General features: G+C 43.6%; 3 protein-coding genes and 2 pseudogenes across 8 annotated transcripts; 4 read left to right on the top strand and 1 right to left on the bottom strand.

Annotated features, from left to right (window-relative positions):
* The first annotated feature begins 23,426 nt into the window (after positions 1-23,426).
* Positions 23,427-39,525, top strand: LOC131820957 (MICOS complex subunit MIC26-like; annotated as a pseudogene).
* Positions 39,526-41,211: 1,686 nt separating this feature from the next.
* LOC131820956 (mitochondrial dynamics protein MID51-like) lies at positions 41,212-42,799 on the top strand (annotated as a pseudogene).
* Positions 42,800-55,023: 12,224 nt separating this feature from the next.
* On the top strand, positions 55,024-57,392 carry HSD17B10 (hydroxysteroid 17-beta dehydrogenase 10). 2 transcript variants are annotated; one of them, XM_059158518.1, is made up of 6 exons: positions 55,024-55,124; positions 55,494-55,658; positions 56,265-56,429; positions 56,541-56,669; positions 56,751-56,859; positions 57,059-57,392. In XM_059158518.1, the coding sequence occupies exons 1-6, from the start codon at positions 55,098-55,100 to the stop codon at positions 57,247-57,249; spliced, it is 786 nt and encodes a 261-aa protein (XP_059014501.1). In that variant the 5' UTR covers positions 55,024-55,097; the 3' UTR covers positions 57,250-57,392. The 2 variants fall into 2 exon arrangements, with proteins under 2 accessions (XP_059014501.1, XP_059014499.1); XM_059158516.1 differs by having other exon boundaries at positions 55,094-55,231.
* Positions 57,393-57,540: 148 nt separating this feature from the next.
* RIBC1 (RIB43A domain with coiled-coils 1) lies at positions 57,541-72,255 on the bottom strand. Its single transcript, XM_059158515.1, has 8 exons — positions 72,057-72,255; positions 71,620-71,711; positions 65,277-65,393; positions 63,863-63,944; positions 63,315-63,659; positions 58,938-59,056; positions 57,885-58,279; positions 57,541-57,769 (listed from the first exon to the last, which is right to left on the bottom strand). The coding sequence occupies exons 3-8, from the start codon at positions 65,391-65,393 to the stop codon at positions 57,688-57,690; spliced, it is 1,140 nt and encodes a 379-aa protein (XP_059014498.1). The 5' UTR covers positions 71,620-71,711; positions 72,057-72,255; the 3' UTR covers positions 57,541-57,687.
* Positions 72,256-72,360: 105 nt separating this feature from the next.
* Positions 72,361-122,742, top strand: SMC1A (structural maintenance of chromosomes 1A). Of its 5 annotated transcripts, none has more exons than XR_009350093.1 (25): positions 72,361-72,571; positions 77,851-78,039; positions 78,146-78,258; positions 79,237-79,440; positions 79,533-79,771; positions 80,434-80,692; positions 80,774-80,914; positions 81,949-82,031; positions 82,182-82,389; positions 83,134-83,319; positions 83,412-83,591; positions 83,706-83,852; positions 83,948-84,085; positions 84,916-85,032; positions 85,138-85,244; positions 88,652-88,793; positions 90,860-91,005; positions 91,096-91,249; positions 92,297-92,407; positions 103,691-103,847; positions 104,332-104,486; positions 104,607-104,758; positions 117,976-118,535; positions 120,310-120,406; positions 122,530-122,742. XR_009350093.1 is itself a non-coding variant. In XM_059158512.1 (25 exons), exons 1-25 carry the CDS (start codon positions 72,463-72,465, stop codon positions 106,870-106,872), a joined length of 3,702 nt encoding a protein of 1,233 aa, XP_059014495.1. In that variant the 5' UTR covers positions 72,362-72,462; the 3' UTR covers positions 106,873-112,701. The 5 variants fall into 5 exon arrangements, 2 of the variants coding, with proteins under 2 accessions (XP_059014495.1, XP_059014497.1); XR_009350092.1 differs by having other exon boundaries at positions 117,976-118,540; XM_059158512.1 differs by lacking the exons at positions 117,976-118,535; positions 120,310-120,406; positions 122,530-122,742 and adding exons at positions 105,887-105,956; positions 106,243-106,353; positions 106,789-112,701 and having other exon boundaries at positions 72,362-72,571.
* The last annotated feature ends 20,768 nt before the right edge of the window (positions 122,743-143,510 follow it).

Below are 143,510 nucleotides of genomic sequence, written 5' to 3'. Positions count from 1 at the left end.
CCTATGCCCATGACCCTTCCCACCACCATCTGTACCTGCCCAGCTTCAGGAGAGCCTCTCCTCTCCCTCTCCCTCTCCCTCTGTGTTACCGATTGAGCCAAGCTGGAATGTGTGCCTGGCAAAAACCTGAGCCCCAAGCATTTCTGCCCTTACTGGATCCTAGTCACTAACCAAGCTTATTTCCAACTCAAAACCTTTACATTGCCCTGTGCCTAGAATACCCATTCCCCCAGATCAGTGCACAACTGGTTCCTTCAGGTCACAATTCCAGTCTAAGTTCATGGGTCACCTCAGAAAGGCCTTCTCTGATCATCACTAAGTACCCTCCCTGCTTCATTTCCTCCAGGGCATTCGACATAATGTACTGACTTGTTTACTGTTTGCTGTCTCTGCCAAAATGGCAGCTTCCCTGGGGCAAAGGTTTAGGCCTATTTTATTCCCCATGGTTTCCCCAGCACTTAGAACATAAAGGTGCTCAATAAGGAATTGACTGGATGAATTAAAAGATCTCCTGGTGTTAGATGTGGGCCCTAATCTCCCCCAGTCCCCAGCTGTGGGCCTCACTGCTAATGGCCCTAACAGAGGGCAGGACAGAGTTGACTGAAGGTGAAGTCGCAGAACCAGTTAGGTCCAGGGCACCAGGCCAGCCTGTACCTGGCAGTTCCATGCTGGATGCACTCCCTGCACCCAGCCTTGGTTCCTAGGGATCTCACACCTGGGGAGCTGGTGCCTTAACCATGCCAGCTCAGATCAGCAACATGGAGGTTTTGTCCAGCTGAGAAGGCTCTGGTGGCCTGGGTTGGGGGACAGGCCCAGAATCCCTCTAGGGAGGGTTGCTCTGCAATCTCTCCTTCCCCTGGCCCTGAAAGTGGCCAAAATGGAGGGCCTCTCAGAGTGCCCAGATGCCCACCCTGGCTCTGGGATGAACAATTGCATTCATTTATGGTTTGTTCTTCCTGTGTTTCTTCTTTGCAAAAATAAGCAGATACATGTCTATATTCCCTTCTTTTTTAAAAAAATTTTATTTATTTATTTGAGAGACAGAATGTGAGCAGGGGTAGAGGGAGAGAATCTCCCCCTGACCACTCCACACTGACCATGGAGCCCAACAAGGGGCTCAATCTCAAAACCCTGAGATCATGAGCTAAGGGGAAACGAAGAGTCAGTTACTTAACCAACTGAGCCAACAAAGTGCCCCGATACATGTCTATATTCTTATTTCTTCTTTATTATCAAAAGATAACACTTTATTTTTATTTTTTTTAAAGATTTTATTTATTTATTTATTTATTTATTTATTTATTTATCAGAGAGAGAGAGAGCATGAGCAGGGTGAGTGGCAGACAGAGGGAGAAGCAGGCTCCCTGCAAGGAGCCCAGTGTGGGACTTGATCCCAGGGTCCTGGGATCATGACCTGAACAGAAGTCAGATGCTTAACTGACTGATCCACCCAAGTATCCTTATTTTTACTTTTTTTTTAAAGATTTTTATTTATTTATTTGAGAGAGAGAGTGCACGAGCATGGGGGTGGTGCAGAGGGAGAAGAAGCAGCAGATTCCCTGCTGAGCAGGGAACCTGACAAGAGGCTCCATCCCAGGACCCTGAGATCGGGACCTGAGCCCAAAGCAGACACTTAACTGACTGAGTCACCCAGGCGCCCCAACACTTAAAAAAAAAAAAAAAAAAAAACTAGATGAAGTGGCCAATTCACCAAACCATCAAGTCTCTTAGAACCAAACTGATGAGAACTAACTTACTGAAAAACCAATGTGCTGAGCTCTTGAGAATTTGGGAAAATTTGAGTTTCACACTAGTCCTGGGTGTTACCAGGAAAATACCTTCAACCAACTCTAGGTCAATCCACTGCAGCTGTTCTTCACCCAGAGGCAGCAGCATGGATGATCACAAACCAAATCTTGGCAGTGGTAAGTTGTCCCCAGGCATGAGTTGTCTTGTTCAGTTGGCAATTGGGCATACAGGCAAGGATCCCAGGCAGCAGAGTGGCTTCCTTCCATGGGGCCCAGAGCCAGGGTGAGGCAGGAGTCAGAAAGTGAAGATAAGGGGGAGCAAGGTCCATCTCAAATTCGAGCTTTTCTAGGTCCTGAAAGCCATGAGCCAAGCCTCACCCCAAGAAGAGGCTCTAGAAATTTTTATGATCTCAGGTTTGACAAAGAAGTGTTAGGTATGATACCAAAAGTACAGAAAACAAAAGACAAAATAGATAAATTGTAGTTCATCAAAATTAAAAACTTGAGTGCATCAAATGACATTAACAAGACAATGAAAAGACAACCTACAGAACAGGGCAAAGTATTTGTTAACCATATATCTAATATATACTCAGAATATGTAATTAACTCTTACAACTCAAAAGCAAAAACAATTTGATTTTTTAAATGGGCAAAGAGAGGGATGCCTGGGTGGCTCAGTTGGTTAAAATGGGCAAAGAGCTTAAATAAATATTCCTTCGAAGGTATACAAATGGCCAGGAAGCACATGAAAAGATCCTTAACAGCATTCATCTTTAAGGAAATACAAATCAAACCCACAGTGAGGTACTAGGATGGCTATAATACAAACATCCCCACTAGGATGGCTATAATACAAACAAGTAAAATAAGTGAAGGCAAGGATGTGGAGAAATTGGAACCCTTGTGCACTGCTGACAGAAATAAAAAATGGTTCAACCACTGTGGAAACCGTGTGGAAGTTCCTCAAAAAGCTAAACAGAATTACCACAATTCCAGCAATTTCACTCCTAGGTAGACACCCAAAAAAGGACTGAAAACTGGTATTCAACAAATAGATGTACACACACGTTCACGGCATTACTATTGAAAATCACCAAAAGGTGGAAAACAGCCCAGATGTCCATCAACAGACAAATGGATAAACAAAATGTGGTATAAATAGACAATGGAATATGATTCAGTCATAAGAAGGTATGAAGTACATGATACATGCTACAATGGGGATGAATCTTGAAAACATTATATTATGTGAAAGAAGACTGACACAAAAGGTCACATACTGTATAGAAATCTAGAACAGGTAAATCCATCGAGATAGAACACAGATGAGTGGTTATCAGAGTCTGGGAGTAGCAAGGGGATGGATAAGGGAGAAACTGCTTAATGGGTACAGGATTTACTTTTGAGGATGAAGGAAACGTTTTGGAGCTAGATAGAGGTAGTGACTATATAATATCAGGTACTAATTGCCCCTGAGTTGCTCACTTTATGATAATTTTATTACAAACTTTAAAAAAAGCAAAAAGGAAGAAGGAGGAGGAGAAAAAGAAGAAAGGGAAGGATGGGGGGTGGGATCCAACACTCTGGTGGGGCCTGGGAGAGTTGGTTTTCCTTCAGACATTTTTTCCAGCTTTATTTTTTTAAAGGCTTATTTGTTCATTTGAGAGAGAAAGAGAGAGATAATGAGTGCAGGGGGAGGAACAGAGGGAGGGGAGAGAAACTCAAGCAAACTCCATGCAGAGCAGGAAAATGACACAGGACTGGATCTCAAGACCCTGAGATCACAATCTGAGCTGAAACCAAGAGTCACCCAGGCGACCCTTTTCCAGCTTTATTGAGATATAATTGACATGTAACACTGTATAAGTTTAAAGTATACAATGTATTGATTTGATACATATGTACTGTTTGATTCATATATACCTTATCACAATAAGGTTAGTTAATGCTTCTTTTACCTCACATAATTACCACTTTTTTTGTTGTTACTGTTGTCCTTGTGTTGTTATGGTGAGGATATTAAGACACTATACTCGGGGCACCTGGGTGGCTCAGTGGGTTGGGCCTCTGCCTTCAGCTCAGGTCATGATCTCAGGGTCCTGGGATCAAGCCCCGCATTAGGCTCTCTGCTCAGTGGGGAAACTACTTCCCCCTCTCCCTCTGCTGGCCTTTCTGCCTATTTGTGATCTCTATCTCTGTCAAATAAATAAAATTTTTTTTTAAAAGACACTATTCTCATAGCAACTTTCCAGTATACAATACAATATTGTTAACTATAGTCACCACACTGTACATTAGATCCCAGGAACTTATTGACCTTATAACTAAAAGATTGTACCTTTTGACACTTAAACTTATCACAGTAATTCACAAGCATGGGAATAAGTCCCATGATCCCAAGGGGCTTTGAGTGAAAAGCAAGACTTCTGCCTGCCCCTCCCCACCCCATACTGAAGCCCTATAGACAACCACTTTTACCTCTTTGACTTAATTCTGAGTTTAGTTCTTCCAGTGCTTATAGTTTTCAGAATACAGGTCTTCCAACTCTTTGGTTAAGTTTATTCTTGGATATTTCATTATTTTTGGTATAATTGGAAATGGAATTGTTTCCTTAATTTCCCCTTTTTAAAGATTTTTTTATTTTCAGGGTGCCTGGGTGGCTCAGAGGGTTAAGCCTCTGCCTTCGGCTCAGGTCATGATCTTGGGGTCCTGGGATTGAGCCCCGCATTGGGCTCTCTGCTGGGTGGGGAGTCTGTTTCTCCCTTTCTCTCTCTGCCTGCCTCTCTGCCTACTTGTGATCTCCATCAAATAAATAAATAAAATCGTTAAAAATATTTTTCTTTAATTTTCAAGCAATATCTACATCGAATGTGGGGCTCAAACTCACAACCCTGAGATCAAGAGTCACGTGCTCTACTGATAAGCCAGCAAGGTGCCCCTTATTTTCTCTTTCTGTTGCTTCATTATTAGCATGAAGAAATGTAACAGATTTCTGTGCATTGGTCTTGTATCCTGTGACTTCACTGAATTCATTTATCATTCTAATAGTTTTTTGGTGGAGTCTTTAGGGTTTTCTATATATAGTATCGTGTCATCTGAATATAATTAAAGTTTTATTTCTTCCTAACCAATTTTGACACCTTTTATTCCTTTTTCTTGTCTGATTGTGGTGTCTAGGACTTCCAGTACTATGTTGAATAAAAGTGGTGAGAGTGGACATCTTTGTCTTGTTCTTCACCATCGGGGAAAATTTCTCACAAACCCCTCAGTTTTTAAAAATATTTATTTAAGAAATCTCTACTCTCAAGGTGGGGCTTGAACTCATGACCCCAAGATCAAGAGTCCCATGGTCTTCCAACTTGAGCCAACCAGGTGCTCCCCAAAACCCCTCAGTTTTAATGCACATGTTATGAGAGAGTCCTGATTTATCAAAGTCACCTACCAACCCTCACATCTCTAGAATTTCAGCTCCAATGCCAACTCTCCCTTGAACATTGATGATTTCATTTCTCCTTAAGTGACCTTCCATCTTCACATAGAGACCTGGTCTCTCACTTTCCTGACCTTCTTTCCTCCAGTGATCTTCCCATCCATACACATCCATAGAAATAACTTTGACATTGTTACCCAGGCTGGAATGAGTACAATATTAAGTTCATGCGTCTCACTCTCAGATGTCTTCCTGTTGTTTCAGCTCATTCTCTCTAGTACCCCAACTATAATAATCACTACACCCTAGAAAACAGAGAGTGAAACACTCTAGAGACTTTGCACCCATGAAACAGACACCTAGACATATGAGATACAACTTGCCATGGACACATCACCCCAGTTCATTCTGACTTCAAATCCTGACACAGATCTGTGAAAATCTCAGAAACCTCCCACCATGGACAGAACTCCCAAAACTCAGGTACGTCATAGATTGGACACAAATCTCCAAAAGAATCAGGGACTTCACACCCTGGGACACAGACCACCCACTAAAGTACAAGGATTTCACAACCTGGGACACAGACCCCACAATAGCACAGATCTCATCCTCTGTAACATATCCGCAAACAATGTAGATATCTCATACATTAGATACATACCCCCTAAAAGTTTTGAGACTTCAAACCCTGACACAAACCTGCCCAAACCTCAGAGACCTCAAAACCTAGAAGGAGACTACCTAATCTCCTCAGACTCCTCACACACCAGGCATGAATCCTCAAAGAGCTCAGAGGCACCACACACCAGATCCTAAACATCTTAAAAACTACATACTCCAAAACACAGACCCACAAAAAGCTCATACATCACATTATGGTGGGCACAGACCCCCAAAAGCCTATACAACTCATGCTATGGACACAGATCCCAAACAAATTTAAGACTTTACACCTTGGGACACAGAAACCCTAAAAGAATGCACACAAAAAACTTTAAATCAGCTCAAAGATTATCAGTACATGGCCCATATCCACAAAGACATAATAGAGAATTTAACACCTAGGGACACCACCCTACAAAGAGTTCAGAGATCATACATCCTGGGAAAAGATCCTACAGAAGAGACATCTCAGTCCATGAGATACCACAGCATGAGATACCACACATGTAGAGATAGAGACCCACAAACTGTCATGGGTGCTATCATCTCAGACAGAAACCCAGACAGGCTGAGTGACCTCACATTCTGGATATATGTATTAAATCAACTCAGAGGCCTGAAACATGCCTCCGAACAGTAATCAGGAATGAAAACCTTAAAATGCCAGAGCCTCCACACTCAGGGACACAGACCCACAGCATATTAAATCCTTACCATCAAGGAGAGTCTCACAAAGGTTGAGAGTCCCCACATCCTGGATAGTATAAACATAAGGAGCTCAGAGGCCTTGTATCCAGTCAGAAAATAAACAAATCATCTTGAAGAATTCACAACCTAGAAAACAGGGCACCAAACAACTTAGAGACCTCACATCTGGGACACAGGCCACAGAAGAGCTCAGAGATTTCACTCTGTGAAACAAAGACTCAAATAACTCAGATACCACACACCATGGTATAAAGACTCTACAGATTAGACTACAGATTAAAGCTGTCACAACTTGGACAAAGTCCCTCAACAAGCAGCTCAGATACCTCGTAACTTCATGCACAGAACACCCAAACAGCTATCACCATATGATAAAATACCTCCATCAGCCTTTGAGATTTCAGAACTTGTAAGAAAGATTCCCAAAGTTACTTGTACATTTACTATCCTGCAGAGAGACACTAAAAACCTCAATGATCTTGCATTTTGGACATAGTTGCTAAATCAGCTCAGAAACCTGTCACACACCTTGGAATAGTAACATGGCCTTAAATTCAAGGACAGAACATTCAAAGATGTTTACAATGAGGGATGCTGATCCTCAGTATCAAATACCTCACAAAAATGGAAATGGACTCAAAGATCTCACAGAATTCATGCTACAGTTAAAAATAAACCAGCTCAGAGATTGCACATACTAGGAAGTGTGAGATGTCACACATTGAGAGGTCAAGTCCCCAAAGGTTTCAGAAGCCTCATAGCCTGACCTACAGCCTAGAGACTTTACATTCTGAAACTCAGATCCCCAAACATATCCAGGAGTTCACAGTCTGTGACAAAGAAGTACAAACATCTCAGTGACCTTCCGTTTGTGACACAGACTCCCAAACACCTCCAGAACCTCATGCCGTGGGTCAGCAACCCCCAATATCTCAGAGGGCTCATACTCTAGAAACGTAGACCCAAAGTACTCAAAGCCTTCACATACTGGGAAATAGAACCCCAAAGAGTTCACAGACCACAAACTCTAGGACAAAGATCCCCCCAAAGAAATACAAGCTCTCATACCAGGCTATTTGGATCCTCAAATAGCCTAGAAGCCTCACACTGCCCCCCCACAGATGAGGGACACAGTCTAGGTGGTCTGGTCTTGTGGCTGTTGTCTCCCTCCTCCCGCTCTGGGGGTAGGGAGATTCCTTTGAATTCTGCATTATATCCTTCCTGCGAGACCCTAGTGGAGCTCCTGAAGTAAAAACCCATACTCACCCCACAAGCTTTACGTTCTCCTTCCAACTGATCTCCAGCAATTTGTCAAAATTTCTAGCTTCAGGAGCACCTGGGTGGCTCAGTGGATTAAGCCTCTGCCTTTGGTGCGGGTCATGATCTCAGGGTCCTGGGATCGAGCCTTGAGTTGGGCTCTCTGCTCAGCAGGGAGCCTGCTTCCTCCTCTCTGCCTGCTTCTCTGCCTACTTGTGATCTCTGTGTCAACTAAATAAATAAAATCTTTAAAAAGAAAAAAATTTTAAATTTCTAGCTTCATGTTCCTTTTAGCTCATACAGCATCTAGTGGCTTCTTAGTCAGGTAAGCAAAAGCTCTGGTCCTATGTCTCCCTGCAGGCAACTTGTTTCTCTTCAGATTTCAGGACAGCCATCTGTCCTGTGACCTCAGTTCTCTGATGAGTTTGCACATTCATCAGTTTGTTCCTATACTTCTTGTAAGGATGCTTTTTTTTTTTTTCCTGCAGTTCTTGACATGTCCAACTTGAAACCAAACATCTTTTCAATTTATTTTTTATCTTAAAAACTTGTCTCCTTTTCAATTTATTTTTTCAAAGATGTATTTATTTAAGAGAAAGATCACGCACAAGCTGGGAGAGGGGCAGAGAACGAGAAAGAGAATCTAAAGCAGATGCCCCACTAAGCATGAAGCCTCATGCAGGGCTTAATCCCAAGACCCTAGGATTATGACCTGAGCCCAAGTCAGACCCTTAATCAACAGAGCCACCCAAGTGGCACTCCTCGTTTTCAATTTTAAAAAGAAGGTGGGGTGGGGGAGAGCCTGCTGGCTCAGTTAGTGGAGCATGTGACTCTTGATCTCAGGGTTGTGGGTTTGAGCCCCAGTTTGGTGGAAGAGATTACTTAAAAATAAAACAAAATAAAACTTTCCTCCTTTTCATGTATTTCTCTTAAGCCATTATCTGTTGTGTTTCTTTCCTCTGATGGAACTTTTGGTTTAGTCATTTCTGAAATAAATTTGTTTTGTTGGAGCGCCTGGGTGGTTCAGATAGGTAAGTATCTGCTTTCGGTTCAGGTCATGATCTCAGGGTATTGGGATTGAGCCCCTCATTGGGCTCCCAGCTCAGCGGGGAGTCTGCTTCTCCCTCTCCCTCTTGCCTCTCCCCCTGCTTGTGCTCCCTCTGTCTGTCTTCCTCAAATGAATAAATAAAATCTTTTTTTTTTAAAGATTTTATTTATTTATTTGACAGACAGAGATCACAAGTAGGCAGAGAGGCAGGCAGATAGAGAGGAAGTGAAGCAGGCCCCCTGCTGAGCAGAGAGCCCGATGTGGGACTCGATCCCAGGACCCTGAGATCATGACCCGAGCCGAAGGCAGCGGCTTAACCCACTGAGCCACCCAGGCGCCCCAATAAAATCTTTTTTAAAGGGAGCCTGCTTCTCCCTCTGCCTCTGCCTGCCATTCTGTCTGCCTGCGCTTGCTCTCTCTCCCTCTCTCTCTCTGACAAATAAATAAAATCTTTAAAAAAAATAATTTATTTTGTTTCTAATTCTTTCTTGAATTCAATTCCTCATTTCTGGATTTTTCTCATTCTTTTTTTTTTAAGATTTTTTAATTTATTTGTTTTGACAGATAGAGATCACAGGTAGGCAGAGAGAGAGAGAGAGAGAGAGAGAGGAGGAAGCAGGCTCCCTGCCGAGCAGAAAGCCCGATGTGGGGCTCGATCCCAGGACCCTGGGACCATGACCTGAGCCAAAGGCAGAGGCTTAACCCACTGAGCCACCCAGGCGCCCCTTTCTCATTCTTATTTATGATATTCTTTCATATCTTGTATCGTTTCTTAATCTCTTGGCTCATTTATAAATACTAAGATGGAGTTTTCGTTTGCTTTATAGGTATGTCTTTCTAACATTCTCTTATTGCCTATAGGGATGTTAATCTTCTCCTCATCCTCTTTCTTCTTACAATAACTTTAAATGGGATTTGACCTCCATTCTCTTAAATGGAATTAATTTCTTGAATGTTTAGAAGCGAAGCATGGTTCAAGATAAATTTTTTAACTTTATGGCTCTATAGCTCCCTCTTCTGTTTTTGTAAAGAGCTCAAAACTACGAGAGCTGGCTTTTGGAGGTATCAGGGCTTCTGTTCTCCCTCACTTTTACCTGGAGACTCTTTTTTCCTTTACTCATAATTTCTACTCCTGGTGTTAGTAATTTGAGTTTTCACTCCCCCCCCTTGATCAGTCCTACTGGGAGTTTTCCTATTTCATTGACCTTTAAGGGGCATCTGTCTATGGGCTTGGCCCATAGAGCATGCAACTCTTGATCTCGGGGTTGTAAGTATGAGCCCCACGTTCGATGTAGAGATTACTTAAAATTAAAATCCTTTTTTAAAGGATTTTTAAAAAATATTTTGTTTATTTATTTGACAGAGAGCAAGAGATCACAAGTAGGCAGGGAGGCAGGCAGAGAGTGAGAGGGAAGCATGCTCCCGGCTAAGCAGAGAGCCCGATGTGGAGCTCAATCCCACTCGATCCCAAGACCCTGAGATCATGACCCGAGCCGAAGGCAGAGGGTTTAACCCACTGAGCCACCCAGGCGCCCCTCTCATTCTCTCTCTTATTCTCTCTCAAATAAGTAAATAAGTAAATAAATAAAATCTTTTTTAAAAGTTACTTGGTAAGGGGCGCCTGGGTGGCTCAGTGGGTTAAACCTCTGCCCTCGGCTCGGGTCATGATCTCAGGGTCCTGGGATCGAGCCCCACATGGGGCTCTCTGCTTGGTGGGGAGCCTGCTTCCCCCCTTTTTCTCTGCCTGCCTCTCTGCCTGCTTGTGATCTCTCTCTGTATCAAATAAATGAATAAAATCTTTAAAAAAAAAAAAAAAAGAAGAAGAAGAAGAAGAGACAAGAAAGAAGAAAAAAGAAATAGGATTCAAAAAGTTACTTGGTAGGGACGCCTGGGTAGCTCAATTGGTTAAGCAGCTGCCTTCAGATCAGGTCATGATCCTGGAGTCCCAGGACTGAGTCCCTCATCAGGCTCCCTGCTCAGCGGGGAGTCTGCTTCTCCCTTTGACTTCTCCCCTCTCATTCTCTCTCTTATTCTCTCTCAAATAAATAAGTAAATAAATAAAATCTTTTTTAAAAGTTACTTGGTAAGGGGCGCCTGGGTGGCTCAGTGGGTTAAAGCCTCTGCCTTCGGCTCAGGTCATGATCCCAGGGTCCTGGGATCGAGCCCCACATCGGGCTCTGTGCTCGGCGGGGAGCATGTTTCCTCCTCCTCTCTCTGCCTGCTTCTCTGCCTTCTTGTGATCTCCATCTGTCAAATGAATAAATAAAATCTTCAAAAAAAAAGTTACTTGGTAAAAAATAAGTTAAAATGCATTAATAATTTTGATATTTTAGACAATAAAATAAGGGGTGCCTGGGTGGCTCAGTCAGTTAAAAGTCCAACTCTTGATTTCAGCTCAGGTCATGATCTCAGGGTCGGGGATTAAACCCTGCCTTGGGCTCTGGGCTGGGTGTGGAGCCTGCTTAAGATTTTCTCTCTCCCTCTCCCTCCCCCACGCTCTCTCTCTAAAATAAAATAAAATAAACATTGTTAAAATGTCTGTGCTGCCCAGAGCAATCTATATTTTCAACATCATCCTGATCAAAATACCATCAGCATTTTTCAAAGTGCTGGAACAAACAATCCTAAAATCTGTATGGAACCAGAAAAGACCCCAAATCGCCAAGAAAATGTTGAAAAAGAAAAAACAAAACTGGGGGCATCACATTGCCTGATTTCAAGCTCTATTACAAAGCCATGATCTCCAAGACAGCATGGTACTGGCACAAAAACAGACACATGGACCAATGGAACAGAGTAGAGAGTCCAGATATGAACCCTCAACTCCTTGGTCAAATAATCTTCAACAAATCAGGAAAAAATATCCAGTGGAAAAAAGATAGTCTCTTCAATAAATGGTTCTGGGAAAATTGAACAGCTATGTACAGAAGAATGAAACTCAACCATTCTCCTACACCATACACAAAGATAAACTTGAAATGAATAAATGACCTCAATGTGAGGCAGGAAGCTATCAAAATCCTAGAGGAGAACATAGGCAGTAACCTCTTTGACATCAGCCATAGCAACTCCTTTAAAGACACATCTCCAAAGGCAAGGGAAACAACAATGAAAATGAACTTTTGACTTCATCAAGATAAAAAGTTTCTACACAGCAAAGGAAACAGGCAACAAAACAAAGCAACAACCCATGGAATGGGAGAAGATATTCACAAATGACACTATAGACAAAGGGCTGATATCGAAGATCTATTAAAAACCTTCTCAAACTCAAGACCCACAAAACAGATAATCAAGTCAAAAAATGGGCAGAAGAAATGAACAGACACTTCTCCTAATGAAGACATACAAATGGACTAACAGACACATGAAAAAATCTTCATCATCATTAGCCATCAGGGAGATTCAAATAAAAACCACATTGAGATCTCACCTTACACCAGTTAGAATGGCAAAAATCAACAAGGCAAGAACACCAATGTTGGAGACAATGTGGAGAAAGGGGAACCCTTTTACACTGTCAGTGGGAATGCAAGTTGGTGCAGCCACTTTGGAGAACAGTGTGGAGATTCCTCAAAAAATTAAAAATAGAGCTACCCTCCCTATGACCTGGAAATTCCACTCCTGGGTATTTACCCCAAAGATAGAGATGTAGGGAAAAGAAGGGCCATATGTACCCCAATGTTCATAGCAGCAATACCCACAATAGTGAAACTGGAAAGAGCCGAGATACCTTTCAATAGGCAAAAGGATAAAGAAGATGTGGTCCATATATACAATGGAATATTACTCTGCCATCAGAAAGGATGTGCAATACCCAGGTTTTACATCAACATGGGTGGGACTGGAGGAGATTATGTTGAGTGAAATAAGTCAAGCAGAGAAAGTCAATTATCATATGGTTTCACTTACTTGTAGAACATAAGGAATAACATGGAGGACATTAGAAGAAGGAAAGGAAAAGTGAAAGGGGAGGGGAAATTGGTGGGAGAGATGAACCATGAGAGACTATGGACTCCAAGAAACAAAGTGAGCATTTTAGAGGGGAGAGGGAAGGGATGGGGGGATAGGTGTGCCTGGTGGTGGGTATTAAGGAGGTCACCTATTGCATGGAGCACTGGGTATTACACGTAAACAATGAATCTTGGAACACTACATCAAAAACTAATGATGTAGGGGCGCCTGGGTGGCTCAGTGGGTTAAACCGCTGCCTTCGGCTCGGGTCATGATCTCAGGGTCCTGGGATCGAGTCCCGCATCTGGCTCTCTGCTCAGCAGGGAGCCTGCTTCCCTCTCTCTCTCTCTCTGCCTGCCTCTCCATCTACTTGTGATTTCTCTCTGTCAAATAAATAAATAAAATCTTTTAAAAAAAAAACTAATGATGTATTGTATGGTGACTTAAATAACACAATAAAAATATAAAATTAGCAAAAAACACCAAAAAATAAAAAATAAAATAAAATAATTAGTAAAACTCATTTCATAAAAAAAGTGCCAACATACTGTCATATGCTGCAGGTAGGAATGCTAAGTAGTACAAGACCTATGGAGGACAATTTGGCAATATCTATTGAAATTACAAATGCACATATACCCCTTGACCCAGTAATTCCATTTCCGTGGCTATGCAAAATGATGCACATACAAGATTATTTATTAAAGCATTTTTATAGTTAGAAACTGGAAACAACCCAAGATTAAATAAATTATAGTATATGAACACACACAAATGCTAAGAACCTGCAAAAAAAGAATGAGGAAACTGTCTGTGTAGTGATATGTAAAGATTTCTAAGATATTTTGTTAATAAAGCAAGATGCAATGTTGAATATCTAGTGTGCTACCTTTTTCATAAGAGTGGGGGGAATATGCATTTGTACTTGCTTGTATATGCATAAAGATATTCTGGACAGATATACACTAAACTAATAAAGGTGATTATACAAGAAAACCCAAGTTCTTTGGCCTGAAATTCAAATCCTTCTAAGATATGCTTTGAAGACAGACTGCCTGACACTGACACTTCTTTTAGTATATAAGACTTTGGTCAGAGTAATATTTCCTCATCTGCAGCATAAGGACAATAGTACCTATACTTTTCTTTTTTGCAGAAAAGAAGGGGAAAACTGAAATTTGTTGAAGGCCTATTTAGTGTATTAAGAGCTTTACAAACATTCATCTTCACGATGTTTTACGGACCAGGCAGTTGAGGTTAAATAATTTGTCCAAGGCCATGCAGGTAGACGTGGCAAAGCTGAGAGCCACCCAGGTTTCTTGGGCTCTACTAAGGATTTAGTAGATTAATACACATAAAGTTCCTGGCACACAGTTACCATTCAATAAACATTAGCTTATTTATCGTCTCTGTTATCTGGCTTTAGCCCACTTTCCATTCGTATACTGAACAGCTCCCTTACGGTTCTCAAGCCCAGCTGTATAGTAGGATCACCTGAAAGACCTTTTAACAAATACTGGAAAAAAAAAAAAACAAACACCTTTGCAGATGACATGGTACTATATATAGAAAACCCTAGAAACTCCATGAAAAAACTATTAGAACTGATAAATGAATTAAGTAAAGTCACAGGATACATGACCAAGGCACAGAAATATGTCCAATTTCTACACACCAAAATGAAGCAGTAGAAAGAGAAATTAAGAAAGCAATCCCAGTTACAATTACACCAAAAGTAATAAAATACCTAGCAATATACTTAACCAAAGTGGTGAAAGACCTATATTCTGAAAACTGTAAGAGAAACCGAAGACAACACAAAGAAATGAAAAGACATTCCATGCTCATGGCTTGGAAGAACAAACACTGTTAAAATGTCCATACTAAGGGCGCCTGGGTGGCTCAGTGGGTTAAAGCCTCTGCCTTTGGCTCAGGTCGTGGTCCCAGTGTCCTGGGATTGAGCCGGCATCAGGCTCTCTCCTCGGCGGGGAGCCTGCTTCCTCCTCTCTCTCTGCATGCCTCTCTGCCTACTTGTGATCTCTCTGTCACATAAATGAATAAATAAATCTTTAAAAAAAAAAATGTCCGTACTACCCAAAGCAATCCCTATCAAAATACCAACAGCATTTTTTATAGGACTAAAACAAACAATCCTCACATTTGTATGGCAATATAGAAGACCCCCTCAAGAGCCAAAGCAATTTTGGAAAAAACAAAACAAAACAAAACCACAAAGCTGGAGGCATCACAATTTCAGACTTCAAGCTCTATTACAAAGCTGTAGTAATGAAAACAGTATGGTGCTCACACAAAAATAGACACATAGATCAGTAGAACAGAATGGAAAACCCAAAAATAAACCTACAATTATATGGTCCATTAATCTTTGACAAAGGAGGCAAGAATACACGATGGGAAAAAGACAGTGTCTTCAATAAATGGTGTTGGGAAAACTGGACAGCAACATGCAAAAGAATGATACTGGACCACTTTCTTACACTATACACAAAAATAAATTCAAAATGGATTAAAGACCTAAATGGGAGACCTGAAACCATAAAAATCCTGGAAGAGAACATAGGCAGTAGTTTCTCTGACATCAGCCATAGCACCATCTTTCTAGAAATGTCTCCTTAGGCAGGGAAACAAAAGCAAAAATAAACTATTGGGACTACACCAAAATAAAAAACTTCTGCACAACAAAGGAAACAATCAACAAAACTAAAAGACAACTTACTGAATGGGAGAAGATATTTGCAAATGACATATCCAGTAAACGATAGTATCCAAAAATATAAAGAACTTACACAACTCAACACCCAAAAAAACAAATAATTCAACTGAAAAATGGGCAGAGGACAGGAACAGACATTTCCCAAAGAAGACATCCAGATGGCCAACAGACACGTGAACAAATGCTCATCATCACCTATCATCAGGAAAATGCAAATCAAAACTACAGTGAGCTATCACTTCACATATGTCAGAATGGCTAAAATCAAAAACACAAAAACATGGGACGCCTGGGTGGCTCAGTTAGTTGGACGACTGCCTTCGGCTCAGGTCATGATCCCGGAGTCCTGGGATCGAGTCCCACATCAGGCTCCCAGCTCCACGGGGAGTCTGCTTCACTCTCTGACCTTCTCCTCGCTCATGCTCTCTCTCACTGTCTCTCTCTCAAATAAATAAATAAAATCTTAAAAAAAAAAAACACACACACACACACAAAAACAACAGGTGTTGGCAAAGTGTGGAGAACAAGGAACCCTTGTGCACTGTGGGTGGGAGTGCAAACTGGTGCACCCACTGTGGAAATATGGAGTATGGAGGTTCCTCAAAAGTTAAAAATAGAAGTACCCTACAATCCAGTAATTGCACTACTGGGTATTTACCCAAAGAATACAAAAACACTAATGCAAAGGGATACATGTACCCCCTACGTTTATAGCAGCATTATTTACAATAGTCAAATTCTGGAAGCAGCCCAAGTGTCCATCAATAGACGAATGGATAAGGAAATGGTATATATACCCCCCCACCCCACACACATAATGGAATGTATTATTCAGCCAGCAGAAAGAATGAAACCTTGCCATTGCAACATGGATGGATCTAGAGAGTATAATACTAAGTGAAATAAGTCAAAGAAAGACAAATACCCTATTATTTCAATTCTATGTGGAATTTAAGAAACAAAACAAATGAACAAAGGGAAAAGAGAGATAGAGAGAGACCAAGAAACAGACTCTTAACTACAGAGAACAAACAGATGGTTACCAGAGGGGAGGTGGATGGAGGGATGAGGGAAATAGGTGATGGGGATTAAAGAGCACACTTAACACGATGAGCACTGAGCCGCGTATAGAATTGCGGAATCACTGTATTGTACACCTGAAACTAATATAGCACTGTATGTTAACTATACTGGAATTAAAATTAAAAGCTTTAAAAAAATGAAAGGGGGTAATCTACTGGCTCACACAACTAGTGTATTGGTCAACATTGCCGTGTAATAAACAGCCACACAAATCTCAAAAACAAAATCGAACAAAAGCCTGATGCCTGGGTCCCACCCCCAGACCACATAAGTCAGAATCTCTGGGGTTCTGGGGGGTTCTGGGCTCCAGTGCCCAGGCATGGATATTTTTAAAAAGCACTCCAGATGGTTTCATTCATTTGTATCAGATTATTGGTCCCCTTGCTGCCCTGACACACATCAGGCTCATTCCTGCCTCCACACTTCCTCTCTACCCCTGCTTGGGAAGTCTCCACCCCACATCTCTGCCTGTTGAGTTTCTATCATTTTCAAGTCTTAATTTCGGTGCCCTCTCCTCCATAAGGACCTCGTTGTTCTCCCCCACACTCTTCTCTTTGATGATTCCCTGATGCCTTCAGGGTGAAACCTGAACAGGCCCACTTTTCCAGCCTCATCCCCTGCTTCTGTTCCACTGCATATTTATTCCCGGTGCTTCTACAATACCAGTTTGCCCTTCCACAGCCACACTTATGCCTAAGCCTTCGCATGTGCTCTCCCCAGCCCCCACCCCCAACAATGCCCTCAACCAACTCCTACTCACCCTTCAAGACTCAGCTCGGGCAGCACTCCTACAGAGCTCACTCTGATCCCCTCTGCGAGTCTCCCCAAGACTCCTCTCTCTGCCCTCTGTTCCCTAGCACTTTAGATTCATCACTGACACTCAGCACATTGTGTTAATTGTCTTGTATTTGCCTGGATTGCCTGTGAGTCTATTTCTTGAGAACAAGAATTGTGATTTTTCCATTTCTCTCACTTCCCTACAGCACAGACCTTGCACAAAGGAAGTACTCAGTGAATGTTTGCTGAATGCTATTACTCTGTAGGGGGTTACTGGTATTCAGTGTGAAAATTGCTGGTCTCCCCTTCAAGTTAAAGCCCAATAACTGAACACAATAGTCTAAGCCTAGTATGAACAGCACTGAGGAAACTGGATTATCACCTCTTTCATTTTAGTCCATTTCTTTCCATAGAATTTAGGGCTAAGATCTCAATACCTTATTTACATTCCATTATCAAGCCAGGCTTTGAGGTCTTAGATCTTATTAATGTTAATAAGCACTGCCTCCTCAACCGACTCACTGCCTGATAAATTGCTTTGCCTAGGCAATGGTTCCCGGGCTCAGCTAGAGATTCAAAACCAGCTGGGAAGCTTCAAGAACCTGCTGCTCTGGCCACCCTATAGGCCTGGTAAATTAGGTCTCTAGGGGTGGGTCCCAGGCATCAGTGTTTTCTGAAGCTCCCAGGTGATCCCAAGGACTGGCCAACAGTGAGAATCACTGGTAGATTTAAAGCCATGCAGCTCCTTCCGTTGGCTCTGCTCTTTTATTTCTTCTTCCCTTGTCTACCCTTCCTTCCTATCCTCATCTCCACCCTCCTCTCCTCCCCCTCCCATTTGCAGCTCTCTGGTCACTCAAACCTGTCTTGCTGACACAAGTCACATTATCAGCCAGATGGCAACCGAGTAATGGAAACTGCCCTCAGCTAGGAATTAGTAAGCCTGGGCCTCTGCCCCTTTGTGGTCCTGGGGCAAGGCCCTTCACTCTCTCGATCTCCGTTTCTTCTTGAGTCAAATGGGGATCATAACACCTGATCTGCCTCCTGAGGAGGTGTATGTGAGGACCACAGGAAATAATGGACCCTAAAGTCCTTTGGGTGCCGGAGAGCACCAGGTAAATACAGAGAATTCTAGAACTTTGCTACCAACATGGGGGCTGTACAGTGTTTACACAGCTGGCACTAAACAAGACTATATCGTGTTTACAAAATGCTATGAAACATTTATGGATGCATTCATAGCAAGTTGGAGAACAAAACATGCATGAGCGTGATGAACTCCAGATTCAGGATAATGGTAACTAGAGAGGGAAAGGGGATGCACCTGAGGGAATTGCAGAGGGGAATTCAACTGCTTCATTAATGCTCTCTTTAAAAAAAAAAAAAAAAAAAAATCAGGGGTGCCTGGATGGCTCAGTGGGTTAAGCCACTGCCTTTGGCTCAGGTCATGATCTCAGGGTCCTGGGATCGAGTCCCACATCGGGCTCTCTGCTCAGTGGGGAGCCTGCTTCCTCTTCTCTCTCTCTGCCTGCCTCTCTGCCTACTTCTGATCTCTCTCTGTCAAATAAATAAATAAATTCTTTTAAAAAAAATCAAATCTGAGGGTCCTTGGGTGTCCAGTCAGTTAAGCAGTTGCCTTTGGCTTGGGTCATGATCCCAGAGTCCTGGGATTGAGTCCTGCAAAGGAGGAGGGGGTTCCTTGCTCAGTGGGGAGCCTGCTTGTCCCTCTCCCTGTACCCCTCCCCTTGCTTGCGCTTGCTCTCTTCTCTCCCCAACCCCGCCATTCTGTGCCAAATAAATAAAAAACCTTTTTAAAAAATCAAATCTGGGGGCACCTGGGTGGCACAGGTGGTTGAGCTTCCGACTTTCGGTTTTAGCTCAGGTCCTGATCTCAGGATCCTGGGATCGAGCCCCATGTTGGGCTCCATGCTCAGCGTGGAGTCTGCTTAAAGTTCTCTCTCCCCCTCGCCCCCTCCTGCTCGTGCTGTCTCTTTCTGTCTCTAAAATAAATAAATAAAATCTTATCCTTAAAATGTGTTAAAAAATAAAATCTGAAGTAAATATGCCAAAACATGAAGATCTGATGAAACTGGGGATGTTTTATATTAACACCTGCCTTTCTGCACACTTGAAAAGAAGATAACAAAATAAGTAAGTATCCAATATAAACATTTTAAAGCAAAATATATAAAGGTGCCTGGCTGGCTCAGTCGGAAGTCTGCAACTCTTGATCTTGGGGTTGTGATTTCGAGCCACATGTTGGGTGTAGAGATTACTTAAAAATAAAATCTTCAAGGGGCGCCTGGGTGGCTCAGTGGGTTAAGCCGCTGCCTTCGGCTCAGGTCATGATCTCAGGGTCCTGGGATCGAGTCTCACATAGGGCTCTCTGCTCAGCAGGGAGCCTGCTTCCCTCTCTCTCTCTCTCTGCCTGCCTCTCCATCTACTTGTGATTTCTCTCTGTCAAATAAATAAAAAATCTTTAAAAAAAATAAAATCTTCAAAAAATTAAATAAAGAGAAATAAGTAAAAAGGGATTTTTATCATCTTGCCCTAGGTTCATTTTATCGTCCACCTTAGCATAGTGGCAGGAAAAGATCTTGGAATTGACAGCTGCTTCAAATCCTTTACATAAGATAGAAATGTATAAATCAGTAACCCAATATATTTAGGAAAATGTGTCTGTTTCCTCTGCCTGATTTTGGGGACATCAGTGAGGACACTGTTTACATGCACTGTACCACGTAATGAATGCTCAATTCTGTTGGGGGAAAAAAAAGGAATAGGAAAGAGAGACCCAGAAAGAGCCTGAAAGGGGAGAGGGAAGGGGATGCAGGATGGGGCAAGAGAGGGGTTCAATCACCTGAATGCAGTCTTGCTAAAGTATCAGTGAGTACCCAGATCTATCACACTCTTCGTTGTTCAGTCCTCACTGCTGTTTCTCCATGGAGGGGTTGAACATGCCCATTGGACTACTGCTATGGACCCTGCAATAAAATAACGTACATTCATTGTTCATGGCACTGTTTTGTTTTTTGCTTTTTTAAGACAGCTGCTTAGATGCTTCAGCTTTTTCAATAGCCTTACAGCTGGTCTGCTACCCTGGCAGCTACTAGCTCAGTGCCTGGCACTCAAGCCACAGCTTGCCAGTCTAGCACCTTCATTCTGTTTAGACAAAGGCGCCCTTCTGCGTAGACTGCCCCTTCTGCTGACAGTGTGGCCAGCTTGTGGTTATTAGAAAAAGGCACCCCTCTCTCCTGGCCGATGCAGCCCTGCACAGATAGGTGACCACAGAAAAAGGTTCACTTTTAGATCCCTGTCCTCATTCCCTCAGCGCAAGGTGTCCTGTACAGTAAATATTTGTGTGACCTCACTGGGTGGCCCTGCTGGCACATAAATACTAGTGACTTGGCTCCCAACTGTCTGTCCCCAAGACCTCAGACTTCAACTGTCCAACTCTCCCAAGCCCCGCCCTGATTTGTTGCGTTCACTGTGTCTTACCTGCGCCCCAGGTCGTTTCACTTGATCTTCCCCCCAGGTTGCTTTCCTTCACAGACCTTTGCATATCTGGGTTCTAATATAATGGTTCACCATTATAGAAAATTCCTTCTCCAGGTCTCCCAGATCTTCAATATCATCACTATCTGGAAGTCTTCTGTGCGTGTATCAGTTCCATCTCCCTTGAGAACTGCAAAATCTCTCTGCACAAACCCTCCATTCAAACACTCCCCCTCCCCCAACCCCGTACCAAAGGATTTGACCAAACTTTGGCTTGGCTTCTAGCAGCCTAAGGCTGCAAGCTGAGCTGGCCCAGCCCCCTTTTGAGTTCCTGTCTGAAAACGCTTGGAACTGTCAAAAGAATTTACCATTTGTTCTAGCCAGAGCCTGATGGTGAGCCCGCGACCCCTCCTTCTTAGAGCATTTGCTAAAAAGGGCTTTCAACTGTGAATTCTTCCTGTTCCTTTAAGATGTATATGTATCTCCTACAACTCAGAAAGAGATTTCTTAAGGACCTGAGAGCCATTCCTTTGAAATGTAATCATAAGAACAGCTAGGGCCTCTATCTCCCAGTCTCTGTGGGAGGATAGCATCCTAACTACGCAGCAGGCCTAACTGCTTTTCCAGTGACTAAACTTCTTACCGGCTTTTTGTCATTTTTCACCTCCTCCCTGACTCTACTTAAGCCCCTGCTCCCTCCTCTCTCATCCTCCCTTTAAAATACCCAGTCATGGGGCACCTGGGTGGCATAGTCAGTTGAGCGTCCAACTCTTGGTTTTGGCTCAGGCCATGATCTCGGGGTCCTGAGACAGAGCCCTGTGTAGGGCTCTCCGCTCAGCGGGGAGTCTGCTTTCCTTCTCCCTCTGTCCGTCCACCCCATCGCTCCCGCTCCCGCTCTGTCTTTGAAATAAATACATAAATCTTTGAAAAATGAAATAAAATACCCGGTCACTTCCGCACAAATCGGAACGAAGCTCAGCTCTTTCCCCTACTTACAGTAATAACTGAATAAAATCTATCTATACTGCTTAAATATGCCCAGTTTTGTTTATCTTTGATACCCTCCACCTTCAACCTCCCTCAGAGACTGGAGGACAGGAACCATGTCCGTTTTGGTCACTGCTGAATCCTCAGTGCCTGCAAGAACACCTGGCATGACAAACATTGGCTGAATGAACAAATAAATGTTTGTTAAAATGCATGTAGTAAAAATGCCCCAAGACAGAGAGATAGGAAAACTAGATTTTAGTCTCATCATTTGTCTTGGTTAACTCATTTGTTACCTGAGTTAAGTTGCTTCCTCAGCTTGATTCAACTACTATCTAGGTGACCTGGGCAGGTTACAGAACCTCTCTGTCTCAGTTTCCTCCACGTCCTTCCTTCCAGAGTTGTTGGAAAGATTGAAATAACGTGAGAGAAACACAATAGTATGAAAGCAGGTGCTCAGAAAATGAGTTCCAATCTTCACCTTCTATTGGGTTTCTCTTATGTGATCTCTTACCCAGAGCCATATAAGCTTGTGCTCCTAGGAGTGCAGACTCTGGAACCAGACTGCCTGACTGTGAGATCCTGCTTTGCGCTTCACTAGCCACGTGAGTTTGCAAAGTGGCTTAACTTTCCAGGACTTAACTTTCTTCATCTGTAGACTGGGGATGATTGTAACGCCTACTTCATAGGGCTATTGTGAGGATTAACAGAGTAAATACACTCACAGCAGAGCCTGACCCAGCATATACAAGTGTTAGATGGTATGATTGGGCCTCGGGATTTTCATTCATAAAAAACGTTAGGCTTTCAGGCCCCTGAAGCTTCTGTCACTTTGCACCTGCAGGTGGAGAAGCCAATGGCTCTTTTCCCTTTTCCTACAAGTGTCTGGCGTCACAGTAATTAATTTAATCTCACACTGGGCTTCTGCGCACCTCCTTCAGGCTTCACTTCCTGATTAGTGGTCTAAAGTCCCTCTCTGGGCCCTTGCCAGGCCGGTCTGGCGTCTTCCTCAGGTCCAGTGGCAGATGAGGAAGCAGCGGTTCTTCCCAGGCCACAGAGGCGGCTCCATCGCGGGTCTTTCAACCCTGCCTCGCCCTCACGGAAGCCCCTTTTTGACTTAAGAGTCCGCCAGAATGTGGGGGGAGAGGCGCGGCTGGAACTGCCTGGAAGACTGGGGGCGGGTGCAGAGCAGTTACTGTCCAAATTTATATTTTCTGTCGTGGGGGCTGGGGGGGGAATGACTTGGGGGCGATAAGACTTGATTGAGTCCCTTCTAGGGCCTGGAGGTGTAAGAACTGGAACGAGGGGTGTTTCCTCCAGGCTTAACACACCCTCTCTCTTCAGTCCTCTGGTTTTCGGCCACCTCCAGGGGACTGCAAATTGTAATCCAGCGAAAAGAGCTCCCCCAGCCGCCCTTCTACCTCTGAGGACTCAGTGCCCTCCTAAACCGCCCTTGGCGGCCGCTCTTAGACTCTTCCACCGTCTGTGACTTGTCGCTGTCACACACCGCTTCGTCCAAATTCCCTAACAGCCGCCCCTATGGGCGGGGCTACTGTCCTACTCAATCGCCCCTCCGGCTCCACAGGGGCCTCCCCCAACGCCGCTGAGAACTTGACGAGAGCGGGATACACATGCGCGGACAGCACCCCCACCGAGTACAGCCCGACCCCTCCCAAAGCCCCGGCGGAAAGCTCATGCGCGAATGCCGGGCATCCCTCCAGCAGGCAAGGCACTTCGAGAGGGTGGCAGAACCGGTGCATCTCCAAGCTCCCTGCCGCTCTCCTTCATCTCCCTGGGCCTTGTCTTCCCACACTAATTCAGGTCTATCGAACGGCCCTGTATTAGAGTCTTGGTGTGAATCCTTCCGTTTAGCTAGCAGTCCCTCTAATAAAATGAGTGACAAGGATAGTCAATCTAAGGTGACTTTGCTTAGAGAGGGTGCAGCCTATAGGTCCAATCTTTGGACCCAGAGCGGGTGTCTTCCCCACCTGGAAGTTGCAGAAGTAAAAAAGGAATTTGCTGCCTGTCCAAGCACCTTCACCGGAACTTTCAGTTTCTCTCAGGCCTTTTGAGGGCCTGAGCCACCTTTGGGCTTCAGTGATGGCGGATCAGGGTTTCCTCACCGTGCCCCACACTCACACCACTGGGACAGTCTCACACGGCACAAGTGGACTAAGAAGGCACAGCACTAAGGATAATCGTTACTACTCACTGACCGCATTTTATGGCAGACACAGTATGCTCAGAGAAAGCGAATGAGTATTCCTATTCCCATTTCACAGAAGAGGAAAATGAGGCTGAGAGACAAAGATGACCAGTGCCCCACGTGTGCCCCTTCAGTGGGTGCACGGTCAAGACATATTACAGACATTTCCTCTAAAGCCTCCCACCATGAATGGGCACCTCCACACAATGGGCCCCCCACTTCTGGGTGCTGCTGCACCCTTCATCTCCCCCAGTTGTTTATTCTGTTCCAAGTCTTCATTAAACCCCACCCAGCATGGAGGGGAGGGGATTATCAGAATCTGTCCCTAATCCACCAGATTTGGGGGCTGGGGGAATTGGAGAAACTAGTCAAACTGATGTAGGAAAGACGTTAGAGTTCGAAGCCTACAGCCAAGAAAGAATTCTTGAGACGTTTTTGATGCAAAAGGTGGTTTTAGTAAAGCATGGGGGAAAGGTCTCATGGGCAAAAATAGCTGCACTGGCATCATGAAGAGTGGCCCATTATATACTTTCAAGTTGGCACGGGGTTTGGAAACATGTAAGTCTCTAAGGAATTTTGGCAGCAAGGTTTCCAGGATCTTGAAGGGTGGTAGCTATTGTTGGGAAATTGTCATTTATTACGGTCTAATAAAACCTTAATCATGAAACCATTCAGATGTATATCAGTGGGCCATGTGCTTAGGGGATGATTGCCAACATGTATCTTGGCCAGGGACAGGTGTTAGAGATAAAAGAAGTTTCCAAAAGAATTTTTATATATTAAAGCAGGCTTACAGGATCCTGGGGGTGGGGTGGGGGAGGTCGTCCAGCTAGGATTGCCTCCTGCCCTTAGCAAAGGGTCAACATTGAGGCAGTTGAGTCCCTAGAGGAATGTCACTCTACCTGTTTCAGTGGGCTGTAGGTAGTAAGGAAATTTAATAATTTTTCTTCTGCTTTTGTTTCCCACATCAGAACTCCCAGCCTGGAGAGATAGGTGGCCCAGAGAGGGCCAAGCCCTGTATGTGTGCCTCTGACCATGAAGAGGGTGAGGGGCTTTTGCGCTGCCTCCATTAGGAGGAGAGATATTGTGTCCTCCCTTGGGGGAGAAGAATGGTCCCCATCCACAACTTCAGAGCTTCCATTGTCTGGCTCCTGCTCCCTGCCTCCTGGCTCAACTCTTTCTCTGGTGCCAGCTGACTCCTTGCTTCTAGCCTTCATTCTTACCTGCTTTCTTTTCTGCCTTTCCTTCAAGCTGTCCACATCCTCTTTGCTTCTTCCCTCACTTCCTCCCTTGCTCTCATCCTCTTTGCCTTCCTAGCACAGTATAGTCAGAATAGGAGTCTTCCTCCCACTCCTTTTCTCCCTCCAAAATAACCCTATAATGGCTATAATGACTTCTCTAAGCCCACGGATGACTTCTGGGAGATAATGCTTCCAAAGCTGTGAAGGGAAGGTGGATATGAGTGGAACTGATACTCTGTACTGATTCTGTAAAAATTAATAAAAGGAAACCCCATTTAGAATGGAATTCATAAGCTGGCAGGGGGAACTCTCACCCCAGCACTACTTATCAATTGCAGAACCAAAAGGAGGAAATATTTCGCAAGTCCATCCTACTCTACTAACCCAGCAGAAGGAATGAAGCTTGCTTTCTACTGTACCAACAGCCCAGCCAATGAGAGACAGTGACAACTCAGCAAATGAGAAGCCACTGTACTTCTAACTCTCAGTTTACTCTAATAGGCTCTTAATTTATAACAGCTTCTCCCAACACTCTCCCCCAACCCAACTTTCCTCTATAAAAGAGAGTTCCTTTCTCATTTACTGGACTTACTTATGGTTTTGTCTTAGCTTGATTGTTTTAGATTGTAATTCTTGGCTATTCTTTAAGAAATCCATTTTTGCTGGTAAAATAACTGAGAGTTTTATTTGTTTAAAGATTTTATTTATTCTTATTTTAGAGAAAGAGAACAAGGAATGGGAGGGCCCCCAACAATACCAAGGCTGGTGAGCAAATTGTTATCTATGTGCACAGAGCCCATTGGGCTCACTGCTTTCTTGCAGATCCAGAGGTTTTGAAAGTAAGTTTTCTCCTGGTTTTCTAGCTGGATGCTTTGTGTCTGAGCTCTCCAAAATGTATTCAGGATCCATTTAAGGCCTTGTTGTTTGTTGCTTTTTAAAATCTCTTCCGGTACTTGTTTGGCCTGGTGGAACTGTGCTGACCTTTAGTTTCAGTCCTGTTTGGAACCAGACTGCTGTTACTGTTGGAACTGGTGCCAGTATAAAATGTGTAGGACTTTGAACCAACTGTATTTTGGGATGGCACTGTTCTGGTTGGAACTGTGCTGGCCTTTGGTCCCATTCCTCTGGAACTGGGCCTTTCCTACTGGAATTGTGGTGACTTTTGGTCTGATCCTTCCGGAACCAGGCTGTACCTCTCAAAAGCGTGCTGTTGAGGAATTGTCTCTTTGCTCTAGGGAAAAAACCTGTAAGTGATGGGATTTCAGTTATCAAAATACTTTGAGAGCACTCCTCCCTATTAGGACTCTGGCCAGTTTTATGTTTAAAAACTATGGGTCCTCCACATGCACATTCATGTTGATGAGGGAGCAGGAGGCTGGCTGAGGACAAAGCAAAAGCTGGCGCCTTGCACCCCCTCTTCTCCCGCTCCCCTCCATATGTGTGGCATTCCTCAGGCACCCCTGACTGCCATAAAACGATAAATGGTTAACTTGCAGGGATCGCAATCCTGCAGAACAGGAATCTCCCTTGCTCTACAAGATGTCCTAGAGACCTGAACAGGGAGGTTACCTTATCAATAGCACAGATTTCCAGAGGCAAATAACTCTTGGTTCCTGAAGCCCTAATGTCCCCCTCCCACCATAAACTGGAGGAGACTGGGGTAGAAAGGAATGTAACTGATAGCCGGATCATAATGCCCCACCAAGAATCCCCCATTATCTTGATGTTAGTGCCTGACCTAAAGACGACATTGATCAAGCCATAAGGGCAAAGACTCCCCCCCCCCCCCGGCACCTTGTAGGCCCTCCCTAACATGTGAGAACTCTGTTGAAACCTCCCATTCCTTCACCACCTCCCCCAACCGTGGGGTATATAACATGCCCACCCTCACAACCCGGGGCAGCAGCTCTTCCTGCCCACGGGTCCTGTCCCCGTGCTTTAATAAACCACCATTTTGCACCAATGACGTCTTAAGAATTCTTTCTTTAGTCGTCGGCTCCGAACCTCCTCACCCCACCGAACCTGACTTAGGTTCTGGGACTTCATCATTTTTGGCGAGCCAGCCAGGAGATTTGTGAGTTTTTACATTTGGACTCTGAGCTTCGGTGCAAAATTGGTGAGTACCTTCTCTCCTTTTCCTGTACTCTCATTCCAGGGCTTTTTCAAGGAGTATGGGCTTATTGGAACACTTGCATGTCAATTGCTCAGGCTGTAATCCTCTAGCCCGTGGCTACTCTATGGGGAGGAGAGCGTCTGCCTTTTGGCTGTAAGCTAGTACCCTGGCCGGAATGGCAATAAGACCCAGAAACTTGATGGCCTCACTCTATTCCTGTTCTTATAGAAAGTTGTCTCTCTTGGGCACGGGACAGCCAACTAAGTCACCAGGACGGCTGCCAATCTTAAGACTCCCGTGTGAGGTTTCCTCCTGAATGATCTAATGTTATCCCCTCCACATGCCCGGTCTAGCCACTTCTGGCCGCGGGACCTCCACTGGGAGCCGGCCGAAACCAGCACCCGATTGAATTAAAACGCAACCGGGGACCGTTTCCTAGGGAAGTTGGCTGTAAGGACCACATGTGTTGGAATGTCGCATAGACCATGATGGATTTCAATCTTTACTGTTTCTCGTCAGTGTCTTCTGCAAACCGCCTAAAGCTATGAAATTGAGTAATTTCCCCTTGCCAAACTTTTCTAGTATTTCCATGGGTTAATATGGCAAAACAGTATGCAGTCTTCAGGACATATGATAGCATGGCACAAGCATTTTAGTCCATTCACCAGGCACCCACCTGTAGCCTAGGATGTGATGGGGAAGTGGAGGGACGCCGGCACCCCTCCAGGGCCAATCCCTTCTCAGGGAAGGCAAAACGGTGATCAATAGCGATTTTTGTTGAGGGACGCCTCCGGTCGCTTTTGACACCTGAAACCTCTGACATACCCTTTGCGGGACGCCACACAGGAGTCAGGGGATTTGGTAATGGACCTTCATTACTTTTCTGGAAGCATGGCCTCAGTAGACTTCTTCAGTTCCCAAGGACTCTACCTTGGGATGCCTTTTAACCCACTGGAAATAATTTGGATTGCAAAACTTAGGAAAGGACTGAGCTCCTGTAACACTGCATGGCCTCAGTGGGATCTATCAGTTAGATCTCTGCAGGAAACAGGGCAAATGGACCTAGGATACCTTCACCGCTCGTACCTAGGCCTTCATTGCTCTACACCAGGACCCCAGACTAAGGGGCTTTTGCGGAATGTGTTTGCCCAAATGAGTCAGCTAGTAAACGTTCTCCTGACATATTGGATGGTAATTACGTAAATAAGCCTTCTTCTAGTAAACCCAGGTTGCTGGGCCATCCCTAGCAAAGTGGACTCTGGCTTTATTTCTCTCTGTTTCTCCTAATAGATGTGGGGGCTTCTCCCTCACTCCCTTCCCATGTTAATGGCTATAACTGGAGCCAACTGGGGTTAGTCTAACTCGAGACAGAGACTATAAGGAATATTCCCAAGCAGCTGCCGAAACTCTCTTTGTTTCAGGGAAGTTTCCCTGTGTTCTCTGGCCTGACTTGGACTGCCTAACCCCTTCCCCCTTGCTGGTGGGAAAGCATGGCGTCTGCTCCTCTGTTGGGGCTTATGAGCTCTAAAACCGAGAATCTTTTCTCTGCCTCCTGGCAGCACTTTGTTTCTTCTGTTTCCCCCTTACGTGTTTCTGTACCAACGTGTGTGCAGCCTGCATGACTGGCCTCTAGATCATGCACCACGGCTCCTTCTCTCTCCACTGTAAAGGAGCAAGAAGAGCACCCCTGGACCTAACACTCCCCACTCCAGATCTTCCCACGCATGTCTCACGTAAACATTCAAAGTGGAGTGGGCCCAGGTGGAACATAAATCACTATTGGAACTAAGTTAAGTTTGTTGGTTTAATTAAGACGTGTCTTTGAAGTAACAGCAGTAAATGTGAAGCTTTTATTCTATCAAAGTTTACTGAAGGTCAGATAAGCTTGTGTTACTTGTTAAAATTTGTTAGCAAAGAAATGACTAAACTGATGGTTAATTGTCTCAAAGTTCTAATGGGTAATTGCTGAAGTAGCTTTCAAAGTCTTTGGTAACCTGAAAGTTTTTAAAGTTTTGCTTGGATGACAAATGGAATTAAATTGTGGACACCTAGGTCTTAACCAAACAGGATAAAATGCTAAGTCGTTAATTACTGAATGTAGGTTTGTGTTTTTGACTTCTTACTGCAAAGAAACTAAGAGTATTTAAATCTGCTGGTAAGCTTGTTTTCTACTTAACTGATTCATAAATTGCCACCTGAAGAATTCTGTTGTAACAGTTCACAATTGGTTAATAACTAAAGGTGTTTCTAAGAATACAAAGTTCTGCTTAGTGTAACTAAGACTGATGGAAATAAAGGGAAACTGTATGTAGGAAAGTAGGAGATATGTAAGAAAGACTTAAGGAATGGGAATACATTTTGTGGAAGGTAAGGGAAGGTAATTTTGTCCTAAATGAGATGGTTGTTTAGAAAGAAATGACTTGGGACAAAACCTGAATGCAAAGGAAAGTTGTAGAAGGTTTGTGAAGGGAAATCTTCAGAAAAGGAATTTTAGCTATGGTCAAGAATGGATTAAGATTGAAATGAATGGGTTTTAAAGGTACATTGGTACAAGACTGAAATTCTCTGTTCAAAAGGACAATGTTTTCTTAGATCAATTGATCTGTTAAGAAAATGTAAATGGTTTTCTCTTTGCCTGCCCAAAAAAACGAGTTTCTATGTTCAGTTTTATCAGGTGTTTAACATCCCTAATTATATTTAGGCATGTGCTTTAAAACTTTCTAAGATTTTAGCAAATGTTGACAAGATTTAAATTGTAAATCTCTTTAACTCAGGCTTTTCCTTGGTATGTGAAGTTGCTCATGAAGTACTACTGAACCAATGATAAACCTTGGATTACATTTGGGAAAATACTATATTCTAGAGATTCTATGCACTTCTTAAAGTTTTAATGTTTTGAGAGATCATTGCTTGATACTGTAATTATGGAAATGTTATGTATCACAGAAATAACCTGATTTCCTTGCAGCTAAATTGTAAACTCCCATGTCTCTTTAGCTCTAACCATATCCATTCTGAGTTTTTGTAATTTATAATTGTTTTAATTCTCTTGTAAAATGAGTTTTATCTTCAAGGATATTCCTATGAAGGACGTTCAGGACAAATACAGATATTTGATATACTTGAAAATCCTAAAACTGAAATGGGTAAGAATTTCCAGAACTGACTAAAGCCGCATTCACCAGAATTAGTAACATGGGACTAAATGAACTAAAAGATTATAGTGTTGTGTCTCTTAATGCTTTATCTTAACTTTAAACTTTGTTGGTTCTCTTTAATGTTTGCTCTTCCAGACTAGGGATACTCCCTCCTAGTTATCTGTAACTTATAGAGATGTAAAAGTGCTCAAAGCATTCACCTTTTCTCTTTATCTGAACCCTCTGAAACCAAAAGGTCTTAGTAAGTATTCTTTCTTCCATGGCAATCAGTCATTTGCATAAGTTCAATAAGAATCTGTTCTCCTTGTAACAGGAAAGAATTGGAAACACGGGTTATTTTACCAAGGCTTTGACTGGGATGTCATATTTGAAAAGACTCAGATATGACCAGACAGTTTAAAGGAACTAAGGTTGACTTTATGAAACCTGGAGCCATAAAGCCCCTTGGGACTGTTGGCCTGATACCTTGCTTACAGAGTTCCCAGCAGCCTCACCAGGTGAGTAAAGAATGTCACTCCTTGGTAGGTGCAGTCTTGGGAAGAGGAATTCGCCCAAAGGTATTGCAGGCATGCCTGATGGCAAGTACAGGGCTTGGCTTCTGGCCCGGAGAGGCTACTAAAAGTTCAACCTAGAGATTCCTTATACAAAGTCCCAGCAAAGCAGATTCTAAAAGATCTATTTGATCACACTCACTGTTCTTGCTGAGCTTATGTAAATAATGGGCCAAGTTTGTTAAAACTGGACTTGTTTCACAAGTGAATTAGTCCTGATTTGGCTATCTCTGGAAATGAGGGTTATTTTAGAGAGAAAAATTGTTTTAGTAACACACCTTTATGGATGTTAAATTATAGATTTGATTGTCTTTAAATGTTTGTTTACCTAAGCTAAACAATTTGAAGTAAACTTCAGAGAAGTTGCACAATAGCTTCTTTAGTCGATCTTATTATTTTGTGGGGATATTAGCAGACCCCACAGCACATGATTAAACAACTGGAAAATGGGATTGATTCCCCTACAATAGTATAACTTAACTAACACCTTATGTGTGGCTGGGATAATGAAATTGCCTAAAAGCCAACCTATCGACTCCATAGGATTAACTATGGACTTGTGGAGATAATGGATGACCCCACTTTCTTTATGAGTGGATTGGATGATCCATGGGGGACTCCCCTTATCTCTTGACAAGTTTTCTCACTTGCCAGTGATCCTCTGTAATCAGGATATTATTAAGGCTGGACCACTCAAAGGTCTTCTTATTGGTTTCATCCCTTAGTCATATTTATCCTAGAGGCCACCTCTGTTGAGGTGCAATTGCAAACAGATGCTTTAGCTAAGCATGGAACAGCCCTCCTATAAAAGAGCCTCAAAGCTCACTATGGGACAGTCCTTGACTGTAATGATGTCACATCAGGTCCAGATTTGTCTTAGAAGCCAAAGGCCACCAATGGATGATGGAGGCCAACTTATTAAATACTGGGCTACATTAACAGATATGCCAGAAATAAAACTTGTCAAACTTTAAACCTAGTTACCTGTATGCCTGAACCTGACCACTGTACTTCTTTCTCTATAGAGCAAAAAGGTTATTGATCTTGCTTACTCTATCTGGCCAGATTTAAGATGCCCCTGTTAAAAATATGAATGACAGTTGGTTTTCTGATGACAGTAGTTTTCATAGGAAAAAAAGTAAAGATAAGCTAGGTATGCCATAGTGCTCACTAGCACTTTGCAATTGCCAAAGCCTAAGAATTAACATTTATACTGACTCCAAATATGCTTTCCTGGTACTACATGCCCATGGAGCTATTTGGAAGGAAAGGGGATTGCTATCAAGCCATAACTCCCCAATCCAATATGGGCCTAAGTTCCAAAACCCTCCTTATCGCTATACTAAGGATGGCATATATCAAATCTGAGATACATATTTGTGATTCACACCCACGATTGGACAGCTCAGTTAAAAGGCAGTTTTATGCTGGGAACAAAAGAATCATACGTAGGATACTTGGACAAATAACACACAGTATTGAGGATGGCTATCATTAGAAATGTGTTCCCAAATAATAGTACCCCAGGCTACTGAATGTTTTGCTACTGATTGGGTAAGGTGACCTGGCATTAGATGGCCAGCTCCAAACGGAACCCACTGGATATGTGGAACCAACCTGTGGCCCTGGCTTCCTCCAGGGTGGATAGGTCGCTGTACTTTAGGATTTGCCTGGATCCATGGGCGCATTACTAAAACCATTACAACTCCAGCTAATCTCCCCAACTTGAAACAAAGATGGACACAATCTGTTTTTAAATGGTATGATCACTTAGCATCCATTTTTGTTCCATCTGCGGGACTAGAGGATGTCATGTGGCATGTAGAAGCCCTTAATAAATATACTACAAAGGCACTCAATGATTCACTAAATAGCATCTCCCTCCTTAATACCGAAGTGTCACAGATATGCAAGGCAGTCCTACAAAATAGGATGGCCTTGGATGTCCTGACAGCAGCCCAGGGTGGCACATGCGCAATTATCAAGACAGAATGTTGCGTATACATCCCAGACTATTGCAAAAATATCACAGGAATAATAAAGGATATGAACACCCAGATTAAGGCCCTACAAGATCCTTCTCTCTCTCTCAGTAAATGGTTAAGTTCCTAATTTGAAGGAGGACTATGGCCGAATCTCCTTTTCGGGCTTCTTATTCTTATCGCCTTATTAATCCTAATATGTTGCTTTGTTCCATGTTTCTCTACTTGGTGCCGAGACTCCATTGCTACAATGACTACACCACGACAGACGATCCTTGTCGCGCGCGAGGACGCCTCTTCACTGTCAGCGCTGGATTCAGCTGCCTCCACCTTTCGTAACTCCCTTATACGTTCCTACCCTGACCAATATTGACCCGAGCAGGTAGGGACAGCTCTACGCCCCTATTCAGCACGAAGAAGTTACAGAAGATGAGACCTTCCACCTTCAACCACCTTAAAGATTTAAGGGTCAAAATTGTTCAGGGGGGAATGATGAGGGAGCAGGAGACTGGCTGAGGACAAAGCAAAAGCTGGCGCCTTGCACCCCCTCTTCTCCCGCTCCCCTCTATATGTGTGGCATTCCTCAGGCACCCCTGACTGCCATAAAACGATAAATGGTTAACTTGCAGGGATCGCAATCCTGCAGAACAGGAATCTCCCTTGCTCTACAAGATGTCCTAGAGACCTGAACAGGGAGGTTACCTTATCAATAGCACAGATTTCCAGAGGCAAATAACTCTTGGTTCCTGAAGCCCTAATGTCCCCCTCCCACCATAAACTGGAGGAGACTGGGGTAGAAAGGAATGTAACTGATAGCCGGATCATAATGCCCCACCAAGAATCCCCCATTATCTTGATGTTAGTGCCTGACCTAAAGACGACATTGATCAAGCCATAAGGGCAAAGACTCCCCCCCCCCCCCCGGCACCTTGTAGGCCCTCCCTAACATGTGAGAACTCTGTTGAAACCTCCCATTCCTTCACCACCTCCCCCAACCGTGGGGTATATAACATGCCCACCCTCACAACCCGGGGCAGCAGCTCTTCCTGCCCACGGGTCCTGTCCCCGTGCTTTAATAAACCACCATTTTGCACCAATGACGTCTTAAGAATTCTTTCTTTAGTCGTCGGCTCCGAACCTCCTCACCCCACCGAACCTGACTTAGGTTCTGGGACTTCATCAATGTCAGTGGACTGACTTAACCAAAGAAATTTAAAACGTTAATGAACATAATCTTGAGCTTTTAATCTCCCCAAACTTGTTTACTCAATTGTCGGGGGCAGCTATGTACATAGCAGACAACATGGCGCTTGCGCCTGCGGCCAGACAGAGGACCTGCGCACCACCTGAAAGATGATTGGCTATGCCCAGAACAGGTAGCCCGAGGACACTGCGTGCTTTTTATCATGCTATCAGGCTTCCTTTCACATGTACAGTCTGCTGATGGGAGGAGAGGGGATACAAATAGGGGTAAAGATCCGGGTAAGGGGAGAACAATAGAGAACAATAAAGATTCGCAAGTCACTCCGTGTCTCTGGGTCGTTCTTGCTGGCGAGAGCGACACTCAATTAAATTGGAAAGCTGCAGTACCTAAAAAAAAAAAAAAACTTTTTTTAAAGGGCAAAAAGGAGGAAAAGAAGCAGCTGAATGCCTATTTTAAGTGGTACCTGAGGCTTCCAGATGTTTTCAGGGTTCTAAGTTTGTCTCTGCAAAAGACTATTTCTAAATTAACTGAGGAAAACTATAGAAAGAAGCCAAAATGGCTTGCAAGGTCTCTTTTCCCCCTCCTCCATTTTCTTTGATAGCTGCAAATACGTGGTGGCCACTTTATGCTCGGGCCCTGCATCTGGCTCCATTTTCCTCTATTCTGTCTGCTGAACTTTCCTTTTCCTCTGACTCTCCCCCCTCTTCCCTCTTGTTCCTCTTTTGAACCTACTGAAACCTGCCTTTTCAAGGTTAAGCCCTCTGAGGATCTAATCTACGTTGCCTGGATTAAGGCCAAATTGTGAGCCATACTTAAAGAGTTTCCTAAAGTGACTGAGGAAGCCCATAAGTTTGTCAAAGAATTTAACATAGTTATTCAAACTTATCAACCTGGTTTGTCAGATTTCTATCAATAGTTCACATGTTTGTTGGTGAGGACCAAGCCAAACATTGGATGAAACTAGCCACAATGGATCATCTTGAAGGGGATTTAGAGAAACAAATACTGAACTTTTTTAAAAAAGATTTTTATTAATTTCTTTGACGGAGAGAGACACAGCGAGAGAGGGAACACAAGCAAGGGGAGTGGGAGAGGGAGAAGCAGGCTCCCTGGTGAGCAGGGAGCACAATGCAGGGCTCGATGTGGGGCTCGATCCCAGGACCCTGGGAGACATTTGACAACTGAGCCACCCAGGCGCCTCACAAACACCTAACTTTTGTCAAGATGCTAGAACACTCTTTGGAAATCTCCACCGGGAAATTTACACAAAGCAATTACAATAACTTTTCCCAAGCCTGCTGATTGGAACAAAATTCAGGCTTGTACGCAAAAGGTGGATGAAACTGTTCATGGCTATTATAATCAACACCAAATTGTCTTTTAAGAATATTCTGGTCTGGGGACACCTGGGTGGCTCAGTTGGTTGAGCTGCTGCCTTCGGCTCAGGACATGATCCCAGGGTCCTGGGATCGAGTCCCACATTGGGCTCCTTGCTCAGCAGGGAGCCTGCTTCTCTCTCTGCCTCTGCCTGCTGCTCTGCCTGCTTGTGTTCTCCCTCTCTCTCTCTGACAAATAAATAAAATCTTAAAAAAAAAATATTCTGGTCTGGGCATGTGGGAGACTTAGTCAGTTAAGTGTCTGCCTTTGGCTCAGATCATGATCCCAGGGGCCTGGGATCAAATCCAGAGTCCAGCTCCCTGCTCCACCAGGAGTCTGCTTCTCCCTCTGCTCCTCCCCCTACTTGTTCTCTCGCTCACTCACTCTCTCAAATAAATAATTTTTTAAAATAATATTCTGGTCTTCCTTTAGATGCTGAATTCACTGAGTGGCATTTAACTCTATGTTTATTAACAGGCTGAACTGGGATATTTCTCTTTTAGTTAAAAGGACCAGGACAGGGGCGCCTGGGTGGCTCAGTGGGTTGAGCCTCTGCCTTCAGCCCAGGTCATGATCTCAGGGTCCTGGATCCAGCCCCACATTGGGCTTTCTGCTCACCAGGGACCCTGTTTCTCGCTCTCTCTCTTTCTCTCTCTCTGCTTGCCTCTCTGCCTACTTATGATCTCTGTCAAATAAATAAATAAAATCACTAAAAAAAATAAAAGGACCAGGACAGAATGGGAAGCTGCCTCCTCCAGATTTAGTTAATATGGGAAACCAGCTTGCTTGCATCCTAGGTGAGTTACCTAAAAGAAAGACTGCTACGATTCTCAATTTTCAACTCTGGCAAATGAGGGCCCCTAAACAAAACCAAAACCCTTCAAGTTTCTGCTATTATTGCAAAGATCTAAAACTTCAAGATAATGTTCTTATTAAAAAGAAAGATTGTTGCAACTTTAAGTGCTCCAGGCACCTTCTGTCCTCTAGTCATTTTTTCCAATATCTTCCTAATCCCAGTGACTGGGGCTCTGAGGAACTACAAAGGCTCATCTCAATCTTCCCTCTTAATTGGCCTAGAGAAACCATTCTCTAGATTGGGACTGAATCTTTGTCCTTATTGACACCAGAGCTATACCCTTGGTGATTAATCCCACTGTTATAAAAGCAGCCTCTGCCTTGGAGTCCTAAAACAGTTCAAATAGTGGATATAGCTAATAAACTTTAACAAGTTCTTGTCTCTGAACCTATTCCCTTTTGTCTAGGCCCTTTGAGAGCTATTCATCCCCCCCCCCCCGCTCGTTACTCTGCCCCTATTCATTTATTGGGCTGATATTTATTTTTATTTTATTTTATTTGTTTTTTCAATGTTCCAAGATTATTGTTTATGCACCACACCCAGTGCTCCATGCAATATGTACCCTCCTTAATACCCACCACCAGGCTCACCCATGCCCCCACCCCCTCCCTTTCAAAACCCTCAGTTTGTTTCTCAGAGTCCACAGTCTCTCATGGTTCGTCTCCCCCTCCGATTTCCTCCAACTCACTTCTCCTCTCCTTCTCACAATGTCCTCCGTGTTATTCCTTAAGCTCCACAAGTAAGTGAAACCATATGATAATTGACTTATTTCACTCAGCATAATGTCCTCCAGTCCTGTCCATGTTGATACAAAAGTTGGGAATTCCTTTTTTCTGATGGAGGTATAGTATTCCATTGTATATATGGACCATAGCTTCTTTATCCATTCGTCTGTTGAAGGGCATCTTGGCTCTTTCCACATTTTGGCAACTGTGGCCATTGCTGCTGTGAACATTGGGGTACAAATGGCCCTTCTTTTCATTACAGCTGTATCTTTGGGGTAAATACCCAGTAGTGCAATTGCAGGGTCATAGGGAAGCTCTATTTTTAATTTCTTAAGGAATCTCCACACTGATTTCAAAAGTGGCTGCACCAACTTGCATTCCCACTGATAGTGTAAGAGGGTTCCCCTATCTCCTCATCCTCTCCAACACTCATTGTTTACTGTCTTGTTAATTTTGGCCATTCTGACTGGTGTAAGGTGGTATCTCGATGTGGTTTTGATTTGAATCTCCCTGATGGCTAATGATGATGAACATTTTTTCATGAGTCTCTTAGCCATTTGTATGTCTTCTTTGGAGAACTGTCTGCTCATGTCTTCTTGGGCTGATATTTCTTAGAAAAGTATCACACCAGAATTTCTCCCAAATGGGGGGAAATAATTCTAGAATCTGACAGTAGTAATCAAAATAGCCAACTTGTGGAATTAAATGATTGTTTGATATCTTTTATTTGTTCTATCTCTGATGCCACTATAGCTGAGCCCAGGGACATGGATCATTTGTTCCTATTGGATCAGCTACCATCCATTTATGGGTGAAATTCTCAACTGATGTTGGCAGAATCCACACTGCATCTCCCATCAAGATTCAAATAAATCCCTCAAAACCTCATCCCATAATTCATGCCCTATAAATAAAGAAGCCCTTCAGGGCATCAAGCTCATAATAGAAGATTACAACTTTCAGGGCCTCATTATCCCCTGCACAAAACCCAATGGCCAAGTATAGAGGTTTGTTCAGAAATTCTGAACAATAAATAATACTGTTGCCCCTCAGCACCTTGTTGTTCCTAACCCCCATATGCTGCTAACACCCATTCCCACTGAAAGCAAATTTTTCACTGTAAATGATCTATGTAGTGCATTTTTAGTATTCCAGATGACAAGGATAGCCGATATCTTTTTGCTTTCACTCAGGAGGAATGGCAATACACCCTGACAGGTGTATAGCTCTCCCAGAATTTTACTTTTCACAAACCTTAAAAGGTCATTTGGATGATATAAAGTTTTCTACAAGGTGTACCTTGTTATAATACATAGATGATTTGCCTCTCTGCTCCTTGAGTCAAATTTTTTAAAAAGATTTTATTTATTTATTTGACAGAGAGAGACACAGCAAAAGAGGGAACACAAGCAGGGTGAGTGGGAAGGAAGAAGCAGGCTTCCTGTTGAGCAGGGAGCCTGATGTGGGGCTTGATCCCAGGATCCTGGGATGATGACCCCAGGATCCTGGGATCATGACCAGAGCCAAAGGCAGACGCTTAACGACTAAGCCACCCAGGCACCCTACTCAAACCTCTTCACAGGAAATAGCATCCACCTTGGGCCCCACCAGAGTCACCACTGCTAGCAACATGTTTAAGGCCATTCAGGTCTGTGGGGCCAGCCAGTCTGAGTCTGCTCAACTTGAGTCTATGCATCATCTAAAATAGACTCACCTCACACAACCACTGTGAAGGTTAATGAGCTTTTGCTCTACTCCATTACTGAAGGTCAAACTAAATATATGGGGGAGCCAAGGGCCCAACTTGACGAAAGCATCTCGCATCTCCAAAATTATTGTGAGCCAAATGCAAGTTGGTGTCAGGAAATGTACTCACAAACTAAGCCCAAGATGCTGAGTTTGGTTCAATAGGGGTTAGACAGCTATGAATATCTCCAAAATGTACCTCCAGGACTTTTCCCCTCAAAACTTGGTGTTTTGCTGGTTTTGCTGGCATTGTTGGATTTCTTTTGGCTAGAGGTTCAAAAATAAGGAAGCTGGTGTATCCACCTGGGTTCATGGGAGTAACTGCTTCTGTTTATTATCCACAACAAGCCATCATATTTGTCCAGGTCAGTAGCACGAGATTATATGACTGGGGTTTACAAGGATACATAGTCGTACAAGATTTGTGGAAGGAGAACTTTCAAAAGCCAAGAAATGTGAAGAATTCACCTGGAAATTAGTAGAATGCTCCATGCTCTGCCCATTTTTTTTTTTTTTTTTTTTTTTTTACAGTAGGCTCCATGCCCAGCGTGGAGCTGAATGCGGGGCCTGGACTCACAACCCTGAGATCAAGATCTGAGCTGAAATCAAGAGTCAAATGCCTAACTGACTGAGACACCCAGGCGTCCCTGCTCTGCCCATTTTAATCAGTTAAAGGTAAATACTGGAAACTACATGCAGTAAACCAATATTTCTTTAGAAAAATGGCAGAGAAGTCAGTACTGAATATAGTCAATTGGCTTTCTTCTTCAGGAAAAACTATACGAGGCTTCTTTGTTATCTTGGGTGATGCCACACTACAGGTGGACTAATCAGTAATCCTTTCACCTACAGATAATGCCTTAGAACCCTGCCTTCTCCTGTTGCTATTTATGTACATAATTAAAATTCCAGGGTAAAAAAAAAACAAACAAACAACTTTTGGCCTTAAAGGGACATAAAGTTGCCAAAGAAAAATCAGTTTGTTCAAGCTCAGGTTAGATAGGGCATCTGAGGGGCACCTGGGTGGCTCAGTGGGTTAAGCCTCTGCCTTCGGCTCAGGTCATGATCCCGGGGTCCTGGGATCGAGCCCCACATCGGGCTTTCTGCTCTGCAGGTAGCCTGCTTCCTCCTCTCTCTCTGCCTGCCTCTCTGCCTACTTGTGATCTCTGTCAGATAAATAAAGAAAAAATCTTTAAAAAAAAAAAAAAGATAGGGCATCTGATCTCAGAATTATGGCTACATTTGGAACCAAGTGAAACCCCTCATGACTGCTTGACATGAACAGATTACCTTTTGACTCTCCATGACACTGCAGGAAACTTGTGACCAATACAGATTTTTCATGTTTTACTGATGCTTCTTACTTAAAAGATAAAAATGGTAAATATTATGCTAGGTATGCTATTGCATATTTCATTTTCAAAGCCATTGAAATAGCACCTTTAACCTTTTGGTTACTTAAGCCCAAAAGGCTGAATTATACGCCATCACATGAGTTTGTTCCTTAGCCAAAGGTAAAATTGCAAACATTTATACAGGTATGCCTTTGGGGTAGCTCGTGACTATGGAATGTTATGGAAACAATGAGACTGCCTTGCCTCCAATGGGGGTAAACTTAAAAATGACTTCTATGCCCCAAATTTATTGGAATGCCATACTTTTGCTGGCAGCTTTAGCTCTGGCTAAGGTTTCTGGGCATTCCAGACTTGACTCTCTGGAAGCCAAAGTCAACCATTTCACTGACATTTCCTCCAAAATTGCTACTCTTGAGGAAACCAGTAACCAAACCTCTGGTCTAAGGGGATCTTCTGCCATGTGATTTTGGAAAAATTAACTAAGAGATAGCCAAGAATTTACCTCAGAGAGGAAAAAACAACATTAGATGTCTAATAATTGTTGGCTTGATAATAAAGAGAGAGCTCTGGTTTGGGTCAAATAACAATACAGCCCTCCCAGAAATTCTAAAATTTCCACTGCATATGCATCAAACCATTGGTTTATTGAGGAAATGATGGCATTCATGAATCAGTATTGGTGGGAAAGGTGAATAAGTCTGCAAAACTGCCTCTTTCACTTATCCCACCTGTCCAAAGTATAATTCAGGAAAAGTTGAGTCCTTTCCCTCAACTCCACACGCAAGATTGTATCCTGGAGGTGAAGGGGACATGTTGGCTGGTGACCTCCGGGAGAGGAACCTGGCGAGAGGTGAATCCCTAGCGAGGAGTGGTAGCACCTGCGCAGTCTGTGGCTTGACGCCTAGCCCCTGTCGGTCCTCCATGGCCCCATGGAGCCCAGAGGCGGTGCTTAGTCTCTACGGGGCCCTGCTGCACCTGGTCCAGAGCTTTGCTACACTGATCAAGACTCCTACCTGGTCTCCCTCCACCGTGAGCGAGGGCAAGCTCTGGTGAGCGCAAAGGCAAGAAGGATGACAATAGCATCGGCACAGCCGTTGATTTTGTGCTCTCCAATGCCTCGTTCATGCTGAGGGTGGGTAGAGCGGCCATGTTGGGCATTAAGCGGATGTATGATGAGGCAATTAGTGCCCGTACCAGCCCCATCCAACCGCCTGAGCCATTCAGAGATAAGGAGCTGGGAAGAACAGAACTGTTTGGGCTCCTCCCCCCACCAATTTGCTAAATAAGGACATGAAGACAGGCTTGAGCCTTTCCCTGCAGACCCTTCCCACAGACTCCTTGGCATTTGACACGGATACATTCTGCCCACTCTGACCCAAGCCATTAGCCAAGAAGGGCCAGGAAGACTTGAAGAAGTCACTACTCCTCGCGTCTGGGCAGGAGAAACTTCTTACTTACTACTGGAACTGGGCAGCTATCCCTGCTGGTGAGCAGGCTCAGGCCAAGCAAACTTCTGTGGACATATGTGCTGAGCTCTGGAGCTTCCTTTGGGCCATGATGCCTGCCATGCCACTTCGGGACATGTACCTGAGTGGCAGCCTCTAGGATGACCTGCAGGGGTGACAGCTGACAACATCCAAATCATTGTGCCCCTCGTGCTGGAGTAGAACCTATCTATGGTCGTGTATTCCTGGTGAGGACACCATCATGAATGTCCCTGTCTTCTAACTGGTTCATCATGAGAACCAGAGTATTTTCCTCATGGTAGCAGTTACTGGGACTGTGGTGTATTGGGGGCTACCTCTCCCCAAAGACAGTGGCAGACACATTTGAGAAGGTAGTGGCTGGCTCCATCAACTGGCCAGCCATAGGGTCCCTCTTGGACTGTGATCCACCCCCAGAAACCCTGACTTTGGAAGTGCAGTATGAATGCAACAAGCATCTTGTCATTGATTTCCTGCCACCAGGGACACTTGGCAACACTGTCTTCATAGCCAGACCACACCGGCTGGCACACTATGACAACCTATTGTGGCCGAGCCTGTGAGCTTTGGACCAGGTCGACTTGGGCTGCCGATTTCAGTGCCTCAGGATCCTCAAGGCCATATGCAAGTCCACTCCGGCTCTGGGCCACCTCACTGCCAGCCAGCTCACCAACGTCATCCTCCACTTGGCCCAGGAGGAGGCTGACTGGTCTTCAGATATTCTGGACAACTGATTCTTACAGGCCGTGAGGAGTTTCATCAGTTACTTAGAGGCCGGAGTCCTCCCCATTGCCCTACACCCCAAGGTGAACTTACTTGCAGAGCCTACTTCTGAAGAAATAGATGAATTAGAAAATACTCTTTATTGCTCAATGTCAGAGCCAGAGGAGCTGCTGCAGACACAGGGCAGGTGAAGGCCAAAGTGGGTGTCACGTGGTCAGACCCTGGGTTCTCCGTTAGAAACACGTGGTTGCATAGTTGGTGCCTCACAGATTCTCTAGGTGCCTCCTATCTTGCTGGTGGTCATCGCCCTGGTCACTTCACCCTGATCAGAATGCCATCTCTTTGTCTCCTGCTTTCTCACCAGACCTTCTATTTTTGTTACCGAATGCTGTGCTCCTACTCCTCCCCACCCTCTTGCTCCAGGCTAATTTTTCTGGAATGAACAGAGAAGGGAGAGAAGGTGGGAGCTGGTTGGTGTTTTGCATTGTGGCCCAGGTTTTCTGTCCCTGTCTGCCCTGCCCTTTGGCCCGATTCTTCTTAGTGTCTTCTCAGTCTTTTCCCCTTTTCAAGCCCCTTCTGTTTTGCGCTTTCCCCTGGAGCATATCTGCCTAGTCATGATGTTGCCTTTTCGTTGAATGGAACTAAGGATTTCTGAATGCACGTTTCTGAGCTGAGTTCTGCAGAGTGAGTGCTCAGACAGTATTTAGAATTTCTGGGGGTAAAGCTGGCGGAAGAGCTGGCCTTGGACCCACATTCCTGGGGATGGAGCCCATCTCCCCCACCTCCTGACCAGCTCATATCCTTGAGTGCTGAGAAAGTGTCATGAGAATGCTGTTATTGACCCACACAGGAGTGAGGTTCATTATAAACTGGATGCAAAGTTGCTTGGAGATCATGTTCTTTAGTGGCCAGTGTGCACCGGTGGAGCCGGCGGTGGTGAAGAGGGCCTAGGGAGTGGTGTGTGTGCCTGAGGCTGTGCCTCACCCTTGGCTGGTCCAGACCAGTGCTGCAGTGTGAGCAGCTGGGGGAAGGCAAAGGAGGGAAGGGGGCTGTTGGGACAGCACCTGTGCCCCCTTCCTTGCCTTATTGCCAATTAGGATGAGGCCTTCAAGGACACAGCCTTTGTGGTAGAGGTTGAAGGGTAAGGTTGACAGGAGCAAACACCAGCTGAAAAATCCAGTCACTTGTTAAGGCTTGGCGACCATGTGTTTTCCCTATGAGACCCTGCTGTGGTCCTGTTCCGTCCTTGAAAGGCAGGCATCTCTAACTTCAGAGTGGTCAGGGAACCCATTCTACTGGTCAGGTGCTTCAACAAGCGTGTGCTGTTTGCTTTTATTGTGCATTATCATCCCTGGCCTTCAGTTAGTCACATGAACTAGTGTCACTATTAAGACTCAATTGGCATGACCCTCCAAATACTTTGGCCAAAAGCACTATTATTGGTACTTCAATTTGGTGACGGCCTAATTGCTTCTATTAAAAAATAGCTGTGCTTTAGGGGGCACCTGGGTGGTTCAGTGGGTTAAAGCCTCTGCCTTCGGCTCAGGTCATGATCTCAGGGTCCTGGGATCAAGCCCCGCATCGCGGGGAGCCTGCTTCCTTCTCTCTCCCTGCCTGCTTCTCTGCCTGCTTGTGATCTCTCTCTCTCTCTCTCTCTCTGTCAAATAAATAAATAAATAAAAATTAAAATAGCTGTGCTTTGGTAGAGCAATCTTTTTACAGTGCACTCTTGGGTGATGATAACCTTAAGCATCATACTTTGCAACCTGGAGATTTCATATGTTGGAAAAGACACCTCTGGAAAAACCTTTCAACCTAGCTGAAAAGGCCATTATTGAGAACTGCAAACCAACCCTTATGATGCCAAACTCCAGGCATCAGACATTTAGATTCATGTGATGCATCTGAAGAAAGGACTAAACCCTGACCTGCACACCACCTGGTGACCTGAAAGTAAAGATTTCCTGGAATTGAAGGAGATGACATCTGATGAGACAGCTTTCCCAAGATGTCCAGATCACACCTGTAAACCTTTTTCTCACTGTTGCTTTTCTCTTTTCTGTGCAAAGACAAAGCCCTTGTCTGCATTTCCCAAGCCCTCATGGAAGGAGGAAACCTCTTCTTTCGATTATGGCCTTTCAGAAACAGCCTTGTTATGATCCCAGGACAAGTTAATTTTCGCTTGCTTTTTCTAAAGGGTTAGGGGGTTCAGAATTCACAAAAGTCTTTTCTTTCATCTGAACTATTCACTGACTTTGGATTCTTATCCAAATCATGGCCTCTGAATTTGCAAACATATGGACTGTATTATCAATAACACTTTGGTTCCAAACAGTTCTTTGAGATAACAATATTGTTTTATTTTTATTTTTTTAATTAGAAAAGATTTTATTTATTTATTTATTTATTTGAGAGGGAGAGAGAGAGCATGAGCAGGGGAGAGTGGCAGAAGGAGAAGCAGGCTCCCCACTGAGTAGGGAGTTCCAACTCTGGGCTTGGGGCTTGGGCTCAATCCCAGGACCTGCGCTGAAGGCAGACGCTTAACTGACGGAGCCACCCAGGCGCCCCTAAGAATACTGTTTTTTTTTCCCCCCCTAACAATATTGTTTTAAAATGTCTTTGAAGTTTTGCTGTTTTGCAGAAAGTTAATCAGGTGTTACTTCATGTTTGTTTTTTCACCATATCTTCCCAAACACACTTTCAGTGTGCTCTTGCAGTATTCACTATTCTGATTTCATGGCCACTTTAACCAGAGACCTCCAGAAGGCATATATGACTTTGGGTTTGCCTTCATAAGGAGAAACTTTCTCCCCTAGGCTGGAATAAGTGCCAATAAATATTTCAGTTGGCTACTTTCAGACCTAGCCTCTTGATTTAGAACTGTCATACAGTCTGAGATTATGTTACTTCTGTTTTGTGTAATTATTTTAAATTTCGTATTTTGTTGCCTATCAAACTTAAAAGAAAAACTTGATGTACCCAATAAGGCTTTCTGGCTCAACCTTTCAAGATGATTTTTAACACGTATCACCTTGAGAAGATATAGACTTTAGATGGGAAGTACCTAAGGTTTCTTCCTCCTAACCTTCTTGGTTGCTCAAATATGGCTTTAAGTGATTTCCACCTGCTATGCATTTTCCCTCCAATGTAGGACATGACAGCCAGGAAAGGTACTTCCTAGAACTCAGGGACAAAACCACTAAATATAAAAAACCTGAGTATTGATCAGTGATGCTTTCAAAGAAAGATCTTCATCAAAAGGGGGAAATAATAAAACTAATAAAAGAAAATCTCGGGCGCCTGGGTGGCTCAGTGGTTTCAAGCCTCGGCCTTCGGCTCAGGTCGTGGTCCCAGTGTCCTGAGATCGAGCCGGCATCGGGCTCTCTCCTTGGCAGGGAGCCTGCTTCCTCCTCTCTCTCTGCCTGTCTCTCTGCCTACTTGTGATTTCTGTCTGTCAAATAAATAAATAAAATCTTAAAAAAAAAGAAAATCTCATTTAGAATGGAATGGGGGGGTTGGGAGACTGGCAGGGGGAACTCTCATAACCCCACTAGTTATCCATTGCAGACTCAACAGGAGTGGATGGGCCTTGCATGTGGAAACTAATAGACTAACCCAACAGGGGGAGTGAAGATTTCTTCCTCCCTTGGCAACAGCCCAGCCAACGAGAGACCATCACAGCTTAGCCAGTGAGATGCCACTATACTTCAAACTCCCAGTTTACTCCAATGGACATTTAGTTTGTGTCATCTTCTCCGAACACCCCCCCCCCTTCCTATATAAAAGAGATCCTCTCCTTTGTTCTCTGGACTTTCCTATAGTTTTGCCATAGTTTGCTTGTGCTAGATTGCAATTCTAAGCTATTACCAAATAACCTTCCCTCTCCCTCTTTTTTGCTGGAAAAGTAACCGGTACTTTTGTTTTTAAGGTTAACAATTTCACCAAATGATGCAAGGTTTATTGCTATGTCACACATATGTGTTTATTCAGTTATCAAACACTGCTACCTGTTCTGCACCAGGCCCTGTATCTTGTACCAAGGATACAGAGATCAGAAGAGATCCCTGGGGCACCTGGGTAGCTCAGTCAGTTAAGCATCAGATTCTTGATTTCAGCTCAAGTCATGAGACTGAGCCCAGTGTCAGGCTCCACGCTCAGCAGGGAGTCTGCTTCTTTCTCTTTCCCCCCACTAACCCTCCCTCACTTGTGTGTGAGCTCTCTCTCTCTCTAATTATAAATAAATATTTAAAAGAAGAGGAAGAGATCCCTGATCTCTCAGGAGGGTAAGTATTGATTCAGAGGTGGACATACAGAACTATGGGAGCCTGATGAGGGCCATCTCACCAGTGGTATCCTGGGTATTATCTGTGGGGTAGGGTTGCCAGATTTAGCAAATAAAAATACATAATACTCACTCAGATACGAATTTCAGATAAAGAACAAATAATTTTGATATATAAGTATATCCCAAATATTGCATGGGAGATACTTATACTAAAAATTATTTGTTCATCTGAATTAAAATTTAATTACTGAGCACCCTGTATCTCATCTGGCAGCGCTACTGTGGGTGGGATCAATGAGGGAAACAAAGATAAGAGAAATGTAGCTTAAATTAAGTCTCCTTACAGCTTACAACTCATTGATAGATACTTGAAACATACAGAGTGTGATCTTCCTCAAGGAACTCATGGCCTCCTTAATGCTTTAATGTTTCTGTTTTATTAAAGACTAAAATAACTTTATCTTTTTAAAATTTTACTTTATTTAAAATCAACTAATTAGCATATAGTGTATTATTAGTTTCAGAGATACAGTTCAGTGAGTCATCAGTTGCAGATAACATGCAGTGCTCATTACATCCTTAATGCCCATCACCCATTACCCTATCCCACCACCCACCTCCCCTTCAGCAAACCTCAATGTGTTTCCTAGAGTTAAGAGTCTCTTATGGTTTGTCTCCTTCTCTGATTTTGCCTTATTTTATTTTATCTCCTTTCCCCTATGATCTTCCATGTTGTTTCTTAATTTCCACATATGAGTGAAATCATATAATAATTGTCCTTCTCTGATTGACTTATTTGGCTTAGCATAATACCCTCTAGTTCCATCCACATTGTTGTAAATGGCAAGGGTTCTTTTTTATTATGGGGTGTGTGTGTGTGCACATACCATGTCTTCTTTATCCATTCATCTGTCAATGAACATCTGGACTCTTTCCAGAATTTGGATATTGTGGACATTGCTGCTATAGACATTGGGGTGCAGGTGCCCCTCCTGATCACTATGTTTGGGTAGTTACCTAGCAGTGCATTTACTGGGTCATAGGGTAGCTCTATTTTTAACTTTTTGAGGAACCTCTGTATGTTTTCCAGAGTGGCTGTACCAGTTTGCATTCCCACCAACAGTGTAGGAGGGTTCCCCTTTCTCCACATTCTTGCCAACATTTGTTGTTTACTGTCTTGTTAATTTTGGCTCTTCTGACAGGTGTGAGGTGGTATATCATTGTGGTTTTGATTTGTATTTCCCTCATGCTGAGCGATGCTGAGCATTTTTTCATATGTCTGTTGGCCATTTGTATGTCTTCTAAAAGTAATCTTACCTTAACAGCAGCTAGCCCCTCAAGGTCCTGAAAGCCTTGCTTCCAAATTCCTTGGAGACCTATGCTATCCATAACCCCCACTAATTAAAAACTATATAATCAGTCACTCCTCACAATCCCAGTGCAGCTCTTTCTCCCCCACACATCCTGTCCCCATGCTATAATAAAATCATCTTTTTGCACCAAGAATGTCTCAAGAATTCTTTCTTGGCCATTCTGGGCTCACAAACCCAAAAGCATCCAAATTTCATCAGTATCAAGTAGTGCATTGCTTTTGGAAAGTATAGTTTTAGAGTGAAGTCAGGCAGCAGGCAGCAGACTATGGAGAGCACTGAAAGCAAGGGGGAACCACTGAAAGGGTTTAAAACAAGGATGATAACATAAGAAAATTTGAGTTTTAGAAAAAGTCTTCTTCTGGGCGCCTGGGTGGCTCAGTGGTTAAGCCGCTGCCTTTGGCTCAGGTCATGATCTCAGGGTCCTGGGATCGAGTCCCGCATCGGGCTCTCTGCTCAGCAGGGAGCCTGCTTCCTCCTCTCTCTCTCTCTCTCTCTGCCTGCTTCTCTGCCTACTTGTGATTTCTCTCTGTCAAATAAGTAAATAAAATCTTTAAAAAAAAAAAAAGAAAAAGAAAAAGTCTTCTTCTGGCTTCTTGAAAGATCCTTTAAGTGGGATAATTGTGGGATCTGACCAGTTGCAATAATACAGACAAGAGACTTAGGGTGGTGATAATTGGAAGCTAGGAAAAAGGAGGAGCCAGATTCAAGAAGTATGTAGGAGTTAAATCAACAGGATCTGGCAATTGATTAGAAAGAACAAAGAGGGCATCAGTCCCAAGATCCAGCTTGTATACTTGGGGAAACAATATTACTATCAACTGAGATAAAGAAGGTTTAAGGGGCAATGATTGAGTTTAGTTTAGGATATGTGTTGTAGATGCCAGAGGGACATCCGGTGTAGGGGGCCGGCATATGACTGGCTACCTCATTCTGAAGTTCAGTGGAGAAGGTGAGCTAGAGGTAAATATTGGGAAGTCCTTAGCAGAGAGGCAGTATTAAAACTAAGATGGCTAAGCTCCCCAGAGACAGGGGGTGCAGAAGAAAAGGGGGTGCAGGGAGAAGACCAAAAGGAACAGTCAGGGAAGTAGGAAGAACCAGGAGAGTTAGGTGTCATGGAAACCAAGGAGGTGGGGGTTCTAGGAAGAGGAAATGATCAAACATGGCAAAATGCAGTCAGAAAGTTCTGATTATACCAAGACTAAACAATGGCTGTTCATTTGGGCAATGGTAAAGTCATGTTGAACTTAGGCTGGAATCACACAAGTTCATTCAGACACAGTAACATTTAATCAAATGGTAAACACTCAGCCAGCATGCATCCTCAGCATGCTCTCAGATGCTGGCCACATTCTCATATTCCACACACGCCTTTAGAATTTAAACCATTCATTCAGATTGTGCCCCAACAAGCACACATTTGGATGCTTCCCGCCCTCATCATTTGGGGTCCTTTATATTTGCCAATGCTACCTTGGAGTCAGCTGGATCCAGTGCAGCTCTGTTTTTGCAGGGGAAATGGCAGGCACCCTCAAGGGTTAAATGGGTTATCTTGTGATTTTTATCTCCCAGGGGTGAAACCACCTTTGTTTTTCTCCCACCTCCTGGTAAGGCTAATACCCCCTGGGGATTGTGATGTAATGCTGAATGTTGCTGGTTCTGGTGACATGCTCCTTTGCTCACTTCTCGCCTACATACACCCAAAGTGATGATTATCTGTTGTGTGCAAAAGTTGGGTTTGCTCAGTTCCCTATTTTCTAATGATCTTGAGACAGAGGTGTGTACTATAAAGAGAGAAGATGCTCAATGGCACAAACGCCCAAGCAAATGGGAGGGGCTGGGACCCAGAGCCCAGTGGGAATGGCAAGCCCCAAGCAGGACCTCTCTTCTCTGAGACTCAAAGAAAGGACAGTGTGGGTAGAGACAATATTGGAGGTGAAGACAGAGGAACTGTTCACATAATGGCCTCCATTTGATGAGGGAGTAGGAGACTGGCTGAGGACGGAGCAGGGGCTGGCGCCTTGCACCCCCTCTCCACCCACTCCCCTTGGTAATATGTGTGACATTCCACAGGCACCCCTGACTGCCCTAAAAGAAGAACAAATGGTTATCTTGCAGAGATCACAGTCCTGCAAAGCAGGAGTCTCTCTTGGTTTACAAATGTCCTTGAGATTTACAACAAAGAAGTTACCTTATCAATAGCCCAATTTCCAAAGACACATAACTCAGTTTCTCAAGCCCTAACGTCACCCTCCCCTCCATAAAAAACCGAAGGAGGCGAAGGTAGAAAGAAAAGTAAATAAAGTTAAATTTCTTCTAAACCTAAATCTCACTAACAAGGACGTTTGATAGCAGGAATGTAACATTCCACCAGGACACTCCCAATTGTCTTTATGTTGGTGCCTCATTAGAGGGAAAGTGGCCTTGGCTTGATAGTAACCAGGCCTTCAATATCCTGACAGTCTTCTTTACCCCAATAGCCCTTCTGAACAACCCTTTGTCCTCACCTACCCAACTCCTGTGTATATAACCAGCCACTCCTCACATGCCCGGCGCAGGAGCATCTCCGTCTGCCCACGGGTCCTGTCCCCGTGCTCTAATAAACCACCTTTTCACACCAAAGACGTCTAAAGAATTCTTTCTTAGCCGTCGGCTCCGAACCTCACCCTATTGAACCTCACTTAGGTTCAAGAACTTCATCACATTTGCTCTAAACACAGGAGTTCTTAACCTGGGGTCCACAGCCCCTTCAGAGACTGTAGGGAGAATTCAAGTAGCCCACGGACTTGGATGGGGCGAAATTGCATCTTTACTTTCACTACCACCAACACGAGTGTGATATGTCCTTCCAGGGGATGTGAGTAACAAACTATAGTAGTATTAGCAGTACCTGTGGCTTTGTTACCAGTGGAAATCAGATTTTCATAGCATATCAGTGTTGTTACAGATCTCTCGAAATAATGTCACTATTTTGAAATCATGGTAGCCATGAGATCTGTTGATAGGGCTTGGGATTTAATGTATAAATAAAGAAGCACATATGTTACTACATTACAGATGTGTTTCTTTTTATCTTGATAATTATATTTCTTTTGTAATCCTATTCTTATATTCTATCTCATGCATGTATTATTCTAGGAAGGGATTCCTTAGACTTTGCTGGACTGCCAGAGGTTTTCACAGCCTAAAAAAGGCTAAGAGACACTACTCTGAGGAGTAACAATAGCTAACATTTACATAGATCTTGCTAAAGGCCAGGTGCTGTTCTGAGTACCCTTTTTTCTTATATAGTTATTCACTCTTTTATTCCTAACAACTCTACAAGATAGGTGCTTTGATTATGCCCATTTTATGGAAGAGGAGCCTGAGATGCAACAGTTAAGTAACTTACCCAAGATCATTCACTAGTAAATGATGGGATTGAGATTCAAACCCAGGCCTTCTGGCTTCAGAGTCTGTCCTGAAAAGCCAAGAAATTGAATTAGTAAGATGTCAAGGGAAAAATGGGTGGAGGGTGCCATCAAGGGTGGTTAAAGATAGAGGGGGAAATGACAGAGGGTTTACACTGGCCAGAAGAAAAGTAGGAAGAGACTGCTAGGTTGAAAGAAAATGGAAAGACCCATTGAATAACAGAGTTCAAGGAGATAAAAGAAGTGGTGGAAGGGAGTAGAGCCAAAATTGACTGGAACATGCTCAGAATGAGAGATGGTGGTGTGTAGATGCCAGGGAATTAGGGGAGTCATTCAGGGCATGGCAAGGTTAATAATGTTGCCTAGATAGAAGTGGTTAAAAATAAGAGGAGGTGAAGGCCCCTGGAGTTAAGCAGATGGAGGAATCATGAAGCTGGGCCCAAAATTCTCCCAAGATTGATTGATTGATTGATCAATTCATTCATTGGTATTGAGTGGCTAGTACATGCCAGGTAGTGCTCTGGGGATTGTGTAGCCAAGAGGTGAACCAATAGGACAAGACCCTGCTGCTATGGGGCTTACCTTCTAGCAGGGAGAGAACTATACAACATACACAGACACACACAGACACACAAATAAGACAGCGTTAGACAAGGCTCAAAAGTCTTTAGGCACAGTTCCATGACCCCCACATTTCTGAAAAACATAAGGTTGTGTTTTCATACGTTGGAACCCAAACCCATTAGGTGACAAAACCTGACCTGAAGTAATGCAAAGCTATCTATAGTCTTGATTAACCCTTAGTGTTAATGTTCATGCTTTTCACTCTAGAAATACTAATGTTTAATTATAAGTGATGCTCTAGATCTTTCTCAGTAGTTACATATCATCGAGTATATGCAGTTATGTAATATAGAGTAGGTATTCCTTTGTAAAATTGAAAAAAATAAAAATCTGAATTCTAAAACACACCTGGCTCTGAGATTAGAAAAAAGATTACAGGCTGGTAAGTGCTATGCAGAGAATTCAGATATGCAATGTGTTGGCTCACAAATTGGCCCCTGTACATGAGAGCATGGAGAGACCAAAGATAGAGGCAGACTGTTCCAGATTGGTAGGTGGCAGATTTAACAAGCAAGAGAATTTACATACAAGGCTTGTCTTGGACAGCTGAAAGATGAGTAGATCTCTGCACCCACCAACTGGAATCTTAAATTCTATATAGAGGCTTTAGCTGGGTTTAGCTGTGTGTTCAGTCCAGATGGTTTCAACAACATCTTACTCTCTCAAGGCTATGTCCCTGAAATGGCTCCGGCCGTGGGAACATTGGGCAGAGTATACATTCCGAAGACAGGGAAGGGGTGCAGAGATACCCATTGCAGGCTCCAGCTCTCAGGTCAGCCAGTGGTCACCTCCTCGATAAATTCCTCCAACACAACAGGGTAATAACTAGGTCTCTACACTTGAGTGGTCAGGGAGAGGAGGTGACATTTAAGCTTAGTTCTCTGATCAAAAGAAGAAGAAAAAGACAATCATGCGAACATCAGGGAGAGAGAACTCCAAGCAGAGGGAACAGCTAATGCAAAGATGAACATAAAGAAGCCATGTGGTTGGAGTATATTGGGCCCAGTGAAGGGTGCTGTAAATTGCTGGGAGGACCTCATGTAGTCAGAAAGATTGTGAATCTTGTTCTAAACCCTTTGGGGAATATGGTATAGTGACCATGAGCATGATGGTTATCAACAACTAGGAGGCCAAGAAGGAAATCTTTCTGGCTGGGAAAGCATGTGGGGAGATACTTCAGAAAGAGGAAACGTAAAGCTGAATGGGGCTGAAAATGTAGACTAAGGTTTATGGCTTGAAGACCTTGGTTTGCGGAAGAGTATAAAAGAAAGTCAGATTAGGTAGATTAGGTGGGCTCAAGATTCTAATTGGGATGCTGGCTGAAAGATGTTCTAGGATGACTAAAGACCTGGGTCTAACATGACAGTGTCTGGCTGAGGTCCACTCAGCAATGTGTGATTTGGGCTCTGGAATTTAAAATACGTTTGACACAGATAGAAGACAATAGAAGAGACTGAGCTGATGAAAGATGTTTTTGCTTCTCTGTTTATGCCTCTCTGGGCTTGTGCTTCTTAAGAATGTCTGTCTCAGAGTGTATGTCTCCTAGCTTCTCTGTCTCTGTCTCTGTCTCTCTCTCTCTCTCTTTTTAAAAGATTTTATTTATTTATTTGACAGAGAAGTCACAAGTAGGTAGAGAGGCTGAGGCAGAGAGAGAAAGGGGGGAAAGCAGGCTCCCTGCTGAGCAGAGAACCAGGGGTGGGGCTCTATCCCAGGACCCTGAGATCATGACCTGAGCAGAAGGTATAGGCTTAACCCACTGAGCCACCCAGGCGCCCCAGCTTCTCTGTCTTTTAGTGGCGCTCCACACCCCCATCTCTGTGATCCTGCCTGGCATCTCTGCTCCTTTCAATCTCTTCCTTAACATAGTTCCCTTTGAGGAATACCCAACTTTTGTAGCAACATGGACAGGACTGGAAGAGATTATGCTGAGTGAAATAAGTCAAGCAGAGAGAGTCAATTATCATATGGTTTCACTTATTTGTGGAGCATAACAAATAGCATGGAGGACATGGGGAGATAGAGAGGAGAAGGGAGTTGAGGGAAATTGGAAGGGGAGGTGAACCATGAGAGACTATGGACTCTGAAAAACAATCTGAGGGGTTTGAAGGGGCAGGGGGTGGGAGGTCGGGGGTACCAGGTGGTGGGTATTAGAGAGGGCACGGATTGCATGGAGCACTGGGTGTGGTGCAAAAATAATGAATACTGTTATGCTGAAAATAAAAAATAAATTTAAAAAAACATAGTTCCCTTTGGTGGCTCTCAGAATCTCCATCTTTGGATATCTATGTCTGTCTATGTCTCAGAATCTTGTTCTCTGTCCCTTTCTTTCTCTGTGTCTATACTGTAATTATCTTTTCCTCCAACTGTACTGTGTCCTGCTGGAAAACATGAACCTTTTAGTATTCCCCTTGGTATCCCCAGTGACCCGCACACAACCTGGAATATGACTCTCATATGTTTATGCTTGAATGAAGTCTTTTTCTGCGGATTAAGGAAAACTCTCAATCTCCTGTCCACCTACTCCCCCGCGGAGCTGGCCGCCTGCCCAGACAACAGCTAGAGAGTTAAGCGGAGTGTGTGGTTGGTACTGAGATGCTGCAATCCGGTTCTTTCTCCAGGTGAAATAACTCGGGAGACACCTTGAGGAGGCCTCGCCCTCTCCGCTGGGGACGCTTGCAGCCGACGCCACGCCCCGAAGACTTGCTCCTCGGCCCGCCCCCTCGCCCTCCCCCCCGCCCTCCTCCGCCTCAGCCAATCAGCGCCCGCCTGCCCGTCAGGCCCCCGGAGAGTTCGGAGCAAGATGGCTGCGGCATGTCGGGGAGTCAAGGTAGTGGGGTCTTCGCTCCTCCTGGCTGCTCCGCCACGCCAACTGGGACCACGCGGCCATGGATCTGGGGGGAAGAGCTCGGTGCCGGGCGAAAGGGTCACATTTATGTAGGCCTGGTAGTGCGGCGGTTGGGCTCGGGAGGTGAAGGTCAACTCTCCGCGGCACATGTGTGTGGGGTGACTGGGTGGGCTTTCTGGGGGTGAGACACCAGAGGCCCTGTCCTGAAGAAGAGGAAACACAACTGGGTCACACCGCCGTCGCCGAAGCCTGGAGAACACAGGAACTTCCGTCGCAGAAGCCTGGAGAACAGGCAGATGAAAGGGTGGGGGTGGTCTCCACGGTGTACCGTTGACTGATCTTTCTTCACAGGGCCTGGTTGCTCTAATAACCGGAGGAGCCTCTGGTCTAGGTCTGGCCACAGCAGAGCGACTGGTGGGGCAAGGGGCCACTGCTGTGCTTGTAGACCTGCCCAACTCAGATGGGGAGGTCCAAGCCAATAAGTTAGGGAAGAGCTGCGCCTTTGCCCCAGCTGATGTAAGTGTGGGTATGAGGTCACCAAAACCGACCTGGGAACCCGTGGGGTCCTCCTTCCCTAAGGGTGCTATCTTTGTGGTTGATGGACCTATCTCCTTGTCCCTTTTGGCCTGAGCCATCCGTCCAGCACTGTGGGAGCACCTACAATAAGGAATGTACAAAGCCTGGATCCACAGCAGTGGGGATGGGAGTTGGATAAATCAGAATCTCCCGGAGGGGGTATGGATAGTTTGAAAATGCATATTGTGCCCTGTAATTTTATATTTGCAAAGTTGAAAAACTTTTCACAAAACAAACTACAGAAAGTAAAAACTGGATGAAATCACCTTAGCAGGTAGAGGTATAAAAAAGCTAGTTTATCATCATATCAATAATTCCTGAAACTGCTCTGGTCCACAGAAATCTCCAGGGGTATGTGAATTTATCAAAAGAGGGTATAGGTCTGAAAACAGTTTTGAGCACTATGGCACCTAACATTTTCCATTTTGCCCCACTCTCATGTTTTCTTTTGGCCTCCTCCTTGCTTACACGAGTTACTCAGAGACTAGACCTGTTCTTCCCTTGCCCAGGTTTAGTGGTGTGTGTTCTCCACCTCTCCCTTTGAAGGTGACCTCAGAGAAGGACGTGCAAGCAGCCCTGACTCTAGCAAAAGAAAAATTTGGCCGTGTGGATGTGGCAGTCAACTGTGCAGGCATTGCAGTGGCCATGAAGACATACAACTTAAAGAAGAATCAGGCCCATTCCTTGGAGGATTTCCAACGAGTTCTTAATGTAAGGTCTCGAGGTTCCCCAGGGGTGTGAGTAAAAGGTATTTGGCTTAGAGTGCCTCCAAAGTTTTTAGGGGACAAAAGTTCCTACAGCATGTCTCTGCTGGTCTTTCAGGTGAATCTCCTAGGCACCTTCAATGTGATCCGCCTGGTGGCCAGTGAGATGAGCCAGAACGAACCAGACCAGGGAGGCCAACGTGGGGTCATCATCAACACTGCCAGCGTGGCTGCCTTTGAGGGCCAGGTGTGTGGGCAAGGGCAAGATTTGTGCCTCCTTGGTGACTTACTAGGGCCCTTCCATGTATGACTTCTACTCCTTCTCCAGGTTGGACAAGCTGCATACTCTGCTTCCAAGGGGGGCATAGTGGGCATGACCCTGCCCATTGCTCGGGATCTGGCTCCCATGGGCATCCGAGTGATGACCATTGCTCCAGGTAGAGGTTTTCCCTCCCTGCCACACCTGGGATTGGGTAGGATTTATGGGCAATTGAGAGGGGAGACTATCTACTACCTCAGCAGCAGCAGCCTTCCATTTCTGGGCATCGGGAAGTACCATAGGTAGAGCTGAGGTGAAGAGGGACCAGGTAAGTGTGACAGGAAGGGTGGGCCTCTGACTCTGACTGTCTTGTCTAGGCCTGTTTGGCACCCCGCTGCTCACCACCCTCCCAGAAAAAGTACGCAACTTCTTAGCCAGCCAGGTGCCCTTCCCCAGTCGACTGGGTGATCCCGCTGAGTATGCTCATCTGGTACAAGCTATCATTGAGAACCCATTCATCAATGGAGAGGTCATCCGGCTGGATGGGGCCATTCGCATGCAGCCTTGAAGGGAGAGGGCAGAGAAAACCCACGCTCTTCATTCCTTGCTTCCCTTGGAGTACTTTATAGCAACCTGGGAGGAAGTCCCACAGCCATCTTGTAACTGCCTAGCTATCACACTCCGTGCCTAATAAAGTCTCTATTTCTCACATGGAGGGCATAACACTGTGTGCTGGGGAAACCGGCATGGAGAAGAAAGGTGAATGGGTGAAGACTGACAGGGTAAGATGCTCCAAGCCTGGGGTGGTGTGGGAAAGGCAGTACCTCATACTTTTTGTGTCCCATGACAGCACATGGCCTTGATTTTAGTGAATAACTTTATTACCTAGGGTCAAAGGTGTAGGGATAGTGGGAGAAGGGGTTGGGGGAGGGGGCCTGCAGCATTCTCCTGACTCCCAGCCTTCATGAGCTTGATGAGGGAGAAGAGAGAGATGAGCATCTTAGGTTCAGCGGCTGCTGGTGTTGAACTGTAGGTGGTACTGGGCCGTAGGTTGATTGGTATAGATTATAGAATTCAGATAATTCTGCCTGTGAAAGAAGTACAGAGGCGTCAGAGGCATCAGCTGTTGAGCTCTCCCTCTCTCCCTAAGCCTTCCCATCCCTCCCTCGGCATTCATCCACATTGCCACTCCCTAGAACTCACTGGGCGTTTTGCTCCTTAGCCAGCTGCTGATTGAAGGAGCCCAGTCCCCTTCGAAATTCAGCACAAAGTTCCCTCTCCTGCTCCTCTAGCTCCATTGCTGCCTGGGCCAGGTGCAAGGCCTGGCTCTCCCATTTGGCATCCAGTGCTTGGTCGGCTTGATGCTGTGCCTCCTTTTCACGGCGTTGCACCTCCTGGACTTTCCTGATGGCAGCTCTCTGCTCTGGAGTCATGCCCTTCCAACAATAGGGCAGGACCCGGTGGGGAGCCACAGGGTTCTGGGCAACCTGGGGGTTCTCGGTCAGTAGGTCACTGGTGATCTGGTTCTGGATCTCCATGAGGTTGGCCTCCTGTTCGTGCTGACGCTCACGGCGCTGCCGCTCAGCCAGTTCGGCTGCCTGGTGGAGCCCCAAATATGAGCATTAGGGTACACAACTTCAGGGAACTCTCAAGTCACAGGGGAGGGGAAGACATTGTCCTACTCTTCTCCATCTCTGGGAGAAAAGGAATAGCTCCTGCCTGGCCTTTAAATGACCTGACTGGGGGAGGGGTGGAATGGACAGGGAACTTCTTGCCCCCTGGAAACGCTTAGACGGAGGGGCTGGGGAAGGGAGGGTGATGTTCTGCTCTGAGGTCATCCTGAGTCTGGATGTGGGGAAGAGCATCTTCTCCACTAAGAGGGTCCTTAGGTGAAAAGGGATGTCCTCAGGTAGATGAGAGGGCTGGTGTTGATTCAAGAAAGGTGGTGTGGGGGTGCCTGGGTGGCTCAGTGGGTTAAAGCCTCTGCCTTCTGCTCAGGTCATGATCTCAGGGTCCTGGGATCGAGCCCTGCATCGGGCACTCTGCTCGGCAGGGAGACTGCTTCCTCCCTCTGTCTCTGCCTGCCTCTCTGCCTACTTATGATCCTGTCTGTCAAATAAATAAATAAAAATCTTTTTTTTTTTTTTTAAAAAAAAAAAAAGGAAAGGTGGTGTGGGCAAAGGCATGGCTAAGTTCCCCATGACTTTGTTCAAGGGGTTGGGGAAAGCCCGGTACACTGAATGGCCCAGGCCATACCTGGGCTTTGTTGGCATTGGCCATAGCAGACATCATGGCCACGCGGCAGGACTCCTCTAGCTTGGCCAGCTGGGCAGCCCGCATGTCCACGGCAAGGCGCAGTTGGTCATCAAGCATATCTACACAGAGAAATATGGCCAGGGCACTATACTTGCCTGCTCTATTCCTGGTTCACTCATTCAGCCATTTGTTCAACAAGCTTGGAGGATGTGTGTGTGTGTATGCTTGGGAGGGGAATGTCTTAATTGTAGGGATGTGGAAGGAGTTACTCTTTGGGCTTAGGGATAGCCAGAGTAGCAGCAACAAGGATTTCTCAGGTGCCTAAGTGAAAGATGCAGGGAGATGGATCTCCTGCAAGATCGTACCACCATGTGGGAAGGGCAATGACAGGTGTATACAGGCATTATGAGAGCTTTCAGTGGTGGGTGAGAGGAAGGCTTCCAGGAGGAGGTGATCCTTGAAATGTGCATTGCATATAGAAAGGAAGAGGAAAGGGCATGCCAAGCCACGTTTTCATCTAGCCACACCAGTGTCCTTGCTGTTTGTAGATCATGTCAAATACTCCTGCCTCAGGGATTTGTAATGAACACTATTCTTGGCTCCTGCTCTCACTTCCCCCAGGTCTTGCTCAGATATTGCCACCTTGGTGAGGCCTTTGCTGTCTCTCCTACCTAAAATTGCAACCTTCCTGTTCCCAACATTTATCCCCCTTACCTGATTTATTTTTCTCCCTACCATCTGTCACCATCCAATATACTCTACATTTCACTGATGTTGTCTCTTGCCTTTCTCTCTCCTCACTAGGAATTAGCCTTGGTCCAGGGATTTTGTTTGTTTTATTCACTCCCATGCCCAGAACCTAGATCAGAGCCTGGCACATAGTAGGTGCTCAATAAATATTTGTCAAATGAACAAGGGAAACCAAGAAACAGTATGGTCTGTATCTGAAACTACAAATAGTCTGCTCTTGCTGGAGGATAAAATGCAAGTGGCTAGGGAGCTCTGCAGGGACCAGACTAAGGGCCAGAAACTTGCCCCAAAGGTGGTGGGGGAACATGGAAGGATTTTAAGCAAGGGGGCAACACAATTAGATTTGTATATTAGAAAGCTCCTCCCAGGGACCAGTATAGAATGCATTCAGGCTGGTGGGAGACAGTGGAGGTAGGGAAGGCATCTTGGAGGGCTCAAAGCAAGCCCAGTATATAGAAGGTTGCATTAGCAGTATGTGATGAGAGTAAAGAAGAGAGAGATTTGGATACTTCCTAGGGTCCTGGCTCAGGTGGCTGGGTACATGGTGTGGCCACCACTGGAAATAGAAGATCCAGAATGAAGAGCAGTCTAGGAAGCATGGATGAATTGTTTAGGAAGGCTGAATTGAAGGTGGTCAGCAGGCAGAGGTGGTGACATAGCAGCTGAAACCAGAACGAGGGCCAAGGGCACCTGAGGGGAGTGTGCAGGGGAGGGAAAGCAGTGTGCCAGGGACCAAGTCTCAAGAAGAAGGGTGTAAAGGAAAAGCCCACAAAGGGCAGACACAGAGGGAATGGTCAGAGAGCTAAGAGCAGAATGGACTAGCACTGAAGCCAAGGAAGAGAGAGGCTCAAGAAGGATGTGATCAGAGTCAAGTGTAGCAAGAAAGGTCCAGGCAAGGAGTAAAGACTAGGAAAAAAGCCTCTTATACTGGATAACACAAAGAATAGTGTCAGTGAAGTTGGGTGGGGAGAAAGGAGATCTCCCAGGGGGTTGATGTGTGACTGGAAAGGAAGAAAAGACAGCAAACAGAAGCAGATTTTTCAACAAGTATGCTGTAAAGTAAGCTATCGCACAGCACCTAGAGGAGTCACGGGGTACAAGGAGGCTTTAATTTTTTTAAAGAGGGGTTAGACGTAAGCATGTTTACAGCAGACACAGAAGGGACCAGGGGAAGGGGAAATGTTGAACACACAAGGCAGGGGACACCTGAGAGAGCACAGCCTGGGGGCGGGTGGAGGGAGTGGCAGGGATCATGAGGGTCCTCACTGAGTGCATTATTTGCTCACCCTTTCCCACATTCCATCCAGGCTTAGCATTCTGTTCCTTTGCAAACTGTTCTCCTGCCTCAGGCCTCCAGATCTCTCCCTGTATCCCAGACTGGCTATGTACCCCCTAGGATCATAGAGATAACATGGCTGCCTGCTGGCCGCCTCCTCCTGGCTATAACAGTCTTCTATCTTACCTCCTTGTCTTTGGTCTTCCCCTCTAATCCAGTCCCCACAACAGCTGGCAAAGTTTTGTGTCTAAAACACAAATCATGTGGCCCCAATGAACAACACCCTCTCTGTCCCACGACTCCTACCTCACTCAGTAGAAGCCAAAGTCTGCACCATGGCCTGGAAGGCCTACTGGATCTGGCCCCTTCCCCTCTCTGACCTCATTTCCTATCACTCTTCCCCTCAGTTGGTCTACTTCAGCTACTCAGTAGGGAATGGCAGCCCTACTGCCATTCCCCAAACATTCCAGACACCCTCTCTCCCTCCTGTGGGACTTTGTACTAGCTACTTCTTCTACTTGGACAGTTCTTCTCTTGATTGTTCACATTGCTCACTCCCTTGTCTTCAGATCTGTATTCAAAGGTTACCTCAGTGAGGTTTTCCTTATTGAAAATGGCAGTTGTGCATCCCTCTTCCAAAGTCCCCATGTACCCTGTTTCATGCTTTATTTTTCTTCTGAGCAACTATCTTAACCACCTTATACAGTTGACCCTTGAACAACGCGGGGCTTAGCCTACCAAATCTTAAAAAGAAGAAGAAAAGAAAAAAAGAAAACCATAGGGGAGAGAAAATATGTTTATAGTATTATATTTATGTTTTAAAATCCACATATAAGTGGACCTGTGCAGTTCAAACCCGTGTTGTTCAAGCGTTCACTGTGTATTTTACTATTTCACCTTGTTTATTGTCTGTCCCCAGGAGAGTGTGAATTCCACGACAGCAAGGATTTTTCTATTTTGGTCACTGTGCCAGGCACAAAATAGGTAGCTAAATATATACTGAATATTGAAATGGTCTTGTCACTCTGCTTTAAACCCTTAAATGGTTAACCACTGGTTACTGAGTACTGATGTTTGTGCTTTACATACAGTGTCTCATTTGATTCTCATATGAGCTCTGCGTGGCATGGATTATTATCCCCATCTTAAAGATGAAGCAATAAAGTCACAATTCCTTAGTTTGGTGTAGAAAAAACTCTTGCACGTCTTCTCTTCCTCCAAGCCCTCAACCCTAGGCTGCACGAACACTAAACTGTTCATGCATCCTAAACCCTTGGACCATTCACAGCCCCAGTTCTCTACCTCTTGCTTACCCCTCTGCCTAGAATGACTTTTTCTTGACCCTCTCCCTGACTTGGAAAAATTGTACCCAACTTTCCCAAATTGGTTTCTAACAGCTGACTTGTGCCACCCCCCTATCCTGCCTCCCTTTTCTTGTTAGAATTGACCACTCCCATACTGATGTTCCCTTCATGTCCTATAAACTCTTCTGTCACAGTAACTGTCACAGCACCTACCAGTGTTAAAGCATAAATATTTTCTGATGAATGACTTGTCCATTTATCTTTGCTCTTTCTCTAAACTGATTTTCTAGAAGGGGTAATGGTTCCACGGGACCGTGGAGGACAGGGTGCCTGTCTTATTTACTTTGTTCTCTAATTGTTCATTCAACAATGATTTACTGAGCTCCTGACACTGTGGTAGGCACTGTATGAAGCAGCTGGGATACAGGAGAGTGGAAATGAGAGATGTGGTTTGCCTTTAGTGAGCTGACATTTTGGAGAAAAGACAGACATCCCACAAATACTTCCCAAATCAGTGATATCTCTGATAAGCGGCAAACTGAACAAGATGCTGCAACAGGGATGACTTGCAAGGTGAGCAGTGCAAATAGATGAGATGATCCTTGCCCTCGAAGGGCTTACTCTAACAGAAGAGGAGGATATGGTTGCACAGTGTCATGGTGATAGTAGCTCCTGGTTACTGAGTACTGATGCTTGTGCTTTACATACAGTGTCTCATTTGATTCTCATATGAGCTCTGCGTGGCATGGATTATTATCCTCATCTTAAAGATGAGGAAGCTAAAGCACTGAGAAGAAAATTCATTTGCCTAAACCCAGTGGTAAGTGGCAGAGCTGATAGGTCTGTTTTCACTATGCTGCCTCCACATAATGGAGTTCCAGGCTGACTGGGTACCAATGGCTACACTGTCGGTTACTGAAGGAGGTTGGGGAGTTTGGGGTCAGCTCTGTGGGTAACTGGACCTCCCCACTCCCTGGGCCCTGATCCTGGCTGAGAACAACTCCCTACCAGGCCTCAGGTCTCAGTGTGGAGGGCACAGCTACTTACCCGCGCACTTCTCATCATCCTGGACTTGCTGTTGCTCCTGCAGCTGCCTCTCCAGGCTGTATCTGAACTGCTCCTGCTGCATTTTCAGGCACATGGCCCTCTCCAGGTCCTCCCCAGCAAAGCACTGCAAGCTGGCTGGGCCACAGGGGGGATCGCTGGGGCCAAGATAGGCTGGAAACTCCATCCAGAGTCGGCCAGGATCCCAAAGGTCAAATTCTTGCCGATTCTTGAGCTGCTGCTTTTGCTCCCGAAATTCCTGGACTTTCTTGTTCAGCCGACGTGTCCGTTCTGCCTCTTCCTTCTCTAGCATCTGGGCTACTAGATCATACTGTTCCTGGTAGGTACCTGGGGGTGGTAGGCGGATCATGGAAAAGGCCCCACCAGAGAGACCAAGCCCACTCAGCATGGCCTCTGCTCCCAAGGCCCATCTGGTTTATCCCACCACATCCCAGGCCTCAGGCCCCACTCCAGGGCAGAACTGCCCTACCTCAGCCCACTCAGGCCCTTACACTATCCTTCTTGGCTTGCCCTTAGCTTTGAGATTTTACCATAAGCTGCCTCTTTGCTCTGCTCTGTTGCCTCTCGAAGCTTTCGCTCTTCCACTTGGCTGTTGAGGGCTTTGACATCCACCTGATCCCAAAGAAACAAGCTAAATCAGGGTAGGGGACCAACAGTGGGCCTTGAATACTCGAACACAAACTGCTCAGAACTACCTGCTTCAGAATCCTCCTACAGATCCTCAGTACCTACTGGATAACGTTCTGCCACCTGAACATGTTTTGTAAGCCCCTCACTGGTCTAGCCTCTGCCTCAGTCTCCAGCCTTATCTCAGTACCTTCTTCCTCTGCCCACCCTCAGAGCTCCGGGCTCACAGTTTCCTGTGCATCTGACATTGTTTGGAACAAATAGCCTTTGCTCCAGCTGCTCCCTCCACTTGGAACTCTCTTTCTTCCTCTCTTAATCCAAACTCCTATTCATCCTTCACCACCCCACCTCAGGTCTCACCTTACTGATTCCTTAGGCAGGTACTACTCCCATAGAATCTAGGACCCACTGTTCACATTATATTGAGGTTTGCCTCTGTCAATGATCTCCTCCACCAGACTGTGAGCGCATTAAGGGCAGAGCCTGGGCCTTAGTCACCTTGGTGCCCTACTGCCCAACCCAGTTCTCTACCCAGAGTGGACCCTGAGGAAATGCTCGCCAACCGGATCTCAATCACACCACACATCTCTCAGTCAACTACTTGTTTGTGTCAGGCACTGAGCCACCACCATATGTTAATATTCACTTTCACACTTCCTATATTTAGCTTCATTTTACTGAGAAGGAGCCTGGAGCTCAGAGAAGATAGGTGACTCATTCAAAGGCCACAAATCTAGTAAACAGCAGACCTGGCCCTTGAACATAGGTATGAGGTCTTTTCCAGAATACTGAGCTACATCTCCCCCCTCCACCATCCACCTACCCGGCAATCTATTTTTTTCTTAAACTATCAATATTTTCTTTTATTTTGATTGTAATTCCTTTAAAACATTTCAAGATAGTGTAATAGGGAATGCAGTTTAGTGAAGAGTAAGTCCCTCCCATCTCAGATGCTCAGCCTAGTTAAGAGTTTCTTATGTGGCCTTCCAGACAGCATGTAGGCATACACAATACCAAATATTCTTTAGACTTCTTTTGGCTTCAGGTTACCTGTCTCTCGTGAACCAGGCCACTCAGCCCAGAGCTGACTGGCAGAGAGTCAGCTGTCACTGGCTGCTCTTCCCCACTCTCTTCGCCTGCATCCCCAGGCCCCTTCCTTCCCTCACCTGGGAGTGGACGCCTTCTCTCTGTCTCCTTCCTTTCCAGCTGGAGGGCCTGCTTAAATCAATGAGGCTATAACAGACACTGCTACATTCCTCTCTGGGTGCAGGAGTGAGATGACCGCTGGTCCTAAGAAAGCCCCCATTGCCTACTCACCCCCATGACTCGGGTCCGTACATTGAAGAATCGGCTCTGTCGCTCTTTTTCTCGATTTCTTCTAGCCTCGATGGCTGCCACCTCCTTGGGATCTGGGGACAGGTCTACCTTGTACATCTGGAGCAAGGGTGGGGTGGAATAGCCAATCAGTGCTGATCACCATACTTGACTACACTATTCCTTTCTTCCTACGGCACCAGTAACACCAGTTATTGATTCCTGATTTTACTTCCTGATCTATCTCTGTCCTACATGTTTGCTGTCACCACCCTAATTCAGGCCTCACAATCAGGTGCCAGACAGTATTTTCAGGAGCCTCAGTGGCTTCCCTTGCTCCAGTTTTACCCTCTCTACTCTTTTATCTGCACTAGCAACGACAGTGCTCTTTCTGAAAGCCCATTTGGCCATGGCACACCACAACTTAAAAACTTTAAAAGTAACAGGGCACCTGGCTGGCTCAGTCAGTGGAGCCTGCGACTCTCGATCTCACAGTTTTAAGTTCAAGCTCCATGTTGGGTATAGAGATCACTCAAAAATAAAAAATCTTAAAAACAAAACCAAAAACATTTAAAAGCAGCATTAGGGGTGTCTGGGTGGCTCAGTTGGTTAAGTGTCTGCCTTCAACTAAGGTCATGATCTTAGGGTCCTGGGATCCTGCCAGTGTCTGCTCCCTGCTCAGCAGGGAGTCTGCTTCTCCCTCTTCCTCTGCCCTCCCAGCCCCGGTCATGCTTTCTCTAATAAATACATAAAATCTTTAAAAAGTAAATAAAAGGTTTAAAGCAAATGGCTCCCCAGTGTTTATAAGATAAAGTCTAACCCCTTTGGCAGATTTATGATCTACCCCTTGCTCATCTTTCCAAGTCTCAAGCTCATTTACAATTCCCCGCTGTTCATGTAATGCTCTGTTCGGTTTTCCCCATTCCAGTAGATGGCACCACTTCTTCCCCTTTATTTGTCTTATTCTCTAATCACGTGAAAGGCTAGAGGGCTTACATTTGCCTGCGTTCTTTCACATTTTGGGAAAAGCCCACTTTTGGCAATGTGAGCCAGCCAAAACCACAGCCAAAAACACTTTTGCAAACATAAATCTGATCATGTCTCTCACCTGCTTAAAATCCTCCACTGGCTTCCCACTGCACTTAGAATCCGATCCAAACTCCTTACCATGGGTTTCGAGATCCGGCTCTTGCACACCTTTCCAATTCATCCTACATCACAGTCTCCCTCACTTACAGTCCTCCAGGCACACTGGCCTCCTATCAAGTCCTCCAACACAACAACTGTTCCCATCTCAGGGCCTTTGTACATGGTGTTTCTTTGTTCGGAATACCATTCCTCAACTCCTCCTATAGCTAGTTTCAGTCCTTTATATTTTTTTAAAAAGATTATTTATTTATTTATTTCAGAGAGAGAGAGAGAGCATGAGAAGGGGAGGGTCAGAGGGCAAAGCAGACTTCCCACCAAGTAGGGAGCCCGATGCGGACCTGATCCCGGGACTCCAGGACCATGACCCTAGCTGAAGGCAGTCGCTCAACCAACTGAGCCACCCAGGCGCCCACTATTTATTGCTTTTTAAAATTTAAATTCAATGAACATATAATGTATTATTGGTTTCAGAGGTAAAGGTCAGTGATTCGTCAGTCATATATAACACTCAGTGCTCATTACATCAGGTGCCCTCTTTAATGTCCATCATCCAGTTACCGTACCCCCAACCCCCTGATCCTTTAAAAAAAAATTTTGTGACTGAAATATTTGACATATAGAGCAAAACATATATATAACCCATATGCAAGTTAAGAAGCATGATAGGACACCCATGAACCAACTCCCCAACTTAAGAAATAGAACTTGATCAGGGCGCCTGGGTGGCTCAGTGGGTTACAGCCTTTGCCTTCGGCTCAGATCATGATCCCAAGGTCCTGGGATCCAGCCCCCGCATCGGACTCTCTGCTCAGCAGGGAGCCTGCTTCCCTTCCTCTCTCTGCCTGCCTCTCTGCCTACTTGTGATCTCTGTCAAATAAATAAATAAAATCTTAAAAAAGAAATAGAACTTGATCAATATTATCAAGTGTCTTATGTCTTTTCTCCCTCATCCTTACCCTAAGAGATAACCACTGTGTGAATGTTCACATTTGCTTACTCATAGGCATTAATATACTATTTATGAACTGAGGGTTTACTGGGAGGGAGGGAGGTAGGGGGATGGGGTAACTGGATGATGTAATGGGCACTGGGTATTATGTAAGACTGATGAATAACTGACATCTACCTCTGAAACCAATAATATATTATATGTTAATTGAATTTAAATTAAAAAAATAAATAAATGTAAAAAAAACAAAGAAAATATACTGTGTATGTATAGGACTCCCTGGACAATATTTTGAAACATTTTCTTGTTTTGGAACTTTATAATGTATTATGTAGTATGCATTTTTCTTCATCTTACTTTTTTTTGCATATGTTCATTCTATCATTTAGGAAATATTTATGGAGTGCCTACTGTCAGACACTCCTTTAAGCAGCTGGGAGACATCAAAGAATGAAACTGAAGAGAATCTGAGTCTTTGTGGAGATTACTTTTTAGCTGGGTCAGAGAGACAATAAACAGTACATTAAAGAGTTTGTAAGAAGATGGTAAGTGCTATGGGGAAAAATATAGAGCAGAATAAAGGGACTTGGAAGCACCAAGGAAATGGGGAAGGTTGAAATTTTCAATGTGGAAACCAGGGAAGGCATAATTGAAAAGGTAATATTGGAGCAAATACTTGAAGGTGAAGGAGTCACCCAGGCAAATATACAGGAAGAGAACACTCCAGGCAGAGGAACAAGTACAAAGGCCTTAAGGTGGACACAAAAAGCACACACTCAGGGGAACAACAGGGAGGCAAGTGAGTGGAGGAGAGGTAGGTAGGAAATGGTATTAAAGAGATAATGGGGGGACAGAGCATGTAGGACTTTAAAGGCTGTGGCTTTTACTCTGAGAGTAATGGCAGCCACTGGAGGGTTTTGAGCATGGGAATGATGGCTGCTATGTGAATAGACTGGTGTCTAATAGACTGGCTACCATGTGAATAGACTGAGGGGACCAGAGGCAAGGCTAGAAGAAGGGAGACCAGACAGGAGGCTATTGCAGCTGTCCAGGCAAGAGATGATGGTGAATCATACTAGGTTAGTAGAAGCAGAGATCATGAGAAGTGGTCAGATTCTGGATATTTTTGAAGATAGAGCCAATAGGACTTCCTGAGGATCACATGTGCAGTATGAAAACAGTATTAAGAATGATTTCAAAGATTTGAGCTGGGGCAATCAGAGGGATGGAGTTGCTATCAACTGAATAGTCTGTGTAGGGACAACAGTATGGGATGGGGGGGAGGGTAGGATCAAGAGGTCAGTTTGGGAAGTGTTGAGTTGGAGAGGTCTATTACATAGCCACTGATAACAGACATATGGTACAGTGAATTTTATTGCTAGTCCAAAAGATCTGCTGCTTCTCCCACCAGAAGGCTATACATCCGTATCTCATTGCCCTCAATCTTAGCCACGTGGTTGGTTTTGCCCTCTGCTGTGGGAGAATTGACATGTGCCATTCCCAAACAGAACTAAGAGCCATGATGTAACTGTCCCTCACCCCCTTTTTCCTCTTCACTCTCTGCTATGAGAGTGGCAGTGCCCAGCTAAGGGCTGCTCCTTCAGTCTTGGTTCTGGGATGATGACATAGAGCAGAGATGTAGCCAACCCACATCAGACAAGAAGCATGAGTGAGAATCCTTGTTTTTCTAAGCTGCTGAGATTTGGGGGTTGTCTGTAACCTGAGCATAATTTAGCTTATTTTGACTGATACAAAGGAATTTAAAGCTATAAAGCTGTAAGAGATCTGTAAGGGAGTAAGCATAGATGGTGGATAAAAATGCCTCAGGGAAGATGGGGAGAGGAGGAGGAGTCAGCACTGGAGACACAGGTGGAGTGTCGGTGAGGTGGGAGGAAACCCAGGAGTGTGGTGTCTGAGAAGCTTTTGGGAGAGAGCGAGCAACTGATGATATGTTAAAATGAGGATTGAGAACTGACAGGTTTAGTAATGGGAGGGATGCTGATGACCTTAACAGAAACATTTCTGGTGGGGTTGTGGGGATGAAAAGCTGACCGAAGTAAGCTCAAGAGAGACAAGGACTCCGCACAAACAACCCAGTTTATTATTTTTTAACCGCAAAAGAGGGAGAAAGAACCTGTAGATTTAAAGAAATATATATACAGGTGGGAAAGTTTCTTTAGCAGATAACCTAGGAGTGCAAGTGCTAATCACAGGGCATAAGCGTACTTGACTTTACAAGATAATGTTGTTTTCCAAGGAGATTTTACCAATTTACACTTTCACCATAGTGTATAAAAACTCCAGTAGCTCCACATCCTCGGCAATACTTGGTATGGCAGATTTTAATTTTTGCCAATTGGTGAGTTTAACATTATAATTACCAATTTTTATTGGAATTATCATTATTGCTAGTGAGATTGCACATGTGTGTTTTGACCATTTTTTATTACTCTTCTGTGAAGTGCTCATTGATACCTTTTGTTTATTTTAAAATCAAGTTGCTTGTCCTTTTCTTATTAATTTTAGGAGTTATATATTTTATATACTAATCATTTCTTAGTTTAAATGTGGCAAACAGGGGTACCTTGGTGGCTCAGTCAGTTAAGTCCCTGCCTTCAACTCAGGTTGTGATCCTAGGGGCCTGGGATTGAGCCCCAAGACGGGCTCTCTGCTCAGCACTGCTTCTCCCTTTTCCTCTCCCTCTGCCCCTCCCCATGCCTGTGCTCTTGGGCACATGCTCTCTCTCTCTCTGGCAAATAAATACATAAATAAATAAAATCTCAAAAAAATAAATGTGGTAAACACCTCCAATTTGTGACTTGTCTTTTCATTTCATTGCCTTTAAAATAATATTTATTTATTTTTAAATATTTTACTTTTTTATTTGACAGGGAGAGAGACAGAACAAGCAGGGGGAGTGGAAAGCAGAGGGAGAGGGAGAAGCATACTTCTACTGAGCAAGGAGCCTAAATCAGGGCTCTGTCCCAGGACCCTGGGAACATAACCTGGGCTGAAGGCAGCCCCTTAATCAAGTGAGCCACCCAAGTGCCCCTATTTATTTAATTTTAAAGTAAGCTTTATGCCCAGTGCGGGGCCTGAACTCATGACTTTGAGATCAAGAGTCACATGCTCTACTGACTGAGCCAGCCAGATGCCCCCTCACTTTATTATTATTTTATGGTAACAGTCGATACAGAAAAAGTATGGTTAATACTCATGTAAGTTATGAAGTAACTTACATGACATAACTTACTCATAAGTTATGAAGCACAACAAAATGAACACCTGTGAACCCTCTGCAGAAGCCAGAAAATAAAACATTATCAATACTCCAGAAGTTTTCTGTGTGCACCTACCCATTTTTTCACTTTCTTCATGCTGTAATTTGGATGAATTTAAATGTAGTCAAATTCAGTGATCCTTTCCTTTAAGCTTAGGAGTTTTCATTATTTAAGAAATCCCCTGAGGTCATATTCCACTATATGTTGGAAAATGTCTAGAATTTGGCCTTTCTCATTTAAGTTTTTAATCCATCTAGAATTGCACTTTATATACAGTGTGAGAGGAAGGGATCCAATTTGATTTTTTTCCAAGTTCCATCTCATCTTTTTAAATGGAACACTAGTTCCTGTCAATTATATGAGATTGCTGTCCCTTGGTCATTTTGTCCCCCTAGCCTGATTGTGACTTTTTCCCAGTTGAATTCATTTATGGTTCCTCTACTAGATACCATCAACCAAGCTTTCTTACATTCCTGGACTTCTCATTAGACTTTTAAACTCTCCCCAGTCTCCAAATGTCATTTTAAACCATTTTAAACCGTTTTAAACCTGGTTTCAGGAATGGCTGTGGCAACCACCAGATCCTTTCCACATCTAAGTCTAAGCACCAACTCCAGCCAATTCATTCTATTTGTCACCACAATATAAGGTCAATGATGGGAAAGATGTGGCAGATATTTTAAGCTTCTTGGATTGCTAAGGCCATGACCTTGTAATGAGCAGGTGGTATAAGGAAATAGGGGGATAAAAGTATGAAGGAGAAGGATAGAAAATACAGAGAACAGAGAGGGGAAAGGGACTGCTGGGGCAGAGAGGGGGTGGGCAGGAGAGAGGCAGAGAAGGAAAGGGGAAGGAGGAAAGCAAGGGAGGGGGCCAGAGTGGGATGAAGCGTGAGGAAAGAGAAATAAAATGGTGAGAAAGGAAGGAGAATGGAGGTGGAGAGCAGTGGCTTAGGGACACAAAATACCTTGCTTAGCAACGATTGTCAATTTTGAAGCTCCTGGGTTGGGTGGCTCAGGTCCAAGGCTATAGTTAGGCTACAGCAACAGTGTCTGAACTCTGCTTGGAGAAAAAGGAGGGAGGCAGGGGATAGAGGCTGTACCTATGGCCATAGCTTTCCCCAGCCCGTGACCCTGCCGCTCCAGAGTACCCTCAACTCCCTTCACACTCCATCCCCCTTTTCACCCCAGCCCCTTTCCCACCGCACCCCATCCCTACGCCCATTCCACTGCACTTCCAACCCTATTTTACCCTCAACTTGGTGTTAGCTCCCCTAACACCAAATCCTCCCGCCGGCCCCTCCTTCCCTTACAGCCCTCGCTCCCGGAGGTCTTTCCAATCCCCGACCCTGTTCTTGTTTGAACCTTGCAGCCGGCCAGGCTAAAGCCACAGCCAAGCTCCCACCTTCCTCTTGCCCTGGAGGGCATAACCCTGCTGTGACTTGTCTCAGCAAGCGTGGCCTCCAGTCCCGCCTGCTTCATCCGATCCCAAAAGGGGCAGCATCCTCCGTCGCTACCTCCCCTAAGGGTTGGTAGGCAGGGTCAGAGGTTTGCGTTGCTACGCAACAAGAAAGGGGGGCGGGACCCAAACTCCTCCTTTAAGCTCGTGCCTGGGCAACGGATCAACAAAACTTCCACGACACGCCCCTGGTTCCGCTCTCGCCGGAAGCCGGAAATCCCGTTTGGCCTGGACTTATTCTCGCGAGCTTTGTCGTAAGCCCGGCCTGCACTGCGGCGTTTCCCGCGCGGGCTACCCCAGTTCCCGGGCGTACGGCGCGGCCTTTTGTACCGCCGCCGGCGCCGTCGCCGTCATGGGTTTCCTGAAACTGATTGAGATCGAGAACTTTAAGTCGTACAAGGGTCGGCAGATTATCGGACCGTTTCAGAGGTTCACCGCCATCATTGGACCCAATGGCTCTGGTAAGATAAACCAGGCTGCGGCCCTGCGCGCGTCCTGGCCTGGACCCCCTAATCCGGTAGCAGAGTAGTACGGCCCAGCCCGTGCGACCTGAAATGTCGCGAACCCTCACAGGTTCCTTTCCCTCCGGAGAGGGTTCAGGACGACCCCGCTTTTCCCGCTCGGGTGCTCTGACTCGAACCTCTTTCCCAAGTGTCACTTGTGTGCTCTTTGCGCGGCCCCCGCCCCTGAGCGAGTGGTACGGGCCGAACTGTACGTTACCCCGCCCACTGCCCCCTCCCGCCAAAAGTGGCGCGTCCGGAGTTTGTCCGCCGGCCGCGGGCCGGGGAGTTCCCAGCCGGACCAACTGGGTCTGGCTACTTCCCCTGCCTTGTTTGAACTCCCCGGAAAGTGTGGGACTGCTGGTAGCCCTCCCAAGGCCTCCGGTCCCCAGCGGTATACTTTTCCCTCAGCTAAGCGCCCCCGCCCGCCTCGCATTGGTATGCTCCAATTCCTCATTTTTTAACTTTTCTCCGGAGGCGGCACTTTTGAATTTCTGACCCAGAGCTCCCGTCTCCAGTGGTAGTGCTTGGGGTATCCACCCTCCACCTCCATCTTAGAGGTGGGGGTGGTTCGAAATAACACCTTTGTTACCACTGAAACCATTTAAAGACCTCATTCGCTCGCTAAATATATTGAATGCTTACCGTTTTATAAGGAGTTGTTCAAAGTGCTGTGGAAACAGCGGAGAGTAGAGTAAGCCTTACTCTCAGCGGACTTGCATTCCAGAGGGAAAAGACAGTAATAAGGAGAAAATAATACGGTTTTTGGCTGTGATAAATGCTATACAGGGAATTAGGTTGATGGGATGCAGTGACTTGGGTAAGGTCTTTCGAAAGAGCGGTCAGTAGATACTGTATTGTATATTTGAAAGTTGTTGAGAGAATAGATCTTAAAAGTTCTCATCACAAGGACAAAATTGTTTATGTGAGGTGATGGATGTTAACTTACTGTGGTAAACATTTCTTGGTATATGCAAATATGGAATCATTATGTTGTATACCTGAAACTAATACAATGTTGTATGTCAGTTTTATCTCAGCAAAACTGGGGGGTGGGGGAAGGGTGGTCAGGATAGGTCAAATAACCTATTTCCTGTCTTAACTCTCCTAAATGATATGCTGTTGGAGCGCCTGGATGACTCAGTCGGTTAAGCAGCGGTTAAACTCTTGATGTCAGCTCTGGTCTTTATGTCAGCGTGGTCAGTTCAAGCCCCCTGTTTTTTTTTTTTTTTTTTTTTTTTTAAAGTAAATAATACACTATGTATTCTTCCCATCTACCCCCACAAGCAGTCTGTTTGGAATCCTGCTGTGTTCCCTTACCCCAGAGATGTTCTAGCTAAATCATTTCCTAGCATGAGAGGAGGGACTGCCCTTGCTAACATATTTCCAACTCATGAACCTTCTCCAGAATTTGGTGCTCTTTGTAGAGTTAGGTTTCTCAATAGCAGCACTGTTGATATTTCTAGAAAGATAATTCTTTGCTGTGGGGTTGGTCCTGTGTGTTGTAGGATGTTTAGCAGTATCCTTGCCTTTGGTAGCACCCTCGTCCCTCAGGTGACAACCAGAATTGTCTCCAGACATTGCCAGTGTTTCCTGGGAGGTGGGGCAAATCACCCCTGCTTCCCCCAACCTCGCTTGAGACGCTTGAGAACCATTGACCTCGAGGGCTAATGCTTGGGGTTCTACTCCAGTTTAGGATTTTGTTGTGGTGGCCTCTGTGGAAAGAGCCAGAATACATCTCTTGGCATCCACTCCTCTCAGCATGGGTAAATTTATATACCCAGCTGTTCCAAAAAGACCCTTAGTCTGGACACCCCCCCCCCCCCGCCCCGCGCCAGCTTCAATGCCCACCTCCACAGGCCATTTCTTGGGTACCCTCAGTGAATTACTTTTCTCTGGCTCACAGTAGACACTTGGTACATGTTAAAGTTTATTTTTTCTCTGCCCTGTATTTATGGGATATGTTTTTGTATTTTCATCACTGTTTTATGAGTGCCCCCCAAAGAAGACTTTCCTTAAAACATTTTATCAGTGTTCAGCTCATAAGGCACATTAAAAAATGTTTACAGTATTGAATGATTGCTAGTAGGGAGGGCTTTGGTTGTGAGATGTTCTTACTATCCTGGAGAGCATGGGAAAAGCCCAGAGGTTGGGAGTGGATGCTTCAAAGTCTGACTCCTGGTCTGCTTGTTGTGTTAGTACTGTTCTGATAAGGGAGGCGAAGCTAAGAGTCCAGACCTGTGTTAGGATAGGACTGCCATTTATTGAGCACCACTCTGTGTCAGGTACTTTATTTACTGGAACCTTTTACATTTAAATTCTTGAAATGAGAATTTAATTATCTTGGCTTTATAGGTGGGAAGACTGAGGCACAAACAGTTACGATCACTTGCACACTGATTCTCAGAGCCAGGGTCAGAAACTGCCTGTCATACTTCAAAGCCACTTCAGTGGAGAACTGTGTGCCAAGCATTTTTTTTTTTTTTTTAAAGGCTCTATCAGTCGTTTTTTTAGATTTTCCAATTGAGGGAATGGAAGGTAGCTAAGAATTAGTGAAACTAAAAACCTGATCTATTAGACTAGAATCCGAGCTTTTTTTTTTTTTTTAAGATTTTATTTGCTTATTTGAGAGAGAGAGAGAGTGGGGGCGGGGGAGTGGGGAAGCAGAGGGAGAGGGACAAGCCAATTCCCCACTGAGCACAGACCCTGACATGGGATTTGATCTCACCACTCCAAGATCACAACTTAAGCCTAAATCAAAAGTGGGACACTCAACCAAATGAGCCCAGGCGCTCTTTTTTTTTTTTTTTTAAGATTTTATTTATTTATTTGAGAGGGAGAGAGGGCGGGCACAAGCAGGGAGGGGCTGGAGGTGGGGCAGAGGGAGAAGGAGAAGCAGACTCCCTGCCAAGTGGGAAGCCCCATGTGGGTCTCAGTCCCAGGACCTTGGGATCATGACCTGAGCTGAAGGCAGATGTGTAACCCACTGAGCCACCCAGGTGCCCCAGAACCGGAGCGCTCTCTCTCTATTTTTTTTTTTTAAAGATTTTATTTATTTATTTGACAGAGATCACAAGTAGGCAGAGAGGCAAGCAGAGAGAAAGGAGGAAGCAGGCTCTCTGCTGAGCAGAGAACCCCATGCGGGGCTCTATTGCAGGCCCCTGAGATCATGATCTGAGCCGAAGGCAGAGGCTTTAACCCACTGAGCCACCCAGGTGCCCCAGAACCCGAACTCTTAATCACTGTCTTGTACTGCCTCTGTGGAAGGAGCCAGGCTGCCATTTGTATAGCTGGGTAGAAAGGTGTGGGAAATTAGGTCCTCAGTTCAAGGTCATATAACATGTTAAGGGAGAATCTTGAGATAGAATTTATAGAGATTAGCTTTTTCCCCACCCCCCAGCCCCAGTCTGAATTTAAAAAATTTTTACCTGAGCCTAAAATGAAGACAGTAACAATTGTGACTCCACTATTGAGAAGATAACTGCTCTTTTTTTTTTTTTTTTAAGATTTTATTTGTCAGAGAGAGAGACAGCACAAGCAGCGGAAGCAGGCAGAGAGAGAAGTAGGTTTCCCACTGAGTAAGGAGCCCAATGCGGTACTCCATCCCAGGACCCTTACTGGGATCCCAGGATCATGACCTGCGCTGAAGGCAGACCCTTAAGCAACTGAGCCACCCAGGTGTCCCAAAGATAGCCTCTCTTAATGTTAAAAATCCTATTTATTTGAATAGCTGACACATGCACACAATATAGAATTAAAAAGAATCCCAAAAGATAGACAGTAAAAAGACTTCCTTCCCTGACTTTTACTAAAAAATCCCCAAATTTTCCATTTGGGAAGCAACCCCTGGTAACACTGTTTACATTTTCATGTATTTTTTTCCTATGTCTTTGCCTTTCCCCAAGTTTTTATTATGAAAATATTCAAACCTACATGTGTGTTTTTGTTTAATCATTTGAAAGTAAGTTGCAGACTTAATGACATTTCACTTCTAGGGACTCAGCATTTGACTCCTAAAATCATTGTTTTCCTGTGTCCCCACTAGACCATGATCACAACTGGGAAAACTAATTTCCTTGTTATCTAATTATCTAGTTCATTTTCAAGCTTCCCTAATTGCTCCCCAAAATGTCTTTTATTGCTGTTGCTGTTGTTGTTGAAGGGAAACCAGAATCTAGTCAAAGTTTGTGCACTGCCTTTGCTTGTTTCTCAGTAATTGCTTTCTGGAGTGGTTCTCCAAACCTTTCTTTTTAGACATTGACTTTTTTTTTTTTAAAGATTTATTTATTTATTTGAGAGAGAGAGAAAGAGCATGTGTGCATGGGGGAGTGTAGGGGAGCCAGGGCAGAGGGAGAGAAGTGGATTCCCCGCTAAGTGGGAAGCCAGGCTGGGACATGGGGCTTGATCTCACAACCCTAAGTTCATGACCTGAGCTGAAATCAAGAGTTGGATGCTTAACTGACTGAGCCACCCAGGTGCCCCTAAACATTGGCTTTTTGAAAGGGTCAGGCTAGTTGTCTTGGAGAGCATTCCAGATTCTCTGTCTTAGGATTTCCTTATGGTGTCCTTTACTGTGTTCCTCTACCTGCTATATTTCCCATAAACCAGAAGGTAGATGTCGTGTTAAGTATCTTCACATTGTTCAACTGATCCTAAGGTTTTCATCTTGCAAAATTGAAACTGTATTCAATAAACAGCAACTTCCCATTATTACCTTCCCTCAGCTCTTGGTTGGTTTTGTTTTGTTGTTTTTTACTTTTAAACTTGGTTGAGATTGACTATATTGACTTTTATATCTGCTTATTTCTTCTATTTTTTTTTTTTAAAGATTTTTATTTATTTATCAGAGAGAGAGGGGGAGAGAGTGAGCACAGGCAGACAGAATGGCAGGCAGAGGCAGAGGGAGAAGCAGGCTTCCTGCTGAGCAAGGAGCCCGATGTGGGACTCGATCCCAGGCCGCTGGGATCATGACCTGAGCCGAAGGCAGCTGCTCAACCAACTGAGCCACCCAGGCGTCCCTGCTTATTTCTTCTATTGTGGGCGTTTCCCCATGTCATTAAAAGTTGTAGAACAATCCATTGTGTGAATATGCTGTTTCCTTAGTTGGGGTTCTGGTTTTTAACTGTTCTAGGTAATAACTGCATAGGGACTGTTTTTCTAAGCTGTTGAACCAAGGCTTTGGTGGGGCAGAGCAGTGTTTCCTGACTTCCCCTCCTTTGCTTTACCCCCTACTCCCTTAGGTAAGTCAAATCTCATGGATGCGATCAGCTTTGTGTTGGGTGAGAAAACCAGCAACCTGCGAGTAAAGACGCTGAGGGACCTGATCCACGGAGCTCCTGTGGGCAAGCCAGCTGCCAACCGGGCCTTTGTCAGCATGGTCTACTCTGAGGAGGGTGCTGAGGATCGCACCTTTGCCCGTGTCATTGTTGGTGGGTGAGGCTGGCCAGAAGGCTCCCCTTGGGCGCTGGGAGGTGACTAGTTGGCTGGGACAGGAGGGAGGTCTGACTTTCAGCCAACTCATGCACTGTCTTGTAGGGGGTTCCTCTGAGTACAAGATCAACAACAAAGTGGTCCAGCTACACGAATACAGTGAGGAATTAGAGAAGTTGGGCATTCTCATCAAAGCTCGTAACTTCCTTGTCTTCCAGGTGAGCATTTATAGTGGTTATTGGCTATCTAATGTTTGCTGAGCCTTGTCCCACTCTCAGCGGGCTTGCTCCATCTTGAGCTTCATCTCTTCCCTGAACTAATGTAGCAGCTTCCTCACTGGGCTTACTGACTCCAGTCTGGCCCCTTCCAGTTCATCTCTTAGGCTCTATCTTACGAAGGCAGATCTGTTTCTTTCCTTTTTCTCATTAAAGCATTTCAGTGATTTCTCATTGCCTTATGAGGTGGTTGTCAAACTGTAGTCTCTGGATCAGCATCAACTGGGGACATGTTAGAAATGCACATTTTCTGGTTCCATCCCAGACCTATGACGTAGATGCTATAGGGTGGGGCCCAGCAGTGGGTGTTTTGCCAAGCTTTGCAGGTTATTATGCATGCTGAAGTTGGAGAACCATTGCTTTAGCATAAACTCCAAAGTCCTGTCATTTCAGGACACATTTTTTGGTTCTTGCCCACCTCACTAGCCCCTCATCTGCCAGTACTTTACCCTTCCAACCCTGTATTCCAGCCCAGTTAAACCATTATAGTTCCCACAATTCACCTGCTTTCTTTGGCCAGCAGGGCTTTGCATATTAATTGTCCTTTACATGAAATAACCTTCTCTCTTAACTTTTTTGGTTAGTTCTTCTCCGTCTTTCAAACTCAGCTTAGATGTCATCTTTGAGAAGCTTTTCTGGATAGACACCCCTACCAGTCTCCCACCCATGAGCTTCTTTTAGTCCTTTTTCTGTGCTACTTCTGTCGCTGCATGTAACACACGGTGTTGTCTTTGCTTTTGTCCGTTTTGCTTCCTGTGCACCTCTAGAGGCAGGGAATATGTCCTTAAAGCCCAGTGTGAAATACGGCACCTAGTGCAGGGAGGGGGTCAGTGACCTTTTTCTGAATGATTGAGTGGAAATGGGCGGAGGGAACTGGGCTGAGTAGGCGCTAAGCGGGAAGAGTGTTTTAACCTTTACTAGGGTGCTGTGGAATCTATTGCCATGAAGAACCCCAAAGAGAGGACAGCTCTATTTGAAGAGATCAGTCGCTCTGGGGAGCTGGCTCAGGAATATGATAAGCGAAAGAAGGAAATGGTGAAGGCCGAAGAGGACACACAGTTTAATTACCATCGCAAAAAAAACATTGCGGCTGAACGCAAGGAGGCCAAACAGGAGAAAGAAGAGGTAGGTGGCCAAGCTGCCTGTGGTCTCTGAGGGGCCAGGGTGGTGCCAGTACCTCACTGCTCACCCTTGCTTCTATGCCCTTGTTCACACAGGCTGACCGCTACCAGCGCCTGAAGGATGAGGTGGTGCGAGCTCAGGTGCAGCTGCAGCTCTTTAAGCTCTATCACAACGAAGTGGAAATTGAGAAGCTTAATAAGGAACTGGCCTCTAAGAACAAGGAGATCGAGAAGGACAAGAAGCGAATGGACAAGGTAGAGGATGAGCTGAAGGAGAAGAAGAAGGAGCTGGGCAAAATGATGCGGGAGCAGCAACAGATTGAGAAGGAGATCAAGTAAGAGGCAGGCCTGGGCCTGCAACTTGTGGGAAACCAAGAGGCTGTGCTGTTTCTTAGGGCTCCTCTGAGCCTAGAGTCCAGTGCTCGCAGTAGTTTTTCTTCCTCTTGACTTGCTTTGGCCAGAACCAAGCACATTTCTTAACTTGCATTTTAGACAAATAGAGCATTTAAGTACTCAGACTCTGGGTAGATGAGTACTCCTAAAAGAGAGGACTTAAAAGGGGTGGTGACCTTGGCAAGTGAGAGGAAGTGATGGGAAGCCCAGCTACTAAAGTGGTTGGGAATGCCTTCCTGGAAGAGGAAATCTGGAGCTAGAAGTTTAAAGGTCAGGAATTTGAAAAGGTTAGATCAGATGGGGGCAACTAAATGGACACAGGTCATTCTTGGTAGTTGTTCCTGAAGGGCATGGCCTGACTAGAGTTGAGGCAGGAGTGGTAGCTTTACCTTATAGAGTGGCTGGAATGTCAGGCTGAAGCCATCAGTTGCAAGGAGTAGTCAGAGTGCCCCTTTTCTGAGGATCTGGGCAGCATCAGGCCCTTGTTCTTTAGGCAATTCCCCGAGGCTGGCTAGAGGCCTCAGGCCCCTCTTTGAGTAAAAAGCCTGGGAATCATCCCTTCCCACACTGCTAACTGATTTATTCCTCTCCCCTCTGGCAAAAGGGAGAAGGACTCAGAGCTGAACCAGAAGCGGCCTCAGTACATCAAAGCTAAGGAGAATACCTCCCACAAAATCAAGAAGCTGGAAGCAGCCAAGAAGTCCCTGCAGAATGCTCAGAAGCATTATAAGAAGCGTAAAGGTGACATGGATGAGCTGGAAAAGGAGATGCTGTCAGTAGAGAAAGCCCGGCAGGAGTTTGAGGAACGGATGGAAGAGGAGAGTCAGAGTCAGGGCAGAGACTTGACCTTGGAGGAGAATCAGGTAAGCTCTGGGAGGGTTGGGGCTGGGATGGAGGATTGCTCTGTTGACAGAGACTGATTCGGTTGGTTGTTCCTAACAAAGGTGAAGAAATACCACCGATTAAAAGAAGAAGCCAGCAAGAGAGCTGCTACCTTGGCCCAGGAGCTGGAGAAGTTCAATAGAGATCAGAAGGCTGACCAGGACCGGCTGGATCTGGAAGAGCGGAAGAAAGTAGAGACAGAGGTGGGCATGGGTTATAAGATGAGGGATAATGGGCCAGAGAAAAAGAAGTGATGGTAGTCTTGGGCGCCTGGGTGGCTCAGTGGGTTAAGCCGCTGCCTTCGGCTCAGGTCATGATCTCAGAGTCCTGGGATCGAGTCCCGCATCGGGCTCTCTGCTCGGCAAAGAGCCTGCTTCCCTCTCTCTCTCTCTGGCTGCCTCTCCATCTACTTGTGATTTCTCTCTGTCAAATTAATAAATAAAATCTTTAAAAAAAAAAAAAAAAAAAAAGAAGTGATGGTAGTCTTAACAGTAATGACAATAGCTAACAACTAGTGAGCACTTACTGTGTGATAGGCACTATATTTTCCATGTATCCACTCATTTAATTCCTCATTTCCCAAATGAGGAAACAATAGTGCAGGCCTGAAGTAATTTGCCTAAGGTCATATCATTATGAAGTGGCAGAACCAGGATATGAACCTGGGTAGTCTAGCTCTAAAACTCACACTCTTAACCAAGTATACTTTGCTCACGGCCTTCCTAATAACAATAGTAGTGAAATAATAACAATTAATAGTTGTCATAGTACTGTAAGAAGAGCCTACAATGTTTCAGGCATTCTGCTAAGCACTTTCTTAGAAGATCTGAAAGAAAGTGATAGGCATTAATACTAATAGCTATACTGTGTTAAGCATCTAACGTGTGCTCTCTGAAGTGGAGGTCGCCTACATTTTACAGAGGAGAAAACAGGTGCAGAAAGGCCTGGAAAGCTTTACTTTGCCTTGATTTGAGCCTCCCTGATTGGTGAGGAAGATAGCCTGTACTAGGCAGAACATCAGAGTCTCAGGGCTCTTGGAGGCCCATCAATTAGCAGAGCCACACTGAACACTGTTGTGTGTCTGCTTTTTAGTAGGTTTCCCGCATTAGTAATAGATTGTCCTGAACCGTTGGGCTCTTGGATAAGTGGGCACATAGCTGGTATAAGCCTGGGCCCCTTGGTCTTGGAGTTAACTTGCTCAGCCCCTGGTCATGGTGAATATTTGTCTTTCTTCCAGGCAAAGATTAAGCAAAAGCTCAGGGAGATTGAAGAGAATCAGAAACGGATTGAGAAACTAGAGGAATACATCACCACTAGCAAGTATGTGGCTCTGCAGCCTTTCTTCTTACTTCCAGGCCTGTTCTTATGAATCATGTCCTGCCTCTCCCCAAGCAGGATCTCTGGAGTCCCTCTCAGCCAGAAGTATTTTCTCATCAGCCAGGGTGACCCCTGTGTTCCCTCACTTTATAGGCAGTCCCTAGAGGAGCAGAAGAAGTTAGAGGGGGAGCTGACAGAGGAGGTGGAGATGGCCAAGCGGCGTATTGATGAGATCAATAAAGAGCTGAACCAGGTGATGGAACAGCTGGGGGATGCTCGTATTGACCGACAGGAGAGCAGCCGCCAACAGCGAAAGGCAGAGATTATGGAAAGCATCAAGCGCCTGTACCCTGGCTCTGTGGTAAGAGTGGAAAGGGAACTCATTTCCTGAGCACTTACTCTCCCATTCACTGTCAGATAATTTTCACAGCAGCCCTGTGAGGACAAGGTTGCTAATCCCCTGTTTATAGCTTGGGGAACAGGCTCAGAGAGGTTAAGTGACTTGCCCAAAACAACACAGCTTATAAGTGGAAGAACTGCAGTTCAAACGCAGCTTGTTTGAACTCTTGACCTCATGTTCTTTTCATCACATGACTTGCATCTTCCTGAAAGTTTTGTCTTGCTGTGTCCACTCCTCTCTGGAAGGTGGGGAAACTGGACAGGCCTTTCAAAGGGGGTGGGGGGTTACAGGTTAGGGATTAGTCTTCTAGGAAGTAACTGCAGGCTTCTATATAATCTTCCTTGGCATGTACCAACCCATTTATTTGCTTATAGAGACATCCTAGGCTTTATCAGAGCTCTTGGCCTCTTGAGCCAAATACTGAGTTTCTAGGTTCCCTGGATATTATCTCTCTATTGCTTTAATTCCATCCCTGGATTCAACTTAATTTGTAATGGTAAAAGTAAGGTTTAGAAAGATGCTTTTGGGGTTCAGGCATGACCAAAGTGATTGTTGCTTATGGGGCCGGAGTAGGCTTTTTCTCCATAGCCTGGAAGCTGTATTCCTCACAGATTTTGGTTTGCCCTTTTCTGAGCTGAGAATTAGGGTTCTTGATCCAGTTCCCAAAAGCCTCATGCTTCAGTTTTCTCTTTTGACTTTCCTCAGTATGGCCGCCTCATTGACCTCTGTCAACCCACACAAAAGAAATATCAGATTGCTGTAACCAAAGTTTTGGGCAAGAACATGGATGCCATTATCGTGGACTCTGAGAAGACAGGCCGGGACTGTATTCAGTACATCAAGGAACAACGTGGGGAGCCTGAGACCTTCTTGCCTCTTGATTACCTGGAGGTGAGGCTGTTGGGGATGGGGTCAGGACAGTGTGAGAGGGCCCCTCTTCCTAGCCGTCCATGTTCTGCCACTTACTGAGCTGTTTCCCATAGGTGAAACCTACAGATGAGAAGCTCCGGGAACTGAAGGGAGCCAAGCTGGTGATTGATGTGATTCGTTATGAGCCACCCCACATCAAAAAGGCCTTGCAGTATGCTTGTGGCAATGCCCTCGTCTGTGACAATGTGGAGGATGCTCGCCGCATTGCCTTTGGAGGCCACCAGCGTCACAAGGTATGGATTCCCTTGTCCACAATGGAGCTGGAGAGTCTTTTTCCACATTAGTGTTGAAGATTCTCCTATTCATCTTCTCCCCCTCTTCTTTTCTCTTTTCCCTACTGTGCGTAGACAGTGGCACTGGATGGGACCCTGTTCCAGAAGTCAGGAGTGATCTCTGGTGGGGCCAGTGACTTGAAGGCCAAGGCTCGGCGCTGGGATGAGAAAGCAGTGGATAAATTAAAAGAGAAGAAGGAGCGGTTGACAGAAGAGCTGAAAGTAAGTCAAAGGCTCACTGTCCCTAGGGGTTGGAGTCTTAAGGCCAGGCCGGCCATTCCCCTTCTTACCCCTACCCCTTCTCTCATCGACTTCAGGAGCAGATGAAGGCAAAGCGGAAAGAGGCAGAGCTACGTCAGGTGCAGTCTCAGGCCCACGGACTGCAGATGCGACTCAAGTACTCGCAGAGTGACCTGGAACAAACCAAGACACGACATCTAGCCCTGAATCTACAGGTGGGGTCTGGCCTTCATCCCTGTCCTCCAAAGGCTACCCTTACATTCCTTGCCAAGGTTTCTCTGGGGAGTGGGAACTTGTCCCATTTCCCTCCTCCCAGCCTGCTTCAGGGAACCAAGCATAGTAGTCAGCCAACCAAGGATTCAGATCTTGACTCTGTATGATGGGAGGCAACTTACTTAATGTGTCAGTTGATACTGTTTTCATCTGTTTGCAAAATGGGAGTTAGAATTACCACCTGCTTCATACCATTCTTACAAAGATTGAAGGAATTCATACATGTAAAGTACTTAGACTAATTCCTTGAACCCAGTAAGTGCTCAGTAAATGTTAGATGCTATTATTAGCATCATTCATTCAACAGATATTTGAGCTCGTTCGAAAAGTGAACTGAAAGTAAGTACAGGCATTTCAGTCTCTGTGGGGGGGAGTTCTTCTAGGTGCATTAATGTGTTTGATCATGGGGTGCTTTCCGAGACCAACCTGGAGGCATTATGTAAAATGTAGTATAAATATCCTTTTACCTTTTTCTAAAATCAAACAGTCTGAATTCCAAGGGTTATAGATAAGGGAGTGTGGACCTATAATTGACGATGTTTACTGTGTGCCCAGCACTGTGAATTGAAGCTGGCTGCCTGGGAGGCCAGGGAGGAAGCTGTGCGAAGGTTCACGTGGGAGATAGTGGAACATTTACTGGGCAATTCTCAGCCAAGTTTTCTCAGCATGTGGAGAGCTGGCTCTTCCTCTCCAGGGCCCAGTGTGCTCAGTGTGGCTCTTTCCTTCAAGGAGCCTGGTCTCTTTTTTTTCCCCTCAACCCTGTTCCCTGCAGGAGAAGTCTAAACTGGAGAGTGAGCTAGCCAACTTTGGGCCTCGCATTAATGATATCAAGAGGATTATCCAGAGTCGTGAGAGGGAAATGAAAGACTTGAAGGAGAAGATGAACCAGGTTCGTAGGGGCTGAACCATGCCAGCATATGCAGTGGGGTAGGACGGGGCTGGCAGCAGCATTCTTACCCAAAGGACCTTTGCCCTCCCTCGCTTGTCCCCTCAGGTAGAGGATGAGGTGTTTGAAGAGTTTTGTCGGGAGATTGGTGTGCGCAACATCCGGGAGTTCGAGGAAGAGAAGGTGAAGCGGCAGAATGAAATTGCCAAGAAGCGGTAGGTGGAAGTACGGGTACCGGAGGACTCGGGAGGTGCCCTTGAGTCTCCAGCCTGATATCCTGGGAAGTCACATGGAATCATAAGACAGGGAGCAGCTCTTAGAATGATGGGTGTATACTGTAGGTTAGCTTTAAAGAACAGGGACATCAGGGAGGCAGTGTGTCATAGCCTCATGGTTAACAGTGCCAGCTTTATTTGTTTGTTTATTTATTTAATTAATTTATTATGTCAGAGAGAGAGAATGTGCATGTACACAACCAGGAGGAGTCACAGAAGGAGGAACAGGCTCCTCGATGAGCAAGGAGCCCGATCCCAGGACTCTAGGATCATGACCTGAGCCGAGGGCAGATGCTTAACCGACTGAGCCACCCAGGCATCCCAAGAGTGCCAGCTTCAAATGTGGTTTACCTGGGTTAGAATCTCAGCTCCCCAACTTGTTATCTTGGGCAGTGAGTGACTCGACCTCTGTCTCTGAGCCCCAATTTCTTTATCTGTCAAGTGGGTTAATACTGATAGTTAGCTTGTGGCATTATTGGGCAGATCAGATGAACCAGTCCTTCTAAAGCATTTAGCGTAATACTTAGCACTTACTAAGAGTAGTAAATGTTAGCTTTTACTATTGTCATTTTCCTGATAGGCAAGGGGGAGAGGTCAGAGAGGAATGAAGTTTAGGTTGGAAGGATAGTAAGAATAAAACAACCATTTATCTTCTCTTCCCCTCTTTATTTTATTCATTCATTTAGCAAACTTTTCTTGAGTACCTATGTTGTACCTAGTTGTCCTGTGGTAGGTATTGGTGGGGAGATGAACATGACACACTCTCTTATTAAAGAGGTCACCTGGATCTTGGGCCTTAGTCTGCAGTTCATGTAGCCCATGGCCCATATAGTTAATACTTACTGCCTTTTTACCCCTAAGCCAGGCTCAAGGGATACAGAATGGAATCGGAGACTGTCCCTGTCCTCAGGGAGTTATGAAATAATTGGGGAGACAAACAAGTAGGTCAGCAATTTCAGAATAGTGTCCTTGATGGTGTATTTGAGGTGCATAGGAAGTACAGAGGAAATGTTTAAAGAACTCCAAATCAAGAGGAAAAATAAAAACCAAGAGACCCAGTAGAGAAATGGACAGAGGATGTAGTTAGCACTTCACAGAAAGAGAAGCATGCATGGCTGATAACTACAAATTGATGTTCAGTCCTGTTTTTAATCAGAGAATTACAAATTAAAAGAGTCTAGCAGTATTTCATGAAAATAAATCTACTTAAGCTCTGTGACTTAGCAAAGCTACTCCTGGGTATATATCTCAGAGAGAGTCTGGCCACAGGGTTACAAAGAGACACATTCAGGCTTGTCTGTCTTGGCGTCATTTATGGTAATAGGATGTTGGTGGCAATGTGGACAGCCATCACTTGGGGAAAATATAAGTTAAATGTGATGAATATACAGACTATATACAATACTGTGTAGCAGTTCAAAGCAGGAACTGGATTTATAGGCAGTTACATGGGTAAATGTGTAACACTGCATTTGTGTAAATTTAAAAACAAGCATATTTTACAGGGATATGCATTCTTAAGGCTATATATATATGTGTGTATGTATACACATTTGTCATTTTGGAGTACATACTCAAAATTGGGAAGATAATGAGCGTGGAAATAAGGGATTGAGCCACAGGAGAGAAGGGTCTTGCACAGAGAGTGACTCTTCATGTAATGAACTGTGGGATATAATTAACTGCATCCAAAGGGGAGAAAGCCCAGAAAAGTGTAATAGAAACGAAGAACCTGGGGCACCTGGGTGGTTCAGTGGGTTAAAGCCTCTGCCTTTGGCTCAGGTCATGATCTCACAGTGTTGAGATCAAGCCCTACATCGGGCTCTCTGCTCTGCTCGGCAGGGAGCCTGCTTCCCCCTCTCTGTCTCTGCCTGCCTCTCTGCCTGCTTGTGATCTCTCTCTCTCTCTGTCAAATAAATAAATAAAATCTTTAAAAAAAAAAAGGAACGAAGAACCTGCTCACAACTGTCAGGAAAGCTTTTATAGAACAAGGAGTGATGATCTAGATGCCTGTAGAGTGAGTAGGACTTAGCCAGCTGGGCAGCCGACAGAAGGGAGTTCAGGCAGTGAGAATAGCATGCTCAGAGGTATGAGAGAGTGTGCCTTGTACTGGAAACTAAGTATGAATGTCCGGTGCATAAAAATGGGGTCAGGAGGAAGGCGGGGCTGGTGGACAGGTCAGCAGGGGCCAGATCACAAAGGGCTTTATGAGTCATGCTTAGGAGATTGGATTTAAAATTGCATAGCTCAGAATTAATAGAGTTAATTACATTCCATTTGGATTATAGTGACTAATGGGTTTAAGCTGCTAGCATGACATCTGGCAGCATCTGTCACACCATACTGGGTTAGTGGGGAGGCAGTTGGAAATTAGCCCTTCCTGGCCTGCTAGTATCTGGATGCTGGTTACATACTCTTTGACTTTCTGAAGAGACGGGGAGCAGGGCAGTGGCAGGAATCTCGTATTTTCTCCATGGTTTGTTTTTTTTTTTTTTTTAAAACTACCCAAGCTCTGCTCCTTGAAGGTTCTGGAATACGGGTGTGTTGGGAGGTGGTAGTTGGAAAGAGTCAAAGCCCGTGAGCAAATATGAGCAGAATGCAGCCAGTATACCCATCAGTAATGATAGTAACTAAAATTTATTAAGTACTTAGTGTGGTCTGGCATGTTTCTAAGGATTTGATGCATATTAATTCTTTAAAAATCTCCCGATAACTCCCAAGGTAAATACTATTCTTATTTCCATTTTACATGTGAGGAGATAGAGGTGTGGAGAGTATAACTAGCTTGCCTGAGATTACACTATTAGTAAATGGCAGGGTTTGGATGCCAGAACTCTTTTCCTACCACATTATATTGCAATGGTGCCATGGGAGAAGGAGCGTGGATTTTAGTGTTAGACCTGGCTTCCAATCTCACATGTGCCCATTTACTAGCTGTGTGCCCTTGGGCAAGGTCTTTTACCTCTTGGCCCATGTTTCCTCATTTGTAAAATTGGAATAATAATGCTTACTTGTGGAGCTATTAGAGGATTAGAGGTAATTATGTAAAATACACAGAAACTTAATAAATAGGAATTACCATAGCTGGTGGGTTCAGGTGGACCTTTTTGTACCTCCTAGGAACTTGGCAGGGCGCTGCAGTCTTCAGTTTATAAAGGGGGATTAGTGGAGTTTGGCTCAATCTCTCTGCCTTGTGCCATATCCGCAAGGCTAGGCTGAGGGACTTAGTTCTCCGACTTCAGGGAACAGTTTTATGTGGCTGTGGAGGGATAAACTGAATGGTGACTGAAATTCAGTAGTTAACTGAATCCCTGGGTCTTGGATCTAGTTCTCCTTTCTCTCCACAGTTTGGAGTTTGAGAATCAGAAGACTCGCTTGGGCATCCAGTTGGATTTTGAAAAGAACCAACTGAAAGAGGACCAGGATAAAGTACACATGTGGGAGCAGACAGTGAAAAAGGATGAAAATGAGATAGAAAAGCTCAAGAAGGTAAGGAAGGAGAGCATAAAAAGACATACTAAAAACTGGGTGGAAAAATTGGAAGGGATACGATAGACAGAGGGATAATATCCATAATTTATGAAGCCCCATTGAAATAAGGAAAACGAAGACCTAAATAGGAAAAAAAAATTGAGTAAGAGGTACAAACAGTTCAAGATGATTCAAATAGCCCATAAACACATACATGTAATTTAGCCTTACTGGAAGTCAAAGAAATGCAAATTAAAGCAACAATCTGATATAATTTGTTTCCTGTCACATCACCTAAGATTTAAAACACAAAACAAAAAACCAGATGATTAATACTGGCCATGGTGCACAAGACCAGCATTCTTATGCCATATGGCACAATCCATCAGGAGTCTTCAGGATATATTTATCCCCTCTTAGTAAAACCTGAGGAAATCCAAAATGCTGGCACAGCTTCGTGCATGGAGGTTGATGTTTATTACAAACATTTATAGTTCTGTATTGGAAACTGTCCAGTGTCCTCTGGGGATTAGGAGTTTAGCAAATTATGCTACATTCATGTATGCATTTGTGCAGTTTAGTGGTCTTCAAATTTTAGTAATACACAGACCCTATTTAAAGACCTAAGATCTTCAGTGTTGGCCTAAAAAATCCTTGACATTAAAATACATACAAACATACATACTTAGAGCACTTCACCAAAAAGCCAGGACAAACGTACTAATTAATTTTTATAATTAACAACATTAATTTTAGTGCAACAGATGATGATATTTTGCTGAAACCGAGTCCCTTTCCACATTTTGCCTGTGCTGGTGACAGCCAAGGCTCAGTTTGAGTTGAGCTTGCTTGTGTCACTGGGTATTGTCTGACGACCCACTTTTCCCACATTCTTTCTCTTTAAATTACTGTGAAACCTTTGTTCTTCTTACAGCATCCTCTCCAGAGGTGATTTGATCCTCCTCACTTGGCTTAAACATATCATTTGACTTTTATGTCTGCCTGTGTTTGCTGTTTTTGGGGGTGGGGTGGGTGTGTATATGTGTGTGTGTGCACGCACGTGTGTTTGTTTTCATTAAACCCTGATATTTTAAAGTAGTCCTTTGTGCTGTCATTGGAATCTTAAATGCAAATGTAGATCAGGCAGGAGTAAGTGGGCAGCTAGATGATCCAGAATACCATTTCTATGACTTTGACTTTTTATTTTGAAATCATTTGAAACTTAGCAGAAAGTGGCAAGACTCCTATCGAGAACTCCCACCTACCTGCCACTGAGATTCATCAATCACTAACATGCCATATTTGCTTCTGCATTGTCTGTGTATGCATATTATTTTTATGAGCCATTTGGGAGGAAGTGGCAGATATGTCCCCTTCAGTGACTTTAAGATCAAAGTGAAAACCAAATATTCTTCCTTTAAAAAAATCAGATGTGCTAAGACTGCACTCCCCTTGACTGGCCATTCTTAATGCCACTCCCTTTCCTCTTCCTGGAGCTAATCCCATGTGGTGGGTATTCTTCCAGACCTTATAGGTATTTACTTAAATGTTTATACATTCATGTCAGTGTACTCATAGAAATACTTAGTGTTGTTTGTGTGGGTTTTTTTTAACACTAATGTTATATTGCCTGTGACAGCAATTTTAATGTGGAAAAGATGCTCAAATATAACATTAAGTCAGAAAATACAGTTTTAATCACAGTCTAGTCTCAACTCTGTAGAGCTGTCTATATAAGTAGTATTAAGAAGAAATAGGCTAAAATGTTAATTGGTTGTCTCTGGCTGGTGAGATTACCAGTGATTTTTTTTCTTCTGCTTGATACTGTTTCAGTTCTTTGTACTTTTCTATATCAGGCAACTTGTATAATGGGGTGTCGGGGAGAGGGCAACCAAATTTGAAAAAAGATAGAGACACCTAAAGGGTGATGGTGGTATGTGAAAGCAGAGCTTCCTGAGGAGAGGCTCTGACAGGCCTTGGAGGCTCCTTCTGCCTGGTGGAGAGGGTGGGGGCAGGGGGAGAAGATCCTTAGAGGAGATGAGGAAAACGTTCACTTCTTATCCTGTTCCCCCTGCTGGGACCAGGAGGAACAAAGACACATGAAGATCATAGATGAGACCATGGCCCAGCTACAAGACCTGAAGAATCAGCACCTGGCCAAGAAGTCGGAGGTGAATGACAAGAATCATGAGATGGAGGAGATTCGTAAGAAACTGGGGGGCGCCAACAAGTGAGTGGGTTCAGGCCTGGGTTTGGGGGACCTAGGTAGAGCAGGCAGCCTGCTGGATTTGGATCTCACCTCTCTACCTGGACCTTTTAGGGAAATGACCCATTTACAGAAGGAGGTAACAGCCATTGAGACCAAGCTGGAGCAGAAACGCAGTGACCGCCACAACCTGCTGCAGGCTTGCAAGATGCAGGATATCAAGTTGCCACTGTCTAAGGGCACCATGGATGACATTAGTCAGGAGGAGGTGAGTATCAGATTAGGGCTGGTGGTGGGAGTGGGCAATAAACAGCATTAACCAGGGATGGGGGTGAAAGTAACCAGGGAGGGGAAGAGGGAGAGAAAAGGATGGTGGGCAGGAGTGGTGGGACACAAGGAGGGGTGCAGGGGTGATTAGGCAGGTTGAGGCTATGAAGGCAGGTAGGGGAAAGGTAGTGGCTTTGGTATGAAAGGGAAGTTGACTTGGGGGTGGTGCTGGATATTGGTAGGTGGTGAGGGGGGGAAGCCCGGAAAAGATGGAATCATTCTGTAACCTTAGGGACTTGAGCTAAAAGCTCCAGCAGATGTTGGATATTGCTACGAGTGGCAGTTGAGGGACATTATCAAAGAGCAAAGGGAGATGGAAGCTGGGGGACCTGAGAGATAATGGCTGAGCTGCAGTGAGGGAGGTTGGCCAGGAGAGGGTTGGATAAGGGACATCAGCAATGAAGAGGTGACAAGGCTTAGTCACAGGAAAGAGAGGGACATTAGCCAATGGAGAAACCAAGGCATTTTATGCATTGAAGGTGCAGATTGGTAGGAAGCGATGGGAACATTAACTGAGGGGAGGTTTGCATATATCTGGCTTAGACCTGGGTATGTATCTCAGCCCCACATGTCTTTCTCCCTCCCTCTTTCCAAACAGCATTTCAGTTTAATTCAGCAAAATATTTTGAACACCAGAAATGTGCCAGGCACCATGGTAACATGTGACATAATTACTCCTAATCCTAAACACAACTGTGCCAGGCAGGTAGTATCCCATGTTACAGTTGAGGGTTTATATATTTAAATCAGGCTTCTGGTGTCAGGATCTGATGGCATGACTTGCCAAGGATCACAATTTTAGTGGTAGAGCCCAGTTTTGAACTGAGGTCTTTGTGTCTTCTGAACTGCTGTCCTGCCACAGGTGCTCTAGTGAGGTGCTTTGCAAAGACTTTGAAGGTTGGAAAGGGTCCCTCCCCTCCTCCCACCCCGTTAGAGGGGCATTCTGTGGCCAGTGTGCTCCATTGGACTCTCCCTCTCACCATTGCAGGGTAGCTCCCAGGGAGAGGATTCTGTGAGTGGTTCCCAGCGAACTTCCAGCATCTATGCACGAGAGGCCCTGATTGAGATTGACTACGGTGACCTGTGTGAAGATCTGAAGGTGAGGATCAGCCATGAGGGCAGCGACATCCTCCCAGCTATTCAAAGGGAGAGTCAGTCCACCCGAGTGCCCTGTGGTGACCATGGCTGGAAAGCAGGGCGGGCTGGCAAGGAAGGGAGGGACTTGTGGTTTAGGGTCTTCCCGACTATGCACACAAACACAGGTGCATCTTCCATCACCACCATCAGTTGCCCCCGTTCCTGCCTACTGCCAGTCTTCCCCTTCCACGCATGTACACATCTCAGCCCAGGTACACACACAAAAGACCTTCACAGTGAGCAGATGGGCCTTGGGTACTCCTCACTCTCTGTCCCAGGTGCTCCTCCCTTCTCACTTTTTGCATTCTCGCATCCGGGGTATCTTTTTCACCCCCTTGGCCTCAGCTGCCATGTGTGCTATGCTACGCAGGTACCTCAAACCCCAGCCTTCCGCAAATCTGCCCTTTGTCCTTGGTGCGAGCCACATATTCAAACCAGAAATCTGTGCCTTGTCCTTGACTCCCTCTCTCACTTGGCATATTCCTTGAATTACCAAGCCCTATCCATTATACCTCCTAAATAGCTGTTGAAATATCCATCTACTTTATTTGTTTCCTCTCTCTAGTACAGGCCATTTCACCTCTCACACAGCCTACTGCAGGAACTCCTAAACACGTCCTGATGCTTTCCCATCCATCCTTAAAGCTGGGGGACTTGATTTTTTAAAGAAATCTTTATCATGGAAAATTTCAAACATACACAGAATAATGAACCTTAGTACCCATCATACAGCTTCAACAACTAGCAACACATGGTATCTTGTTTTCTATACCCTTCCCTTTCACATTGGCATATTTTAAATCAAATTCCGGGTAACATTTCATTCATAATTACCTCCACATATATCTCTAGAAAGAAAGACATTTTAAAAAACATAACCATATGATACCAAAAAAATTTGAAGACTAACTGCAATATCACCTAATACTCAGTAAGTGTTTAGATTTGCACAAATATCCCATAAATACCATTTAAAAAAAAACCATAGTCTGTGTATCTAAATCAGGATTCAAGGGAGGTTCATGTATTAAAAGTGGTTTCTTCTAGTCTGTACCATTTTCTTATATCATTTTATTTTTTTATACCTATTTATGGAAGAAACTGGGTCATTGGTCATGTATAATTTTCTACATTCTGAATTTGGCTTGATTATGTCCTATGATGTTATTTAACGTGTTCGTCCATTCCCTGTATTTCCTGTGAATTGGTACTTAAATCTAGGGTGTGATTGGATTTGGTTCATTTTTTGTTTATTCTTGGCAGGAATACATAAGTAGTGCTGTCTACTTGTGAACTTTCTTTTGCGTTGCATAAGTTGACATTGAATATCATTTCATGATCTTTGTACTAAGTTTGGTCAGTGTTCAACATTACCTGTGAAATATTCTTGTCAAAAACTCAAGTAAGGATCTGATTAAGCTTTTATAGCCACCAATTATATGAAACACCAGTGCCAGAGGAACGTGTTAAATTAAAACACAGGGATGCATGCAGTTAGCTAAATCCAAACGGAAACTATGGGCCTGGTCTCTTCCATGGATAAATCAGAGGAAAGAAATTAAACAGAGGGAAAATTTTTATTGACTGTAAGAGCCAAATGAATCAACTGGAATATGTGGCATTTCTGTGAATACATTGCAAAGAGGAAGGGGAATTTATCCATTAAATGAGACTTAAGAGATAGATCAGCCAGTTGTGATGTGTATACCTTATGTGAAACATGCTTTGAAAAACTTGTGAAGTTTTGTTTTGTTTTGGTTTGGTTTTTTTTTTTTACAAAACAATCAGGATAATTTGAACACTGACCAAAGAATTTATGATGTTCAGAAATAGCTGTTAATATTTTTAGGGGAGATGATGGTATTGTGGCTTTATTTTTTAAGTATTATCTTTTATAACAGTGGTTCTCAGTGGTGCATGGGTTTTGCCTCCCCAGGGGACATTTGGTAATGTCTGTAGACACTTGGAACATCCACTTGTCATAATCCGTTAACTGACAGTGTGTCGTAGGTAGATTGAAGGGATGCTGCTAAACATCTTATAGTGCACAAAGGACAGCCCTCATAACAATGAGTCATCTGGTCCAAAGTGTCAGTAGTGCTGAGATTCAGAAACCATTTTAGAGATACATACTGAAGTATTTGTGGATGACGTACTAGTATGTCTGAGATTTGCTTTAGGATAATTGAAGATAGAAAGGAATTGAGTATAGATGGCAGAGTATTGGCCATGAGTTGATAATTTTTGAAGCTGGGTAATACGTACATACATGGGGTGGGTATTGTATTCTCTGCTTTTTTGTGTTTGTTGAAAATTTACATAATATAAAGTTAAGAGAAAAATTATCAATGATCAGGTTCAGGTGTTGTTAGCCTGTCAATTTTTTAAAAAAATATTTAATTAATTTATTTGACAGATAGAGATCACAAGTAGGTAGAGAGGTAGGCAGAGAGAGAGGAGGAAGCAGGCTCCCCGCTGAGCAGAGGGCCCGATGCGAGGCTCGATCCCAGGACCCTGAGATCATGACCTGAGCCTAAGGCAGAGGCCCAACCCACTGAGCCAGCCAGGTGCCTCTAGCCCGTCAATTTTTATGAAGTTCCCTGTCAGCTTTTTTTTTTTTTTTTTAAAGATTTTATTTATTTATTTGACAGAGAGAAATTACAAGTACACTGAGAGGCAGGCAGAGAGAGAGAGAAGGAAGCAGGCTCCCTGCTGAGCAGAGAGCCCGAAGTGGGACTCGATCCCAGGACCCTGAGATCATGACCTGAGCCGAAGGCAGCGGCTTAACCCACTGAGCCACCCAGGCGCCCGTCCCTGTCAGCTTTTTTACAGGCTGGTTTTAGCAGTTGTTCTTTTTTTTTTTTCTTTGAGGGCATGAATGTGTGAGCTGAGTTGGGGGTGGGTGGGAACGGTCAGCAGGACAGGGAGAGAAGAGAATCCCAAGAAGACTCCTCCTTGAGCACAGAGCCCCATGTCGGGCTTGATCTTAGGACCCTGAGATCATGACCTGAGCCGAAATCAAGAGTCAGACACTTAACTGTCTGAGCCACACAGGCACCCCAGTTTTAACAGCTCTTAATCACGTTGCCTAGCTCTATCAAGGGTTACAAAATGTTAATTTTCTAATTCTTTCATTCCTTCTCCATTTGTTTATTGGAATTCTAAAAAGAATTTTCCCATATCAACTATTCGTTTCTTTTGAAATACAGCCAGTACAGAAAAAATAGGATAAATGCTTCATTCTTTTCCTTTATTTACCAGCTTTCAGAATGAATCAATTGCTTTGTAACCTTTAAAGATGACCAGTAAGGTTTTAATTTGTATTACTGGTTTTAATTTGTATTTATTGTAAACGTAACTGTTTAAATGTATTTTGATAACTCTGTCAGAGTCATTTTTCTTCTTGATGTTCATATTGTCCCATCCTTGTCCAGTAGGAGCCACTTCAGGTTGATTTTTTTGTTGTTCTTATTTTTAGATTTTTATTATGGAAAATGTCACATGCAAAAGTAAAATAGCACAATGCTATCTTGTGTAGTCATCGCTAGTTTCAACAGTTATCATCTCATGGACAAACTTGTTTTATGTGCACCCCATCCACTTCCTCCTCTCTCCCCACCCCTGTATTTAAAAATACAGTCGACCCTTGAGTAACATGGGTTTGAACTGTATAGGTCCACTTATACATAGATTTCCTTTGGCAAATATAGCACAGTACTATAAATGGATTTTCTTAATAACATTTTCTTTTCTCTAGCTTACTTTACAGTGTGTGTTAGTCACTGTTTATGTTACTGGTAAGGCTTCCAGTCAACAGGAGGCTATTAGTAATTAAGTTTTGGGGGAGTCATAAGTTAATATGTAAGTAGATTTTTGAATGTGTGGGGGGCTGGTTCCCCAACTCCTTGTTCAAGGGTTAGCTACAAATTCTGGACATCATGCCATTTCACTTGTAAATATTTCAGCATGTATCTCTAAAAGAGATAATTCTGAAAATTACTTAGAATCTTTATCATACCGAAAACCCAATTAATTCCTTCATATTAGAGCTATATATTATATAAAATAATTTCTTATTATTAGTATTATAATTAATATTCACATTTCCTTGATTGTCATGCACACATACAGTTTGCTTGCTTGAATTGGGAGTCAAATAAGATGACAGATATAGATAGATAGATGATTGATACAGAGATTGGTTGATATGTCTCTTTTTTTAAACATTTATAAAATTTTAATTAACATATAATGTATTATTGGTTTCAGAGGTACAGGCCTGTGATTCATCAGTCTTATATAATACCGAGTGCTTATTATATCACGTGCCCTCCTTAAAGTCCGTCACCTAGTTACCCCATTCCCTCCTCCCTCCTCCCCTCCAGCCACCCCTCAGTTTGTTTCTTATGATTTTTTTTCTAAGTATTTTATTTATTTATTTGCGCAAGCAGAGGGAACAGCAGGCAGAGGGAGAAGCAGGCTCTGTGCTGAGCAGAGAGCCCGATGTGGGGCTCGATCCCAGGACCCTGGGATCATGACCTGACCCAAAGGCAGACACTTAACTGACTGAGCCACCCAGGTGCCCCTGTTTCTTATGAAGAGTCTCTTACAGTTTGTCTCCCTGTTTTTTTTAATTTTTTCCTCTCTTCTAGGAACCTCTGCCTTGTTTCTTAAATTACACATGCCAGGGCGCCTAGGTTGGCTCAGTGGGTTGAGCCGCTGCCTTTGGCTCAGGTCATGATCTCAGGGTCCTGGGATCGAGTCCCGCATCGGGCTCTCTGCTCGGCAGGGAGCCTGCTTCCCTCTCTCTCTCTCTGCCTGCCTCTCCATCTACTTGTGATTTCTCTCTGTCAAATAAATAAATAAAATCTTTTTTAAAAAAAAATAATAAAAAAAAAATTACACATGCCAAAGAGATCATATAATTGTCATTCTCTGATTGACTTATTTCGCTTAGCATAATACCATCTAGTTCTGTCCACGTCATTGCAAGTGGCAAGATTATACTTTTGATGGCTGTGTAATATTCTGTGTCACGCCACCTTCTCTTTATCCTTTCATCGGTTGATGGATGGACATCTGTGTTCTTTCCGTAGTTTTTCTAGCTATTGTGGACATTACTGCTATAAACATTGGGGTGCACGTGCCCCTTCCAATCACTACATTTGTATCTTTGGGGTAAATACCCAGTAGTGCAGTTGCTGGGTTGTAGGATAGCTCTATAGTCAACTTTTTTGAGGAACCTCCATACAGTTTGTCAGAGTGGCTGCACCAACCTACATTCCCACCAACAGTGTAGGAGGATTCCCTTTTCTCCATATCCTCGTAATATCTGTCATTTTCTAATTTCGTAATTTTGAGGTAGTTGGTTGATATGTCCTTTAAGTCTCATTTAATGAATGGTAATCCCCCTTGTCTGTGCCATTGCTTTCAATGGTTTCAGTTACCATGGTCAACCACAGTCTGGAAGCAGATGATCCTCCTCCTGACCTATTTCAGAAGGTCAGTAGCCTACCTAGTGCTATGTCACAGTGACTATGTCATTCAGCTTACTTCCATCTCCTCATGTAGGCATTTTTTATTATCTCACATTTTCCTAAGAAGGGTGATTACACAGTAAGAGTTTGAGTGCGAGTCCATTCGTGTAACTTTTATTACAGTATATTGTTACAATTGTTCTGTTGCATTATTGCTGTTAGTTTTTTACAGTGCCTAATCTGTAAATTAAGCTTTATTGTAGGTATGTATGTATAGGAAAAAACATAGTATATAGGCTTTGGCACTGTTCATGGTTTTAGACATCTACGGCGGGGGGGGGTGTCTTAGAATGTACCCCGTGGATAAGGGGGACTACTGTATAAGATTCCCCTCCATCAGTTTTTATTTTTCTTTGCAGTATTTTTTGTTTTAAAAGAAATTGGCTCATTTCTCCTGAAGGATTTTCCACATTCTGTACTTTGTTGAGTGTATCCTGTGATTTTTTTTAAAAGATTATTTATTTATTTAAGAGAGAGTGTGCATGCACTTGAGCAGGAGAGAGACAGGCAGACTCAGCGCTGAGTGCAGAGCCCGATATGGGGCTTGATCCCATGACCCTGAGTCCGTGACCTGAGCTGAAACTAAGAGTCAGACACTCAACTGAACCACCCAGGCGCCCCTGTATCCTATGATTTGTTTTGATGTTCTCCAAGAACAAAGCACAAAAGTAGTTCTGGTATCCCCTGTAGTTCCTATAAATGGGTAGTTAGATCAGTGCTGTTAAATAGAGATATAATATGATCCACATGTCCTATTTTTAAAAGTAAAATTTATTCTAATGCTGTATTTTTGCTTAACCCAGTATATCCAGAAATTATTTCAGTGTAAAACACATAAAAATTATTGATAGGCTATTTGACAGTCTCTCTGTACTAAGTCTAAGAAACTTAGAAACAGATACTAAGAAAATACAGTATCTGTTTATGCTTCTAGCATATCTCAATTTGGATGCTGTATTTTCCTCAGATATATTTGATCTGTAATTAGCTATCTTACACTTGATCTTAGCCAAGAAGTGGTATGTATTTAGCTATCTTAAAATTTACAATAGAAAAAAAGAACCACATACCCTAGTTTGTTACAGATATACTTAAAAGTTTTCTAGAAACTAAGTTGAATATCAGTTTTTAAATCAGTCAACAATCATTAAAGTCAGTAGTCACATGTGGGCTTATGGCTACTGTATTAGACAGCTCAGATCCAGAGGTTTGATTAGATTCAAGTTTGGGGGTTTGTTTTGGTCAAGACTGCCTCATAAGTGACGTTGTTAACACCTATCAGGAAGTTGGTGATGTCTGGTTATGGTTCTTTTTGTATGATTTGCAGTTGTGGTTATTGCCTCAATTGATTAATTTGTCTGTCGTTGCAAAATGGTGATCTTCTTACTTTATTTTTATTAACTGGAATACTCTGAAGAGAGATTTCCTCTTATTAGTCATTAGGTTACCCTGGGGTACCGTTTATATAGGAAAGGTGGATATATATGCACTTGATTCTCTTATTTTACTAGCTTATAAAATAATGAGCTAGTTTTCTGACATTGTCAAGATCTGTTCATTGAGTTGTTTGTTTTTTAAGATTTTATTTATATATTTGAGAGAGAGTGAGAGAGATCCCAAGTAGAGAGGCAGGCAGAGGGGGAGGGGAAGCAGGATCCCTGCTGAGCAGAGAGCCTGATGCGGGGCTCAATCCCAGGACCTGGAGATCATGACCTGAGCAAAGGCAGAGGCTTAACCCACTGAGCCACCCAGGCGCCCCTGTTCACTGAATTGTTTTTGTGTCATTTTGAACTTAATGGATTTAAACACGTGAAATGTATTGTACTCTGTTGTGGTTGTTATTCTTGTTGATCAAGTTGCATCTTAGGCCGGTGGGAACCATTGGCTTCTGAATCATTTTGACACAACTCTTACAGGCTTTTATGTCTTCACTGCTTTCTGGTATGTCCAGGCTCATCCTTAAGATCTGGCATTAGCCATTTCTCTCTGAGAAGTTCTGACTTCTTGTAGTGGGAAATGCTGTTTAGCAACTACCATCTGAACACCAGAGTGCTCATGACTGCTGGGTTGCTCAGTTCTTCTAGAATGTTTTAGTAGACTGGGCTACAAGGTGCATTTTTTATTTTGGAGGAAAAATGTGAGTTTATGTTGGTACTTCAATTGAAATTGTAATTTTCACAGTGTAACATCATTGATTTTATGGTTGAGTCTCCCCAATTATTCTTGCTAAAGATCTTGGTTCCTAGCAACATTAACATAATTAACATATTTTACTTTATCCTATTCTGTATATAATAGTTTGAAAATCACAATGAGGTATTATTAGTCACAACTTATGTATGAATGCTGTTGAAGATTTCCTTGACGTCCTTTTTGCCGTTAAGCTAATAGCTTATTGGGCGTATATGGCCAGCCATGTTCCTATATATATTTTTTTTTAAAGATTTTATTTTTTTATTTGACAGACAGAGATCACAAGTAGGCAGAGAGGTAGGCAGAGAGAGAGGAGGAAGCAGGCTCCCCACTGAGCAGAGAGCCCGATGCGGGGCTCCATCCCAGGACCCTGGGATTATGACCTGAGCCGAAGGCAGAGGCTTTAACTCACTGAGCCACCCAGGCGCCCCCATGTTCCTATATTTTAAAATAATTTGAAAGAATTCTCTGAGTGTTTAACCAGCTTAATATATTGTCATGTTTCATTGTTTAGTTTTTCATTTTTTTAATAAATCTTTTATTTATTTTATTTTTTTTATTTTTATTTTTTTAAGATTTTTATTTATTTATTTGACAGACAGAGATCACAAGTAGGCAGAGAGGCAGGCAGAGAGAGAGAGAGGGAAGCAGGCTCCCTGCTGAGCAGAGAGCCCGATGTGGGACTCGATCCCAGGACCCTGAGATCATGACCTGAGCCGAAGGCAGCGGCTTAACCCACTGAGCCACCCAGGCGCCCTAGTTTTTCATTTTTAAGGGGGTTGCTCATTTTTGCATTTTGACCTCTTTTTCCAAATTTATTTTGAAAATTTTCAAACCTATAGAAAAATTGAAAGTACAGTGCAGTGAACACCCATATACCTTTCACTGTAGATTCACCAATGAACATTTTTCCGGTTTTTTCTCTCTCCATCTCTCTTGATTCCCTCCTTCCACACTACACTTTTGTTTTTGCTGAACCATTTGAAGGAAGTTACAGACTTCAACTCTAAATATTTCAGCATGCTAAGAACAAGGGATTCTGCTCCATAACTGTAATTCCATATTACACCTAAGAAAATTAATAATAATTTCATATCTAATATACTGCCCATATTCACATTTCCCCAGTTGTTCCAGAAGTGTTTTTTATAATTGTTTGTTTTAAGCTATGATCCAGTCAAGGTTTATGTATTGCTTTTGGGTGTTCTATCTTTTTAGTTTCTTTTAATGTGGAGCAGTCCCCTCACATTCTTTCATGACACTGATCTTTCGAAGAGTCTATGTGTTGTCTTGAATGGCTGTGTTATGGATATGTTTGTTTCCTTTCATTATTTTTTTTAATTTTTTAAAGATTTTATTTATTTATGACAGTGAGAGATCACAGGGAGGCAGAGGGACAGGCAGGGTTGGGGGGGTGGGGAGCAGGCTCTCTGCTGAGCAGAGAGCTGGATGCAGGGCTCCATCCCAGGATCCTGAGATCATGACCTGAGCCGAAGGCAGAGCCTTAACCCACTGAGCCACCCAGGCGCCTCTGTTTCCTTTCATTATTGTTTAATTTGTTCCACCTATCCTTGTGTTTCTTATAAATTGGAAATTTGATCTAGTCTGGAGACTTGATGGATTTGGGTTAAGTAATTTTTTGGCCAGAATATTTCATTGGTGATGCTGTGTACTCTATATTGCATCATGCCAGGAGATATGTAATGTGAGGATATCCCACTATTCATGATGTTAAGCTTGATCCTCTGTTAAGGTATCGATTGCCAGATTTCATACCTTTGTAAGTAGTAAGTAATCTTTAGGGGGATTCTCTGGTATCTTGTGAATATCTTGTTCCCAACAGTTTTTTGGCCCTGTGGTTTTCACATTTTGATTTAATTTTTTTCATAATTCTGCAAAATTTTCCTATGGTCTAAAGCTGAAAGTATAATACAAGGTACAAAAGAGAAGTTTCACTTTCCTTCTTGTCCCCTTTGCCTCCCTTCTGCTATGTGTAATCATTTTAATTAGTTTTTGGATTATCCTTTTTTTGTTGTATTTTAAAAATACAAATATATTTGTATGTAAATACACTCATATTCCTTCTCTTAGATAAAAAGCAGCAGTCTGTTGTGTACCTTGCATATTTGCATATTTTAATTATAACCTATACGAGAGACTACTTCTTAACAGTATATAGAGCTCTATAGGAGGGCTTTTCTAAAATATATGCATTTATGTATACATTTGTGTGTATTCATGTCCTTCCTGTGCTTGAAGTCATTCAGTGGTACCTCACCTCCCTTTATTTTATTTTATTTTATTTTATTTATTTGACAGACAGAGATCACAAGTAGGCAGAGAGGCAGGCAGATAGAGAGTGAGAGAAGGAAGCAGGCTCCCTGCTGAGCAGAGAGCCCGATGTGGGACTAGATCCCAGGACCCTGAGATCACGACCTGAGCCGAAGGCAGCGGCTTAACCCACTGAGCCACCCAGGCGCCCCCTCACCTCCCTTTAGATGAAGTCGAGACCTCTTACAAGACTTAAAAGGCCCTTTATCATCAGGCTTCTGCATGTCTCCAGCCTTGCCTGAGTGTGCACATGCACACTCACAGTTGCTATTATTGCCGTACTGAATTGCCCTTTTTTTGGCTTTTGAAATTTATTAAAACTGATTACTTTTTTGAATTGCTTTGATTTCCTTGAATGAACCATGAGCATATCCTTGATTTTGCATGTGATGCTCCTGTCTGCATAGGCTATTCTTTCTCTCTGTCCTCACTTTCATCCCGTTGGCCTGAGCTTAAGCATACTCCTGGAGGCCTTCCCTAGTCCCAGAGTCTGAGTTAGGTGCCCTTATGTGCTGACCCTACACCATCTGTTTACCATTGTTTTGGTATTCACTGTGCAGTGTTCTGATTGTTTACGTATATGCCTTCCTCTGTGAGTCCATGAGCTCTGTAAGCACAGGAACCATGGCTCACAGGATATGAGGGCCCCAGTGCCTGGCATTTGGAAGGCATTCAGTAAATATTTATTGACTTAAAGTGGCAGAAAGGCACAAGCCCAGACATGCATTGCAATATCCATAAGACCTAAAACCAAACTCAAATGGAATTTGCTCAGATGTGGTGATCTGAGCAGAAAGCGTGAGTTGCCTTATTCATTGTGGAGCTGTAGGTGGAGTCCATACCAGCCTGTGTGGGAGCCTCTAGGTCACCCTGGGATGGTGCTGGCTCATGGCCTGGGCTGAGAGCCAGAAAGGGGCACCACCAGCTGCTCCTCCTGAGAGACAGAGAGGTTGACGGCCTGGGGGAAGGGCTAGAGATGAGAAAGTGGCATCAGCCTGTAATTTCCAGGGATGGTGGGAATGGTTGCTGTAGGTAGGACCTTGTGGGAGGAGATGTGCTAGGGAAGAAGAACCTGCCTTCAGCATGGAGCAAGTGCTCACGTCCTGCTTAGTGGAGCATCTCTTGTGGGGGCCTAAGCTCAGGGACCTGGCCCCTCTTGATGTCATTGGGCCTGGGGTTTACAGGATGCCCAGGCTGAGGAGGAGATCAAACAGGAGATGAATACACTGCAGCAGAAGCTGAATGAGCAGCAAAGTGTACTCCAGCGTATTGCTGCCCCCAACATGAAAGCCATGGAGAAGCTGGAAAGTGTCCGAGACAAGTTCCAGGAGACCTCAGATGGTAAGATTTTTTTTACCCCTTTTACTTTTACTGTCTAAGGTGAAGACAGAAGGCTGAAGTTACAGCAAGGGCCTGTTACACATCACAGTAGCTCCCATTTTTATCTGCTTTCTGGAAACTCCCAAGAGCCTTAAACAGTAGGGGTTAGTTACCACACTTGTCTTACAGAGCAGAAAACTGCTGAGGTTCAGAGAGGGTCATTGGCCTACCCAAGGTCACACAGCTGGTTGCTGGTTGAGCCCAGGGTAGAATTCATGTTTGTGTGGCTCCGGGCCCATGTTTCTTCCTTTGTGCTGTGTGGCTGGCCCAATGGTTACAAGTGGTTGTGGGGCCATTTTCCTGGGGTCCTTCCCAAACATTCCTCTCCCTTTGGGATGTTCCTGCTCTGTGAATTGTCATTTACAGGTCATTCTTGCCAGGGCGTGATCCTCAGCCTTGGCAGAGCCTGGGCACTGAGGAGTCACCTGTCTTTCTCTTGTGGCAGAGTTTGAGGCAGCCCGAAAGCGAGCCAAGAAAGCCAAGCAGGCATTCGAACAGATCAAGAAGGAGCGCTTTGACCGCTTCAATGCTTGTTTTGAATCTGTGGCCACCAACATCGATGAGATCTATAAGGCCCTATCCCGCAACAGCAGTGCCCAGGTAGGCTGGAGTCCCTTACCCAGCTAGCCCCCACCATCACGTTGCCCTGCCCTTTAGGCCTCCTGTCCCTGTCCTCATCTAGACCAGACCCAGATTCTGACCCATCTGCCTTCTCCCTAGGCATTCCTGGGCCCCGAGAACCCCGAGGAGCCCTACCTGGATGGCATCAACTATAACTGTGTGGCTCCTGGCAAACGCTTCCGGCCTATGGACAACTTGTCAGGGGGGGAGAAAACGGTGGCGGCTCTGGCTTTGCTCTTTGCCATCCACAGGTAAGGCTGCTCTTCCCAGGGCAGTTGACGGAGAGACTGAACTGAGGCCACCAGAGGCTCTGGTGCCTAAGGACATGCAGAGATCTGCAGAGGTGAAGATGTTCTGGTGGAATCTGGATTGCGTCCCTGTTTCCCTACCTACTACAGCACATCTGGCCTTGGTTTCCTGGACCTGTCTTTCCTATCCACCCTCATCTACTCAGCATGCCCTCACTGGCCCCCGCATGTATTCAGTCCCACCACCAGGCTTTTGCTTACATGGTTGCTGGCTAATTAGCCCTTTCTATGCAAATCTAGCTTGACCATCACCATGCCTTCACATCTCATTTTCCTCCTAGTGTTCCTCTAGGAAGCCTGCTTTGACCAACTGTGGCATACCCTGACCTCCCCCTCCTGAATACCAGTAATACTTGAATCTGACCCCCACAACTTAATACTTGATTGTACAGCATCATTCAGTGAGCATTTCTTGAGGGCTGCTCTGTGCCAGACTCTTGGGGGATTAGGGACACAGATGTGTCAGACATGGTCTCTGTCCTTGAGGAGCTCATGGTCTAATGAAAGCCAGATGTGTAAACAGTGAGCTAAGTGTTGTAACCGGGTGAGTGTGTATGTTGTGGATGCACAGAGGAGGGACACCAACCCAGCGTGGGGGAGGGTGTGGGTGGCCAGGAAAGGCTTTCGAGGGCAGGTAACACTTGAGCAGGAAATGCAAAGGATGAGTGGAAGTTAGCCGAAGACACCAGGAGGTGTTCTAGGCAGCTGGGTGCCACATGTGCCAAGAGGCAGGAAGCCACAACAGCATGGTGCAGGTGGGTGGGGTAGACCTCCAGGTAGCTTGGACAGAGTGGTCAGAGCCTAGGACAGCTCTATCTCCCCAGCCGGTCTGGAAGCTCTGGAGAGAACCATGTCTTCTCCTGGTTCTATAGAATCCTGGAGCACAAGGTTGGTTGCACAAGAGGGTTCAGTTGGTAAACTGGCCTTCTGGGGCTCAGGCAACATTAAGACCTGGGTTTTTTAGTCTCTGAAGAAGTGGAGGGTGATGCTGGCCTGTGAGATGGGCCCTGGGGCTATCCTGCCTCACCCCTGCCCCCATCAGTGTCAGCTCACCTACTGGTTCCCTCCCAGCTACAAGCCAGCCCCCTTCTTCGTCCTGGATGAGATCGATGCTGCCCTGGATAACACCAACATTGGCAAGGTGGGTGCAAGGAAAGTGGGGCCCGGGAGGGAGGCCCCTAGGTTGGGGCTGGGTTTCAGGGAGCAACTCCTGAGTGTGCTCTAGCCGTTCCTGCTGCCTGCTCTCTGTGCCCGGGAGGCTGGGCCCAGGGCCATCCATCCACGCCGTGCTATTTCAGTGGCCTCTCAGGCTCTCTTCCCCCTACCCTCCACCCCTTACCCCACCCTCTGCCTCTGGTTCTGACTGGAAAACACAAGGGAGTGTTAGGGTTTCAGCCCTGCTAAGTGCCTGGCGGCCCCTCCCACAGGTGGCAAATTACATCAAGGAGCAGTCGACTTGCAACTTCCAGGCCATCGTCATCTCTCTCAAGGAGGAGTTCTACACCAAGGCTGAGAGCCTCATTGGAGTCTACCCCGAGGTAGGGCGGGCCTGGCTCAGGAGCCAGCCCCACTCCCTGCCTGACTCCCCAGGGCAGGAAGGGAAGGCTGCAGTGGAGGGCCATGGGGGCGGGGGAGCATAGGGACTCAGGACCTTGACAGCCATCTGGGCTTATTGGAGCCCTGCCCTAGAGGCTTAGCCGGCCCAGCTGGGCAGGGCTATTGCGTCTGGGGACAGGTGGAAAGGCCAGGCAGAGGAGCCAGACAGCAAAGAAAAGGAGGAGAATGCAGAGGTAGGCAGGGAGAAAAGGCACATGGGACTGAGCACATCCTCACACCCAGAGAGAACCATTGCCTGGGCTTTGGGCAGGTATGTAGGGAGGAGGGTTTGAGGCCCCCGGTCCTGGGGCGCCAGACCCCCCCCCCTTAATTCTCTCCTTACAATTTCATTTTTCTTTTTCTCCCTCCTCCTTCAGCAAGGGGACTGTGTGATCAGCAAAGTCCTGACCTTCGACCTCACCAAGTACCCAGATGCCAACCCCAACCCCAATGAGCAGTAGCAATAGTTCTGCCCTCCTGCCCTGTCTGGATCCCTAAGCTTCCCCTCTCCCAATCTCTGGATATTTGGCTCCCAACCTCCCCTTACCTCCTGTCCCTGTTTGGTATAGTCATGGGATTTAGGCATTGCTGTCAAGCACGAAGAGGAACAGAGGTGATATTAGGTCTGGAGCAAAAATTCCTGAGCTTCAGGGAGCATCCTGGCCTTTGGAAGGAGGTGCTGAGCTGAACTGAGCTGAACAGGGCCATCTGTCCATCCCCTATCTTCCCCTCTCCCAGACCTCCCCCCTCCTCCCTCCTCCCATCACCCATAATCATGGGTTGGGCCCCTTGCATCTTGCTTGTGTGTGGGTATGTATGTGTGTATATATGTGTCCGCATGTGTGCATATGGGCGTGCTTGCAAAATAATAAAAGATATTGGAGATCCATTTTAGAAGGAGCCTAGGCTGAATTTGATTCCAAGAGAGCTTAGTATGACAGCACCCCAGAGCTGGGCAAAGGTATTCAGGACCTCATAGGAATCAGTCACATGAAATTGCCCTCATTCACTCATTTGTGTTTTTGTTCATTTGTGTATTCATCAGACATATATTTGTCAGGCTCTATTCTAGAAATACAGAGCTAAATCAGATATGGTCTCTACCCTCCTACCAAGGAGATGCAGTGGGTTCATGGTTTCTCGTGGTCAGCTGAATCATATTTATAGGTACTTAGAGTTTGAGAAGAGGATGATCACCTCCAGGCTTCCTGGAGAAGGTCACATTTGAGCTGAACCTTGACAATTGGTAGGATTTGGTTGGGCACTAGGAGTGGAACCTGGGCTCTGGGGACAGACATTTGTGGGTTCTAGTCCTTTTTTTAAAAATCACTAGTTTGATGTTGGGCAAGTCATTTGACCTTTCTGTGCCTCAGTTTCCTCATCTGTAAAATGGGGCTAACAATATTACCTACCTCATAGGATTTAATGATGTCAAGCTCCTCACTGGGGGCCTTATCCCTGCTTGGAGCCCACTAGGTGCCAACCCCTCAGAATAAAAGCCTTCTCATACCTGGACCCCTGAGGGGTCTGATCCCAGTTGTTGGGGATGGAAAGACTCTCCAGATCTGGGAGATGCTAAATGCCTTGGTTACTGAGAAAGTTCCAGGGCACTGATGGGGTTTACCCGGTAAGTGAAGGGCTTAAGGAAGCCTATAGCTTCAATCATGTATGGTAACCAGGTGCCTGGGCCCCAACCCGGGTCATGAGGAAGTCGGGGAGAGGTAGCCTGGGCCACATCCCGGCCGAATATGTGTGAAGTTCCTTCTGGGAACTAACCTGTGTCAGCTGCAGGGACCGTGCAGAGGCAGCAGAGCCTGCTGCCATGAGGTCAGCCTATGCTCGTTCTCATACACTGTCAGACCATCACCTTGTCCTGATTGTATACCACATTCTTGTTTCTTCAAAGTTAAATTTGTTCTGATTACTCAAGTGACTCATGAATCCATTCTCTAAGATGTCAGATTTATAAGTAGAGCTAGCCTTGTTTGACTACCATTGCCCGTCCCCTTCTAAACTGCTGTTATGTTTGTTGTACATCCATCTAGACAGTTTTAAGACTTTGACATATATGAGCTCATTGAAAATATTGTGTATTTAATACAAATGGTATATTGAGTCGTTCTGCAATTTGCTTTCCTTGTTTAACAGTTTTTGAGATCTATGCATGTTTTTGCTAAATGTAGATTCAATTCATCCTTTGTAATTGCCATATGGAGTGCCATCATATGACTATCACATCGTATCCATTTCTTTTGTGATAGCTAGTTAAGACTGTTTTCTCTTTTTGCTATTACAGAATACAACACAGGAACATTTGTGTGTGTGTGTGTGTGTGCGTGCGTGTGTATATGAGTTTATCTAGGGTTGCTTCCTAGAAGTTGAATTGCAGAGTCATAGACTATTTATATTTTTGTTTTAAATAGAGGCTTCCAAATTGCCCTCCTGTACTATTTACTCAGTCTTTTTCTTGAGGTTGTCTTAGGTGTAACATTGTTATCTACTTGAGTTTCATCCTAAGTAGTGATATCCATGAAACCATGGATTTGATATGCTAATTATGTATTTTTCTAATACATATTGAAAGGCATAACTCAAAATAAATTTGTCTTTGTTCAACCAAAGAAGTCACATACCACCAGTGGTACATGTGCTGTAGTTTGGGAAATGCTGGCATATCTGAAAGCACAATTTGGGAGTCGCCCTGGTTCAAATCCTAGCTGTAGAAACTTGAGCTCATTACTTCACCTCCCTGGATCTCAGTTTCCTCACATAGAAAAGGACTTAATCTGTGCCCTATTTGCAGCCATGTAGGGAAGATGAAGTGTGCTGGAAGGAGTTTGGCTGATACCTAGATCATCCCAGGCCTTTCAGGGTAGCAATTGCTATTTGCCCCACTTTACAGATGAGGAAACTGAGGCCCAGGAAGTTTAAGTGACCCAGCTACCAGGTAACAGTAAGAATTTGAACCCAGGCCCCCCCCAATTCAGTCTTGTGCTTTCTCCACTACAAGGGTGGTTTTCAACCTTGGCTGTGCACCAGAATCACTTGTGAAGATTTTTCTTTTTTCTTTTTTAAAAATCAAAGCAATATATACACCAGGTAGGAAGTAAAATAGTACAGAAGGGCTTACAATGCAAAGCAGCTGTTCCCTGCTGCACCCCCACATCCAAAGGATGTGGAGCTCCTTGCTCTGGTCCCACCCCTGGAAATCTAATTCAGTAGGTGTGGATAATAATCTGGATACCTAATTCTTACCTCACATGGTAGAAAGGATTAGATGAGATGCCTTGGACTAAAGCCTGGCCCACAGGGGCACAAGTGCTGCAGAGCACTTAGGTCCTAAGGATCAGAGAGGTGAAAGGCTTTGTCCTAGAACCCAGTGGGTCATTGGTAGAATCTAGGCTTCAACTAGGAGGGATCTCTGCTTGCCCAGTGCTTTCCCACTGTGCCGCCTGCTTTCTATCATCACAAAGGAGCATGTGCTCAGTGAAGGCTGTGCTCAGGTGAGAGCTTATGGCACAGTGTGTTTCCAGGAGTAAGCTAGATCCAAATAGAATCCCTAGGACTTGTTGGAGGATGCTAGGTTGACTCCCTTATACCCTGGACCCAGTAGCCTTGGTCTGGGGAGTTGAAGGGTGCTCCATGACCGTGTTTACCTTTAACTGGGCACTTCACTCTGGGAATCACTGTGTTGCCCACCAGGGACATAAACATGAGTCAAATCTTTACCCCACCTTTGAGGAGCTCACTAGTTAGGGGAGGCAATTCCTAGAACAGCCGTTAAGCATGCAGTCTGATAGCCCTCTGATAGGAGTGTGGAAAAGGAAGGGCCTGTAGCTTATACAGAGGTTCAGGGAAGGCATCCTCTAGTCTAGGAGGTGACACCTGAGCTGAGTCTTGAGAGCCTGGTAGGAATTACCTAGTTGAAGTGGAAGGAATTTTCAGGGAGTGGGGACAGTATGCACAAAAACTTGAAGACAAGAAACAGCAAAAACAGTTGAGAAGTACTGAAACAAGATTTAACAGAGTTCAGATTTCTTTCATGAGACAGTGTGGTTCCCAAACTGGCTATGCACCAGAACCACGTGGAGCACTCTGGGCTCCATCCTCAAAAAGTTTGATTTCTGTAACTGGGGTGATGCCTCAGGATCTTGAGTGCTTAGAAAAATGAGCACATGACTGTAGGGTATAGCCAGCTTTGGGAACTGTAGCCAGAAGGCAGTGTGGGAGCCATGGAATGGTTTTAAGCAGGATTGGGTTAAATGTGCATACTATATGCTCCCACACCTGTAGTTTCCCCGTTGGCTCAATTTCTCACTGTGTGTTTGCTTGTTTTGTCTCTGAGTAAACAGAAAGCACCACAGGGATGGGCCTGGGGTTATCTTGCTACTGGCATATCCCCAGCAAAAAGCACAGTGCCTGATCCAAAACAGGCACCCAATAAATAGTTTTTGAGTGAATGAAAATGTGAATGAATGCATTTGTGATGGAGAATGGAGACAGGGAGATCAGCTAGAAAGCTGTTGAAAAGCCCAGGAGCCCTACTCAAGGGCAAGGACAGTGGGAATGGATTAGAGGCAATAAAAGTGTGAGCCAGACTTGATGACTGAGGATTACTGGATGTGGAGGGTGACTGAGAGTATAGAATGAGTGCCCATCAGTAGCCTAGATTCCTACCCTATTCCAGTCATTCTCTTTCCTCATCCATCTAAGTCAGAATCTCCTTCCAGCCTCAGCCACTGGAATTCTTCCCTCAAGTTAGTTAAAAGTTTCTGTGTGTTGTGTGGTCCCCTCCCTCCCCCTCTCCCCCAAGCCATTGATTCATTCATCCAGTTCAATAAATCTTGGCTAAGCACCTCCTGTATGCAGTGAGGCTCTTCCAAGCCAGGACTCTGACTCCCTCTTTCCTACCTCAAGAGATGTTTTTGAGGGCTTCCCCAGGTAAGACTCCCATTCCTTAGACAGTAACCTAAAGTGAGATGCCCAGATGTCAGACCTGTAAGGGAACTTACAGACTTTGTCCAACCCCCTCCTGAGGCCCTGGGAGGGGAAGGAACTTGCCCAAGGTCCCATTACTAGAAAGTTTCAGAGCCAGAAGTGGAACCTAAGTTCCCTTTCCACATCACCACTAGAGCCTTGATCTCTTCCTTCACAGATAGGACAGGCAGAGGTGGCCAGGGAGAAGGTGGGACTTAGGTTGGCCTTGAAGGTTGGTGTACTGAACAGGCCAAACAAGAAGCTTGCCAATTACACTGCCCCCTTCTGGAAACCGTCAGCAAACCTGCCATGCCCACATCCCTTCTAAGGGGTTTCTTAAGCATGAGTTGCCATGCTCTGTACCATGTGACCTCACAGTCCTGGCCACAAATGGTTTGGGATAGTATCTGACTCAAGGACAGCCAATCTCTAGGCCATAGCCTATTAGGTGGACGGGTGTAAGAACTCCACCTCATAGGGATGGCCTGTATCAAATGGCCTCCAGGGAGGCTAAATGTGAGGCATTCAGAAGTGAACTATTAATTAGCATTTAGCAAGACAGAAGTGGTGATGGATGAGGGGTGCTAGAAGCTGAACAGAAAAAGCATGGAGAAAGCTGCAGGGACCATGAAACATTTATATCATGAGAACATGGGGCCACAAGGTAGCAGAAGCCATGAAGCAGCAAGACAACATTGGGCCAAAAGGACACAGAAGCCATGAAGCAATAGGAGCCACAATGTAGCAGGAGCCATGAGGAACAGAAACCATGAGACAAAACCCTGAATGTGAGATCCATGAAGCAGCAGAAGGCTTGAATGACAAGATCCAGGAGGCAGCAGAAGCAATGAGACTCTCAGAGCCACAAGGTAGCAAGGCAACAGGAATCGAAGAGGCTGCAGGAATGACCAGGCAAACAGAAGCTTCAACACAAGAGAAGCCCTGGATGAACTGGAACCGAAGCCCTGGAAGCCAAGAAGCTGCAGGAGCCAGGAGGCCAAGAAACAATGAGGCCCCCGAAGGCCAAGCACTAGCAAGGAGGGTAACAGGAAAAAAAGAAAAGAAAGAAAGGTAGTCTAAGTAGCAGTAGGAAGAGTACAAATACAGCCAGAAAGAAGTTGAGTCACCATTTTGGGAAGCACTAGAGAAGGGAGCAACAGATGCCTGCAGCTGAGGGGGTGACAAGCCAGGCTCTAGAGCTGCTTTGGATCGTGAACCATTTTCGAGTTTCTGTTCCTCCATGAGGCTGCCTGTGTAGCTGTTTTTGTCTTCCTTATTTCCCTATGAATGCTTCAATAAATCTCCATCACTAACCTGAGTGTGTCTGTTCTTGTAATCTAAAAGAAGTTAACACTGGTGTGCACTGTAGATGGGTGGAAAGCAGGGCAGAAGGTCTTCCACGTGGGTTTGAAACCAGACACAGGTGGGAAGTCATTCTTTCTTTCACATCCTCACTGGCACAGGCACTTCTCATTCATTTACATACTGGCTTCTTTTTCTCATTTGTTCAGCCACTTCATCTGTTCACCTATTAGTGGTATTTTCACGTATTCTGCACTCAGGCATTGATGTAAGTATTCACTCATTTGTTGGCTCTTTTGTTCTTTCTCGGATCCACTTTGTCATCACTTTTGCACCCATTTGGTCAGCAAGCACACATTGAGTTCCTGCATTATGTCAGGCCTTGTGCTAGGTTCTGGGGATGAGATATACTCCCCAGAGTCTAGGAATTCACAGTTTAATTGGGGGCGCAGGTGAGTGCACCAAAGGGGAGAGATTATAGAGCAGAAGTCTAGATGAGGCAGGATGAGAATATAGGACCATTCCTCTTTGGGATGGGGTAGGATGGAGGGAGTACTCAGGCAAGGCTTTATAGAGAAGGGGTGCTTGAACTGAATCTTGAAGGAAGAGTTGGTATTTACCATGTAGAAAGGGTAGCTGTAGAATATTCCGAGCAGAAGAGCTGCCTAATTTAAGTTCTATGAAGAGTGTGGAAGTGCATGGATTTTGGGAGGAATGGATATTGGAAAAAGTGGTAAAAACCAGGTAGTCGAGCTTAGCTTTGACCCTGTGGGCAATGGGAAGCTGTAGAAGGGTTTGACGGAGTGTAGCTGTAGAAGGAGAGTGGCGGAGTCAGATTGGTATTTTAGGAAGATCACTCTGGTAGCCAGTGTGAAAGATGGTTGCAAGCATGAGATACTGACCCAAGTAATATACTTGGGAGAGAGAACATCTAAGTATTATAATTGCGGGCACAAATGAGGACTTGGGAGTCCCTGAGGAGCGAGGAAAAAGTTCTACCAGGGGGCCAAGGAAGACTTTGGAGATAGAATTTGAGCTGAGCCTTGAAAAATAAGTAGAGAGGATCCCAACTTGTAGACATGAGGAGTAAGCGCTCTCCAGGCCTGGGAGATGAAAACAAGCCAGGAGGTGGGTGTAAATGGGATGACTGCAGGCTAACAAAGCTTGCAGTTTGACTGCAGGAAAGCTGCACAGAAGGGAGACTGCAAGTTTGTTGAAGTTTTTTTCTATTCTGCCGCCATTAGGTCTGCAGGAACAAGGGAATTTGGAGGAAGTAGTGGGCAGGAGTGTCCTTTTTCTGTGTTTTTAAAAATTAAATATGTGTTCATTTTAAAATAGAAGTAATGCAGGCACATTATTTAGAAGACATCAATAAACTTAAATCAGTTACAAAAAGTGAGTTCCACAGCCCCACTCCCACTCTACCACCTTTCGTTATTAGCAACCACTTTTATTTAGTTATTGTGCGACCTCCATTTCTAAGTATTGTGTTATGTGAGCATTTGTCTTTTATCAATTTCAGACATTAATCCATTGGTATCCTGCTATGACAAATGATTCAGATTACACCAAGTTCAATTCTTGTCTTACCTGCTTCTCATATAATTTAGTTTCTGTACTACTTTTCTGAATTTAAAAAGCACCTTTATTTCATTTTCCATGACTTAGAGACAATATTTCTTAACAACCAGAATTTTGTTAGATGAGAATGTCTTTTCTTTTTTACACCTTCCACTGTCAACCTCCCTAACTTATATCATCTGGTCTTTTATATTGTCAAAATTGATAACGTTGAATTCTGTAATCATGATTAAGATTTTTGGTATGCGTGTTGTCTGTAGCTTGATAATTTGATTTGGAAAGTTGAAAAGCGGTAAGTGATTATATTAATATAACTGTAAATACTGTTCACTGAAGAAGCCATTTAATGTACCTTTTATAATTTTTCCTTGTAGTTTTTCATTTTTCCCTCACGTTTCTAATTCTCTTTTTATCTTTCACTGTTTTTACTTTATCATATATTCTAATTTTTTTCTTCTCAAAAATCTCTATTACATTAAATATTCCATCAAGCCTACTTTTTCCCCCCCTCCAGGACATCTTCCTGGAGCCCTCTTATACTCTTCCTCAAATCTGAACTAGTTGCTCTCTAGGTCTGATGCATGGGCTGTCATTTTGGAACCTTCCTTCTCTGCTTTGCTTGTTCATATTCACTATTTGTTAGTTCTCAGGGTTGGTTGGTTTGTTTTTCTCATTATTTTGATGGAGCGCATCCTCAAGTAACTTTCTCAGAAAAGTTTGTAGGAGTTAGATTTCCTGTCTTTGCATGTCTGAAAAGATCTTTATTCCATCCTTATATTCAGCTATAAAGCTTGAGGTTCAACATCATTTTCCCACAGAACTTTGAAGGCATTGCTCAACTTTCTTCTAGCATCAAATTTTGATGATAAGCAGTCTGATAACAGTCTGAGCCTCATGGCTTTATAGGTAGCTTTCCCTGCACCTTTTTTTTTTTTTTTCTCCTTCCAGGATCTCAATGATACAAATGTTAGATCTTTTGTTGTAGTTTCACGGATCCCTAAGGTTCTGTTCACTATTTTTTCCAGTCTTTTTGTTTTTCAGTTTGGGTGATTCTATCGTTCTCCAAGTTCACTAATTCTTTACTCTGTTTTCTCCATTTTGATGTTAGCCCAATCCTTTGAGGTTTTTGTTTTGGTTATTGTAGTTTTCACTTTAAAATTTCCATTTGATTCTTCTTTTTATCTTTTTTCTTTAATGATAGTTTCTATTTTTTAATTTGCTTTAAGCATGTTTCTAATTGTACATTGAGGCATTTTTATGATGCCTCCCTTGTCAGATAATTTTTAACACCTCATATCAGTGTTGGAGTCTATTGAGTGTCTTCTCATTTCAGGTTGAGATTTTCTTGGTTCTTGGTATGATGAGTAATTTTCTGTTGAAACCTGGGCATTTTGTTTCAGCTTGCCTCCTCACACACTGTTCCAGCAGTGAAAGAGGGGACACTGCCTCATTACTGCCAGGCGGGCATGGAAGTCTAGTTTCTGTTGACAACCGAGAAGGAGGGTTTCCTCGTTCTTGGGTGGGGAAATGGGAGTTGCAGCTCCCTACTCAAACTTCTCTGATAACCACCCCAGTAGGAAGGGAGAGGGGTGACTTTACAGCCAGTGAGGGTAGAAGTCTAAGCTCCACACTTGGCATTTGCTGATGGAACCACAGTGTTTTCTGTTGTGTTGTGCTGGAGTGGAGTTATCTCATTGCCACTTTCTCTAGCACCAGGTCTGGGGTGTGTTGAGTCAAAAAGCAAACCAAGGGAATTCACCACCATGTCACTTCTGTGCTGCGAGGGTCTCTCGCATGTTTGTCTTCTCTTCACTTCTCAGAGCCTTCTTAGGTTTATATACAATGCCTCAGGATTTTAGCTGTAGTTGGGGAGAGAAACAGGGAAAAGTACTTCTCTGCCCATCTACCCACCCCCACTTTAGTTATTTTTAAAAAATTATATTCTTGGTGTTCTGAAATTTTATAATTTTGTGTTTAGGTTTGGGGATTTGTCATTTGTAGTGTTGGGTCACTGGTTAGGTCCCTTCATTTTGAAGTACTTTAACTCTGGGGAATTCTCTATTTTATTGAATACATTCCTCCCTTCCAGTTTCTTTGTTCTCTCTGGGAACTCCTGAATTGATCTTTTGTAGTTTTTATCTGTTCTCTCCCTCAATCTGGTTTTCCCTCACTCCCTCCCTTCTCTCTCTTCCTTTCCGGAATAGATTGAACTTGTATCTTTCAACTATTCTATCACATTTCTTTTTGACAATCACATTTTAAAATTTCCAAATATCCATTCATGTTCCTTTTCCTTTCTTACAGCATCCAGTTCTTGTTTAGTGGATGCACTAGTATCTTGACTCTCTGGGTACAGTAGAGGTATTTTTATATTTTTTTTTTTTTTCTTTTTTAAAAAAATGTGTTTCCTTTGTGGTTCATTTTACCCTGTTTGCTTATTTTGGTCTCTCTTAATTTGTGGCCGTTTCTCAAATGCCTGGTAATCCATGGTTGTATACTCATACTTAGGAATTTAGCAACAAATACCTGATTGGAAGCTCTGTGTATGGGGGACAGTGCTAGGTGACTGGTGGCTTCCCTTTAGGATGATTGGAGGAGAACTGACTGCTATGCTGCAGAGTCCCCAAATGCCAGACTGCAAAGATCTTTTCTCTGAGGTTCAGTTTTGTTAGTTCAGAACCCTCTGGGTTTTGTCTAATGGGTAGACACCTGGCTGCTGTGAATTGTACACAAGGGGTGGGTTAATGATTTGGTATACAGCCTTCCAATTAATCTCCCTGTTTTCAGCCAATATCTCACTCCCACTTTATATCATACCTGGCATTGTTAAGACCCAAGACATTCCAGGCTTCTGCAGAGAAAGATCAACTCCTTCCTCTGTGGCGTCATCTCCATGCATACTCCAGGCTATGGCTTCCTCCACCATGCTCCATCAGTTACCATTCCTCCATTACCTTCTATCTTCCAGAAATGTGTTGAAATCTCTCTTTTGCTGATGGACCTGCTCTCATTCTCTTCATCATTGTGTTTTTATACCTTTTTTTTAAATTCCTTTACTGTCATTTTAACAAGGTCTCAGGTGGGAGTGGAGATAAACACATGGTAAGTCTGCCATCTTGACCTGGGAATCTACTGGTCGATAACGGTTTGTTTTTAATTTTTCTGGTAATTATCTTAATATCTCTAAATAATATGCAGATTTTTCTATTTATCAACTTATTTATCACTTTTAGACATTATCTGTTGACTTCCTGCTATTTAAATCACCCAACTACCCTCCCATGTACCCAGTATAGCTCTATTATTAATTATAAAGCCTCTATTCCTTACCTTGGTACCTTTAAATAATGGACTTATACTCCTTTCAGTCTCTCAACTTCTGTCATTTATACTTTTATGTTAATAAGATTAATAGCATTTACATTCTGGGTCTATAACCATAATTAAGTCATCCATACTTAGCTGACAGATCACTCTAAAAGTTTAAAGTCAATAAAGTGTTGATGTTATTATAATTATGTAAATGTTGTTCCCTGCCGCTCCAATTAGTGTACTAGGATTACATTTCTTTTCTTATGCATTTTTTCCTGGTAGTTTCTAATTGCCTTTCTTTTTTCCTTGCATTGTCTGACTTTATCTTCTTCTTAAGTTGTTCCAAATTCTCAAGGAAAGTATAAAATCATTTGAATCCCCTTTTTTCCCAGATACCTTCCTCCTGGAGCCCTCCGTCTTCCTGCTCCAATTTGGACTGATTGCTCTGTAGGCCTGCAGCACAACTGTCATCCTGGGACGTCCCTTCATTACTCTTCTGGGTTGGACCCAATCTTTCCTGGACCCCATATCTTCCTCTTTCTTAGTTTACTCCTTTGTAGTGGACTTTGTGGTTATTTTCCAACATCCATTCCTCTCCTCCCCCACTGTGTGACAACTATACAATTTGAGTGGGGTCGACCCCACTGCCAGCTCTAGGTATAGTCCTTTATTGGTATAAACCAATCTGAGTATCACGCCCCCTTGCTACAGTGATGATTGGTTCAGGGATGATCCAGTCACACTGAAATTTAGGACTTCTGTTCAGTTTTTGAGGGAAGAGGTGGCCTATCTTCCCTTGGATATGAACAAAGAAGCATGTAGCAAAGAAGCATGCAGAAGGCCTACCTGAGGATGGAGCTGACAAATGAAGAAGGCAAAAGAATCACAGAGAAGTGGAACCATATTCCTGATCATACCATGCCTGAAGTCTGCCCTGCCTACGAACTTCTCAGTTAAGTGAGCTAATAAATTACGTTTGTTACTTAAGCCGGCTTGAGTTGAGTTTTATATTGTTTGCACCTGAAAGCGTTCTTACACTTTTTGCTGTCTCCTTTTGGAGAGGGAATGAGTGTGTTTTTGGTTATATGAGGCACTAAGTTAGGTGGAAGCATTTTTGTAGAGTAACATTGGGAAGAAGGGTGTATGTGGATGTCCGGCAAACAAAAGAGTGAACTCTAGTGGCTGCCTGGCATCTAAATCCTCATCCTGTTTGGTAGAGCCCCACTCCCATGAGTCTTGGTGAGAGGCAGGGCTCCACTTCCTACAGTGGAAACTGAAGGAGGTCAGAAACTTCCTTTCTCTGCCCACTGGGCACAAGGGTTGAATATACTCTGTTCATGGCCTTGAATCTAGAGTCAGCAGTACAAGGGAGACAGGAATATACGAAATTAACATATGGATGATAGATTAGGAGGATATATTTGCAATGTGCAAAAGTGGCAAAAGATTAATAACTAGAAAAGAAGATAGTAAGCCGAATAGGAAAATAGGCAAATGATACGAAGAGTAACTAACAGAAGGAGAATCTTGAATTTACACAAGGGGAAAATTGAATATATGAAGACATTTTCAACTCTGCTAATAATTAGAAAAATGAAAATTAAACTAACAAATCACTATAAGAATACCAACATGTAGAAAGTCAGATATTATCAATTACTGGTGAAGATGTGAAGAAAAGGAAAATCGTGGGTGGGAGTGATAAAGGTATTCCAGAGATTAATTTGGCAGTACTTCCTGAGGTTCAGTCTGTGCAGATCCTACAACATAGCAACTGCACTCCTGAATATATATTCCAGAGAAATATATTCCTGGGGAATTTTCACACAGTTCCTTAAGGAAATATAATTGAGGTTTGTTCTAGCGTTGTTTGTGTTTAGTGAGGAATTGGAAGCAATCTAGGTGTCCATCACCAAGGGACCAGATAAGTGAACTGTGGTATATTTATAGGATGGAAAATACAAATAAAAAGAAAGGAGCTAAATTTACTGTAGCCACACAGATAGGTCTCCAAAGCCCAGTGTTGAGTGAAAAGTTAAAAACAGCATGAGATTGACAGCATAAAACCATTTAGGTAATTGTCAAACAACATTGTCTATTTTTTTTTTTAAGATTTTATTTATTTGACAGAGAGAAATCACAAGTAGATGGGGAGGCAGGCAGAGAGAGAGAGAGGGAAGCAGGCTCCCTGCTGAGCAGAGAGCCCAATGCGGGACTCTGAGATCACAACCTGAGCCGAAGGCAGCGGCTTAACCCACTGAGCCACCCAGGCGCCCAACATTGTCTATTTTCATGGGTGTGCACATATCTAAATATTTGGAAGATGGATTGGAGGTGTATATACGTGAAATACACTCAAGTCACTCACTCTGGTGGGCAGTAGAATGGGAGCAGAGATGGGAACTGAGAGTGGAAAATAATAATTCAATGAAATAAAGCAGAAGAGGGGCCTTGAATGAACTGAGGAAAATAATGTGCCATGGATTGAAGAGCATGAGTAAGACAATGCTGAAGTTGACCACAAATAAATGGGACCAGACAGGAGGATAGTTAGAGTTCATCTGTAGTGGTGTGTGATGGTAGGAAGACCTCCGGGTGTTGTAGCAGTGGGGGTAGCAGCATTTTAACCTGGCTGTTCCCACAGTGTGCCTTAGCTATGGCTTCCATGTCTCCACGCTTCTGTGAACTACATGATAACCTTGTAATAAGTCCCTTTTCTGCTTAAGTTAACTAGAGTCAGTTTCTGTTACTGGCCTCCAAGAACCCTGACTGAGATGTCATGCATGTCGTTGGAGAACATCTTCAAGTAACTTCCTAAGAAAGGTAAAATTTGGGGTCTTTGCATGTCTGAAAATGTAGCATTATTTTATCTTCATATGTGGGTGACAGTTTGGCTTTAGAATTCTATGTTCAAAATATTTTATCTTATGCATTTTGGAGGTACTGCATTTAGCGTGTAGTGCTGCTGATTAGAAGTTGTGTGCTAATATTATTCTCATTCCTTTCTTGGTGACCTGTTTTCCTCACCTCTGGAAGCTTACTGTTTTCTCCCATCATGTGTTTTGAAATATAGTGATGAGCACAGGAGTATGTTTTGCCCCCATCTGTTTTGCTGGGCACCTAGTCGTTGGACTTTTCCAATCTGAAGACTCATGTTCCTCTCCTCTGAGAAATCACAGTTTGCTTTCTTTCTTAATTTTCTTTCCTTTATTTTCTCTGTTCTCTCATTCTGGGCCTCTTAGTAGTTGAGTGTTGAATCTCCTGAATGATGGTCTTTGTCTTTTTATTTTCTCTCATAGTTTCCATGTCTTTGTTTTTTTTTTTTTTAAATTCTGCAACCTGGGACATTTTCTTGAAGTTATCTTCTATTGTACTTTTTTTTCTTTTGGAAGTCATTTTAAATTTCTAAGCTCTCTTTCTTATTCTCCAAAGGTGCCTTTTTTATAGCATCCTTTTCTTTAATGGATGCAATATCTTCTGTGTATGTGTGCTTAATAGAGCTTAACTGGAGTCTTGGAGATTACATGATCATTACCAAGCCAGGAAGGAAAATTGTAAATGGATATCAAATATTAACCTCTCCAAGAGAATGGCACCCATGCCCCTCTGAATGGGGCTGCCTACTGGCTCTCTCTCTTCTTAGCCCCCAGCACTGATACCATGTGTGGGCAAGATGATCATCCAGCAATTGTATGGTTTTGGCCATGGGCTCAGATCTCCAGCTCTCACCTTGTCACCAGAAAAAGGAAGTCATTGTTCTATTCCCTACTCCCAGGCCTACATGAGGCAGTCACAATAGTCAGCAGCACATCTCAAAGAGTGAATTGTTTTTGACATTAAAGAATATGTATGGTGGAAGTGACAATCCTGTCTAGTTCTGTTTTTACAGTCTTTCCTTCAACAGGAGCCAACAGCACTCCAAGCTGGCATCTCTCTTGATGTGGTCCCTACTGAGTTATCTTCTGTGAGCAAAGGCCTGGGCAAAAATATGCACACACATCTCTAGGAACAAATAATTTTCAGGGACAGTCCAGTCCAAACCCATGTTTGGGACAAAAAATGAACTCAGTGGAAGCATAATGCTGTTAAAGGACACCCAAACCATGTCACTGCTCAGAACATTCAACATTTGAATCAGAGTGGATAACGTGCTGAATGCTTACTCTGTACCTGGCACTTGAATTACCTTCATTTCATGAAGAAGGAAAATGAGGTTCCCAGGTGTCGCTCACCCGGGATCACAGAACTAATAAATGGCAGACAGGAAATTGCACCAGGACTATCTAACCACAGTCACCCCATGTAAGCGCTACATGGTGCTGTACTGGTTTCCACCAGTCATGTTACGGTTAATGGTGATAGCACAATTCTCTGTAAGATCAGGGCGCGGATACCTGAGATGCCTTAGTCTAAGTAACAAACTCATTCTGGTAAGTTTGCTTCCAGGACGAATCTCCTTTCCTCTGGAGACAGAAAACTGCTATGAGCTTTTGGTTTTTTCTGCTTTCTTTCTTTCTTTTAAAGTTTCTTTCAGAGAAACCCTAACACTTTATTTCTAAATTTTATTTTTTCATCAAAGTAATGCTTGCATATGTTTAAAAAAAATACGGTGGTGCTGAAGAGCTTACAAGAAAACCCAGCAATACCCTGTCCCCTCCCACTGCAAGCCCCTGCTTCCTAGAGGCAACTACGTAGAATGATCTTTCCAGTCTTCGGTTGTTTCTTCTGGCATTTACCACTCCCAGCCCCCTTCCCCTTTGTCATCTCCTTGTCAGGGTGAACAGCCAGATACTTTCTTAAGCTTCCTTGCAGCTAGAGATGGTTATGTGTCCCAGTTATGGCCATGAGAGGTTTGCTGGGAAGCGGGGGGCGCTTCTGAAAAGGCTTTTGCTTTCTGAGACATGCAGAGCTGACACTGTCCCTTTCCTCCTCTCTCCCTTGATTAGAGTCGTGCTGCCTAGAGCTGTGACAGCAATCTTGTGACAGAGAGGGGATGAATATGAGGGTGAAGATGCAACATATGAAGGAGGAAAAAGTTAGAACCTGGTTCCCTGATGGCATCATTGAGCAGCTGAACCCATGCCACACTGATGTTAATAATAAATTAACTTACTGAAAAATAAATAAATGAATGAATGAATAAAGCCATATGTGTTCAAGGCACTGTCATTTTGGTTTTGTGTTGCTTGTAGCTGGAAGGATTTTTACTGAAGGACCACCATGTTTCTATATAATATATCTATACTATTTCTTTTTTTTTAATGGAAGTATAGTTGACATGCAATATTATATGACTACTGTTTCTTAACTTAGCAATCTGAGACATTATCTCAACATCTCTTTATAGTAGAAGAGGATTTTATGCCCCTACACGCACATGCCCCTGTATCCACCCCCCTCCTTCACTCTTCCAATATGTTTATATCCCAGTTTCTAGTAAATCAGTAGTTGCCACAGAGCCAAGAAATGTACTTTAATGACCTGGCTTTATTTTGCCTTTTTTTGTGTTCCTGAGCTTAATAATTACTTGGTATTGTTTTTTCACTTGAGATGGGCACACCCTTAGTTTTTCGCCTTTGCTTGATCAGTTTGTTCATAACGCTACTAGCATATTTTCCAGATGTTCCAACCTGCCAGCCTATTGAATTAAGAAGAAACCAATAGAAAGTTGTTTGGTTGGGAGACTGTATAAGACATAGAGGTTGGTCAAGGCCACTACTAGGCATTCCTTTAAGATGACTGGGTAGGGACCTGCATATTCTGCTGGAGGGCTCCTAAGTCCGGAAAGTGGAGGCTGTGCTCTGCAACTGTTTGATTTCTTTAAGAAACCCTCTGTATTTTGTTTAAGTGCAGATGCTTGGCTCTTCTGATTTTTGCCGACAAACACGGGAAAGGGCAGAGGGAGAGTGGGGGAGTCAACTGTTCCAACACATACATTCAATACTCCCCCTGTCAGGGGCTCTACATTTCATGCCTGCCATCAGGATAGCTCTCCTGTGCCAGAGTCTCACCAGGATTTTGCAGGGTAGACCAGGGCTCTCCGCAGGTCCCCCTTTCACATGTGGACTGTGCCCCTACCCTTCCTGGCCCTGCTTTCTCAGTTACCACTACTCCATCCCCTTTCTGCTTGCCAGAAAGTTGAAATATCACCCCCATCAATGGGACCTTCTCCAGGTGTTTTGTGTTTTTTTGTTTGTTTGTTTTTAAGATGTGGGTCTGTACACGATTCTTTTACTCTTATTTTATAGGGCCTCAAGAATTAGAGGAGACAGATGTGTTCTACCTTCTTGAATGAAAGTTAGAATCTGAATTTGTAGCTGCCCCAGATTATCTGGATATACCCCAAGTGTGTAGACCAACATTTGTGAACCACTGGCGGTGGAAAAAGTCTGGGTTTGGGAATCTGATGCATTTGAGTTTGAATTCTGACTCTCTGACCTCCTTACTCAAGTCACATTCTTGGGCCTCAACTTGTTCTTCTACAAAAAATGGGAATAATAATGCCTATCTGAGAGAGTTCTGGGAAGATTTCTTAGCTACTGTGTGTAAAGCATCCAATACAGGCCTTGGCAGACTGTAGGTGTTCAAAATAGGAGTAATGTCTCTTTAAAGTGGGAAATGTGATTGGAAAGATTTGAATTAGGTTTTAGGAGCGCCTCAGACACCAGGACTTGTTTTTGTGACGCTGAGGAGCCCTAGCAGGCTTGTGATCAGGGAAGTCACTTGAACCCAAAGAATATGTCAGATTGTTCCCTCAGCCTGGTGTGGGGAGGGAGCTAGAAGCCCTTGGACCAGCAGCTCTTGGGTTAAAATCTTCGTCTGCATCTGAGTTATTTGTAACCCGTTGTCATGGCAACAAGTTTGGCAAGAGAGCCAGTGCTGCGAGCTCCTGACAGTAGGGAGGGGAGGGCAGTGGGAGAAGTCGGAAGATTTGGAAGGGGGGTCGTCTGTGACCAGCGCCTCACTTTCCTCTGATCTGTCTGAAGCATTCTGCTGAAGATGAGGGTGAACGTCCTCCAGGGAGAATCACTGGACATTGGAGGGTCTCCTACTCAATCTCCTGATATTCCAGATGTGAAAAAAGACCCAGAGAGCTCCAGCAGCTGGCTCAATGCCACACAGTAAGTCAGGGATGGAAACAGGATTCGACCTTTTTAAAAAAGGACTCAGGGTCATGGAACTAAAGCATAACACACCTGGAGAGGACCTTTGGAAACATTTCATCCACCTTTCCACCAACACACACATGCTTTCACTGTTGTTCATATGGGAAACCTGGGACCCAGAGTGGGTTAGAAATGACTCAGGGTCGCATAGCAACTTGGGCGCTGACTTGATATCAGAACCCAGAGGCCTCAGGCCTCCTAGGCCTGGATACTTCCTGAGGAAGTGGCTCTCTCGGGTTCATGATTCAGAGAGGCTCTTCAGTGCTGACTGCCAAGATACAGCCTCCCAGGGTGAGATTCATTTGACTGCCTTGGCCTTTGACCCTCTCAAAGCCAACATGCATGTGTTGAGATCACACTTCCCCTTCCTGCACACCTTCTTCTTCTGCAGGTATGCAGTGTGGCCACTGCCAATGGCAATGCTGTTGCACAAATGGCAGCCCAGCCTCAGCCCTCCCTGGACCAAACCCAGCTGCCACACACTTCCCCCTCCAAATCTCCCACAGGGCTAGGCACTTCCTGAACATTCTTTTATGTGATTCATTCCTCACAATTATTCTCTGTCTCCTGAGTTAGCAGGTGGACATCTAGCCATATTTCTTTTCTTCTCTTTTCTTTCTCTTTCTCTTTCTTTCACTCTTTCTTTCTCTCTTTCTTTCCTCCATGCCCAAAGTGAGGCTTGAACTCATGACCCTGAGATTAAGCATCCCATGCTCTACTGACTGAGCCAGATAGGCAGCCCCAGCAGATGGAAATCGAAAGAACCAGAGGAAGATAAAACGACTGGCCCAAGGTCACATGGTGAGTCTTAGCCCGAATCCCTCCTTGTCCAAAAAGGTGTTTCTGCCTTTCTATCCCATACTAACTTCTCAGCCCTCAGACTTCCTCTTGCTATTATCTTTGCCTTAATCATCCCCTTGGCACTTGCACAATGCATTTCCCCTGTGTCCTCTGCCTATGTGCATCCCAATGCCCCTTTTCTCCTCACAGCCAATCCCCTCACCAAGTCCAGCTGATTCTCCTTTCTGTCTCTCAAACCCACCTTTTCTCATCTTCAGCCACTGCCTTGCTTTAGCCTCAATATCCCTCATATGAGTGACCCCAAGTCTATTTCCTGGCTTCCTGCTCCCAGACTGGCCATCTTCAACCTACTATTTTGCACACCAGCAGTGAGAGAGCAGTGATGCAGAAACCAACACATTGCTTTCTTCCTTTACATCCTACCAGTCCAAGTAGCATTAAATTTCTAGCTCTTGTTTGGCACTTAAGGCCGTCCAGAGTTCTGACCCCCCACCAAACCTCTCCAATCTCATCTTTTGCCACATTTAGCTTCACATGCTCTGCTCTGACCACTGAACTAATGACAAGTGGTTACTACAAGGTACTGGGCTTTCTCTTGTCTAGGTGTCTTTCCATGGAAGGCCTTTACACTGAATTCCCAAACCGAATGAACTCCCAAATGTCACTTCTTCCGAGAACCCTACCTTGATTCCCAAGTGGAATTGGATCCCGTCCTCTGGGTTCTCACAGTCCCCAGAACCTCCCCCTCTCCACCCCGTCTGCCCCCATGTGTTCTCCTAGCAGTTCAGAAGTTCCCTGAAGGCAGGAACTCTGTCTCCAGCAAAGCTCAGCACCTGGCTCCCTAGGGAGTATCAGTGACTAGTCATTGCATGCATTCAGGTGCATGAATGGTCGGATGAGGAATGGAAATTGGGTTCAGCCCTGTGGTTGCACAATCTTGCCTCAAAGGGCCTGCGAGATGTCACTAGTTCCTAGCAGGTTCCTCTGAGTTCTAAGGCATGGTTTCTCTGGGAGAGGGCGTGGAGTGGGTCAGATGTTTCAGAGTGAGGCCAAACCAGCCAAGTCCTGAGCCTGAAGGTGAGGCATGTTGGAAGAGAAGAGGTGCGATCTGAGATAGAAAGTGAGGGTGGCCATTGAGGTAGGTGTTTTATTTTCCCTCTTCCTTGCAGGTAAGGAAACTGAGACACATGGAGTCTCAGGTGACTGGCCAAAGCCACACAGGTAAATATGGTCATGCTGGGACTCCAACTCTGTTCAGCTCCAAGTCATTTTTCACCTTGTCCCCATTCACTTTGGAAAACAGGTTTGTACTAGTTAACGGTAGAGTTGTGTCTCCAACCTGGGTCTTAGAGAAACAATTGGCAAGGCAGAAAAGAAGGAAGAAGTCATATCCTAAACACCTGCTGTGACCTTAAGCTATGGGAACATCTAGAAGAGTGGGGGGATGGGGTGAAAAATGGAGCTCGAACATTTCTTGAGCTTGTTATCTGCTTGGGTCTCTCTGTACATAACCTCTTAACTCTTGAAGTAGCTCCTTTGTGTGGAAATTATTAAGATCATGATTCACCTCTGGAAAACTGAGGCTCCTGGAGAGGAAGTGACTTACATAAGTTTAGCCACCTAATAAGCAGCAAGCGCAGGACTTCCATAGGTATGTCAGGCTCCACAATGAAAGGGGACGAGCAAGGCTCCAAAGTAAATTAGATCATGGTTTTGCAAGGGACTGGGACAAGAGTGGCCAGGTTGAGAGCAGCCTGAAGACAGGAGGGACTGGTGGGGACGGTACTTTGAAAAGGAGGGGTAGAGTTTGGCTCTGGAAGGCCCAGAGCTAGAATTCAAAGCCCAGACTGGGCACTTTCTGTTAAAAAGTAATAACAAATATATAGTATATGAATGTATACTATGTATACATATATGTATATTATGTAATTAGTGTAATAATATATAATTATAGAGAGAGAATATCTATATATTATGTATAAATAAACATGCTCTCTTTATAGAGCGAGAACACTATAATATATATCTATATATTATTTATGTATATACTAAAATGTGTTTCTATTTCACATATATTAAAGAGAAAGTTTTCTGATGCTAGAAGTAAAATTCACTAAATACACCGAAGTGTTGTTTTGAGGGGGGAATGGGAGTGAGTGTGGGGCATAGGAATTCTAGAGAATAAATAAATAAAGTGAACAAACAAAGGAATCAAGAGGAGACAGGAAGGAGTCAATGATGATAATGAGCCTGGTCTGAGGCCATGAGGAACCTCAGCCACTAACAAGAAGTCCCCAAACAGCAAAGTAATTGCCCCTCCTTCCAAAAGTAATACATGTTCATTGATGAAAATTTTGAGGGGAAAAAAACACCCTACTGCCCAAACACAATCAATGTTAGCATCTCAGTGTATTTGGGCTTTATTCTTGTCCTTAAAAACCTATTTGAGATCATGCTCTAGGTTCAGATATATACTGCCCTTTTCACATAAACATTTTCCCATTAAAATTATTCATAAATATTATTTCAATAGAGCAAAATATCCTATTGAGTGGAGATGCTTATGGAATTCCTTTCTGCATGGGTTTGGCATTCCTTTTGTTACTTGGCTTTCTTTCTTTCGAATTGTACAAGGCTGGATTTTAGGTTTGATTTCCTCTGTGTCTTATTTTGGGAGGTAGCAGATCATTGTTTGAGAGAAGTTGGGAAAAGCAGGGTAGGCTTGTTGGAAGCAGTAGTATTTGAGGGAAACTTTGGAGTATGTTAGACATGCACAGGATAAAACTTTGAAACGATACAAGAAGATATTTGGTGAAAAATATGTCTCTTTCTCACAGCTCACCTTCGTTCTCACATCTTCTACTGGGGATAAACTGGTAGCACTTTTTTGAATGTCTTTTGTGTGTGGATATTCTAAGCCTATACAAGTGTGTGTGTAGTTGTATTTTTATTTTTCTAACAGCTGTATTGAGATCTAATTCACCCACTTAGAGTGTGTAATTCAGTGGCTTATAGTGTATTCACAGAGCTATGCAATCATTACCGCAGTAAATTTTAGAACATTTTTATTACGCCCCAAAGAAATCCTGTGCTCCTTTGCTCCAAAGCCCCCATCTCCCCATTCTGTCTCTATAGATCTGCCTATTCTGGATGTTTCATATAAATGGAATCATGATATGCAGCCTTCTACAAATGACTTCTTTCACTTCTTAGCATGTTTTAAGGTTGTAGTGTGTATCAATACTTCATTGTGCTTTTTATATATAAACTTTATTTTAAAATTTTTTATTTAAAAAAAATTTTTTAATAACCTCTATCTCCAACGTGGGGCTTGAACTCACAACCCTGAGATCAAGAGTAGCAAGCTATACTGGGGCCAGCCAGGGGCCCCTAAACTTTATTTATTTATTTTTTTTAGCAGCTTTAGGTTTAAATGAAAATTGGGTGGTAAGTACAGAGTTTTTCCATATACTCCCTGACCAAACCCAGTTTCCCTATTATTAACACTGTGCATTAGTATGGTGCCTTTATTACAATTGATAATCCAATAATGATAAAAGTTATTTTTCTTCTTTTCAGCTTTATTGAGATATGATTGACTTCTACATTAACTAAAGTCTATAGTTTACATCGGGGTTCACTCTGTGTTGTATATTCTATGGGTTTTGACAAGTGTATAATGGCATGTATCCGCCATTACAATATCATATAGAGCAATTTCACTACCCTAAAAATCCTCTGTGCTCTGTTTATTCAGCCCTCCCTCCCTTGACCCCTGGTAACCACTAATCTTTTTACTATCTCCATAGTTTTGCCTTTTTCAGAATGTCATATAGTTGGAATCATACAATGTATATAGTCTTTTCCCATTAGCTTCCTTCACTTAAGTAAGATGCATTTAAGGTCCTTCTGTGTCTTTTCATGGCTTGATAGCTCACTTCTTTTTATCACCGAATAGTATTTCATTACCTGGATGTACCACAGTTTATTCACTCATATACCAAAGGACATTTTGGTTGCTTAAAAGTTTTGGCAAATGTGAATAAAGCTGCGCAGACATAAGTTTTCAACTCATTTGGGTAAATACCAAGAAGCATGATTTTTGGACTGTATTGTAAGAGTATACAAGTAAGAGACTGCCAAACTGTTTTCCAAAATGGCTGTACCATTTTCCTTTCCCACCAGCAATGAATGAGAATTCCTGTTGCTCCACCTCTTTGTTAGCATTTGGTGTTGTCAGTGTTTTGGATTTTAGCCCTTCTCATAAGCGTGTGATGGTATCTCAATGTTGTTTTAAGCTGCATTTTTCTAATGACGTAGACTTGGAACATCTTTTCATAGGTTTACTTGCCATCTACATCTCTTCTTTGGTGAGGTATCTTCTGGAGTCTTTTGCCCTTTTTTAAATTGGACTGCCTGTTTTCTTATTTGGGGGTTTTAAGAGTTCTTTATATATTCTGGACACCAATCTTTTATCAGATATGTGTTTTGCAAATACTTTTAACCATTCTGTGGCTTTTCTTTTTGTCTTCTTAATAGTGTCTTCTGCCAATAACAAAATCCAATCTATTGATTTGTTGATTTTTTTTCTTTCCTTTTTTTTTTTTTTTAAGATTTTATTTATTTATTTGACAGACAGAGATAACAGGTAGGCAGAGAGTCAGGCAGAGAGTCAGGCAGAGAGAGGAGGAAGCAGGCTCCCTGTTGAGCAGAGAGCCTGATGCGGGACTTGATCCCAGGGTCCTGGGATCATGACCTGAGCCGAAGGCAGAGGCTTTAACCCACTGAGCTACCTAGGCACCCCAATTGTTGATTATTTTTTCTTTCATGGATTGTGTTTTGGTGTTATATTTAGTCATTGCCTAACTCATGGTCATCTAGATTTTCCCCAAGTTGTCTTCTGGGAATTTTATAGTTTTGTGTTTTACACTTAGGTCTGTGCTCCAATTTGAGCTAGTTTTGGTGAATAGTGTAAGATCTATCTAGATTAATGTTTTTTATATGTCAATGTCCAGTTATTTCAGCACTATTTGTTGAAAAGACTATCTTTTCTCCATTGACTTGCCTTTGTTCCTTTGTGAAAAGATCAGTTGGCTATTTGTGTGGGTAAATTTCTGGGCTCTCTGTTCTGTTCCATTGATCTATTTGTCCATTCTTTTGCCAATAGTACACCACCTTGATTACCATAACTAGGAGTAAGTCTTGCAATTAGGTAGTGTCAGTCTTCAGACTTTTTTTTTCTCCTCCAATATCATGTTTGCTATTCTGCACACTTTTGCATTTACAGATAAACTTCACAATCAGTTTGTTGATAGTCACAAAATAACTTGGTGGGATTTTTTTTAAATTGGGATTGCATTGAATCTAGAGATCAAGTTGGTCTTTGAGTGCTTTTAACCAAACTCCAAGTTAATGCTGGTTTCCAATCACAGGGCACTCTCATATTTGGGTATTACTTTCCAATGGGTCATTTCTGGTGGCTTCCTCCCCCTTTTGTTTATCTTCCAATATCAGTGCTATGTTCCCACTCCGCTTTACCTGTCCACTCGTGTCTTCTGCCCCCATAGAGATCCAGAAGTGTATAATCCTACATCTCGGGCTGATTTCATGTGTGTTCAGAGTAATCTGGTGGATAATCAGCTCATTTTAGGAGACCAGCTGAAACAGCGTTTCCTACTTCTCCGCTGTCTTGCCCCCTTCCTTCTAGAGATCAAATTGGGAAGAACTGATATCTTGATGATGTTAAGTTTTCCATCCGTGTATATGCTCCATTTATCTTCTCTGATTTATCAATTTTATAGTTTATATAGATCCTATACATATTTTGATAGATTTATATGTATGTATTTCATTTTTTTTGGTGCTAATACAAGTAGTATTGTGGTTTGGGGGGCATCCATTTATTTATTTTAAAGATTTTTATGTATTTAAAAATTTTTTTCATTTTTTTGTTATGCTGTGTTAGTCACCATACAGTTTTGTGTTTTTTATTTAAAATCCCAATTGCTCATTGCTGTATATAGGCAAGCAATTGTCTTTTATATGTTAACCTTGTATCCTACAACCTTGTGATAATTGTTTATTAGTTCCAGCAGGTTTTTGGTGGATTATTTGGGATTTTCTATGTAAACAATTATGCCATCTGTGAACAAAGACAGTTTTATTTCTTCCTTCCCAATCTGTATACCTTTAATTTCCTTCTCTTGTGTTATTTCATTAATAAGAATAAGAATAAGAGTGATAAGACCAGACATCCTTGCCCTGTTCCCGATCTTAGTGGAAAGCATTTCTTCTTACCATTAGGTATGACGCTAGCTCTAGTTTTTTTGTAGATGTTCTTTAACTGTGTTTTTTTAACTGGGAATTTTTCTCTTATATTTTTATTTAGACAATTTAAGATTAACAGAAAAGTTCCTAAAATAGCACAAAGAACTGCTGTATACTTTTCACCCAGATTCCTCAAATGTTAACGTTTTACCACATTTGTTTATCCTACTCTATTTCTCTGTCTCATATATATATTTCTATATTTCATATATATAATTTCTATATTTTGTATATATATATATTTCTTTCTTCTCTTGAACTAATTAAGAGTCAGTTGCAGAAATGATGCCATTTTACCCATAAATAATCCAATGTGTATTTCTTTTTTTAATATTTTATTTATTTATTTGAAAGAGAGGGAGTGAGAGAGCATGAGCAGGGAGAGGGGCAGAGGGAGAGGGAGAAGCAGACTCCCACTGAGCAGGGAGCCCAACGTGGGGCTCAGTCTGGGACCCTGGGATCATAACTTGAGCTGAAGGCAGATGCTTAACTGACTGAGCCACCTAGTTGGTCCTCAATGTGTATTTCTTTTTTTTTTTTTTTTTTTTTTTTTTTTTTTTTTAAATATTTTATTTATTTATTTGAGAGAAGACAGTGAGAGAGAGCATGAGAAGCGAGAAGGTCAGAGGGAGAAGCAGACTCCCCATGGAGCTGGGAGCCCGATGTGGGACTCGATCCCGGGACTCCGGGACCGTGACCTGAGCCGAAGGCAGTTGCCCAACCAACTGAGCCACCCAGGCGCCCCTCAATGTGTATTTCTTAAAACAAAGAATTATCTTACATGATCACAAAGTAATTATCAGTCAGGAAATTCACAGTGATACAATACTATTATAAATATAATTTACAGAACTTACTTAGAACTGACCAGTATCCTCAAAAATGTCCTTTATAGCAAAAGAAAACTCTTAATCATGTGCATTCAGTCATCATACCTCTTTAGTCCCCTTTGATAGGCAAGAGTAATTTGGTCTTTTTTTGTGTCTTCTGACATTGACATTTTTAAGATTTTTTTTATTTTTTAAAAGATTTTTAAATTATTTATTTGACAGAGAGAGAGAGATCACAGGTAGGCAGAGAGGCGGCGGGTGGGGGAAGCAGGCTCCCTGCTGAGCAGACAGTTTGATGTGGGCTTGCTTCCAGGATCCTGGGATCATGACCTGAGCCAAAGCCAGAGGCTTTAACCCACTGAGCCACCCAGGCGCCCCCATTTTTTAAAAAGATTTTATTTACTTATCAGACAGAGAGAAAGCACAAGCAGGGGGAGCAGCAGGCAGAGGGAAAGGGAGAAGCAGGCTCCCTGTGGAACAAGGAACAGGATGTGGGGCTCCATCCCAGGACCCTGGAATCATGACCTGAGCCTAAGGCAGATGCTTAACAATATGAGCCACCCAGACGCCCCACTGACATTTATGAAGAGTGCAGGCTATTTTTAGACTGTATCTTAATTTGGGTTTGTCTGATATATTTCCTTATGATGAAATTCATGCTATGCATTTTGGTAGGAATATCACAGAAGTAATGCTGTGCATCATATCAGAAGGCACATAATGACTATTTGTATTTCTCCACTATAAAGTTACTATTTTCCCCTTTGTAATTAATGAGTATTTTGTGGAGAGCTATACTGAGATTATGTAAATATCCTATTTTCCCCAAACTTTCACCCACAGGTTTTAATATTCACTGATGATTCTTAAGGTTGTTGAATGGTGATTTTCTTTTTCTTTCTTTTTTTAAAAAATATTTTATTTATTTATTTGATGGAGAGAGAAAGGAAATACAAGCAGGGGGAATGGGAGAGGGAGAAGCAGACTCCCTGCTAAGCTGGGAACCCGATGGGGACTCGATCCCAGGACCCTGAGATCATGACCTGAGCTGAAGACCGAGGCTTAACCAAGTGCCCCTGAATGGTGATTTTCAAAGACCTTCATTCTTTTTACATGGATTAGTTGACTTTCCCCTATATGGGAGAGCTTTTCCTTCTTCTACATGTATTTGTTTATATCTCCATGAACTCATTGTTGTCTATTGTATTCAATAGCTTATAACATATTAGTATCATTCTTTATTATGATATTCAAAATGCCCCAGATTTGGCCAGCAGGAGGCCCTCCAAGCTGGCTTCCATGTCCTTTGGGCAGGTCTCCATCTTTGAGAACTTCGTTTTCTGACACTACAAGATGCCCAAGGGCCGTTTTGTGCTTTCTCTTCCCCAGCCCTGGAATCAGCAATTTTTCAAGAGTCCTAGTTCTTTTTAGTTGAGAATGGCATTTAGGAACCAAATTTGGGCACTAGGTATTATAGCTACACTTTTGGAATTTTGGTTTTCTATTTTGGGGGAAAAGAAAGCAGAAGCCACACCACTGACAACCAAATGCTCTTTGTTGGAAGTGTTGGGAAGTGGACATTGTCTGCCTATAGAAGTTGTTGGGCATTGGTGTTTTTTTTTAAGATTTTATTTATTTATTTTACACACAGAAAGAAATCACAAGTAGGCAGAGAGGCAGGCGGGGGGCGGGGGAAGCAGGCTCCCCGTCCAGCAGAGAGCCCAACATGGGGCCCAATCCCAGGACCCTGAAATCATGACCTGAACCGAAGGCAGAGGCTTAACCCACTGAGCCACCCAGGTGCCCTGGTATTGGTGTTTTTTGAAAGAATGGGTTGTAGTACCACAGAGATTCATGGGAAGGAGTAAAACCAAAGATGAGTAGCAATGAGACTGGCCTGGAAGAGTTGAAAGAATAATAGCCAATAACTTCTATTTGGTGAGATCTTGCTGTGTACCAGAAAGTGGGTTAGGAGCTTTACAAACATTATCTCTGCTCCCCTGCAGTAATTATGGAAGATGTGATGAAGTTGACTGACTGGCTAGTAATAACTGAGCCATGATAAGAACACAGAGAGGGAGGAAGATGGGGGGAGATGCTATTAAAGAGAAAAAAACAGCTTATCTCTGTGCTTTGGAGAAGGCAGTCTGGTGTAATAGGCTAAGAATTTGAAGATTGAGACTCCAATCTCAGCTCTGCCACTCCTTGTAAGATCTGAGGTGGCCATGTAGCCTCTTTGAACCTTAGTTTCATTGTTTGGCCACCTCACAGGATTGTTATGAGAATCAAATGAAATGATGGCTCCAAAGTAGACTTGTAAACCCTGAAGCATTACACACATGGAAATGGTTGTTATTTACCTGGACTAATGAGCCTGGAGTCTCTTCTTCCACCAGAGATCACAATTCTCTTGGAAATGCAGTTGATCTAAGTTATAGGAGAACCTTGAAGACCCATGTTCCTTCTTATCCCCGTGCTCCAGGGGACTTCTAGGACAGTCCCTTGGCAAATTGTGACTCTTAGTATTCACATCCTTGTGCAATCCCTTCCTTGAGTGTGGGCTGACATAGGGACTTACTTCTAACTGATAGAATGTGGCCAAGGTGATGGAATGTCACTTAGGGATTTGGCCACATAGGACTGTGACTACCGTCTTGCTATTGGACTCTCTTTCTTGTTGGCTTTGATGAAGCAAGTTGCTCTGTTGGGGATATCCATGTGCCAAGGAAGTGAAGGCCAACATCTAGCCAGGAACTGAGTCTCTCAGTCTAGCAGTCCTTGAGGAACTGAAAATCTGCCAACAATCAGGTGATCTTAGAGGAGCATTCTTCCACTGTCAGGCTTTCAGATGAGACCCCGCCCATGGCAGACATCTTGACTGTAGCCTTGTGAAAGACCCCAAAACAGAGAACTCAGCAGAGAACCTGGGCCCAACTAAGTCCACAGAAACTATGAGATGAATAAATGTTGTTTTTTTAAGCCACCAAGTTTATAGTTATCCGTTACTTAGTAATAGATAACTAATTATAGTAACCATCATTTATATAAGGTGCTCTAATCATCTATTCTCTCCTGTATTTCATACAACTCTGTGTTTTCCCTCTCTTTAGCCAAACTTGAAATGCCTCTCTTCCTCCAAAACCTTTCTACTGTATCCTCTGGGAACTTGTAGGTTAAGAATTATGTGAATAAACAGAGAGACATATTTAGTTCCTGCATGGGCATACTCAGTATTATAAAGATGTGAATTTCCTTCAAGTTAGCTTATAAATCTAATGCAACCAAAATCATTTTTCATTCACATTACAGTCCTAAATTATATACAGTTCTAAATTATACAGTAAACATCCAGAAATAACCAGGGAAATTCTGAAAAAGAAGAGTAATGACTACCAATCAGTGTTACCACTTATTGAAACACATTGTAAGGCTACAGCAATTAAAACACACTGGTACTGATTCAAAACTAACAGTTCAATCAATGGGACACAATAGAAAGCTCAGAAAAGGGGCGCCTGGGTGGCTCAGTGGGTTAAGCCTCTGCCTTCAGCTCAGATCATGATCCCAGGGTCCTGGGATCGAGCCCCGCCTGGGCTCTCTGCTCAGCAGGGAGCCTGCTTCCTACTCTCTCTCTGCCTGCCTCTCTGCCTACTTGTGATCTCTGTCAAATAAATAAATAAAATATTTTTAAAAAAAGGAAAGCTCAGGAAAAAGTCATTTGGTCTGCAGAGAATTTAGTATATTAAAAGATAATATTTTAATTTATTGGTGAAAAGATAGATTATGCAATAGATGGTTTTGGGATAACTGGCTTAAACTGTGATAACTGTGATTTGACAAAAATAAAGTTAGATTTCTGTTTCATTGCTTACACCAAAATAAGTTTCAGATGTCTTAAAAATATAAATATTCAGCCCTCTTTCCTGGCAATACATTATTCATGACCACACAAAAAGACTGAAAACAACCCAAATGCCCATTAACAGGTAAATGGATAAACAAAATGGTGGCACAGCCGTACAATGGAGTATTAGCCAACACTAAAAATCAATGAACTAAAACGCACCTTGACTTGGAGAGATTATCCTGGATTATTTGGGGGGATCAATGTAATCACAAGGGAGGGAGGAGAGCCAGGGTCAGAGAAGATGCGACATAAGATACAGAGATCACAAAGAGAGATTTGAAGATTATCAGTGCTGGCTTTGAAGATGAAGAAGGGGCCATGAGCCAAGGAATCCAAGAATAAAAGTGTAAAAGCTGGGGAAAAAACAAGGAAATAATTCTTTCTTAGTCTCCAGAAAAACAAACAAACCACAGATTTTTATTTTAGTCCCAAAAGGATAATTTCAGACTTCTGGTCTCCAGAACTGCAAGATAATAAATTTGCACTGTTTTAAGCCAATAAGTTTGTGATAATTTGTTACAGCAGCAATAGGAAGTCTGATGTATATAGTTAAAAAAATCAAAACTATATAAATAGGTGTACACTGATATGCAGTGTTCGCACCCTGTCCTGTCTACTTGTTTACCCTTGAAAACTTTAGATAACTAGTTTTATTAATTTCTTGTTCATTCATCCAATGTTCCTTTATGCCAATATGAGCAAATGTGAATATTTATCCCTATTTCATCCTTTCTTACACAAACGGTATACTTACACAAAAGTATACTATATATACTTTTATGTCTTTCACTTTTTTCCCCAAGTAACAATATAAGGTTAGGTAAATTTAACTGCATACTAATGTACTCTTCAATTTAGTGAGTGACACTCTACATAAAGTCAAACAACACCCTTGAGAAAACATTTGCATGTACTCCACAGTAAAAATTAAAAGCTGATTGTCCACTGATAGGGAATTACTCAAGTAAATTATATTGCATTCATACAATGCAATACTATGCAATCATTCAAATACATGTAAAGTCAAGGAAGAAATTAGAATTGGATGATGGTCAAAAATAACTTTAGCCTTACATTGCTACTTTAAAATTTTTTAAAGGATCATTTACTCCTATATGACTTGCATAATTAAAAATTATTAAAACTAAAAATGGGGGGAACTAACAAGAAAGTATAGATCTATATAAGTTAGAACAATGTCAAATATATAGTGTTAATCAAAGAAGGCACTTGCAAAATAGTAACTATAGTATTATCTTATTTTTGATAGAACATTACTATCGGAAAGATATATAAAGACTATATAACAAACTTAAGTTATCTCAAGAGTGTGAGATTATGAGGGATTTTAGGCTTTCTACATCAAATGTTTATGTAATGTTCAAATTTTAAAACATGTATCACTTTCATAACCAGAAAAAAGATCTATCTCTATATATTTAAATGTTCTAAACACCTATATCCTTTATTAGTCATGGTTCTTGATTGTAAATAATATATTGCATCACTGGTGACTTTGGTTAACTGTAGCAGAAAATGAAATTACTGGCCTGTGTGTCCAAGTCATTTACTGTTTGTTGGATAACCATGTGCCTCGCCATATTTCCCAGCCGTCTCAGAGTTAGATGAGGCCATGTGAAGAGTTCTGGCCAATAGCGCATTGAAGAACTGATGCTCAATCCTTCTGCTCTCTGTTCTGCTATGGCAACCATGGAGGCCTCAAGTTCTAGATGAGACAGCCACAAGATGTCAGCTGTATTCCTGAGTTCCCATTTGGAAAGGAGCTGTCTTGAAAAGCCACTGAACTTGCTATAGATTTTGCAAAAAATAAACTTGTATGTGTTGTTGTTGAGATTTGGGATTCATTTATTATCAAAACATAAACCATCCCATCCTGACAGAAAATGGTGTCACATATTTCATGGGGTCCATAAGAGGCCTGGAGAACCAGATGAGGTCAGGAACCAAAGGTGGTATGACATGACACAGCAAAGATTTTATTGTAGGAATGGTCTGATAGCATGACGCTGTTGTCTCCATTGCCAACTAATACTTACCACTACAGCTGGACCCTGTTGTCTCTTGATACCATTGCTGTACTATTAGCTTTTTGACTTTGCAGTAGCTGGTTGAAAAATCATTAAATGACTGCACACTTTTGCATCACTCCTTCAACATTCAAGGTTCCAGGCAGGATCATGTGATTTGCCATCCTGAGGTCACATGCCCATGCACTAGCCATGAGGGGATGGGGAGAAGAAATACGTGCGCCCCTCCTTGGTTTCAGTAGTGCATGGTAGCACCCTGCTTCCAAACCTATCATGTGATTCCTCCCAAATAGTAAGAGTGTTTGAATGCTAAGCACCCAAAATACTTATGTTCACTCCAGTCTTCATATCCTTCACTAACACATATTTCACCTCCTGACTTAAGTGAATCTTGCCTGAAAAGTGGAAATCTGCCCAATCTGCTGTAATAGCCAATAATATCCTAAGTCATATGTCTTATTGTCCTTCTATCACAGCCCCAAATCCAGATAAATACAACTCTCCACCCTCTCTATATTAATCTTATGCTCATATAATTGCTTAAATGGAAGCCAATAAAAATTCATGGTCCCCGACCTCTACTGCATCCTGGGAATCCTGTTTCCCTGCTCGTCTCCAAGGCTCCATAGCAACTTTGCCAAATCTCCATTTCCTTAGCCCTCCTACAGTTTCCTCTTCCCCCTCACTTCACTTCCTACTGAACTTAAAATAGAATATCCCAGGCAGCAGTGCTCTCAACTTTTTGCCACAAACTACCCGCAAACTCATGAGCATCCACATCTGACCAGTCCTTGCTCTTTCCTTTCTGTCATAGGGAAGAGATGCCCTTTTTCAGGCTGACTAATCCTTCTGCTGATGTTCTGTGCCCCATGCCCCACTATTTCCTCAGGAACCTTGATCTATCAGTTTTCTCTCTCCCTCCTGTATCTTCAGTCCCTCCCTCTTTACTGAGTCAGCCGTTAAACAGGTTCAAGTTTCTTGCATCTTAAAGAAAGGTTGTCTTATTTACAATAACATCAAAAGTAATAACGTTCTTAGGAATAAATTTAACCAAGGATATGCAAGAGTTGTACACTAAAAACTAAAAAAATTACAGAATGAAATTAAATAGGAACTAAATAAATGGAAAGGTCCCATATTCGTGGATTGTAAGATTTAACCTTGTTAAGATGGAGATACCACCCAAGCCATTTATCAAAAAATGCAATCCCTATCAACATCCTAATGATCCTAATACAGCATTGCATGCCAACTATGCTTCAAAAATAATCCTAATGATCTTTTTTGCAGAAAAGGAAAAGTTAAACCTATCATTGATATGGAATTGCAAGGGACCCCACATAGACAATTTTGAAAAAAGAAAAGAAAGTTGGAAGACTCACACTTCCCAGCTTCAAAACTTACTACAAAGCCACAGTAATCAAACAATATGGTACTGGCATAATGATAGACATACAGATCTGTGGAATAAAACTTGGTGTCCAAAATAAGCTGAAACATCTATGGTCAATTGATTTTCAATAAAGATACCAAGATCATTCAATGGGGGAAAGAATAGCTTTTTAAGTGATGGTGCTGGGATGAGCAGATAGCCACATTCAAAAAGAATGAAGTTGAGCACTTTTCTTTACATGATACACAAAAATAAACTCAAATGGATCAAAGACTTAAATGTAAGAGTTAAAATAATACATTAAATCTTTTAGAAGAAAACTAGGGATAAATCTTCATGACTTTGGATTTGGCAATGGATTCTTATATATGACACCAAAAGCACAGGCAATGAAAGAAAACAGATACATTGGACTTCATCAAAATTAAAAGGAAAAACTTTTTTTGGTCTTTTTAAATTTTTTTATTTTTTATTTTTTTATTAACATATAATGTATTACTAGCCCCAGGGTACAGGTCTGTGAATCGTCAGGTTTACACACTTCAAAACACTCACCATAGCACATATACTCCCCAATGTTCATAACCCTACCATCCTCTCCCCTACCCTCCTCCCCCTGGCAACCCTCAGTTTGTTTTGTGAGATTAAGAGTCTCTTATGGTTTGTCTCCCCCCTGATCCCATCTTGTTTCATTTATTCTTTTCCTACCTCCCAACCCCCCAACGTTGAATCTCCACTTCTTCATAACAGGGAGATCATATGATAGTTGTCTTTCTCCAATTGACTTATTTCATTAAGCATAATAACCTCTAGTTCCATCCACACCATTGCAAACAGCAAGATTTAATTTCTTTTGATCGCTGCATAGTATTCCATTGTACATATATACCACATCTTCTTTATCCATTCATCTGTTGATGGACATCTAGGTTCGTTCTGTAGTTTCCATAGTGCCCCTTCAGATCACTACATTTGTATCTTTAGGGTAAATACCCAGTAGTACAATTGCTGGGTCATAGGGTAGCTCTATTTTCAACTTTTTGAGGAGCCTCCGTACTGTTTTCCAGAGTGGTTGCACTAGCTTGCCTTCCCACAAACATTGTAGGAGGGTTTCCTAAAAGGAAAAACTTTTTGTGTATAAGAGGACACCATCAAGATAATGGAAAGAAAGCCTATAGAATAAAGAAAAAACATTTGTCAGTCATACCTCTGATAAGGGACTTGTATCTAGAATATACCAAGAATTTGTATAACTCAGTAACAAAAAGGCAATCAACGAAATTGAAAATGGGCAAAGTGGGGTACCTAGGTGGCACAGTTGGTTAAGCAACCAACTCTTGGTTTTGGTTCAGGTTGTGATTTTAGGGCCCTGAGATTGAACCCTTCATGAGGCTCTGTGTTCAGTGTGGAGTCTGCTTGAGATTCTCTCTCCCTCTGCCCCTCCTGCTCATGCTCTCTCTCTCTCTCTCTCAAATAAATAAATAAATCTTAAAAGGAAAGAAAATAGACAAAGAAGTTGAATAGAAATTTCTCCAAAGAAAATATATAAATAACCATGAAGCACATGAAAAAAATGCTCAATATTATTCACCATCAGGGAAATGCAAACAAGTGAGATAATACTTCACATCCACTAGAATGGCTGTAACTTAAAAAACAGAAAATAAGTATTGGCAAGGATATGAAAAAGTTGGAACCTTTGTATATTGCTCATGGGAATGTAATGTGGTATTGTGTAATGTGGAAATAAGTTTGGGATTTTCCCAAAAGATAAGTATAGATTTTCCATATGACCCACTCTTAGGTATATACTCAGAAGAACTGAAAATGAGTATTCAAACAAATGCTTGTACATGAATGTTTATAATAACACTATTCAAAATAGGCAAAAGGTATAAACAAGCCAAGTGTTCATTACCTGATGAATGGATAAGCAAAATGGTGGTGTGTCCATATTATGGAATATTATTTAGCCATTAAAAGAAGCAAAGTACTGATACATGCTGCAACATGGATGAATCTTGAAGAAATGATGCTAAGTGAAAGAAGCACACATGATAGACCACATATTGTATAATCCCACTTACATGAAATGTCCAGAAAAGGTAAATTCATACAGGCAGAAAGCACATTGTTTGTTTCCTGGGGCTGGGAAGAGAGGAAGAATGGGAAATGACTGGTTAATGGGTACAGGATTTCATGTGGGGGTGTTGAAATGTTTTGTAAAGGTAAAAGTGATGGTTGCACAACACTATATATTTACTAAATGCCACAGATTGTATACTTTAAAATAGCTACTTTTATGCTTTGTGAACTTTACCTCAAAAAAGTCACTGCCTCCATTTCTTCAAATGTTAAACATAAATTTACCATGTGACCCAGCATTTCCACTGTTAGGTATCTACCTAAGAGAAATGAAAATGTGTCTGCATAGAAAATTGTACTTGAATGTTCATAGCAGCATTATTTATAATAGCTAAAAGGTAGAAACAGTCCAAATGTTCACCAAGTGGTAAATGTGTAAACAAAATGTGATATATCCATATATGCTTGTTAATAAAAAGCAACAGAGTGTTGATACATGCCATACCATCTAAGAACCTCAAAAGCATTTTGCTCAATGAAAGAAGCCAGACACACACACACACAACCCACATATTATAAGCCCGATTATAGGAAATCTCCAAAAATTACAAGTCTATAGAAACAGAAACTAGATTATTGGTTGCTGGGGGCAAGGGCTGAGAATGGGGAGTGACTACAAATGGGCATGAGGGATCTTTCTGGGGAGGTGGAAATGTTCTAAAAGTGGATTGTTATGGTATATGTACAGTACTATAAATACGCTACAACTAAACTGTATATGTAAAGCAGGGAAATTTTATGCTATTTAATTATATCTCAATAAAACTGTATTTTTTTCAAAAGAACAATAACACAGAACATGCAATCCATCAAGAGCAGAATACAGGGGCGCCTGGGTGGCTCAGGGGGTTAAAGCCTCTGCCTTCGGCTCAGGTCCTGATCTCAGGGTCCTGGGATCGAGCCCCACATCGGGCTCTCTGCTCGGCGGGGAGCCTGCTTCTTCCTCTCTCTCTGTCTGCCTCTCTGCCTACTTGTGATCTCTGTCAAATAAATAAATAAAATCTTTAAAAAAAAAAAAAAAAAAAAAAAAAAAAAAAAAAAAAGAGCAGAATACACATTCTTCTCAAGTGCACATGGAATATTTTCCTGGATGTATCATGTGTTAGGTCACAAAAAAAGTCTTAATAAATTTAAGAAGATTGAAATTATATCAAGCATCTATTCCAAACACAAAGATATGAAACTAAAAATCAATTATAAGAAGGAAACTGGAAAATTCACAGTTATGTGGAGATTAAACAACATGCTACTGAATATCCAACAGGTCAAAGAAGAAATCAAAAGAGAAAAAATATTTTTGAGACAATGAA

This window comes from Mustela lutreola, chromosome X, assembly GCF_030435805.1.
Source record: "Mustela lutreola isolate mMusLut2 chromosome X, mMusLut2.pri, whole genome shotgun sequence".
Lineage (NCBI taxonomy): Eukaryota > Metazoa > Chordata > Mammalia > Carnivora > Mustelidae > Mustela > Mustela lutreola.
Note: the sequence above shows the minus strand (reverse complement) of the source record. Positions and strands in the feature narration are given on the sequence as shown.

Coding starts and splice junctions, on each gene's coding strand:
- HSD17B10 (XM_059158516.1), top strand. CDS start 55,109: ATGTCGGGGAGTCAAGGTAGTGGGGTCTTCGCTCCTCCTGGCTGCTCC. Junction 55,232..55,493: donor GGCGAAAGGGTCACATTTAT/GTAGGCCTGGTA, acceptor CTTTCTTCACAG/GGCCTGGTTGCTCTAATAAC. Junction 56,430..56,540: donor ATTTCCAACGAGTTCTTAAT/GTAAGGTCTCGA, acceptor CTGGTCTTTCAG/GTGAATCTCCTAGGCACCTT.
- RIBC1 (XM_059158515.1), bottom strand. CDS start 65,393: ATGTACAAGGTAGACCTGTCCCCAGATCCCAAGGAGGTGGCAGCCATC. Junction 63,660..63,862: donor GAGCAAAGAGGCAGCTTATG/GTAAAATCTCAA, acceptor TACCACCCCCAG/GTACCTACCAGGAACAGTAT. Junction 58,280..58,937: donor CCAATGCCAACAAAGCCCAG/GTATGGCCTGGG, acceptor GGGCTCCACCAG/GCAGCCGAACTGGCTGAGCG.
- SMC1A (XM_059158512.1), top strand. CDS start 72,463: ATGGGTTTCCTGAAACTGATTGAGATCGAGAACTTTAAGTCGTACAAG. Junction 72,572..77,850: donor CATTGGACCCAATGGCTCTG/GTAAGATAAACC, acceptor CTACTCCCTTAG/GTAAGTCAAATCTCATGGAT. Junction 84,086..84,915: donor ATCTAGCCCTGAATCTACAG/GTGGGGTCTGGC, acceptor TGTTCCCTGCAG/GAGAAGTCTAAACTGGAGAG.